The sequence below is a fragment of the Madurella fahalii genome, assembly GCF_045866475.1.
Source record: "Madurella fahalii IFM 68171 DNA, scaffold_2, whole genome shotgun sequence".
In the NCBI taxonomy this organism is placed as follows: Eukaryota; Fungi; Ascomycota; class Sordariomycetes; order Sordariales; genus Madurella; species Madurella fahalii.
Genome location: NW_027263972.1, coordinates 3,049,520 through 3,181,406, shown reverse-complemented (window position 1 = coordinate 3,181,406; position 131,887 = coordinate 3,049,520). Strand labels below are relative to the sequence as shown.

At 55.7% G+C, this 131,887-nt stretch overlaps 42 protein-coding genes across 42 annotated transcripts in view; 22 read left to right on the top strand and 20 right to left on the bottom strand.

Annotated features, from left to right (window-relative positions):
• Positions 1-12,041, bottom strand: part of MFIFM68171_03689 (uncharacterized protein) — a gene marked incomplete at both ends in the record, with an annotated part of 12,494 nt that extends 453 nt beyond the window's left edge. Inside the window, 3 exons of the mRNA XM_071059110.1 lie at positions 1-11,244; positions 11,310-11,786; positions 11,859-12,041. The exon at positions 1-11,244 is cut by the window's left edge and continues 453 nt beyond it. Coding sequence (XP_070915211.1) covers positions 1-11,244; positions 11,310-11,786; positions 11,859-12,041 — 11,904 coding nt within the window. The remainder of the gene's footprint in view (positions 11,245-11,309; positions 11,787-11,858) is intronic.
• A 513-nt stretch (positions 12,042-12,554) lies between these two features.
• Positions 12,555-13,868, top strand: MFIFM68171_03688 (uncharacterized protein; the record flags this gene model as incomplete). The annotated part of the gene is made up of 1 exon (XM_071059109.1): positions 12,555-13,868. One exon carries the CDS (start codon positions 12,555-12,557, stop codon positions 13,866-13,868), a length of 1,314 nt encoding a protein of 437 aa, XP_070915210.1.
• A 608-nt stretch (positions 13,869-14,476) lies between these two features.
• Positions 14,477-16,327, top strand: MFIFM68171_03687 (uncharacterized protein; the record flags this gene model as incomplete). The annotated part of the gene is made up of 3 exons (XM_071059108.1): positions 14,477-14,569; positions 14,625-14,792; positions 14,846-16,327. 3 exons carry the CDS (start codon positions 14,477-14,479, stop codon positions 16,325-16,327), a joined length of 1,743 nt encoding a protein of 580 aa, XP_070915209.1.
• Positions 16,328-17,554: 1,227 nt separating this feature from the next.
• Positions 17,555-18,087, top strand: MFIFM68171_03686 (uncharacterized protein; the record flags this gene model as incomplete). Its single annotated transcript, XM_071059107.1, has 2 exons — positions 17,555-17,710; positions 17,815-18,087. 2 exons carry the CDS (start codon positions 17,555-17,557, stop codon positions 18,085-18,087), a joined length of 429 nt encoding a protein of 142 aa, XP_070915208.1.
• A 1,184-nt stretch (positions 18,088-19,271) lies between these two features.
• On the top strand, positions 19,272-22,398 carry MFIFM68171_03685 (uncharacterized protein; the record flags this gene model as incomplete). The annotated part of the gene is made up of 6 exons (XM_071059106.1): positions 19,272-19,385; positions 19,449-19,590; positions 19,655-20,330; positions 20,409-20,667; positions 21,165-21,426; positions 21,503-22,398. The coding sequence occupies 6 exons, from the start codon at positions 19,272-19,274 to the stop codon at positions 22,396-22,398; spliced, it is 2,349 nt and encodes a 782-aa protein (XP_070915207.1).
• A 276-nt stretch (positions 22,399-22,674) lies between these two features.
• Positions 22,675-23,596, bottom strand: MFIFM68171_03684 (uncharacterized protein; the record flags this gene model as incomplete). Its single annotated transcript, XM_071059105.1, has 5 exons — positions 22,675-22,851; positions 22,913-22,966; positions 23,023-23,121; positions 23,175-23,329; positions 23,401-23,596. The coding sequence occupies 5 exons, from the start codon at positions 23,594-23,596 to the stop codon at positions 22,675-22,677; spliced, it is 681 nt and encodes a 226-aa protein (XP_070915206.1).
• A 2,734-nt stretch (positions 23,597-26,330) lies between these two features.
• Positions 26,331-27,596, bottom strand: MFIFM68171_03683 (uncharacterized protein; the record flags this gene model as incomplete). The annotated part of the gene is made up of 5 exons (XM_071059104.1): positions 26,331-26,485; positions 26,575-26,884; positions 26,943-27,221; positions 27,297-27,376; positions 27,440-27,596. The coding sequence occupies 5 exons, from the start codon at positions 27,594-27,596 to the stop codon at positions 26,331-26,333; spliced, it is 981 nt and encodes a 326-aa protein (XP_070915205.1).
• Positions 27,597-27,870: 274 nt separating this feature from the next.
• MFIFM68171_03682 (uncharacterized protein) lies at positions 27,871-28,760 on the bottom strand (the record flags this gene model as incomplete). Its single annotated transcript, XM_071059103.1, has 4 exons — positions 27,871-28,122; positions 28,182-28,201; positions 28,271-28,310; positions 28,395-28,760. The coding sequence occupies 4 exons, from the start codon at positions 28,758-28,760 to the stop codon at positions 27,871-27,873; spliced, it is 678 nt and encodes a 225-aa protein (XP_070915204.1).
• A 680-nt stretch (positions 28,761-29,440) lies between these two features.
• Positions 29,441-30,241, top strand: MFIFM68171_03681 (uncharacterized protein; the record flags this gene model as incomplete). The annotated part of the gene is made up of 2 exons (XM_071059102.1): positions 29,441-29,888; positions 29,958-30,241. 2 exons carry the CDS (start codon positions 29,441-29,443, stop codon positions 30,239-30,241), a joined length of 732 nt encoding a protein of 243 aa, XP_070915203.1.
• Positions 30,242-31,888: 1,647 nt separating this feature from the next.
• On the top strand, positions 31,889-35,543 carry MFIFM68171_03680 (uncharacterized protein; the record flags this gene model as incomplete). The annotated part of the gene is made up of 4 exons (XM_071059101.1): positions 31,889-31,917; positions 32,006-32,477; positions 32,553-32,778; positions 32,833-35,543. The coding sequence occupies 4 exons, from the start codon at positions 31,889-31,891 to the stop codon at positions 35,541-35,543; spliced, it is 3,438 nt and encodes a 1,145-aa protein (XP_070915202.1).
• Positions 35,544-35,765: 222 nt separating this feature from the next.
• MFIFM68171_03679 (uncharacterized protein) lies at positions 35,766-36,497 on the bottom strand (the record flags this gene model as incomplete). The annotated part of the gene is made up of 2 exons (XM_071059100.1): positions 35,766-36,218; positions 36,294-36,497. 2 exons carry the CDS (start codon positions 36,495-36,497, stop codon positions 35,766-35,768), a joined length of 657 nt encoding a protein of 218 aa, XP_070915201.1.
• A 791-nt stretch (positions 36,498-37,288) lies between these two features.
• Positions 37,289-39,000, bottom strand: MFIFM68171_03678 (uncharacterized protein; the record flags this gene model as incomplete). The annotated part of the gene is made up of 2 exons (XM_071059099.1): positions 37,289-38,436; positions 38,493-39,000. 2 exons carry the CDS (start codon positions 38,998-39,000, stop codon positions 37,289-37,291), a joined length of 1,656 nt encoding a protein of 551 aa, XP_070915200.1.
• Positions 39,001-42,992: 3,992 nt separating this feature from the next.
• On the top strand, positions 42,993-44,426 carry MFIFM68171_03677 (uncharacterized protein; the record flags this gene model as incomplete). The annotated part of the gene is made up of 1 exon (XM_071059098.1): positions 42,993-44,426. One exon carries the CDS (start codon positions 42,993-42,995, stop codon positions 44,424-44,426), a length of 1,434 nt encoding a protein of 477 aa, XP_070915199.1.
• Positions 44,427-45,119: 693 nt separating this feature from the next.
• On the top strand, positions 45,120-48,543 carry UFD2 (Ubiquitin conjugation factor E4; the record flags this gene model as incomplete). Its single annotated transcript, XM_071059097.1, has 4 exons — positions 45,120-45,880; positions 45,937-46,150; positions 46,201-47,600; positions 47,658-48,543. The coding sequence occupies 4 exons, from the start codon at positions 45,120-45,122 to the stop codon at positions 48,541-48,543; spliced, it is 3,261 nt and encodes a 1,086-aa protein (XP_070915198.1).
• Positions 48,544-49,281: 738 nt separating this feature from the next.
• On the bottom strand, positions 49,282-50,298 carry MFIFM68171_03675 (uncharacterized protein; the record flags this gene model as incomplete). The annotated part of the gene is made up of 1 exon (XM_071059096.1): positions 49,282-50,298. The coding sequence occupies one exon, from the start codon at positions 50,296-50,298 to the stop codon at positions 49,282-49,284; it is 1,017 nt and encodes a 338-aa protein (XP_070915197.1).
• An 867-nt stretch (positions 50,299-51,165) lies between these two features.
• On the top strand, positions 51,166-52,525 carry GRE2_1 (methylglyoxal reductase (NADPH-dependent) gre2; the record flags this gene model as incomplete). The annotated part of the gene is made up of 4 exons (XM_071059095.1): positions 51,166-51,187; positions 51,290-51,310; positions 51,464-51,694; positions 51,759-52,525. 4 exons carry the CDS (start codon positions 51,166-51,168, stop codon positions 52,523-52,525), a joined length of 1,041 nt encoding a protein of 346 aa, XP_070915196.1.
• A 50-nt stretch (positions 52,526-52,575) lies between these two features.
• Positions 52,576-53,754, bottom strand: MFIFM68171_03673 (uncharacterized protein; the record flags this gene model as incomplete). The annotated part of the gene is made up of 1 exon (XM_071059094.1): positions 52,576-53,754. The coding sequence occupies one exon, from the start codon at positions 53,752-53,754 to the stop codon at positions 52,576-52,578; it is 1,179 nt and encodes a 392-aa protein (XP_070915195.1).
• Positions 53,755-54,152: 398 nt separating this feature from the next.
• YME1 (i-AAA protease yme1) lies at positions 54,153-56,931 on the top strand (the record flags this gene model as incomplete). The annotated part of the gene is made up of 4 exons (XM_071059093.1): positions 54,153-54,179; positions 54,251-54,911; positions 54,972-56,404; positions 56,467-56,931. The coding sequence occupies 4 exons, from the start codon at positions 54,153-54,155 to the stop codon at positions 56,929-56,931; spliced, it is 2,586 nt and encodes an 861-aa protein (XP_070915194.1).
• Positions 56,932-57,373: 442 nt separating this feature from the next.
• Positions 57,374-58,351, bottom strand: MFIFM68171_03671 (uncharacterized protein; the record flags this gene model as incomplete). The annotated part of the gene is made up of 2 exons (XM_071059092.1): positions 57,374-58,168; positions 58,256-58,351. 2 exons carry the CDS (start codon positions 58,349-58,351, stop codon positions 57,374-57,376), a joined length of 891 nt encoding a protein of 296 aa, XP_070915193.1.
• A 2,103-nt stretch (positions 58,352-60,454) lies between these two features.
• Positions 60,455-62,477, top strand: MFIFM68171_03670 (uncharacterized protein; the record flags this gene model as incomplete). Its single annotated transcript, XM_071059091.1, has 4 exons — positions 60,455-60,610; positions 60,702-60,984; positions 61,067-61,345; positions 61,432-62,477. 4 exons carry the CDS (start codon positions 60,455-60,457, stop codon positions 62,475-62,477), a joined length of 1,764 nt encoding a protein of 587 aa, XP_070915192.1.
• Positions 62,478-63,138: 661 nt separating this feature from the next.
• Positions 63,139-66,102, bottom strand: MFIFM68171_03669 (uncharacterized protein; the record flags this gene model as incomplete). Its single annotated transcript, XM_071059090.1, has 1 exon — positions 63,139-66,102. One exon carries the CDS (start codon positions 66,100-66,102, stop codon positions 63,139-63,141), a length of 2,964 nt encoding a protein of 987 aa, XP_070915191.1.
• A 1,232-nt stretch (positions 66,103-67,334) lies between these two features.
• HLJ1 (Chaperone protein dnaJ) lies at positions 67,335-68,462 on the bottom strand (the record flags this gene model as incomplete). Its single annotated transcript, XM_071059089.1, has 2 exons — positions 67,335-67,876; positions 67,934-68,462. The coding sequence occupies 2 exons, from the start codon at positions 68,460-68,462 to the stop codon at positions 67,335-67,337; spliced, it is 1,071 nt and encodes a 356-aa protein (XP_070915190.1).
• Positions 68,463-69,198: 736 nt separating this feature from the next.
• MFIFM68171_03667 (uncharacterized protein) lies at positions 69,199-69,731 on the top strand (the record flags this gene model as incomplete). The annotated part of the gene is made up of 2 exons (XM_071059088.1): positions 69,199-69,262; positions 69,364-69,731. The coding sequence occupies 2 exons, from the start codon at positions 69,199-69,201 to the stop codon at positions 69,729-69,731; spliced, it is 432 nt and encodes a 143-aa protein (XP_070915189.1).
• An 802-nt stretch (positions 69,732-70,533) lies between these two features.
• Positions 70,534-71,596, bottom strand: SIW14 (tyrosine-protein phosphatase siw14; the record flags this gene model as incomplete). The annotated part of the gene is made up of 3 exons (XM_071059087.1): positions 70,534-70,824; positions 70,880-71,069; positions 71,124-71,596. The coding sequence occupies 3 exons, from the start codon at positions 71,594-71,596 to the stop codon at positions 70,534-70,536; spliced, it is 954 nt and encodes a 317-aa protein (XP_070915188.1).
• A 2,496-nt stretch (positions 71,597-74,092) lies between these two features.
• Positions 74,093-75,077, bottom strand: MFIFM68171_03665 (uncharacterized protein; the record flags this gene model as incomplete). Its single annotated transcript, XM_071059086.1, has 2 exons — positions 74,093-74,880; positions 74,948-75,077. 2 exons carry the CDS (start codon positions 75,075-75,077, stop codon positions 74,093-74,095), a joined length of 918 nt encoding a protein of 305 aa, XP_070915187.1.
• A 3,244-nt stretch (positions 75,078-78,321) lies between these two features.
• On the top strand, positions 78,322-79,027 carry MFIFM68171_03664 (uncharacterized protein; the record flags this gene model as incomplete). Its single annotated transcript, XM_071059085.1, has 4 exons — positions 78,322-78,604; positions 78,670-78,703; positions 78,758-78,845; positions 78,920-79,027. 4 exons carry the CDS (start codon positions 78,322-78,324, stop codon positions 79,025-79,027), a joined length of 513 nt encoding a protein of 170 aa, XP_070915186.1.
• Positions 79,028-81,821: 2,794 nt separating this feature from the next.
• On the top strand, positions 81,822-85,217 carry MFIFM68171_03663 (uncharacterized protein; the record flags this gene model as incomplete). The annotated part of the gene is made up of 1 exon (XM_071059084.1): positions 81,822-85,217. The coding sequence occupies one exon, from the start codon at positions 81,822-81,824 to the stop codon at positions 85,215-85,217; it is 3,396 nt and encodes a 1,131-aa protein (XP_070915185.1).
• Positions 85,218-86,179: 962 nt separating this feature from the next.
• MFIFM68171_03662 (uncharacterized protein) lies at positions 86,180-88,980 on the bottom strand (the record flags this gene model as incomplete). Its single annotated transcript, XM_071059083.1, has 2 exons — positions 86,180-87,952; positions 88,264-88,980. 2 exons carry the CDS (start codon positions 88,978-88,980, stop codon positions 86,180-86,182), a joined length of 2,490 nt encoding a protein of 829 aa, XP_070915184.1.
• Positions 88,981-90,082: 1,102 nt separating this feature from the next.
• Positions 90,083-91,239, bottom strand: CDC10 (cell division control protein; the record flags this gene model as incomplete). Its single annotated transcript, XM_071059082.1, has 3 exons — positions 90,083-90,412; positions 90,465-91,027; positions 91,119-91,239. The coding sequence occupies 3 exons, from the start codon at positions 91,237-91,239 to the stop codon at positions 90,083-90,085; spliced, it is 1,014 nt and encodes a 337-aa protein (XP_070915183.1).
• Positions 91,240-91,899: 660 nt separating this feature from the next.
• Positions 91,900-92,373, top strand: MFIFM68171_03660 (mitochondrial 54S ribosomal protein bL32m; the record flags this gene model as incomplete). The annotated part of the gene is made up of 2 exons (XM_071059081.1): positions 91,900-92,269; positions 92,327-92,373. The coding sequence occupies 2 exons, from the start codon at positions 91,900-91,902 to the stop codon at positions 92,371-92,373; spliced, it is 417 nt and encodes a 138-aa protein (XP_070915182.1).
• A 484-nt stretch (positions 92,374-92,857) lies between these two features.
• rec14 (Ski complex subunit Rec14) lies at positions 92,858-94,082 on the top strand (the record flags this gene model as incomplete). Its single annotated transcript, XM_071059080.1, has 4 exons — positions 92,858-92,899; positions 92,944-92,980; positions 93,045-93,590; positions 93,679-94,082. 4 exons carry the CDS (start codon positions 92,858-92,860, stop codon positions 94,080-94,082), a joined length of 1,029 nt encoding a protein of 342 aa, XP_070915181.1.
• Positions 94,083-94,894: 812 nt separating this feature from the next.
• Positions 94,895-95,663, top strand: MFIFM68171_03658 (uncharacterized protein; the record flags this gene model as incomplete). Its single annotated transcript, XM_071059079.1, has 2 exons — positions 94,895-95,401; positions 95,490-95,663. 2 exons carry the CDS (start codon positions 94,895-94,897, stop codon positions 95,661-95,663), a joined length of 681 nt encoding a protein of 226 aa, XP_070915180.1.
• A 214-nt stretch (positions 95,664-95,877) lies between these two features.
• MFIFM68171_03657 (uncharacterized protein) lies at positions 95,878-97,218 on the bottom strand (the record flags this gene model as incomplete). Its single annotated transcript, XM_071059078.1, has 4 exons — positions 95,878-96,050; positions 96,106-96,466; positions 96,549-96,703; positions 96,807-97,218. 4 exons carry the CDS (start codon positions 97,216-97,218, stop codon positions 95,878-95,880), a joined length of 1,101 nt encoding a protein of 366 aa, XP_070915179.1.
• Positions 97,219-98,175: 957 nt separating this feature from the next.
• Positions 98,176-100,552, top strand: UBA2 (E1 ubiquitin-activating protein uba2; the record flags this gene model as incomplete). Its single annotated transcript, XM_071059077.1, has 5 exons — positions 98,176-98,301; positions 98,549-98,719; positions 98,780-100,046; positions 100,110-100,194; positions 100,249-100,552. 5 exons carry the CDS (start codon positions 98,176-98,178, stop codon positions 100,550-100,552), a joined length of 1,953 nt encoding a protein of 650 aa, XP_070915178.1.
• A 40-nt stretch (positions 100,553-100,592) lies between these two features.
• On the bottom strand, positions 100,593-101,715 carry MFIFM68171_03655 (uncharacterized protein; the record flags this gene model as incomplete). Its single annotated transcript, XM_071059076.1, has 4 exons — positions 100,593-100,744; positions 100,987-101,079; positions 101,141-101,387; positions 101,455-101,715. 4 exons carry the CDS (start codon positions 101,713-101,715, stop codon positions 100,593-100,595), a joined length of 753 nt encoding a protein of 250 aa, XP_070915177.1.
• A 644-nt stretch (positions 101,716-102,359) lies between these two features.
• Positions 102,360-104,355, top strand: LCB3 (Long-chain base-1-phosphate phosphatase; the record flags this gene model as incomplete). Its single annotated transcript, XM_071059075.1, has 4 exons — positions 102,360-102,420; positions 102,606-102,822; positions 102,895-104,210; positions 104,273-104,355. The coding sequence occupies 4 exons, from the start codon at positions 102,360-102,362 to the stop codon at positions 104,353-104,355; spliced, it is 1,677 nt and encodes a 558-aa protein (XP_070915176.1).
• A 1,516-nt stretch (positions 104,356-105,871) lies between these two features.
• Positions 105,872-110,561, top strand: MFIFM68171_03653 (uncharacterized protein; the record flags this gene model as incomplete). Its single annotated transcript, XM_071059074.1, has 5 exons — positions 105,872-106,213; positions 106,277-108,360; positions 108,409-109,229; positions 109,290-109,482; positions 109,535-110,561. 5 exons carry the CDS (start codon positions 105,872-105,874, stop codon positions 110,559-110,561), a joined length of 4,467 nt encoding a protein of 1,488 aa, XP_070915175.1.
• A 1,083-nt stretch (positions 110,562-111,644) lies between these two features.
• Positions 111,645-112,196, top strand: MFIFM68171_03652 (uncharacterized protein; the record flags this gene model as incomplete). Its single annotated transcript, XM_071059073.1, has 1 exon — positions 111,645-112,196. The coding sequence occupies one exon, from the start codon at positions 111,645-111,647 to the stop codon at positions 112,194-112,196; it is 552 nt and encodes a 183-aa protein (XP_070915174.1).
• A 532-nt stretch (positions 112,197-112,728) lies between these two features.
• MFIFM68171_03651 (uncharacterized protein) lies at positions 112,729-114,695 on the bottom strand (the record flags this gene model as incomplete). Its single annotated transcript, XM_071059072.1, has 6 exons — positions 112,729-113,061; positions 113,117-113,733; positions 113,810-113,915; positions 113,969-114,292; positions 114,368-114,433; positions 114,498-114,695. The coding sequence occupies 6 exons, from the start codon at positions 114,693-114,695 to the stop codon at positions 112,729-112,731; spliced, it is 1,644 nt and encodes a 547-aa protein (XP_070915173.1).
• A 1,083-nt stretch (positions 114,696-115,778) lies between these two features.
• Positions 115,779-116,348, bottom strand: MFIFM68171_03650 (uncharacterized protein; the record flags this gene model as incomplete). The annotated part of the gene is made up of 1 exon (XM_071059071.1): positions 115,779-116,348. One exon carries the CDS (start codon positions 116,346-116,348, stop codon positions 115,779-115,781), a length of 570 nt encoding a protein of 189 aa, XP_070915172.1.
• Positions 116,349-118,223: 1,875 nt separating this feature from the next.
• MFIFM68171_03649 (uncharacterized protein) lies at positions 118,224-120,796 on the bottom strand (the record flags this gene model as incomplete). Its single annotated transcript, XM_071059070.1, has 2 exons — positions 118,224-120,049; positions 120,121-120,796. 2 exons carry the CDS (start codon positions 120,794-120,796, stop codon positions 118,224-118,226), a joined length of 2,502 nt encoding a protein of 833 aa, XP_070915171.1.
• Positions 120,797-128,105: 7,309 nt separating this feature from the next.
• INDA1 (Amino-acid permease inda1) lies at positions 128,106-129,962 on the top strand (the record flags this gene model as incomplete). The annotated part of the gene is made up of 3 exons (XM_071059069.1): positions 128,106-128,643; positions 128,721-129,646; positions 129,705-129,962. The coding sequence occupies 3 exons, from the start codon at positions 128,106-128,108 to the stop codon at positions 129,960-129,962; spliced, it is 1,722 nt and encodes a 573-aa protein (XP_070915170.1).
• Between the last annotated feature and the right edge of the window lie 1,925 nt (positions 129,963-131,887).

Here is a 131,887-nt window from a genome sequence, read left to right as displayed (position 1 = left end):
GACGCGCAGGGGGCGCGACGCGGCCAGGTGCTCGAGCAGGGCTTCCGACACCCACTTGGACGCGACGTAGCCCTCCGTGTCCGCGGCGTGGGGGTTGCGGGGCGGAGAGCCGAGGAGCGAGATGGGTGGGAGGGGCGGCGCCGAGGCGCCGGCGCCGAGCAGGGAGAAGCGCGCGACCGAGGCGGTCGAGACGAAGTGCAGGGGCACGGCGGCCCCGGGTGCGCCGCCCGCGAGCGCCATCTCGGCGAGGGTCTTGGTAGAGAGCACGTTGGGCGCCCTGAGCGAGGCGTACGTCTTGAGGAAGCTCACGTCGGCGCCGTTGTGGATGATGAGGTTGCATTCTCTCGCGAGGCGGGTGAAGGTTTCCTCTGAGAGGCCAAGGTAGCGGTCGCTGAGGTCGCCGGGATGTTCGACAATTTTGGGTGATGAGAGCTTGACGTGGCGAGGGCGGCCGGACGGGTCCGGGCGGATGGCGACGCAGTGGACGGTGCGGACGCGAGGGTTGGCGATGAGATGGGAGAGGAGATGTGTGCCGAGGAAGCCAGTGGCACCCGTGAGGAGGACCGTTAAGCCATCTGGTTGTAGGGGAACTGGATTATCGTGGAATGGTAACGAAGGGACGACTACTCCATTGGTGAGAGATTTCACCTCGCTGGCCCAATCCATATCTGAGGTTTCAGAGTGTGACAACGGCCCGGGTTTTAACAATGCCGCCATGCCGGCAAGAGTGCTGGACTGGAATAATTCTGGTAGTGAGATATGCGCTCCAAAACCGGCCTTCAACACTGCCTGAAGATGGAGTAGAAGCAGCGAGTTGCCCCCAACGCGGAAAAAGTCCGAATTCCGGCCGAAGGTAGGCGGACGAATTGTAGCAGGGAGGACTTGTTCCCAACTGAGCTTGACTTGTTGCTCAAGGTCTGTCAACCGATCTTGCCCTTCTTCGGCCCCGCTGCTTGCTCCGATCCAGCCATCCGGGATGGGGAGAGTATCGATCCGCTGCCGATCCCGTTTACCGTTCGCTGTCCTTGGTAGCTCCTCGACAGGCACCATTAACGAGGGGCGCATGTATATTGGCAACGGCAAACGCGTGGCCACTTCCTCTAGCCATGTTGACATCGAAGCTCGCCCGTCTGCTGGCGATCCAGGGGTGACGACCACAAAAGCAACCAGCAGACCGCCCTCCCGCAATGACACTGCTGCGTCGCTGATTGCATCGGAACCGGCAGTTCGCACGATAACAGCCGCCACCTCGTCGAGTTCAACTCTCACGCCGCGGATCTGGACCTGGCTGTCTCCCTGAACGCGGCCAAGGGAGTGTAGCACGCCGCTAGGCATGATGCGCCCGAGGTCTCCAGACCGGTAAAACCGCCTGTCTCTGAGGTGGTACCTTCCGGAAAACTCAGGATCCGTCAGGAATCGCTCTTTTTCCTCATCCGGACGGTTGATGTATCCACGTGCAACGCCCACGCCACCAATGCAGATTTCTCCCGGATGTCCTATGGGGACCGTTTCTAGGTCCTCATCGACAATGACAACAGAGTAATTAGCCATGACCCGGCCCACGTGCGGGTCCTCCATCGAATCGGCAACGGCATGATAATCGATAAACCCACGGCTGCATGAGATGGTGCCCTCGGCTGGACCGTACGCGTTGACGAGCTTCAACTGAGGCAGACCCAACAGAGCAAACCCAGACGCGTGGCTTGCCGTCAACTTCTCACCACCACTAACAGCTAAGCGCCATGTAGAACATTTTTTGAGTGTCTCTCGACCGAAAGTAAGCAGCGCCATATACTCAGACGGCACGCCGACGGTGTAGGTGACGCTCTCGGCCACCATGATTGCTGCTATAGCGGCCGAGTCCCCGCGAGCTTCCTCGGGAACTACGACAACGGTCCCCGCGTGAGCGAGGCCGCCGAATATCTGCTCCATCGAACAGTCAAAGCCCGGAGATGACTGTTGAAGTACGACTTCTCGGCCGATTTTCAACATGCTTCGGACGGCATAGACTTGGTTGACAAGGTTACGGTGCGTCATGAGGACGCCTTTGGGCCGTCCCGTGGAGCCGCTGGTGTAGATAGCGCAGGCAGGGTCGTCTGGTGTGGCCAAAATGTCAACTTCAGGCTCCTCCAGTGGCTGCTGTAGTCCTTCGGCAGGCTTTGTTAGGTGGTAGAGATCGAGGACGGCGAAGTCTGCATGTTTTCTCAGGCTGAGAACCACGCCAAAGTCCTGATCGCCCTTGTAAATCAGCACCTGCGGCTGGCTATCCGCAACGATGAGTCCCAAGCGCTCGGCCGGATTGCGTCGGTCCAGCGGGACATAGATGGCTCCTAGCCGCATGACGGCCAGCATGGCACATAGGGCGTGTGCTGAGGCAGCAACGTAGACGGCGACACGGCTCCCGACACACACCCCGCTTTGTTGCAAGGAATGGCTGATGACCTTGACGAGACGTGTCATTGCCGCGTAGGTAAACGTTACGCCCGACCCATCCTTGATGGCAACGTCGTTAGCGTACCGGCGTGCTACTCGGTCGAGGCGGTAAACAAGGGTCTGTGGCAGTACAGGATGCAGACGCATGTCAGGCCCGCGCCCGAGGTCGATCGCTGCTTGCCGCTGGGCGTTCTCCGCCAAGCAGAGGCTGTGAATTGTCGTTGAAATCCGGGTCTCAGTGGCATCGACAGCACTCTTGACCAAGCAAACAAACGACTTAGCCAACATGTCCGCATCGAAAGCCGAATACAAGTAGCTCTGCACTCCCAGGGATATCCAGACGCCACCTCCATGTCCAATCTCAGTAATGTCCAGATGGAGATCGAATGGGTTACGAGCTACGACCATATCGGTCCACTCAACCTCGCATTCGTCCCATACTGAACGCGTCGACTCATGGCCGATGCGGTAGTTCATGGCCGCCTGGAACAACGGATGATGGGCCTCCCTAGGAACGCGGAGATGGTCGAGTACGGCATCGAACGGCGTGGTGGAGTGTGCTAGCGCGGAAAATACAATCTCGCGAGTTTGCGAGACCAGCTCGTCAAAGCTAGAGTCCCTGTCCAGCCGGAATCGCAACGCAAGCATGTTCAAAAAGTAGCCGATCGTGTCTGTATTGTCTCGGGGACGGTTCGCATCAACAATTCCGATGCAGAGGTCGGAAATGTCCAGCCACCTCGACAAAAAGGCCGCCAACGCCGCGAGATAGAAGTGGAACGGCGTCGCACGCAGCTTGGTGCACTTATTCTTAACGCGCTGGGCAAAGGCTGCATCCAGTTTGATCCCGAAGCTGTGAGATCCATAGGCGTCAAGCGGCTGCTTGCGATACTTGGTCTTGGCGAAGGGAAACAGGGGTAAGGGGGCGGGTCCGTCATGATGGATCTCCCGCCAAAACTCGACGTCTCCTTGGAGCGTCGCGGGGTCAGAACAAACTTCAAGATGCTCCCCAACTAGGTCGATGGCTTGAAGCGGTGGTGCTGCCAGCTCCTGTGCGCCCGAGTATGCAGCTTGCAGCTGGCGAAGAAAGACCACAAGGCTAAATCCGTCCATGACGAGGTGGTGGTAGGCGATTATGATGAAATGCTTGGTGGGAGTTTGGGAAAACGCAGTAACCTTGACCACCTCACCGTCTTCGAGGTTGAATTCGTACTTTTGCAGCCGGTCAAGTTCGGCTTTCAACTCGGCATCTCCATTGAGCCCACTCGGGCGGTGTTCAAACACGGAGCCCGTGTCTGATTTGACTCTCTGACGGCCTTTACCTGAAGAGTGGTCAAAGAAGTAACAGCTTCGGAGTGATTCGTGCATCCACACGACCTTCTTGATAGCAGCCGCCAGCCTGGTGGTATCGAGGGTGCCATGGATCTTGCCAGCAAGTGCACAGTTATACGTCGATTTGTCCACCAAGTATCTGTGCAAAAAGAACAACCGGTTCTGGCCGTGAGAGAGTTCACCCTCGCGGATATAGCTCTGCATCTCCCCATTGGCCGTAGTATGGTCGCTGAATTCCTTATTTTCATGCACTGACCCCCTTTCTCTAGACAGAGGCTCGAGATCCGCGACGGCCAAGCCGTCAGCGACCTCTTCTTGAACACCCGTGCCGGCGAGTGGTCCAGAAGATCCGGCAACGAGCTGCGGAACTGATGGTCCAGAAGAGCCGGAATCAGTCACAGCCGAAGAGACAGGTGTCGAAATTGGTGAGAGTTCGCTGTTAACATCCCCTGCTTCGGAATTATTGCTCGCACCGCCCTTCAGCTGTGTATCTGGCAACTGTGCAAGAAGCTCGGCGCTTAGATCTCTCACGGATGGGCTCGCCAAGATCCCCAGCGCAGCCATGTTGACGTTTAATTCCTCAGCAATCCATGACCGCACCTGAATCGCCACCAACGAGTCCATGCCGAGCGACAGAAGCGAGGAGTGTGCGTCCAGCGAGCCAGCGGGCATTTGCAGAGCCTTTTCTATTTTCTCCACCAGGCCTAACTCCAAGATGCGCAGGGCAGCATTGGTATCATTCCCAGCGCTGGCAAGCTGACTTAGAATACTAGGCTTTTCGTTGTCAGACGATTTCAGGTTCGAGCTATCAGAGGCAATAGCGTCACTTCTTCGGATCATATAATGTGACATCCTCGGTTGGTTGAACCAACTTGGCCTGCGTGCCTGTTCCGGACTTGAGACGTCCCAGAGGCCAATGCCGGTCATGATTTCGGCCTCTTTCTCAAGATTCCTCGAGCCGGCATATATCGCTTCGGCAAACATGGTGTGGAGGTCTGATTCGAACAGCGGTTTCGAGTTGTGCTTGCGAGTGAGCTCGGCAACCTCGTGGGAATTGGACCCGCGGGTAAGATAGCCGACGTCTGCGAGCGCGCCAATATCAATGACGGAGGCCGGAGCGCCGCGGCGCCGTCGCTGTTGTGCCAAACCACACATGAAGAGGTTGGCTGCGCCATAGTTGGCCAGACCGGGAACGCCTAGCACGCTGGATGCGGAAGAGAGGAAGATGAAAAAGTCAAGGTCGTCCTGATGGCCAAAGACGGTTTCCAAGTTGAGAGATCCTTGAATTTTGGGGCGAAGCACAGCCTCGAAGTCCTCAACCGACATGTTTTCAAAAGCTCTGTCGCGTAGAATCATGGCGCCGTTGGCGACGCCTCCGACGGGAGGCATGGCGGGCCCATGCTCCGAAGTTGTCAGGCTGCGGCGGGCAGCGGCGACACTCTCTAAGTCGGCTAGGTCTGTAGATAGAATGCGGAGTGTCGCTCCTTTGCGAGCTAGTCGTCTTGCAGCTTCGGGTTCGATAGACGGATTGCGGCTTGCCAACGCAAAATACCGTGCCCCGTGATCGGCCATCCAGTTGCAGAGTGAGAGCCCTACGGACCCCGTTAAGCCTGCTAAGAAGTACGTCTTATTGGCAGAGAGCAGAAAATGAGCATCGAGGGGCCGAGCCATAGCCGGGATGGCCTGCTTAAGACAGGTCCAATCTACAACGTCTGCGACGTCGGGGGTGCTACTGCTGGTGGCAGAAGCGATTGACATCACCGGTATCACCCGGGAGCCCGATTTCTCATTGGCCTTGACTGCTGTACTTTGTCTCCTCGTCTCATCGAGGTAAGAGCAGATTGCACGGCACAAGTGTGTTTGGTTGTAGGCTAACTCCACTGTCCATTGCGCAGGATCCTTGTCGGAGCGAGTGATAAGGCGCGGCATTTCGAATACGTTGGTCATATTGCCAACTGACGCACGAATCAGACAATCCAACGCTGGGTTCTTACACTTGCCGCTGCTCACGTTTGCGAAGACGCTGACCTCTTGGGGAGCTATCAATTCGAGCCTTCGAGCTGTGGTCTGAGGGTGTATGAATGTGTAGTTCTCTGATAATGCGGTAGGATCCTCGGAGCTGCTGAAGAAGACTCTCGCCCCATTGCGCTCTGCTACCTGGGTCAACGTCTCGGCGAGAATCGCGTCGGCTTGGTGAACCCAGATGCATCCATGCGCGTCGTAGACGAGACTATCGGCAACAATCAGTGTCAGGAGGCGCTTAAAGGTCTCTGGGTTTATCTCATCGCCTGTATCCGTCCTCCAGATGACTTCATGAGGAACCTCAATACAGGAGACGTTGACGGGAGAGAGAGCGACGACTTGCTGACCCGATTCTTGCTCTGCGCCGATACACAGATACAAAGCTTCAGCTGCCTCTTTTGTATTGAATCCGCAGACGGAAGAAAACCGGACGGATATCCTACGGCGTTCCTGCCGTGCCGATAGTAACTCGGGAGACCGGTGAAGTTCGAATGAGCCTTCCCGGGTTGGGACAAGACGCAGTGGACTTGTTTCAGACATCCAAACGTCGTCAACCATAGTCCTCGCTCTCGAATTCAATCGGTCGTTGCGTTCCTTGTCGGGTATGAGCCTCGGTAACAACTCATTCCAGTGGCAATCCATTGCGATCTCGGTCTCCCTGCTCCATAGGACTTCGTCAAATTCGGGTCGACCGAGACACACCATTCGCAAAAAGGCATTTGCGGTCCATTGTGCGCATAATGAATTCATATCCTGGTCTTCGCAGTCGACGAACTGCATCGGTCGGCCGGGCAGCTCTAACATGACGCAGCGCGCAATACCAAGGACCATACTGGCGTGAGGTTCGGCACCACTGAGCCGCCCCTTTGTGAGCCAGAGGACGTGTGTGGATTTGCAGAGGATGTTTTGTAATGCAGACAGTTTTTGTTGCGTGACGTCTCGCAAAACTGGCTCCATCAGCTCTGCCAGACATATGACGGCCGTGTCGCGCGGAAACTGGCCATGGAGGTGTTCAAGTTGGTCCAACACGGTTACGCTCTCCGCGAAGGGGGAGATGAGAGTGGCAACATCCTTGGCGGTATTACTAGCGGCCAGTTGCGTACTGCCGATGATAATGGCGCTATGGAGCTTGGGGGTGGTGATACCAGGGGTAGTTGTGTGGAGCGGCTCGCGAAGAAGAGCAATGCGGTCATCGACGGCCTGACTCACCATGACAGAATAGGTGTAATAGCGAAGATCGTCGTCCACATCGCGGGCAACCACATCGACTCCAGAAAATCCGCTTTGCAGTAGGAGCTCATGCCAGTGTGCCTCGTCGACGAGGGGAGAAATCTCGCGCCCTTCGTCTGCGCCGAGCCACCAGCCAGACAACGTGCCGAAGATGAACTCGGTGGATATCGCGCCCGCCGTGTTCTCCAATAGCAGCAGATATCCTCCTGGGCGGAGCAGCCGTCTACAGTTGCGCAGTGTTTCAACCATCTTTGGCGTTGCGTGCAGCACATTGGATGCCACCACCAATCCATATGCGCCAACCTCAAATCCCTGCTCGTCGATAGGATCGCGTGAAATATCAAGAGTCCGAAACACCATTCGTGCAGCATGGTACCCGAGCCTTTCGCGCGTATTCTCGAAAAATCCTGAGGAGATATCGGTAAAGGTGTAGGATGCGAACTTGTCCGCAAGACGGGGCAGGATGGCAAGGGTTGCACTCCCCGTGCCGCCGCCGACCTCGAGAACATGCAAGTCAGGGTAACGGTGAATGATCTGTGCGGCGGCAGCAGCAGCACGCCTGTTTGCTCGCTCGAGGCCAAGTCCTTTCTGATAATAAGTTGTAAGCATGTCGTCCTGCATCAGGATCTGCAGAGCCGGGACCCGGCCCCGGAGGACGTTTGGCAACGCTTCACCCAGAGCCATGACCACCGTCAAGTCGATAAGATCCGGGACATGTTGGCTCCATTTTCGCAAATCCTCTCGGCAATCGCTCGCCCACTCCTTCTGCACTCTGGGGTGTTGCCCGCCTTCGATCCTAGCTAGGGTATGGTTGATGGCCCAGTTCCAGTAACTGGTCAAGTGTGCCTGAGAATCGCTGCCGGTTGGGATATCCTCGGGGGTGAAGTTGTCTCGTAGTTTACGGAGATAAAAGTACACCGCCCGCGCCACCAAATCTGTCTCGTCCACATGCTTAGCAAGGTCAAAATTGTCCGAGTTGCCATCCGTGGCCAGGTCAATTCCAGATAAGATATCCTTCTTCCACACAGTGTGAGAGAAGATAATCCTGTCATCCCTCTCGGTGAAGCCGCCAAAGGGGGAGCAGGTTAAACCCTCAATCTGAACCTCCGGGTGTCCATCTGCTCCGCTAAAGATCTCAACGTCGCAGCAGACTTCAGTCGGCGATTTCTTGCGGACATGGCAGTCCGCGATCAAGTCCAGACTGTCATAGCCTTCTGTCTTCTGCGCCCGTATGTCCCCTCTCGCAGAAGCCTGGAAAAGCCGGCCGACATCAACACGCACGCGTTCAATCGCGGATGGAAGGTATGTGGCTGCAAGCATCCCCTCTTGGTGGGCAGATAGGGCTGCGAGCAGGGAGTGTGAAGCCGCATCCAACATTGCCGGATGTAGGTGAAGGCCGTTTACCCTCGGCCGGTTGAAGCGGACAGTTGAGAAACCGTTGGCCCTCTCAATACGGGCTACGAGGAAATCACCGGAATATTCCAAGCCAGTTGAAGCGAGAGCGGAATAAAAGTCGGAGATATCGACTGGACTCATGGGGGTACGGTCGTATGAGACTCGTGGCGGCAAAGGGGTGGTTGGCGGGGTCGATGCTGAGGATGGGGACCTCAATACCAGCCTTGCCCGGCAGCTAAAGTTGAGATGGGCAGGGTCAACTTGCGCCGCATCTGCCTTGCTGTCTACTGGGGCACTGCAAATATTGAATTCAATCATGATCTGCTGCTCGCTGCGCTTCAAAATGGTCAATGCAGAAAACACGTCGGTCCCAGGTGACTCGTCTCCTTGGAGAGCGAGACCGCGATGGATCACAAGCTGCTCGAGCTCGACCATGAGTGGGGAGCTGTTTCTCCCGAGCGTAAGGCATGCCTCGACTGCCATGCTGACGTATCCTTGAGCTGGGAAGAGGACCTGGCCCTGGAACCTGTGCCCCTTCAGCCATTCCATCTCGCTCAACTTCATGATATTGCGCCAACGGAGCTCGGCTGGGTTGGTGCTGAGGATATTAGTCCCGAGGAGGTGGTGAGGACGGATGTTGCGGGTGCGGAATTGATTGGATGCACGGGATTCTCTCCACAGTGGTCGTTCATGGTCCCAGGGATAGGTTGGCAAGTCCTTAGACAGACGAGGTCTGCGGCACTCGTCCATTTCTGCAAAGAAGGCGGATCTGAAGCCTTCAAAGTCGACAACCGGTCTTGATCCTCCGTAAAACTGCGTCCAGACGAAGCCCAAGGCCGCACACACGGCTTCCATATCGTCTGTGCCTCTCCGCAAGACGCCAGAGTAGGCGACGTCAAGTCCCATGGCTCGTATTACGTCCGTAGCAGGTCGCTGCAACGCAGGATGCGGGCCAACTTCCAGCGCAACCACAGTCTCAGACGATAATCCCGACGTGTTATCTGCCAAGGCAGCTCCCAATGCTTGAGAGAACAATACCGGATTCGTCATGTTATCGACCCAATAGCTGCAACTAAGCGAGCCGGGATCGATCGCTAGCCCGGGCTTTACGCTGGAATACCAGACACACGAGCCATAATCCTTCGTGCTGGGATCCGAGGCTGTGATGGCGCATCTCTCTAAACACGCGATGTATCCGGGCGTGCACTCCAGCATATGATGCGAGTGGTATGCCGTGTCGACCTTGAGCACCCTCGCAAAGACACCATCTTGATCGACTAGGATACGAAGCGCCTCTTCAATCGTATCGATGTCGCCAGACAGGGTCACGCTGGACGGTGAATTGCTCGCAGCAACAGCGAGTCTGCCTACGAATCGTGGCCGGGCGCAGAAGAGCTCGGCGTCCCGCAATGCCATGTCGGCCGCTAGCATCCGCCCCTTTCCAGAAGCACGGAGGGCGCTCAGGCCGCGATAGTAAGCGATACGGATGGCGTCGGAGGCAGTCAAGTAGCCCGCCGCATACGCCGCGGCAATTTCACCCGAGGAGTGGCCGACGACTTTGGTCAGTCTGATGCCGGCGGCCGAGAGTAAATCAACAAGGGCAATCTGGACCGCGGTACAGAGCGGCTGGGAAATAGCTGCCTCGTGAATGCGTGACAGTTCGGACGGCCTTCGGAGCTCTGCTTGCAGAGACCACAACGGCGCATCGGGGAGCGTAGCAAGCGCCTGTTCGAGCGACTCAATGGTTTGACGAAAGCGCCACGACTTGTCAAGCAGCTTGGCCGACATGCGAGGCCACTGCGCGCCTTGGCCAGTAAAGATGCCAAGGATGGGGGGATACCGCGCCTGGGGCGGGAGAGGCTGACTCCGGGAGGGCTGAAGACCAGAGCTACTGTCGGGTCGGTTCGCAGCAAGCCAGTCGTCCAGTTGCTGCTTTAGCTTTTCTTTCGTGGCGCAAGCCGCGAAACTGGCCTTGAATGGGAACTCCGACCGCCGCATCTGGAGTGTCCAGACAATGTCAGCGAGTTTCACCTCGGTCTGCAGCACTCGAGAAAGCGACGCGGCGGCCGAGACTAGCGAAGTAGCCGAGTTGGCCGAGACAGTAACAGGGCCGCACGGGTCCAGGTGGGTACTTCCTCTGTTGTTCTGTATCTGATAACCTTCGATGATGAGGTGACAATTGGTGCCGCCAAAGCCGAAGCTGTTGACGCTGACGCGCCGGGGGACATTCTCGGGCAGGACCGGCCATTTCTGTGGCGAGAGTGGGATGTGAAGAGATTCACAATATGGTTGGACGGCAGGGTTGATAGACTGAAAATGCATATTCGGTGGGATGATGCCGTGTTGGACAGCCAGCACGGCTTTGAGCAGGCCAGCTAGTCCCGCCGTCCCTTCCGTGTGTCCTATGATAGTTTTGATCGAGCCTACGGGGAGGGAGTCACAGTTTGTATTGTCCCCGTCTTTTGCCCCCCTCTCAGATGGGAAAAAGACGGATTGCACGGCTTGTGCTTCGACCGGGTCGCCGGCTGGGGTACCCGTTCCATGGGCCTCGAAATACTGGCAACGACCCTCTGGGGAAAGAGGGTCAAGGCCACACCGGAGGTATGTTGACCGAATGAGGTCGGCCTGCGCAACCGCGCTGGGCATGGTGATACCGGTGCTACGACCATCTTGATTGACGCCAGTCTCTCGGATAAGACAGTCGATAGAGTCGCCATCTTTTAATGCTTGGGAGAGTGGCTTGAGAACCACAGCGGCAATGCCCTCTCCCCTTGCGTAGCCGTCAGCGCTGGCATCCCACATGGCGCACCGGCCTCGTGAGGACAACATGCCCAGCTGGGGAACTCAAGCGTTAACATCCAACTTCGCTACCTTGGCACGGAGCGACTGATCACACGCACCTTTGATTCGAATATGAACTGTTCGGGGCCAAGCAGGAGATTGACGCCTGCGGCGACAGCAATAGTCGACTGGCCACTTCTGAGGGCCTGTACGGAGAGGTGTACAGCGACCAGACTGGACGAGCAGGCCGTGTCGACGGTCATAGACGGGCCTTTCCAATCAAAGAAGTATGAGATGCGATTGGACATGATGCTTCGCGCTGTGCCCGTAGCTGTGTACTGGGGTGCGCTGTCGACATCCCGCAGCACCACATCGTAAAAATCACCGTTGAGTTGGCCGACGTAGACGGCAGTTGACGAGCCGCGAAGTTGCTGAATGGTGTAGCCTGCCGATTCGAGCCCTTCATACACAACCTCGAGCAGAATGCGCTGCTGGGGATCCATGGACTCGGCTTCTTCTGCTCGGATGCCGAAGAAAGCATTGTCAAAAAGACGAATATCCTCTTCCAGCAGGTACGCCTTGTCGGCGTTGGTGCTCTTCAGGTTTCAAAGGTTAGCAACGTATTCTTGCGATCATCTAACAGATATAACTTCTTTGGGCATACTAACCCCATGGTGACGTCCATCTTCGTTATAGAAGCCGTTTGGATCGAACCGAGATGCTGGTATCCGAGTGAGAACGTCGCGAGGGTTGCTCAAAAGTTCCCAGAGTTTCGATGGTGAGCTTGCTCCCCCAGGAAAGCGACACCCGGCACCGATGATGGCGATAGGCTCAGAAAGCAGTTCTGCCATCTTCTGATGTTTACAAATTGGCTGTCCCAGCTTGACAGACGCTCGATGCAATTTGCTGTAGAGGTGTGGGTAGGTACGTTACTTACTAACGCAGGAGGCGTCAGCCTAATCCCCTGCTGGCTGTAACTCTACAATTAGGGGGTAGATATAAACGGAATCACCTATAATTATCCGTATTCAATCCCACGAGTCGGCATGTGCGTTTTTACGAAAAGAGAAGGTGTGATAAGCATTATTGAAGCCTAGGACGTACGGTAGGCCGGCACGGGAACCGATAAACCGGCCACTCAAGCACTTGGACTGGGGTACTAGGAGAGCAATGGACCTAGATAGCGTCGTAGCCAAGGCGCTTGATGGAGGGGAGCTGACGAGAAAATCGGACATATGAGCCCGCCGCGCCCAACGTCCAGCCTGGCTGTGACGGCGATTATCGTTGACGCTTCCTCGACTGCCATCTTCATCAACGCCTGGTCGGGAATACTATATAGCGACGCTGGAAGCGAATAAGACAGAATGAAGAGCCTGGTGCCCCGATTCTCCGAGTTCTTCCGGTTCGAGCTACTGCGGGTGCTTGGTACGGCGCCGGTCCAAGGCTGTGATGTGGGCGAGTGGGTGGAGGCGACGGACGAGATCAAACAGGATGACCCCGAGAGCTGGTACGAAGCTTGGACGGAGGCTGCTGAGAAAGTTGAGGTGGCGGCAGATGAGGCTCTCCGGGTGGGCGACCGACAGGGGGCACTATGGGCGTTCTTGCGCGCATCCAACTACCGGCGGGCTAGTGAATTCATGCTCCACGTCCAGCCCGACGACCCGCGCCTCCTCTCAGCGTTGCTTAAGGCGTCAGACAATTTCCAACACGCTTGCCCCCTGCTAGACAGCGCCGTCAAGATACTGCAAATCCCGTACGAGAACACGATGCTACCGGGGTACTTGTTCCTTCCGGCGAATGGCAGCGCCGGTCCTTCGGTCAACCGCATGAAGACGCCGCTGTTGGTAGTCACGGGGGGTTATGATTCGACCCAAGAGGAGCTCTTCTTCGGCATGGCGAGCGGGGCACGGGTCCGCGGATACGCATGCCTCGTCTTTGAAGGCCCGGGACAGGGGGTTGTGGTACGCCGCAAGCACGGTCGGGCTTATCTGAGGCCGGACTGGGAAGTTGTGATTGGGGCTGTTCTCGACCACGTTATTGGGCTGAGCGGCGAGACGCCGGAGCTGGGGTTGGATGTGTCCCGCATCGCCCTGGTTGGCGCGTCGATGGGTGGCTACTTTGCCCTGAGGGGCGCAACGGATGCGCGTGTCTCAGCAGTCATCTCGATCGATGGCTTCTACAACCTGGGCGACTTGATGACGTCGCGCATGCCTCGCGTGCTGTGGCCCGACCGCCTGGGGGATGGCCTGTTCAACTGGCTCCTGGCAGCGATACAGCGCTGGGACTTTCAGACGCGGTTCGAGTTCCAGCACGCCATGCTCGCCACGGGTGCCGACACCCCGGCCGAGGTGTATCGGCAGCTAGCTCGCTACCGCTTGTGCGACGACGGCGGCACGAGCATCCTGGACCGTGTGAAGTGCCCTGCGCTCATCACGGGGGCACAGGACACGCTGTACTGGTCGCTGGAAGAAAGCACGTACCGCATCTTCGGTGCACTCTCCCAGTTGGACGAGGCCAAGGGTAAGCAACTTTGGATTCCCGTGGGTTGGGGACAAGGATCACTGCAGGCGAAGGTTGGCGCGCTCTCCCACCTCCACTGCAAAATGTTTTCATGGCTCAACCACGTCTTCAACATCGATGGAGCGGGAGTGGCCCCGAGTGGCGTGCAGGAGAAGTAGGAACGCGGCGCGGGGTGGCGTTGAAGTGGTTGGTGTCCGGGTCGAGCGAGCCCAGGGGAAGGGATGAAATTGCCCAGGTAAACGGTCGGGCAAGCGATCGGGCGGGGAAGTCAAGCAGGGCCGGCCATGGCGGGTGAGTCGGGTACATCGAGGTACTGCACTGTACTGTACTGCACTGTACTCTAGGTACCTACTCTACTCGACACAAGCTGCATGCGCTGTAACCAGCCTAAACTTAATAACCCTCTCGCTGCCGATGCACCGTAATCAGGCAACCCAGGCGTCTGGTCAGTTTCTGCCCTGTCTGCATTCAACACCAGTCGAGAGGTATCAGCTTTACAGTTGTACACGGCAGCGCCTGAGCCAATAATGCGACAACGGCGGTATTATCCTTACCTGTCCCAACCTGTTGGCCTGTTGGAAGCCTACGAGGAGATGTTTTGCCCTCCGCGCTCTGTTGCTTCACGGCCTCTCCCAGCCCATGCCAGACATCAATTCGTTGGATAGTGTCCCGACTACTATCGCGCCCTAATTTTTCCTTGCCTTGAGCAGCTCCGGAGGGACACGCTTCTAGCACAGCATAGCAGCAGCCTTCGTCTTCAGCCACGATGAAACCGATGGCAGACTCGACAGTCCTGGAACAGCCGAACGTGGAAGATGATTCTGGCCAACAGGCAACCAGATATGGCTGGCGTTTCTGGGTAAGTCGCCCGATCGTTTGAGCGCTTCGTGCCTGGGTTGACCAAGCTCGCGCAGGCCATTCTTGTGGCGCTTTCCTTCACATCGGTTCTGGCAGGCCTCGAGATTGGGTGCATCGCGACAGCCATGCCGACCATGGTGAAGGAGTTGGGCTCTGGTGGCGGCAGCGAGACCATCTATGTTTGGGTCGCCAATGCTTACTTCCTCACCATGACTGCATTCCAGGTACGAAGGCAACCCCGGAATCCGTATGCATGGCACATCTGACTCTTTCCCAGCCCTTGTACGGACAGGCATCAAACATCTTCGGCCGGCGCACAATGACGCTGCTGTCGGTGATCCTTTTTGCCATCGGCTCCGCCGTTTCGGGCGCTGCTACGAGCATGGCGATGCTGGTCGCCGGAAGGGCTATCATGGGCACTGGCGGCGGCGGCATCTTGGTCATGATCGAGATCATCATTTGCGATCTATGCCCCCTGCGTGATCGACCCAAATATCTTGGCATGGTCATGAGTGTCTTTGGCGTGGCCATGTGTGTCGGCCCGCTCATTGGGGGTGGTCTCGCCGAACACGCGAGCTGGCGGTGGATTTTCTACCTGAATCTCCCCGTGTCTGCCGTATCGCTGGTGCCGCTGCTCCTGTTCCTCCGCGTCCGGTACAAGAGAGACTCGGTCAGCAGGATGTTGATGCGTGTTGACTGGGGCGGAAACGCTCTCTTTGCAGCGTCAGTTACGGCAGTCCTCCTCGCCCTTACCTGGGCAGGCACTGAGCAGCCATGGTCCTCTTGGAGGACTCTTGTGCCGTTGCTTCTCGGCGTGCTTGGCTTAGCCGCCTTCCTGGGCATCGAATCGACCGACCTGATTGCTCGACCGACCATGCCCCTTCGCCTCTTTGCTCACCGCACTTCGCTCGGCGCATTTGGCCTCACTTTCATTGCGTCCATCGTCACGTACTGGATGGCGTACTGGCTGCCTGTTTACTTCCAAGCCGTTAAGGAATCAACGCCCACACAGTCCGGAATTGACACTCTCCCGGTCTCGATGATCATGATTCCGTTTTCCATCCTGGCCGGCGGGGGCGTCACAGCAATTGGCCGTTTCCGACCATTTCAGTTCGCGGGCATCTCACTCCTTACCATTTCTATGGGACTATTCTCGATGCTCGACATTGAATCGCCTAAAGGCTATTGGGTTGGTTTTCAAGTGGTGGCTGCGGCAGGAGCCGGCATGCTCCTCACTTGCACATTGCCCGCCGTTCAAGCACCGCTACCGGAGACTGACACGGCCATTGCCACGGCCACCTGGGGTTTCCTCCGCAGTTTTGGCGGTGTATGGGGCGTCGCCATCCCTACTTCCATCTTCAACTCACATGTCAACAGCCTCCTAGAGGCAGGCCGTGTTGGTGACGGAGCAGTGGCCGACGCCTTGCGGGATGGCGGCGCCTATGCCCTGGCGTCTATGGGCTTCATTCAACTCCTCCCCGAAGACCTCAAGCACCAAGTCAAGACGGTCTACGTCGATAGCCTACGTTTGGTCTGGCAGGTTGCCATTGGATTTGGCCTCCTAGGGTTCTTGGTCGCGCTGATAATTAAGGAGGTCAAGATGCGGGAGGACCTCCAGACTGATTTTGGGTTGATCGAAGCCGGTGATAACAGCGCAACCAATAATTCGGCGGTTACCAGTTCCGGTGAACAAGGCTCTGAAGCCCGCCGGGAGGGTGGGGATGTGGAAAAGAAAGGAAGAGGATCGCTACAGGGCTAGGCCAGGTATATCATCTCCGAACTGCCCTAAACTCTAGATGTACCAAACTTGCACGCTAGCTTGCACGAGATGCAGTATGCAGAATGGCAGACAACTGGGTTCCGTGGAGTTGCAGCTTTCTCCCTCCCACAATCTCCGCCAGCTGTAGTGTGTTTGGTAATACTATTTACTAGGTACCTGTACCAGTATAGGCCGTGAGTCCACTCAACGGGGCCGTGGCTGCGTACACTGTACCTCGAATTGTCGTGGTGCTGGTAGTACAAGTAGCGTCACGGTGCTTCTGAATTCTCGGTGAGGTATCCAATCCCCGGTCGACGTGGATCATCAGGCCACTAGTGCCCCGGCTGAGCCGGACCAACGTCCAAAGGACAATACTACTATATTACGCCGAACAGAGTGGATGTAGCGGGACGGAATGCGGGGAAGATATATAGACTATGCCTGCGCCCTAGATAGGTACCGAGAAGAGAGTTCATCGTCTAGGACACATGAAATATCCGGCCGTTGCCAAGTCCATGCGAAGTCGTAGCGAGGCTGGGACAGTTTGCGGATTTTTTAAGGGAGATCGCAAGGCGAGCGCAGCCAAGCATAAAACTGACCAATACTAGTCCAATACCAAGCAAGCACCTCCTAAAATGCAGAATCCTACCCATCTTTATTACCTAGGTAGGTAGGTGAGAAGCAAATGCAGGCTGCGTCAAGTGTCGACACCACCATCCCTTGCTTCCCGGCCCCTCCGGACTGTGATCCTTTAGCGCCAGGTATCCGTCTAATGCTCCTATCCATTTGGAGCCTTGATTGGAACATGTGAGAAAAAGCGCCAAGGTTCCCAATTCCTGAAGGCGAGCCGCGAGCCGTCAGCATTGTCCCGCTGGGGCACAGCTCGACCGCTAAGCGCAGATGCCAAAGTACCTATTACTAGTACTAGATACCCCTGGTAAACTGTGGGTACACACTTTATCGTTGGATGTCGTCCTCGATTCTGGCTGTTGGTCGTTATCAAGTCGGAGGGTTTCTTCCCCGATTGGTTAAGCCCGCATGATCCCAATGCAAGCACAGACTGGACCACCGTGGATAAATCAGGACAGCTGCGGCAATCTGAAGTTTTCGCGTGTGGGGGGGAGGGGGGCTGTAAGTGTGAGAACAAGAGCACTTATTAAACTAGGTAGTCAAACACGAAATCGCGGCGAGATCATAGCCACCAAACTTCGAATTCCCAAGCTCATCATGGACGGTCAAACGCCCCAGCTTCTTAAGTTCGACGTTTGCATCTACAGGAAGGATGGCATCCCGTACGAGGATTTTGTTAAGTGGGCCACCGTGGAATATCCTCCCAAGGCTGTCCCGGTCATGAAAAGGCACGGCATTGTGCGGTGGACGCAGGTAAGGATCATCCGCGTCGATTCTTTCAACGACCTTCAGTACTGTAGTACTCGGGTGGTAAACGACAGCCATATTATTCCTCACTAACCTAATGTAATCGCCAGACAATAACCCCACCGCATCTCCGTGAGCCTTACCGGCACGTACTCAAGAACGATCTGGGACGTCCGGAGTGGACCGTTCCCGACTACGACCTAGTTCTGTCCTACTGGCTGCGCAGCCCAGATGACATGCGCTCACTGACCCAAGATCCTGAATGGATCGAGCTTGAGAAGGATGCCCAGTCACGGGCCAACTTTTCTATTGGCCATTTTGTCGTCGGCCATGAGATCGTCCACCTTACGGGAAGCGATAATCCTGGAGGAGCATCGGCTTAAGGAGCGCGCTCTGGTTCCAAGCTATGTTCTCGCCGGCTATGCTCAGATTTGGTGGTATGACCGAAAAGGAGAGTTTCTATTACTACTCTAAGGTGCCAACGTCTATGTAATCCTACTCGGACTATTCAGCTTCGTTTCTCCTACTAGTCAACATCGTGAGCGGTAACCACCAAATAGAGTGTAGAACACCAACCTGAAACGTCCTCGTCATAGTGATAATGGCTCATGGGCCCTGGCCTGAAATTGCGAGCGCCACACCCGCTCTCAGCTCGAACCCAAATAGCAGCACCTCCTTTGGTGTGAACGTATACCCGGAAACTACCTATTTAGGCGCAATTTGCGACCAGTATTCTGGATCCGAGTATCAAGGAGGTGTAAGCCATTTAATTGTTCTAGGCCCCGAGAGATGACTCGGCGGATCTTACCTTTGGTTCTGCGGGCTTAGATGCGCTGGTACCCCAGGATGCAGGCGCATCGACTCGCAGCCTTCAGCCTTTCCCATGCCGGCACCACTTTGATAGCGGGCGCACCAATCATTGGACAATCCCCTCACATCCCACACTCTTCAGCGGATACCAGGCCTGCAGAAACCGGTCGAGAATTGGAAATGTAGTCGCACCGCTGAACCACGTACGTCAAGGTCACTGGCTCCCCACCACTAATCAGCAGTAATCTGTCCACGGTAGTAGTACTTCGTAGTACTTCGCGAGCAAAGCCATACTAGTAACAGCCTGTCTTCCTCCCTCTCCTCCTCCCCCCCTCCTTCCCGGCCCCTTTCTCCTCCCCGACACATGTCTGTTTCGGCAGGGCTGTGGCGAATCTGCCGTGCATCAAGCATAACTAGTAGTTCTAGATGGATTAACCTCCCCTAATTCCCCACACACACCCGGTTTCTCTGAAGGTGGCGCAGCCAAAATGCCATGGGGAACGAGGTAAAGAGCCCGCCCAGCGCAGTGCCACCGATCCAGAGCAGTCGGGTTTGTATAATGTATAGTACGGGAAACGTGGTTGAGCCGTTGCTATCGAAATTAACTCTTTGTATCCGCGGACATTGATCCCGAGGAAGAGACCCGGGGGCCTTGTCCTTGACAGTGTTGAGGCGTCGGAGCCAATTCGTCAGTCCATCTTCAAGCAGCGCTCATTCAAACGCTTAATCCGCTACATCCACATCCGCAAGCATCGCCATGCAGCTTCGTCTGGCACTTGCTACTTCTCTCCTCTTGGTTGTTGAGGGAGTCACTGCCCAAGATGGAGGAGGCCAAAACCAGAACCCTCTGGCCATCTATCCTCCCTGCGCTGTGGGTTTCCCTCTCACTGGTGAGCTGGAGGGGGATGAACTAACAACTCCCAATGTCACGCAGCAAAACTGTATCATGGGCGCCTTTACCAACACGACCTTCTGCCCAAACCCGTTGAACCAGACATGCACATGCGAGAATGCAGGGTTCAACGAGTTCATCTCGGGATGCGTCCTGCAAAGCTGTTCCATAAGAGAAGCTCTCAGTAAGTTGCTCAGCACTTTGGCCAAACACAGCCGATCAAGGTGCTGACCCAAGCACCCCCAAAGCCACGCACAACATCTCGAGCTCCTCATGCGGACACCCGGTGCACGACCGATCCGAAACGATGATGCGCGAGACGATCGCAATGATGACCACGACTATCGTTGTGGTAGGGACGCGGATCGTCTTCAAGCTGTTTGCAAAAGGCCAGAATATGTGGTGGGATGACTATGCAATCGCCTTCCTCCTGTTCTTTGGCGGCATCCCGTCCATGAGCATCACGATCGCCGTGCTCGCGCCGTCCGGCCTCGGTCGCGACATATGGGCTATCCCGTTCGAGAACATTGACAGGATATTCCGGTTCGCCTTTATCTCGGGCGTCTTATACCTACCCCAGGTGGCCGCTCTGAAGCTTACCTTTCTCTTCTTCTACTTACGCATCTTTCCCAGCCGGCGGACGCGCCAGCTCATATGGGGCACCATTGTCTTTACCTGCCTCTTCGGGCTTGTATATCTCTTCGTCGGCATCTTCCAGTGTTGGCCAATCGAGTACTGGTGGGTTTGGGATGGTTCGCCGGGCGGGAAGTGCATGAGCAAGGATGGCGTGCAGTGGAGCAGTGCCATCATCAGCATCGTGCTCGACGTGTGGATGATGGCCATACCGCTCTGGAATGTGCGGAAGCTCAAGCTTCACTGGAAGAAGAAGATTGGGGTGACAGCCATGTTTCTGGTGGGAGCATTGTCAGTCTCCGTTCTTACATCGCCCCCTCTGCCCTACTACTTAGTACCTCTGAGTTAACTGCTAACCCGATGCTTCAGTGTCACTATCGTTTGCTGCATCCGGCTTGCCTATCTCCACGACATCACGAAGTCAATGAACCCTACGCAAGTACTATTTGACATCATTCGGTGGTCAACCATCGAGGGCTTCACGAGCTCCGTCTGTGCCTGCATGCCAGCGCTGCGGCAGATGCTGGTCCGCGTCTTCCCCAAGACTCTGGGCAGCGGGACCAACAATTCCGCGTCTTCGGCCTACATACACTACAACAAGGGTGATAGCGCTCTCCGCTCTGCCCCGGTAATGAGGTCAGAAGTCCATGTGGATCAATCCGTGGCCGGTGGCCAACCCGGTTACTATTGGTCTGTGAACTCCAATACTGCGGTCCGCGGCAGTGACGACGAAAATCTCATTATACAATACCCCCCGGAGATTGCCATGAGAGATATACGGCAATAGGAATCCATTAGCGATTTGATCTGTAATGATGTGTAGTCGTATCTTCTTCAACTGTATGGAATAGCTGTACTAATAAATCATGCTTTATGGTTCGGTTACGACAACGCTTGCACCGACCGTTCAATGAAATTTTTAGTGGTTTTGACGCATATGGATTTCTCGTGAGAGCAGAGGGGCTTTCTCACTCCATGAGTAGTGCGCTTTTGACACCTCTCTCCTCTCCCAGGGCGCGCTGCCAGTCGCATGCACCCGCAATGGCTTCTCCACCTTCACAGGTGGTCGACGACACATTCCGCTTCTTTCCATCCTTTCCGGTCGAAATTCGGCGGGCGATTTAGGAGTTTTGCCTACCGCATCGCGTGGTGGAATTGGACCCCGCGGAGGTAAACGACGCCAATCCACCCCAGGTCTGTGAGCTCCGCACCACTTCCTACACCAACACGCGCCCACCCGTCATCTCGCGCATCTGCCAAGAGGCTCGCGAGGTCGCCCTGCGACATGGCGGGGAGTGGGGAGTTGCAGTCAAGGGCCTCAAGGGCAGCGACGCGGACTCTGAAGAAGATGAGGAAGAGGAGCCCTTCTACTCCTACTACGCGTCGGGTGCGTACCCGTGGATCCAGCCGGGACGCGACATCCTTCACCTACATTGGACGCCCGCCACCCACTTCAATGACAGATCTGTACTGGGACCCCAACAAGCCCGACAGGGCCATCGAGCTGCTGCATCACCTCCGGGTTCGGATGCCGGCCCCCGCCGTTTCCATCTCGGCCGATCTGGTCTTGCCTTTTCGTCGAAACTGGGTTGACGGAAAGACCTGGGACCACAAGGACACCGAGGCCATTGAGGTGCTTTCCCACGGCGACGAGTACATGATTGTCCTCGACATGGTCGTGGTCCATGTCCGCCTGGATGTGGCTACGAGTTCGGGACTGTTCGGTGTTGGCGGTGACGAGCGCATCAAGCTCGTGGATCCCGAAGATTGGGCCAATATGAACAAGTACAGAACACTCTGGCGTCTTCACGGCTCCGACCAGGACGCCGAAGCTGCCCGGTTCTTCGACAGCATGGCCCCCGAAATCATGGCCCCCGACACGTTTGAGCTCAGCACCCGCGTTGCGAAGTGGCGAGAAGACCTCGTCAAGGTGTGGATTTGGCACCGCTGGAAGAGCGAAAGGCTCCAGGACCACGAGGGACTGCTGGAGGCCAATCGCGTGTGGCTTGGGGAGGATAGATGGGGCGACACACCAGAACAAAACGGCCCTCCGACTCTCAGCTCTCCAAGACGCCGACCGTGGGAAATCGACATTGAGGTCAGAGAGCCCAACGACGACAACCCCTGGGTGCAAGCCACAAAACAGAAAATGCCCAGTTTCACCCGAGGATCATGTTTCGGCTGTGCGGGAGAGAGTGTTACCGCCCCGAAGACGAGCGTCCGCGGCTGCGGTGGAGGTCTGCGTGGCCTGCGGGAAGGGGAAGGGGAAGGGGCTCAAGGAGAAGGTTTGGTAGTGGCTCTAGGACACCCCCCTGGTTACCAGGCTGGCCGCCTCGAACCCCTGGTGCGTAAGAACTGACGCTTTTTTTTTTTTTGTTGTTGTTGTTGTTGTTGTTGTTGTTGTTGTTGTTGTTGGCAAAAGAGCAATCACAGAAGCGAGGGTATTGCCGCTACGTCCATTGGCATTAGTAAATTGAATCAACATCGTTGAAGCTACCTTGGTCCTCAAAACATGAGTATTGGAATAAAGCATAGAATAAATGCTGCTCTGAGTCACACGATTCGCTTCGGATTCTTTCCGCCGCACAACAGTTCGTTCCACCCCTGAGCGGTGCAGATATCTATTGGCCACCTCTCAGCAGGCGCCGTCCTTGTCGCCAGGGCCGCTGTAGTTCTGGCATGGAGTCTTGGCGTCAGTGCAGACATTGACTAGGGTGGCCCTGTCGCCGTTGGCCTTGGTGATGCCGACAACCTCGCCTCCATCGCGGGCGGTGACTCCCTCGACGTAGACCTCGCGGGCGCATTTCTGGCACTGGAATCCTATCAGTACGCTTGCAGACAAAGGTATGAGTAGCCTTCGAGCCCCAGCTTACAGTTCCGCATGAGCGGTAGACTTTGCCGTAGTCTTCGGCATAGAAGTTGATGATCTAGTGATGGTTGTCAGACTCAGCGAGTAGGATGGACGGCGCTAAGTATCACAAACGTTGACACGGCCGCAGCCGTTGTGCTGGATGATCTTGTCTGAGGCGTGGTAAGCACCGCCACCAATGATGTTGGTCACGTCTCCCGGCCTGTCATCTTTCTAGAATCCAGTCAGATCGTGCAAACCCTTTGCCGCTGCACCATTCCACTTACGATGGAGATGGCGTCCTCGCAGACATCCTCGAACCAGAGGAACTCGAGGTTGCAACCTCCTCCTTTACAATAAACCCCTTCTCCGGCGGTTCTCCCGATGATAACGTTGCGGAGAGTGCCGCCCCGCTCGACAACAAAAGCGGTGTCGCTTTCCCCTGAGTAAAGCTTTAGTACCAGGGGCCACACTTGTAGGAAGCAGCAGGTAAAAAAAGATGTAAAGTCATACCTCCCTCGTTCTGTCCGCTGCAGGTGCTGGGGTTCCTGTCAAACTTGCGCCAGCCGCCGTCGTAGACCTGACCAGCCTTCACGTAGATGGGTGCAGAGAGGGCAACATTCTCAGTCGGCTTGGGAACGCCGCCGGTGTACCCCAGGCAGGCAAACGCCGTAGGCGCAGCAGCAAGAAGGGCAAGAGTGACGAGCATCATAAGAGACTAAGGTAATGTGTGTCATCTACCAGGATGAGTGACTAGCCAAGGTCATGACGTCGCTCATGAGCTACAGATGCAGGCATAGAGGATTGTGCTTTTATAGACAGGACTCCATCGTAGGTGCTTCAGTGCCAGGCATGTTGGATGCTTCGCCTAAGTGGTGGATTCTGTACTGCGTAAGGTGAGATGCGAATATTGGCACTCGGCCATGCTGCCTGTTTTGAGTCACGAGAAGATTAAGACGGAGCATCGCTTCGATTCGCTCCAATACATCCCGAGGCATCGCGATCGGATATTCCTGAGTTGTGTTTCGATGTTCTTGGCTTCTGTGGGCCCGGAGCCCTAGTCTGCAACTGGGTGGTACCTTGCGTGTGTGGTTTGTAACCCCGTAGCAGGTGTTGACCACGCCGATCCTTACCTAGGCTTGTCCTGTTGTTTGCAACCCACCGGAGTTTCTCCGCATTTCACACTCTGGTATGAGTTTTCCCGTCCACTGCCGGGGTTCGAAAGGGGGACTGTGGGGTCCCACCACAAGTGGGTAATGACTCCGACCCTCCGAGACCTCAACCTACCAAGTACAGGAACCAAGCCTCCGCTCCTGAAGCAAAGGGCACAAGCGGCCAACCCATGACGAGCCTCTAGAAGGGCGTATCTAGCATCCCAGATGGGGAGGTTGCGAACTCTGAGGTGTATGTTTGATTCATGGGCAAACCGCTTCAGCGCTGAGTGTCTATGCATGCTTTTCGAGAGAAAATTCGGGGTGCTATAACGGCCTAGCCCCTGATATATGGCTTGTAATCCCTCCCTTGCGTACTAGTGTTTCAACATCCCATCGCTTCATCCGGGAGCACAGTTCCAAACACCCTTATGTGCAACATGATTAAACATCCCTTTAATATTCCCTGCTTCGGACAAAGAAGAAAAAACTTACGCATACAAGGGAGAATCTGAGCGTAGCCATGATAGCCATCGATGAAGTGGAAGAAGATGAGACCAGGGTATATGAATTCCAAAGGACGAGGAGAGAACATCTAAGTACCGAGGTTGGAGTACGGAGGTCTATTGATACGCGGATGTGATGGGGTATTACGTAATTACATCTGATCGGGGGTAGAGCGGCATAAGAGGACGTGTCCGGACTGTGATTGATGGAGCGTAGTACTAGATAAAGGCCGCTGCTCCGTTGTCCCCGTTTGTGTAATGTCCATCGTGGTTAAGTGTTGCCTTCCTCTCAGCATCCTTTCACGTGCATCTTTACATTCTAGTCATTGAGGCCTCCGTAAGCTTGGCGACTCATTATGGCTAACGGTGATACTAGGTTCTCTTGGCCGCTTTCCCACTGCCGATAGAGCGATGGCGAAGAAGCTAATTAGCAACTAGCATTGGATTTGCTTCTAACCTAACCTACCATAACTTCAAACTCTACCCTAGCAGTGCAGCGTTTCTAACTTAGTACAGAAAACCGACCCGTATATCCTAACTTACCTTAGGTAGATTGGAAGGTGTGAGGGGATTGCAGCTTACGACACCTCTCTCTAAAGCTAAGTTGAGACAACTGCTTGCTATTGCACCTATACTTGCTTGTTACTCGATCATGATTTCTCTAGGATACCCGGCTCTGTAGCTAGCACTATACCTAGGTTGGGAACTACTTAACCTATAAGTGCAGGAGGTAATAGCAAGAATAAGACTCAGCTTGCGAGTGCAGTAGTAATAGACAGAGCAATAGAAGTAGAGGCTCAGGGTTCAATTCTTAGCAACAAGGTGATTTTTGCAAAGTGAGCTCAATTGATCGCGTGTGTACGTATGTTGCGTGGAAAAATGGAAGATCTGAAGTGGATTGAATTGTTCTATGGAATAGCTATATTAGAGTGTACGAGAGCCCCGTGATATAATAGGGAGTGGGTTAGTGCCCGAGGAAGGTTCTAGAATCTCGAGGTTATGACGACTCCTGGGATCTTGGCCGTCTGGCTCACTAGAGCTCGTACTATATAACAGTGTATACTATGTATCTATATCTAACTGTCTAAGACCTAGGATCGAAGACGAGGAAGAACCTCTCTCCTACTTATTTCCCTGCGTTAGATATCTGGGATCCAAGTACATAGATCATAGTGATCCGGATCATCTTATACGAGGTAAGTTCTCACAATCCCAAAGCCTCACTTTCTAGAATGAAAACTGTCGAGCGGATTAACCTAGTAACACCGTTGTCGAGGGAAAAAAAAAAAAAAAAAAAAAAGACACAGCGACGACCTTTGGAGGAACGATTCAGGGGGTTGTCAGAGTTCGGCACAACGCCGAGCGGTGGTGTGTAAGCCAAACCATTGAGGATCTTCTCTTGTACGGGAGGCGGCTGGTGTGGGAAATTCTACATGATACTAACCGTAGTAACTAGGGTGGGCACCTTAGCCGAGTAACAATGGCGTCGCTTGTGAAGAGACAACTCTACGTAGTTAAGGAACTTGAGTTTACATCTGCGTAACTCTAATTTAACACCCGAGGTATACAGGCTCGCTAGTCTGACTAGCAGCAAGCAGCATCATCCCTATAAGGGCTTCGCTAACTTGGCTAATGTTGGCGTAGTAATCCTCACATCCAGAGCAAAAAGGGCAGTCAGACCCTCGTTGCTACTAGCACCGAACTCCGGGGTAGGGCCAAACATACAGCTGTCATCGCAGGCAAGACTGCTATAGTAACGGCTTATAGCATGATCGTTGCTAGCTCTCTAAGTGGGGTATAGACTAGCGGCGGGGTACGCGTCGTACTCAACAGTGGCGACCTTGAGTATGGCAGTGATCACAGTGATAGTGCTGTCCCACTCCGTCCTGAGATCCTCGAAGTTGACGTACTCCTTCTCTTGTAGACGCTGTCGGGCGGGGTCTTGCGGACGGCGTGCGCTTGCCGTCATACTCGAGGTTAACGGCCTTTGTCTCGGGTTCGGAGGCCGGGCCGGTGCTAGAAGACCTCACCGCCGGGTTTGCCCGAGGCCTTGGGGTCGTCGCCCATAACGGCTGCGAGTCTCCGCTTCAGGCGATGTCGGAATGCGTAAAGCGAGACAATCAATATCAGCACAATCGAGACAGTGCCGCAGACCTCCCAGAAGTAGGCCTCCGTCAGCTTTGTCTCTGCCACACTGTCGAGATTCATCCCGAAATAGGACGTGAAGAACGATAGGGGAAGGAAGACGATGGTGATGGCCGTGAAGACAAATATGGCCTTGTTCTGCGTGTCCGCCACAATGGCAAGTTCGTTCTGCTCGATAGATCGCAGCTGGAAAAGCTAAAATAAAAAGATGTTAGCGGTATGGCAAATAAATTATCACCGGGACCGGCCATACCGTGTTCAAGGACTCTCTCAGGTCGGCAATGAGCTGACCGCACTGGGTGCTAGACTGGCTCATGATGTATTCGGCGAAGGCGATCCTGGACGCTAAGGTCTCTACTTGTCTCCCCTCCGACTCCCTTGGATCCTGCGACTCCTCTACAAGGTCCTCACAGTCTTGGCGAAGGCGGTTGAGAAAGTCGAGCTTCTTGGAGAAAATCTCTTGGAGGACCGTCAACTCGTCCAGACAAACAAGATAGGCGCGGACCAGATTAATCGTTTCGTTGCGCTGCCACTGATCGTATCATCATTCTTTCTATCACGTCGTTAACTTCTGCATAACTTAATTGACGGATCCACCATGACGCACCAACTCATGAACGATAGAATCGTAGGCATCCATCAGGGACGGGACACTATAACCTTGTCGGATGTTATACGGCGTAGTCCCTACCTCGGTAATCAGGTATACGAGAAACCACTCCACAGTCTTACTCGGCCACCCCTACGTACCCGACTCGGAGAATTCGCGGTATATCTGGGCGGTCGCCGAGGCAAAGTTGTCGTTTGATAGATTGTCTCTCAGCAACTGAAGATAGTAAGGCATGTTTGTGTTCAGGTAGTCCACGCCGGCGGCCGGAGACATGGTCAGGAGGAAGCCTGCTTTCATATTAGCTTTTGCATCTCCGGCACACGAGCTCTAAGTATACCGCATTGGGAAGATGGGACATACCGTCATTTCGATAGAAACAGCGAAATTGATTCCGGGCTATATACGCGTCTTTGAAGAAGCTGTGTCTGGCGAGGGACTGGGCCGACTTCTGAAGCTATGTAGTTCGGACGCCCTCGGAAGGGCCATTCATGTTGAGATAGCTACCCTCGGCTATCTGCCAGGGCAGGTCTGCCTTGGCGAGTCGCCAAAAGTCGAGGCTCTGACCCACGTACTATGCCCTCCACACGAGGTCCTTCTTCAGGTTCTCGTTGTTGTCCCTGGCAAATATGTTTCGTTCCAGGGTGTCGGTAATACTCTTCTCGTCCTGCAGCATGCGGAGGAGGTCCCGTAAGCACTGTAAAGATTTGGCGTTTCGGAGGTCGAATGTCTCAATCTCCAGGTAGGGCCACCAGGCGCGCCCAGCGCAGGTAAAAGGTTTGCCCATGACCTTCGAGCCAGGATGAAAGAAGAGGGCCTCTACCGACTGTCTCAACCCCCTCTTCGTTAGCATTGCCCGGATTCTAAGTTGAGCTTCCCACTGACCGAATGCAAGAGGCCGACGCCTAGCGGAGCGTGACTATGAATATCTTAGCGTGCCTTCACGTGTCGAAAGGATGCATTTTCGTGCTTACATCCATCGAACTTGGCACCATGATGGTTTAGACCGAAATTCTGTCCTCAAGATTAGTCCGTTGGGGTCAATTCGTTAAATTACGAAAGACAACAGCCACCTCGTTCAAGATCTCCTAGCCGCACCTCTCGGCGCTCCGCCCGGCCGTCTCCAAAGTCGCACACGATAACTCGCAGTTCCGCTCGTGGAGGGAAGAAGTGACTGATTGATCGGTAAATCTGGTGTTCTGGCGGCATTCCGACCCCCGTGCGACGCAGGAACACACGCCTCAGAATCCTCCCGACCTTGCTGCTGCCGCGGTACTTGACCCACTGGCGAAGCTGGTTGACCATCTCTTCGTGCTCCTTGAGCCGCTCGCGCTGCTCCTGGAGTTGAGCATCGGGTATGTCTGGCGGCGGGTCTCTTGCGTAGTCGCTGAGAATCCTCGTCGTGCTGACCGGGATGTAAGGGTGTGACTTGACCGAGAGCTCAAACGTCTTGATCTTCATCATGTTGATCAGGGCGTCGAACGAGTCGACACTTCTCCAGGAAGCTGATGATGCAATACCAGGTGCGGGAGAGGGTTGCCTCAGAACGAGAGGGATTGAGTTCGGGCCAAATAAATACTTGGACGCTTGAGAAATAGCACAATCCTAGAGCCCTACAGAGCCAAATATAGCCGACGATACTTTGTGGCGGCTAACATCTCTCAGCGATGGCCTCCAAAATCAAGCCCACTGGGGCCTAGTTGCTGGCCGGCGAATAAGGTGGGGATCAACTACGCAGTTGGGAAGCCCATCACCAATCTCGCGGGAGTCAAGGACGCTCATTGGTGGCCTGGTCGCACGCACTTGCACATGATAAAAAAAGCAAAAAGAAAAAGACAAAAAGAATGACGTGTATTATGAAATTCGTAAATACAATACCAAAAAGGATCCGCCTTGCATCTTGATGTTGAGTAGAGACAGTTTCAGTTGAATATTCCTCTATATTAACATTCGGTCAAGTCAAAGTTATAATTCTACAAGCTACTCCTATCGAGCCAATCCCGCCGAACACCAGGCTACGTTTGAGAATGGCTAGTACTGTATGTATTAGCTAATATCCGCTTTCCCCGTACTTTATGGTTGGGCATAAACCGCTCGTGACAACCTATGTCAGTGTTGCTAACTCGCAGACGTTAGCTTCAGTCATGAGGCTATTTACATGCGCAGCCAACCTAACATTATTCGCATACCCCCTCTGCAGGATACCGCCAATCGTTCGGCATGTTGAGCCCGCAGATGTTTCTCGATGCGTGGCGCTCCGAGCCGACATCCTCGGAAGCCTCGTCATCGGGAGACCTCCTCCGTATCCCGGCTACACCGAGGATCAAGAGGCTTCCGTGCGGCGCGACCTGGAAACCAAGCCGTACGTGCATCACCTCAAGTTCGTGCAGCCTGATGACAGCGACGACGGCGAGGTCATTATCGCCTACGCAAAGTGGGAGATCTACCCGCACGGGCGCCCAGACCTCGACAAATTAAAGCAGCCGATGGACGAAGCGGACAGGCGCGTAGATGAGTATGGTGCTCTGCGCGAAGCCGTACACGAGTATTTTTGCCAGCGTAATGGGGAGATGGGCAAGAGGCCTCACATATGTGAGTTCTGCGACTACTACTCTGCGGGTTTAGGAAAGAGAAAGAGCTAACCGTGGGGGTGGGGTCAAGTACTGGCGTTGTTGGTGACCTCGCGCCAGCATCGACGACAGGGCGCCGGCAGCCTTCTAACCCAGTGGGGCGTCGATATGTCGGAGAAATTGGGACTGCCCTGCTACGTGCAGGCATCCGAGCAGGGCAGGCGGCTATATCGCCATCATGGGTTTCAAGACGTGGATACAGTCGAGTTTGACCTCACGAGGTTTGGACTGCAAGGGGTCGAGGTGATGACTGAGATGATACGGTATCCAAGCACAGCACCCGAAAAGACTCGAAGAGACCTTCTGGGGGCATGAAAATAATAGACAAGTAGTCGAGCGTAGGAGAATAGCACGGGTTGTAGTCCCTACTTGTTAAGCTGCAACTAGTTCCTTGCGACCTAGGTCTATGTATCTCGTAGCTTCTACTCAACCGTCAGTTCGACACAAATTTCTAAGAGCTGGCAGAATACAGCTATTTGCTGATCTGAAATTCAACTGCACAAGTTCAGGCTGAGAAGAGGCACAAATAGCAACGTTCTATAAGCCGAATTCTACTCCATGCAGAAAAACCCGAGAGCCAATAGCTACAACCAGTGACCGAAAAATGAACGATTAGTGGCATGTAGAGCTCTGACGGATGTAGCAGAGGCTGGCCATCATGCGATTGGATTGGCGAACGGCTGCTCAGCGGAAGTGGTGGCTCCGATGTCCTCGATTACACACCGCAAGAAGCGTCTCTCAAAGCACAATACTAAGTTGGGAAAACTGTCTCTATTAATCTAGGCCCTCTGATCAGGGGCAGCATTTGCTAGGAAACGCCTCGGAGGCTGGATCTGAGAGAAGACGCATTTTTCTTTTAGACATTAAGTAAGGCTGTCCAGGCTATTATTCGAGTGAACCAGCCCCAAGGGTGATGATCAAATCGGCCTTGAGATCCCGGAAGTCTGTTGCTACCTCGAGGGCATCCGGCCATGGACATGCTGGCGGATGCCATATCGAACGTCAACAACTTTGTCGCCCAAGGCCTGGCGGAGAGCCTCGAAATTGGCTAGGTTGGAAGCGGAGGGCCGTCGACGCGGTCAGACGGAATTCCGAGAGGCGTACGCATTAGTAATAGTAAGACAGAAGGCGCGATAGTCGATTGGCGGGTGGCAGGCTGGTCACGGGGTGGGGTCGGAGTCAGCGATTCTCTCACGACACAACGGCAGATTATCGGACATATTAGGCCGTCGGTGGTGCCGATGAGGGTAGGGTTGTGGATTCGAGGAAACGTGATTAGTTCCGGAATTATCGTTGTGCTGCCGGCTCTGGGTTTGTCTATAGCTACGCGAGTGCAACCTATAATGCCCTTTTATTTGCTGTCTCGGTGTTGCGAGTTGAAGTTCAGTGAGAGAGGGAGTACACTACACTGCCGGCGCAATATAGCAGCAGCCGGCGATACGGCATCCTCCTGCTGAAGAAGGCAAGACAAAGCGTTTGCGTACCCCGCGACATGCCTCACAAACGAACCAATCACCTCAACCGCTCCAACCGGCATGCGTCGACGCCCTGCAGCTGAGCACCAAGGTCTCTTGGTTACAGGGTTCATAGGTGGCGGGTTTGGGCGTTTCAGGCGCGGCACGTCCAGACCGCCACAACAATATGCGAATAACCCCCTAGAGGAGTCGCATTCTCTGTCATCATCATCTCTTTGAGTCAGTGAACCACAGGCTTTATAATGCCGTTTTTTCGCCGTAGCAATGCCCGAGATGAGGCGTCATTGAAGGTACCACCTCGGTCAGGCAGCTTTCATCTTTCCAAGCACAAGCTGACCTTGTCTCTAGCCCACACGGCGAAGCAAACACTTTCTAGGGCTCTTCTCGCGGTCAAGGTCTCCTTCGCCCTCCCCAAGCCGAGCGCAAGCCGAAAATGCGGGGGCGTTCGCGGCGAATCAGTCAGTGTCTCCGACGGTGTCGGAGACCAATGCCCCACCCAACATTCCGGCGGAGCCAGTACGTAGTCCTTTAGGTGGTGGTTCGCGCAGTTGTTATCCTAGGTAGACTGACCACAGCGAGAGAAGACGACCGCGGGACAGGTCAGGTCTGAGAACACGCCGCAAGTTACAGTGGCGGACACCGAAACTCTTGATTTTGGGGACGAGGCCGTCGAGTTCCCAGAGTCTGCGTACCAGAGAGCCCTATCCTCATTTAGCCAGGATGAGCGAGAAAAGATCACGAAGCAGGACACTATCAAGAGCCTCTTCCAGCAACTGAACGAGGCAGATCACGGCCACCAGGATCAGTCGCTGCTTCGGAAGGGGCTCAAGGCCGTGAAGCCCTATCTCGAGCGACTGAACGCCACGATCGATTTCATCAGCCCCTTCGCCAGCATGGAGCCTGCCGCGGGGACTGCACTCGGGCTCGTTAAAGGTTCCGCGTCGATTGCCATTGCCATATGCGGACGCTTCGATGATATGACCAAAGATATCGCAGCATTCCTCGAGCGTATCCCAGCCATCGACCGCTGCTCTGACGTTGTCAAGGGCGGTGGACCGCTGCGAGAAATATACCATGCACGTGCCCTTAACTACTACTACTACTATTGCTACGTTTCTCCACCTGGGCTCCACTAACCGCTTTATACCTAGGCATTGGTTAATGTGTACAAGGACCTACTGCAGTTTTATCTTAAAACCGTGGTCTTGTTCGAAGGATCGCACTTTGCCCTAGCAGTTGCACTAGATATTCTGAAGCCTGAAGTCGCCGATATTGTGTCTTCTTTCAAAGCTGATGCGGACCTGCTCTCCAAGTTGCTCGAAGCCGAAAGCTTCGCCTCGATTCAGGAGATTAAAGACGAGCAGATAGAGACTCTAAGTATGCACCCCCATGATACATTAACAAACCGGCTTGACGTTAACGGAAGGTTAGTCCGCGATACTCTCGAACGTGATGGAAAATATGAATGGTCCTACCACAATGAACTTCAACGGCGAACCGACGATGCTTGCAGCTGGGTCACATCCAACGACTCGTTTTCCTATTGGCTGTTGAACTCGCGCGATTCCAACCTCCTGGCTCTGTTCGGCGACATGGGCAGTGGGAAGACAATGACCACGGCCTTCGTCGCCGACGCCCTGGCTCAGCGGGACCGCCCTTTGGCTGCGTATTATTGCAAAGATGAGCACGAGTCAGCCAAGCTCGGAAACATCTACCGCAGCATCTTACGACAGTTTATCCGCCGAAAGCCCGACCTTAAGCTCCGCTTTTGGGATTGGTACAAGAAAACGAGCCAACTGGTTACCGGCAACCCAACGCAGTCAGACGACAAGCTCCGCGAATTGCTATACGATATAATCTCTTCCTCCAAGGAGCCGGTGTTCATCGTCCTGGACGCGCTTGATGAATGCAAGCCCCACCCTCGAAAGCAGCTCTTCTCTCTGTTCCAAGACCTTTTCAACAGCAACGCTCGGCTCAAAGTCTTCATCTCTTCAAGATATGATGATGACATCGAAGCCGATCTGCCGTCGGGCGTCACCAGGATAGAACTCCGATCGTCCAAAGACAGAGACCACGCCATTGCCACCTATCTCGTAGCTGAGGTCAACCTGCCTTCCGCGTTTCACGCCAAGGCGGTGGAAGAGCTTGCTGCAAGGTCTCATGGTTCGGCCATCTGGCTGCGAATTGCTGTAGAGTACATTGCAAGCTCTCATGTCAAAAACGAAAAGGGCCTGCAGATGGCCCTGGACAAACTTCCTTCATCAAAAGGCCTTGCCGAGCTGTACGGAAAGCTCTTCGGCAAAATCTGCGAGGGGATTCCCGACAACGAGGCCTTGTTGCAGCATGCGCTCGAAATCCTTGCCGTCGCCCGACGCCCTCTGACGCTTGAGGAGCTCGCGTATGCTGTCTTCACTGTGAACCCTATTGGTGAGGACGCTCTGACGCTGGGCGAGCTGGGCGAGCTTGCCGATAGTGTGGACCTGCTAGACCTCCTTCGTCCCTTTATCAGCGCTTCCGGCGGGGGGACCGGGAAGAACCCGCAACTGCGCCTCGTCCATCAATCTCTCAAGGAGCTTGTACTTACAACTCCACCGTCGGAGTGGTGCTCGGGTGGTATAGCTAAACGAAAGAATAAGGGACGTGGGGCCGAGTTGGACGCGAATCTCCTTGACCGGTGCATCAGATACCTCCTCTTTGATGAATGCGGCGAGGGAAGCCTGTTCCCTAATCCCGAAGAAAGCGATGTGACAGAGTTTTTTGCGATCATGGGCGCATTCGCTGAGGAGGAGCCCCCAAGCCCAAGTACTCCAATAAACGCCGTTTCAACAAAACCCTCAGACTTTAACCCCTCGGATCTCGGTTTGGGGGGGTTCTACGCGTACGCTGCGGCTTACTGGACAAGTCACTTTTCGGATGTGCTGCCGGAGCGGCGGCCTGATCCTCAGCAACTGATCACCTTGTGTCAGAAGGACTCTCGCCGATTAGAGAACTGGGTAGATCAGTGGCGGCGTCCCAGTTGCTCCTATATCCCCGAGCACAGCTTCGGCGATGCCATGTCGAGGCTCGACCCGCTTACCATCACCGCCATGTTCGGCCCCGCCGAATCTGTCAGCGACCTGTTTCGCCTTAACCTCGACTCTTCAGTCCTCACTAAAGATTCAGCATGGACGGCTGTCAACCATTTGGTTAAGCGACGCGCCATTCCCATCATCAAACGTCTTGTCCTAGATGAGACCCTCCAACCGATCCTTTGCACTTGCAAATTCCTGTACGCAGTGATACCTAAATGGTGGTGGTCAGCTGAGCCTTACCAAGGAGCGTTGTCAGAGTGGGAGGAGATATTCGGGGTCGTAATCAGCCGAGCACGCGAGGACCTCCTAGACGCCGGCAACGACGTTCTCTGCCGTGCAGCAAACAGCGGGTGCCTTGCGCTGGTCAAGAAACTATTCTCTATAGCAGAAGGAGATGCGGAACTACGGCAGGCGATCCTGAGAACGGGTGCAGAAGGCGGCCGGGGAGGACGGTTCTGGGGGCCGCTGCATCTATCCATCGGCGAGGCGGCTTACGGGGGCCACGCCGACGTCGTCCGCTTCCTATGCGAGCAGCCCGGGCTGGAGTCCCACTTGCGATACGTAAACCAGGAAGGCCACACCGTATTCCACCAGGCTGCCAGGTCCTGCAACGAGGAGGTCTTCCGGGCGCTCATCCAACACTGGCCCGAAGGGGTCGATATTAGGAACAAGGGCAACGATACGCCGCTGGTTGTCTTGATCTTCAACAAGGCAAAACATGAGGAAAGCATGATTAAACTGGTCAGGCTTCTCCTACACGAAGGTAAGACTGACGCAACTGGCCGGAGTGACGACCCAGGATACTCACCGCTGTGTACTGCCGTTCGCGGGGGTTATACGATGTTATTGAGGGTTCTCATTGTTGAGGGCGGGGCAGACGTTTGGCAGGCCGTTGGCGTTGACGAGGCGACAGGAAGGCCATCTCTGCTCAAAGGCATGGATACCTTGGAAGACGGAAAGACCCGGGACAGGATGTTGAAAGTGTTGTGCTCTTTGCTTCCGCTAACTGTGTCGGTGGACTGCCTTTGGTGGGGAGATCTTTTTGATGATAATGAGTTGTCTGTCTTATAGGATATATGTCTTCTCCGCAGTCTAGCGTATCTTTTGAGTAGTGGGCGTCTTCCCATGCTGACATATGAAGAGAAATCTATCGCCCCTCTTTTTCGAAGCCGTGGTCCTCCGGTCATAATGCGATGCGCTCCGACCATGCCGAACGTGCGCAAAGCCCATATTCTTGAAGGAGCCTCAAGTTTACAAGCCGTTGTTTGACGGGACATGTGCAATTGGGCCATCTTACTGTGGTCTCCCGGCAAGGACCTTCCGGATTGAGTAGCCGTAGTAGTCAAAAGAACCCCCATCACCGAGAATCTGCATATCGACCTCCCACAATCCATCGGGGTTCAACAAAGGCTTCATGAAGTGCGGCTGTCGAAATGTCACGTATAGGAACCGACCGTCGTCCTTAAGCACCCGGTGGACCTCCCGAAGGTAAGCCCCGGTATTATCCTTCACCTCCTGCGGGGGACTCCACGGGCTCCCATGGATCATGGCGTCTAGTGTTCCCTTGTCGAACGCCAAGTCGACCGAGGCGTCGTCCACCCCCTGCATATCGCGCACGTCCATCAAACGCCATTCAATGCCTTCGATTTCGGCGTGGCGGTCACTCATAAGCGATACAACGGCTGACGAAAAGTCGACGCAGAGCTGGCGCTTGTATCCCCGGGCTGCAAGCTCGACCGGGATGGTCTTGGGGAGAATAAGGCTGGTTAGCGAGGACTGGAACAAGGAGAGGACGGGACGGAGGCCAGAACAAATACATACACTATCGCCGGACCCCAGATGCAAGACAACAGGGTTGTCCTTGGCCGTGAGACCTGGCGAGGCGAAGAAGTTACGCTCGAAGAACGGCTCCAGGTCAGGAAAGGACCGGAACCATTCGTGGGTCGGGGTGGAACCGTCGGATTGCGAATAACGCTCGTTCCAATATGAGGCGTGACTAAGGGCTTGGTCGTTTAACGCTGCCATGACGGCGGCTTCATACTGGGGTGGGTGGAGTACCGTCTAGGCGGGATAACGCGACGCGATCACAATTCGAGACACCAGCAACCCCGCCGCCCGACAGATACCAGACGATCTCTTCGGGCCCTGACAGATTCAATTGGCCTAATCATTCCATAGTGGAGGCATGACGTAAAGGATACTTTTCGGCTCGCCCAAATGTGCAGCAGCCAGAGGTACATGCGTGTTTGCCAAGACGTTAGGTGGGGGATCTCCATGCTCAGTTACGGACCCGCACTGAATATCAATGGCCCTTTGTGCTGCATCAACAGCACCTCAACTTAGCAAAGCAGCAGTTCGTCCTCTATGTCCAATACCGGGTTGGTTTTCGTTGATGCTACTAGCCTACTATTTGACATTGAGATAGAACCACTACACTACCAATTCACCATCACCAGGGCAGAGGCTGGTAACCCGTGCGGCAGAGCAGCAGAACTGCCATTAGTCTGCGGCTTCTTCGTTAGCTGTAGCAGGGCGCTTCCCGTTCCCAGCGCGATACCTACGACCGCATTCCCTTCGCAGAACACAACCCCCACTCAAAGTCACCGACAGCAAGCTATGTATAGAGCCGAAGGTGGGCAGTCCCACTCACATTGATCCTCAGGGTCTTCGAACTCACTCTAGGATGCTAGCTGTCATTCCAACTACTTCACTTAGCGATCGGGTCAATGCTGATTATCGTAAGATATCTTTGTTTACTTTAATATGTCGGGTACATATAAGTAAAAGTCACATATATACACCTGCAAATCATGTCCTCAAGCTCCCGTTGGCGCCGCAGTGACCATAGGCGTCGCCAACGCCCCCATCGTGACGGTGCTGCACGGCGCATCGTACGCTCCAGGGTTGACGTACCCGGGCTCGGATTCGTTGTACATGCCCAGGAGGATCAAGGTGTCGCGCCCTGGCTCCCACCGCGGCCAGCCCATGTCTTGCTGTAGGCCAGACCAGGGATCGTTGGCGAAGGAATACCAGGCCTTCTGCATCAGCTTGGTCAGCGCGCGCTGCTCGGGCGCCGACGGCAGCCCGCTGACCTCTTCCGAGCCCCCGAACAGCATATGCAGGTCCACGCCGTGGTACGCGCCCGAGGTCGGGTACAGGCGCGTGTTGTCCCAATCGCCAAAGTAGCGGTACACCCATGCCGGCACGCCGCGGGACCGCCGCGCCGAGGCCTGGTAGACGGCAGGGCAGGTGAAGGATGACAGGTGGAAAGACTCGACCTGCTCAGCGCTGGGCACAACGCCGTTGGCGAAAGCGGGGATGCGGTAGTAGCCCGCCTCGTTGTCGTTGTTGCCGCCGAGGATGGGGAGCCGTGCGAAGCGGCCTGCCTGAGTGCGGTTGATGTAGTCGCCAAAGACGACGTCATTGTCAACCTGCGGGTAGAAGGCTGGCACCGAGCGCAGCACGCTTGTGCTGGCACTCGGCCTGATGGCGGCGGCGGCGGCTTTGATCTCGGTCCAGCTGGCGGCGCGCATGCAGGCCATGATAGCGGCGTGGTCCGTCGTCTTGTTGCAGCCCACAGCGCCAACGACCGTGTTCCAGTTCTTGTCAGGGACGCCGGGGGCGTTGAGCGGGAAGCTGAAGGCATTGCCCGAGACGAGGATCAGACCGGCGGCAATGGGGTCGTGCTCGTAGGCGTAGGCCCAGTAGTCAACCGAAACACCGCCCGACGACTGACCAGCGAGCACAATGCGCCTAGCGTCGCCGCCGAACTCTGCGATGTTTTCTCGGATCCATTCCACGGCGGCGCGCTGGTCGCGGAGGCCGAGGTTTTGCGTCTCACCGGGCGCACTAGGAAAGCCGAAGATGTTGACGCGGTAGTTGACTGTTACGACGATCAGGTCCTGGGCGTCGGCAAGATGCTTGCCATTGTAAAATGGGCTGTTAGTGTTGCCGATGGTGAAGCCTGGACAGGACTTAGCATTTATTTGCAAGCTCGAGACGAGGCAGGATGGGACTTGCGGCCACCGTAAAAGAAGACGACGACGGGCTTCTTCGCCGCCGCGGCCTTGGCCGTAGCCTTTGACCAGATGTTGAGTGTCAGGCAGTCCTCATCTTGCGGGGTCCCTGCGCCAGAGGCGAAGTACTTGATTATGCGCTGTGACTGTGGAGTGAAGCCGGGATAGTCAACAGGCTTGGAGGGCGTCAGCGGGCAGTCGGAGCCAAAGTTGGCCGCGACATAGGTGCTCTGGCGGTCGATGGGCTGGGGCGGGGCAAACCGCAATTCACTGACAGGTGGCTTCGCATACGGGATACCCAGGTACTCACGCACGCACTTTGTTCCGGGCGCGATGTGTCCTGTCACGAGGCCGTTGGATGTTGCCACGGTGAGGTACTTCTGGCTTGTGTTGCCTTTGCTGCACGCCGGCGCCGTAGCTACATCCGAACCCGATTGGTAAGGGCCCGCTGCAGCGAGACCCGTAGCTGCGAATGCGGCGCAGAACCAACGTACCACATCCGTCGACCGCATGGCATCTGTCTATCCACAGCAGAAAACAGCGACTAGCAGACGGTCCTGTTGTGCAGTGGACAGATAGAATAAGAGAGCGGGTGATGGGGGTTTGCTGGGACGGATCAGAGCCCCGCTCATTATTTCCTGTTCCCCCTGTGCTCTCCCATGTCACGTAAAAATTTCCATAGGGCGGTTGCATCGGCAGCACCCCCGAACCACCTGCGCAGGCTCGCGGGTCTTGTCGTCCTGGGGTCGGCGTTTCAACGCGGCAAAAGACTATTGAAACTGGTACAGTACGGACGCCTTGCCCTCCTTGGCGCATGATAGTCCTCTCTCTACAAGGTTAGCTCAATTCTATTCAAGAATCTCAAGGTAACTAACGGACATCCGCGGTTCAGGTGGGTGTATTGGCTCACCTTAGAAGGCTGAGCAAGGAAGATCGGCGCTATCCTGGCACAGAGTAATTGTAACGTATTTGATAAGCGAGCGGCGAATATAAGCGAGCGGCGAATTTACTACCACTCCACCACAACTATCCTCAATTACACAACCACAACACTAGGAAATAACAATAATTGAACCAGAAATAGATGAATCAGACGATTCTTCAGCCTCCTAACACGTACGTGAATTATAGCCAGGCTTGCCACACAGACCACAGCATCGAACCTTCGTACCAGACCCCCCTGTACTACGACCATTTGGCCGTGTTTCCTGGACTAACTGCTTATCTACAGCCTTCTAGTCCAGTAAATCCTATACCTCTTGTACGGTAAGTGACCCTCCAAGCCGTATACGTGTTTTTTTGGCCCTCTGTCTCTTACTAAGCCCCTTATTAGCTTTGTGTAGTAAAGAGATCTCCATACGCAAAAGAGCTACCTCGTGCATTACAGCATTGTACCTTTGGCTAATTGGTCTACAGTAGCTAGCATAGATATTGGAGAACTGCCTTGATGGTTAGATATCCGGCCTTTAATAAGGTCTGTCTGTGAGGTAGTCTCTCGGAGGTTCTATGGCGTCTGGGATAGCCAAGGTAGTATCGTATCTGGGCTTGAGACTGGTGGAGTTAGAGTTCGGAGCCGTATATCCATCTTGGAAATCACTCTTTCTGGGTCGTACGGTATAAGGCCAGCTCCAGCAAAGCGCCTTGGATATTTTTGTCGGTAAAGGAGGTAAAAAATACCTCTTTAAACGCGCAAAGGACTTCCAACTTGGTGATGTGCGTTGTTACGAGTTGACAGGTTTGAACCTCGGCCCGTTGTGGGCCACCTTGTCATGTGATCTTGGCTCGTTGGGGGTCAACTTTGTCACATAAATAGTGTAGTTCTTCCGCCCTCACTTGCTTTGAGGGACGAGCAAAAACCAGAACCTTACATCGTCTTTTTGCTTCGCAACATGCGTGATATATATACGCATAAGTTCCTCGATTTGTTGGCCGTAAGCCCTCTTCAATGGCCTAAAACAACTAACATCTAATGGTTGGACGAGGTGCAAGGAGTATAGAGGTATACAAAGTATAATAATGCTATGTTTCTGGTAGTAGGTTTCGAATTGGTCGGAGTGGTGGCTTTTGTAGCCGTCGAGGACTAGGAGCCGGTATTTGCCTTTCGTACGAGATGCTATTGTCGGATGCACAGCACCTCTGAACGTTCGGAGTTAAATTTTGGATGCAAATTTAGGATCGGAAATTGAGGATGTCTTGTTTTCTTCTTTGTCTAACGGAGGTGAACTTCCTTCTTATTCCCAACTTCCTGGACCACGGAGACCCGAGTTGACGGGTCTCCGAGAGATCGGATCACACTTATCCGAGTCACACTAATCCGGATCACACTGATCCGGGTTCGTGTTTTGCAGGTCCAGGATCCAGCTTCCTAACCCTTTTGACAGCTATATGAAGATCGAAATGCCGAATCCAATCTAGGCCTTTCTTATTGGTAGTCCAGCTGTTATCGGTTGTACCGATATACCAGGTAGCTGGAAGACCATATTCTCGATACCAGCTCTCCTAATGATATTTCCCTTTTAAAAGGATCAATGGTGGGATAACCTAGCCTTAGACATTTACTCCTTAGATAACTATAGCCTACCCACGATTACCAGGCTAGACCTTTTTGGCTTTGCTAAAGCCATCAGAGGTAGTAACTACTATACTAGTAGTAATTATATCTATTATAAACCTAGTCTCGTTAAAGTTATATATATCCTCGTCAAGGATACCGTATTTAGCTTTAGTGTTATATACAAGTGCAAACTACTTGCGAATAACCTTTGGATCTTCATATTTAGCCCTTTGGTAGTCGTATTTATACGTAAAACGCGTCCAGAGTTCTGGTTGGCATTAGACAAAGTTGTGAGCCCAGCGTTTGCCGACAAGGGGGACGTCGCGTTTGCATAGTAGTCGGTTGGCCATATCTTCCACAAAATAAAGCCGAGGAGGAAATGCACGTATACAGAGCTCACTTATATACTGAACAATCGTACTCTCCTCTAGATCCGTAAGTTTACGTGAGTTAGCTGGTATATCGCGTCGTGAAGGTCAACCAGCGCGTCGATAGCGAAGTGTTGTTTCTGGAACGTTGTAGATATTGGCTGTGGAAAGAACATTGGGTTTTTTGCTGTTTTGGATCGATTTGAGAGCCAAGAGTATCCTGGCTTCTTTTGAGGGGGTAGCCATGGCTTGTTGTGGTAGAATTGAGGATTGAAGGTGGAGAGTTCACGTCGCGGGGAAAATTCGCCGCTCGCTTATATTCGCCGCTCGCTTATCAAATACGTTATGACTGAATGGTCGTTCACGGCTAAAATTTTTCGTATCCCGCCAATACCTAGTCAAAATCACGTATGGGTGGTGGGTAGAGGTATGTGCTTTGATGGAGAACGAGGAAGAGGAGGATGTTAAGAATGAGATAAATTCCATCCCGAGATCAACTCGGGGGGCTAAGAGCGGGAGGAGAGAAGATAAAACGAGGCAGAATGAGTGCCACTTGGAATTGTATCTGGGCAATAGGCTTGGGGTGTTCTCCCGAACTTCAAATGACATTCATATGGATCCAGCCTGTCGGGGCCGGGCCAACGACGCAATCGGGAACCGATGTAGTCCGGGGTGGGATGTGGAAAACCCCGAAAATCCTGCAGCAATGTTCTCTTGGCACTGTTGATGTGCATTGATCTCGATGTGAAGGTAGCTGTCTACATGTGTCTTATGCTTCTGCGCCTTAACCGGTAACAGCTCGGAGCAATGGAGCTCGGTCTATAAGCATCATGCAAGTGGTAACTCACTAACTTGACGCTCAACAATCGGACATTTTAGGCTAAGAAATTGTGCAAGGATACTAATATAGACTACTATCCTAAATGCGAAGACTTTTGCAGGTCCCAGAAGGGTTCTGGAACTGTGTATGTCTACCTAAACCGACATGTTCAGATCAAGAACTGAGCTGTCTGTTGTGGCGTTATCGTGTGGTCCATCAGGGTTCCGCTGCATCGCGGAAAGATAAGGTCCCTTGACTCCACTCTTTAGATTGTCCAGTGCTCGATGACGCCATATCAGCCTGCGGCTCTCTCGAGAGGAGCTTGGTTAGCATATGCATTCATTGAACTTGCTTAAACCTAGATGATTGCGAGACCCTGGAGAAGTCATCCATCCGTTCTTTTTGAGAACCGTGGCGACATCAACGGACTTTCAGGGAGTCATTGTGAAATTGTGGTTGGCTGTGGGGCTACCATTGGTGGGGGTTGAACTCAGTTAACTGCCATGGCGACCTCGGCAAGTCCATGCTCCCGCAACTCCAGCTTGTCACCTATCCTCGAGACAGCCCACGTAACGCTACGACCGCATCACGGAAGACTGGCTCTTGCCTCGGACGCCGCATACAACGGGGCGATGAACAAGCCGTATCCAGTCCCGATTTCCGTACATTCAATTTGGCGACTCGCCTAGCGCTCCTACGCTCACGTCCGATCCCACTATTGACTCGAGCCCTCGATCACTTCGCGAGTGTCACGCCTCTAAGATGCCACCTCCAAATACGCCAGAGGAGGGCCTGACAGCGCCGACATCGCGGCCGACGACACCCATGCCCTATCGTCCAGCTTCACCACAGCCTAGCAGTGCCATCGCATGCGCGACGCGTGACGACTCAGCCCTCCTCGAGATCGACTACCAGAGCTTGGAGTACATCGGGCCCGTCGATGACACTCTGCTCTGTCCTGTTTGCCGAACACCATTCCACTCTCCGATAACAACCCCATGCGGCCATACATTTTGTGCAGGATGCATCAACAGGGCGCTCGAAATACAGCCGACTTGCCCGATTGACCGACAGCCGATCAACAAGACGCGAGACTACCGCCGATTGCCGCTGATCATCAAAGACCAGCTGGACCGCCTCAAGGTTAAGTGCCCGAACACGGGATGCGATCACGAATGCTCGCGCGAGCACATCGAGGGGCACTACGAGCGCCGCTGCGAATTCACGTTGATCCGTTGCCCTGACGCTAAGTGCTCCAAGCGCATCGCACGCCGCGACGCTCTGCCCGAAAAGGGCTGTATGCACCGGGACGTCTCCTGCCAGTACTGCGACGAGATCGTGACAGTTGTCGAGCTGGATACACACTACGACCGCAGCTGCAGCGGAGCGACAGCTAGCTGCACGGATTGCGGCGCCACCCTGGTGCGCCATCGCTTGGAAAAACACAAATCCCAAGACTGCCCTGAAGGGCAAGCACGGTGCAAATGGCATACGGCCGGCTGCAAGGTGGCTGAGAAGCGCCGGGTCGTCTGGGACCATGAGCGAAGCGGATGCATGTTTGAAGCCATCGGCCGACTGATGCAGGAACGTGCCGAAGACAGGAAGATTATCGATGACCTTGTCAGACGGCTCACGGGGATCGAGATTCGCACCAGACGTCGTGAACAGCGGCGGGAGCGGCGGCTCGAAACATCGTCCCAACAACTAGGCCCAGCTCTGCCGGTGAGCGTGGCCATCTCAGATAGTGGCCGAACTGCAACCACAGAATTTCGACCTATCGAAGGTTCGACCGCCTTCCTTGGCGAGAACGGAGCCTGGGGCTCACCCGAAGACTACATGCTAGCACAGTTCGAGCGCATGGAAACACAAATGGAGGATCTACGCAAGAAGGTGATGGAGATGGACGCGAACCAGTCGCTCATGTTACTCCAAACGAACGCGCGCCTCAACGAACAACTTGCCGAGCTTGCTAGCAAGGTCGGTGTGCTCAATATGCACACGACGTGGCTCATGAACATGCAACGGCAAAATCACGCCCAGCAGCGTGCTACATCGACGACGGGCCCAGGGAATCCCGGCATGTCGCGTTCTACTGATGGCGGCGCCACCAGGGGCTCTTCCGAGAATCCGATCCGTTATAACGGAAGCGGCCGACGGAATAGTGATAGCAGAGGGGAGAATCCTCCGCGTCTGTAGGCGTCATCATGCCGCTGTTATTGTGCTATCTTTTCCGGTGCTGTTTTTAAATAGGACGGGCAGGGCATATTGAGCGGTATGATGGCCAATGGTTGAGGGGGCAACTTTGCTGTCAGTTATGATGTTACGGATCGTGGGAAACGGGCGTTTGGTGAAGGGTGCATGAAGGACCTGGAGTGTCCCGCAAACCAAAGATCCCGGGATCGGTAGAGTCATGGCAAGCGCCGGTGATAAACTAGAAGAACAGCGATGATGCATAGGTATCATCCAGTAATCCAACAAAAGCTTGAACCGTTCCTTTTGAAGTACAGTAGGTGAGGTTCGCAAGTTTGCGTGTGGCAGACGCCACCCACCACCATCCCCTCCCCCACGAGGCCGATGCCAAGAATACTTGGGGCTTATCGATAATTGGGATTTGTCATGTTTCCACCGTGTTAGCAGCAAATTACGTTACTGCACAGCTGCAGGCACCCACCAGGCGTCAATCGATAACGCACTGCGGCCGGCTCCAACCCCGCCATAATCCCGAACATTCGGCGCCTCTAGAAGCTTCAGGCAACCCGAAGCACTAAGGTACCGTTGATTAGTGTGTAATCACCCTTGCCTCGCCCCCGGTTTTGGGCTGATTCCGTTCTGCTTCTCGAGTCGCTCTCTTAGTCTCAGTATTCGCCCAACACCAAACCTGAATTCGAAATGGATCCGAACGAGCAGCCGACGGCGCCCGAAGCGCCCGACCAGGAAACGATGGAGCAAATTCGCCAGCGGAGGCTAGCTAAGCTAGGGGGTCCTCCAGCTCCGGCTCCATCCGCAACGGGTTCTCGGGATACTGAGACGGCGTCGGCCGCCGCTTCGAGCTCCCCCAAGCCCGCTGAGACCAAGACCGAAAGCAAAGACGCCGAGACGCCCTCGCCGATAGAGGCTCGCACAAACGTCAGGGCTTCGCCCGCGCCACCACCAACTCCACAGAGCGCAGGCAGCATCACAGCAGGTAGTACCAATACCACAGTTAAGAGACGAGCATCAGAGGTTGATGGGCTTTCAGCGACGGCACCGCCACGGAAGCAGACGCCGCTGCAGCGGGAGGAGACGATCGAGGACTACGCTGACCGGGTGCTGGGTGCCATCTTCCGCGTGACGGTCGACGCGAACCGGACGACAGATAGCTATGGACACAGCCTGATTTTCCTCCCCAACGTCAGCCAGGAGCTGGCAGACGAGGGCGTCCCACTCAGGTTGGACGTTGGCAGGCTGGAGCAGATCATCATGGAGGCGGCGACCGAGTTTCAGCAGGACCGGCCGTTGTTTGACTACCTCCTGTCTTGCTGGAAGAGGGCGGTGAAGATGCTCAAGGTGTTCCGTGGTCCGGCGCCGCAGAAGGAGGCGCTGCTCAAAGAGGCCAAGAGGTTGTGCTTTAGCAACTGCATCTTTGCGTTGACGATGCCGGAGCTGTTTGGGTATGCTGTTGGTCCTCGATGAAGAGCATCATGGTTGTGTTGCTGACCCCATAAAGTCGAGAACCTAATCCGGTGCATGATACGCTTGTGCCGTATCTATTGCGCGACGTCGAGAACGAAAACGGGCTGTGCATGGAGTTCTTTGGCGAGGCCGTGGCTCGCCTAGAAGAGGACGACGCCATTGCCCCGCTGTTCACTAAGGCCATGGCGGACATCAGCAGCAAGCTCGCGACAATGAGCATGAACGATGACTACAAGCCTTATGTCAACGTGAGTAGCGAGTCAGATATGCTCGCAGTATTCTTGGCTGACATTCGCAGGCTCTCCTGACCTATTCTAGGTTTCCGCCTCTTCTAAACGCCCTGGCGCAGCACCCGTGTTTCCAGATGGCGCAGTCCGCACCAGGAATTGAGAAAAACACCATCCTGGGGCCGTTCTTCAGGATATCACCACTGCAACCAGAGGTGACAACTGTGTACTTTGCAGGCCCGAGGACAATGGACAAGGGCCGCATCCAGACATCTCAGAGTGCACTGCAGATGACGCTCGGCGCCCATCAAACTGATCTCCGAACCATCATCAATGCCTTCATCCGCGCGAGCCCCCAGACTCGGAACAAGGTGCTGGACTGGTTTGCGTACATCATGAATGTCAACCACAAAAGACGGGCTATTCAGGTCGATCCCCGGGAGGTCTCGTCGGACGGCTTCATGATAAACGTGACTGTCATCTTGGATTGTCTATGCGAACCCTTCATGGACAGCACATTCTCCAAAGTCGGGCGTATTGATGTCAATTACTTCAGGAGGAATCCGAGAGTCGATATCAGAGAAGAGACGAAGCTGAACGCCGATCAGGCGCAATCAGACGCCTTCTACGCGACAAAAGTCGACGGCGAGTCCAACTTCATCACCGAGATTTTCTTCTTGACCCTTGCCGCACACCATTATGGCAGCGAAGCTACGAACTCCAAGATGAAGAACCTCGATAGGGATATCAAGTACTACGAGAAGAACATTGCGATGATGGAGGCGGAACGGCCCAAGCTAGCCAGCCGCCCAGACCAGCTGCGAATGCTGGACGAGGCGCTCAAGCGACACACGACTGTCCTGGAACGATCCATGGCCTTGAAATTTTCCATCGAGGGCATTCTCTTGGAGCAAAAGATGCAGAGCCGGTCTCTGCAGTTTATGCGCTATGTCACTGTCTGGCTGCTCCGCGTCGCCAGCCAGACAGACTATACCCCGGACAAGCCACTCCGGCTTCCGTTGCCTGCTGATCAGCCCGAGGCATTCAGGTGCCTCCCGGAGTACGCGCTACAGGACATTGTGGACAATTTCAAGTTCGTCTTCCGGTACATCCCGCAAATTATCCTCTCGGCGGTCGGGGACGAGATGATTGCGCTCTGCATCACCTTCCTGGAGTCGTCCGAGTACGTCAAGAATCCGTATCTTAAGTCGTCGCTCGTTACGCTGCTTTCCCACGGGACATGGCCTACGTACCACCTCAAGAAAGGGGTGTTGGGCGATCTCATGACCAACACCAAATTCGCCAACAACTACCTACTCCACGCCGTCATGAAGTTCTATATCGAGTGCGAGTCGACCGGTGCCCATACGCAGTTCTACGACAAATTCAATATTCGGTACGAGATCTTCCAGGTCATCAAATGCATCTGGTCCAATGACGTGTACCGGCAGCAGCTGGTCCAGTCAAGCAAGTGAGTTCCCTCTGGCTCTGCTTATCTAACTCCGCTTCCCTGCTAACGCACGCCCAGGACAAACAGGTCTTTCTTCGTCCGCTTCGTCAATTTGCTCCTGAACGACGCCACGTACGTTCTTGACGAAGGCCTGAGCAAGTTCCCCAAGATCCACGACCTCCAAGACCGGCTCAGAGATGCCACCCTCTCGCAACAAGACCGAGAGAAAACCGAAGAGGATCTTCGCACCGCCGAGGGGCAAGCCAGCTCCTACATGCAGCTCGCCAACGAAACGGTCAGCATGATGAAACTCTTCACCACCACCCTCAGCGAGTCCTTCACCATGCCTGAGATAGTCCAGCGCCTGGCGGGCATGCTCGACTATAACCTCGACATTCTTACCGGTCCCAAGTCCAGAACTCTCAAAGTGGAGAACCCCGAAAAGTACTTCTTCAATCCCAAAACCCTCTTGCCCGAGCTTGTGGATATCTACCTCAACCTCGGTTCCAGCGCCGCCTTTATCGAAGCGGTAGCCGCCGACGGGAGGTCGTACAAACCGTCCATCATGTCCATGACGGCGTACATCTTACGGAGCAAGTACCTCAAGGATGAGGTGGACATTCAGGCGTGGGAAGCGCTCGCTGCAAAATTCGAGTCGGCCAAGGAGAGCCTGGACCAGGCCGAGCTGGACTACGACGACGCGCCTCCCGAATTTGAGGATCCCATCATGGGCATCTTGATGTCGGATCCCGTGCTGCTGCCGTCAAAGCACATCGTGGACCGGTCGACCATCACGCAGCACTTGCTGAGCGATCCCAAGGATCCATATACGCGGCAGCCCATGACGATTGAGGATGTCGTGCCGGATGAGGAGCTGAGGGGCCGGATTGAGGCGTGGAAGGCTGAGAGGAGGGAGGCGGCGAGGGTGAGGGCTGCTGAGGCTATGGATACCACGGAGGGGTGATGGGTAGATTAACAGCTTGTGGAGGGTAAGAGAGTGGGCTGCTTGGATCGGCGGCGGGGGGTTGAGGGGAGGGTGGCATGGGAATGTACTTTGATGACCTTTGAAGTGGACTTACGACATAGATTTTCTGAAGCTTCAGGAAGACGCCGGAAGGGGTGGAGGAGGCCATTGATTTGCTTATCCGAGGTGACCGGGCACTGCTACTAGTGCTCTTGTTCTGGATTAGCACGCCGGCATGATAGGAACGAATATAGTGAGCTCGTGGTTGACTCCTCGTTGCCCCCCGAAGCTGATTTATGCACTGGCGTGTCAGGTATGAAAACATGAAAGGGGTTGCGAAGATATAAGATGGAATATAGGTATCTTATTCACAGGTGAGACAATTTTTCATGCTTACGTCCATTTCTCATTATAGCATAGAGTAATTCCTTCCCGCCTTTTTCCGCTTCAAGAAGCGAACTGTTTCTCCCGTTCTTTCCGCTCCCTTTTATCTCTCAATGAATAAGTACTACTAACAACAGTGACCGATGCTAGGTTGGTGATGTATGGGAGGAAGTTATATGGTATCGATAGCGGTGTCAAAAGCTCGTCTGTTGATAGTGATGACATAAGAACTTGCAGTATCAGAAGTCGTTGAGACATGGAGCTGCCAACGCCATGCCGTCTATGATGCTGGTCACAATCCGCCATTGCCTGTCAAAGCACTTCCCAAAGCATGACCGGGGCCGCATGTCCCCTTTATCCCGCAGTGCCTGTGGCAGCGGATTCGTGGAATGGACGGGAAAAGTGCCAGAGCGTCATGTCATTGTACAAGACAGGGTTGCAATCCTTCTTGACGCCGTGCCGGAATGTCAGGTCTATCTCGCCGTCCGGGTCGTCGTTAAGGGCCAGCATCCTCAGCCACTCGGGTAGATTGAGCGGCGTCTTGGAAATGACGATGTTAGGCCCTCCCCGGCATGGGTCGGTCTGATCGGGGTCTGCGCCATACGGGCAGGTACAGTAATAGCGTTGGGGAAGTCTGCCGACCTGAGCCTGTGCAAGCTGAGATTCGTATTCATGGTCTTCTGTAATACTACTTACCTCGTGGGGGGCCGGGGTGACCTGTTCGAGGATGTCTAAGATCCCTGGGATTTCCGGGGCCTTGAGGAAATGGGGCCAGTATTTTGACAGGTCATCATCGAGGACAATCAGTCGCTTGATTTTCCCGAGGTCTCCTCGGAGGCTGGGTATTGATAGAGGTTCAATCTGGAGGTCTTGCGGAGCGCCGGCTCCAGGCGTCGCCCTATTAGTATTTTGGGAGGCCACCATACCTTCTCCGGCGCGGAGCAGCAGCGAGTCCCGCTGAGATTGATCGCCGATCTTGAGGGTTTTTCTTGAAGCCCCTTGCCTGGGATCCGCAAACCGGTACTCGAGGACGAGGTTATACAGAGCGCCCAGGCTCATTATCACGATGTCATCGTCGGATATGTTGTAAGTCTCCGGCGGATCATTCTGACCATGAACTTCGAGACGGATGCTGTGAACCTCTGACCAGGTTCTCCGGGAGAGGTAGTCTACCTGTTGCAACACAGCATGCGTGTCTTGGGCATCGTCTCCAGGCAGAACGAATCTAATGATTCTTGGCCCAGTCGTACTAGCCTGTATATAAATGACACCAGGGATCGAAGCCGCACATCTCCAGATCATTATTTTCAATTCAGCGGGGAGATCTTGAAAATGGCCGAAGTTGGACGGTGGCACTGAACTCGACGTCATGATTGCCGTAGGCGAAACTGAGAATCCGTGGAATGGTATCAGTACGCTAGATTGAGAACGGTAATGAAGAAATTGCTTAAAGGATGTCGAGGGTTCGGTTGAATGTCTTGGGGTCGTGGATCCTGGAATCGGGGATACCTCTACATTTTGTAACGGGGAGATCGCAATTGTCTGCAGCGTAAGCTAACAAAAGCGGGATTGCTTGAACGAACAAATAGAAGCCTCCTTTGAGTACAATTACCGTGGCTTTGATGCATGGGTGGCGGTTTCAGACACACCTTTCATGCATTCCTGATATACAAAGGCAATAACTACAGCTCCGACTACAATGGCTATTATAGGACCCAGGGTGGCTACTACACGCGATGACGTACAGGTATGAATCTTTATATATTTAGCATGGGGAAGTCAAAGGAGACAGCCTTCAATGACAATGCCATTGGCCATCGAGCATTTCCCGCCTGTGACCCGCCCACTTATGTGGGCTGGAATCATAAATGTGTACAACTGAACACCACCAAGGTACCGGAGCGTGAGGGGAAGGAACGGAGAGGAGCGAAATGCGGGAAAGTTAGAGTGCGTTTCTACCCAAAGTACGGAACTCTCTACCTCAACTGGGCTGTCCTCGGATATAAGACACCTTTGGACGGGAGATCGCGTAAAGGCCGATGTGCATTGCGAATGCCGAACAACCCCGGGCAGCACCCCACCAGGGGCCAGGAGCGGGGTTTCCGGCGATGCGAATGGTATAAAGCCGACTTCAACCCAATTGAGAAGCCTTTGCGATACTCGCTGAGAAACCTAGACGACTCGGAAACTGAAAGGAATAGCATCAAGAAACGAGTAGGCTGAAGACGCTGACCGAATATGACCAAGGTTCTCTTGACAGGTGAGGCTACTCACTCTTCGGGCATCACAATTGATGACGTCGGCGAAGCCCTGCCGTTTCCCTGCATTTTGGCAAAACAGAACCAACTAACGCGTCTTCTAGGTGGCTCCGGCTTCATTGCAGGTACGTCGGAACTATACGTAGTCGCACGGTAGCGTCCCACGCTCCAGGACTCCGCTGGGAGGCCGACTACGGATCGAACCGAGCCCGGCATCCTGAGGGTGATACCGCTGCTCCTGAGAGCGTCCCAATGCGGATATACTGACGCACCCTAAGCCCACATTCTCGAGCAGCTCCTCGCCAAAGGGCATAATGTCGTGACGACTGTCCGCTCCGAGGAAAAGGCCGCTAAGATCCGGGAGGCGTACCCATCCCAAGCCGCCTCGGGCGACCTCACCGTTGTCATTGTACCGGATATCGCGCAGCCAGACGCCTTTGATGAGGCAGTCAAGGTTCCCGGGCTCGAGGTCGTCCTCCACACAGCGTCACCCTTCCACTTCAAGTTCAGTTCGTCGCCCTTTCCCCCATCCCCTCCCTTACATTGCCAGACGCATTCCTTACCGAATAACAGAGGACCCCAAAAAAGAACTTATCGACCCGGCCGTGATCGGGACGACCTCCATCCTCCGCGCCATCACCCGCTCGGCCCCCACCGTCAAGCGGGTCGTTGTCACCTCCTCTTTCGCAGCCATCCTCGAGGAGGCCAAAATATTCGACCCATCCACCACCTTCTCGGAATCCTCGTGGAACCCCGTCACCATCGCCGACATCCACAACAGCCCGGCCACGGCCTACCGCGCGAGCAAGACGCTCGCCGAGCGCGCCGCATGGGACTTTGTGCGCGACCCGGCCAACGGGGCAAAGTTTGACCTCGTCACCATCAACCCGCCCATGGTCTTTGGGCCGGTGGTCCACTACCTGGCCAGCCTGGACGCCATCAACACCAGCAACGAGCGCATCGTGGATTGCGTGCGAGGCAAGTGGCGCGAGGCGGTCCCCCCGACGGGACCGGCCGTGATCTGGGTGGATGTGCGGGACGTTGCGTTGGCGCACGTCAAGGCCGGCTTGGAGATCCCCGAGGCGGGCGGGAAGAGGTTGTTTGTGGTGAGTGGGTTTTTCAGCAACGCCGAGTTGGGAGCGCTAGTGCGGAAGAACTTCCCCGAGGATTCGGAGAGGCTGCCGACGGCGGAGACCGAAGGCGGGGAGCTCCCGCCTGAGGAGAAGAGGTTTAGGTACGACAACTCGGCGACGACAAAGTTGTTGGGGATTGACTGGATTGGGTTTGAGAAGTGCGTGGTGGATACCGTGCGGAGTTTGAAGAGAGTTGACGGCGCCTGAGCTGTCGGTAGAAATAGACAAAATAACATCCCTGGCATGGCCGCAGCAGTTCACCTCACCTCAACCCCCTTCTCAAGCTCCCTGATCCTCTTCATCAACCCGCCCTTCCACTCCGCATACGCCTTCCTCTTTCTCTCACTCAGATAATCATACCGCTCCTGGAACATCGAATCCCCCCCCCTAACCTGGACCACCACCTCCTCTTCCTCCCCATCTCCCTCCTCTCCCTCCCCATCTCCCTCCTCTCCCTCCCCTCCCCCTTCCTCCCTCTCCACCAAATCCTCCACCCCGCGCACCCACTCCATGTCGAACCACCCATGCCGATGCACCCTCAGCGCCGCCGTATCGAACTCCCGCCAGCCCGCCTCCGCCCACCCCTCCCAATCCGCCTCGCCGAGTCCCTCGACCTCCTCCCTCGCCCTCCGCAGCGCGCCGGCCAGCGCCTTGCGAAACTTCGCGTACCGCCCCTGCTCCATCTCCCGCCCCGGCCACGTCACCCCGCGCCACACGAAGAGGTACACGGCCCCGAGCACGGCCGCGAGGTTGGCCAGCACCCACGCGTCGTCCGTCAGCTTGCCGCGCGGCGTGATGATGGACTCGAGCCCTGCCGCGACCACGGGCCCGACGCGCGACGGGCCGAGGTGCGTGGTTAGGAAGCGGAGGGTGGGGCGGATCCAGCGCGGGAGGGGGTCGCTGTTGGTTTGCTGTTGGTTTTTGGGATTGGGCGTGTGTTTCTTGGACGGGGTGGTGGTGGTGGTGGTGGTGGTGGTGGTGGTGGTGGTAAATTGTGAGATGGATTTGTCCTTGCTGGGAGTCAGGCGGGTTTTGTTGGCGAGTGGAGAGGTGCCGAGGAGTTGCTGGTCGCGAAGCTTGGAGCTCGGCGTTCTGACGCGGCCGCTACCGAGGGTTCCGCCTGGCGTGCCGCGGTTTGGTGTGGAAGCTGAAGAGGGCAGGATCTTGTCGAGGTGGCTATAGAGGCGCTTGTAGATGCGTGGTGGGATGGGAGGGCGTGGGTCAATGGGCGGGAGGTTGAGAGCGATCTTGAGCCGGTCGCATGCCAGATGGGCGCAGGCATACGGGCGAGCTATTTCCTCTTCCGCCTTGAGTGTGCTTGCGCGGTGGCGGGACTGGGCGAGGAGAGAGCTGGCCAGCTCGGTGAGAGGCTGGGGCAGGGTTGAGTTGTGCGTGGGGAGAAGTGAGAGGAGGGCCTGCTCGATTGAGCGGTTCATGTTGACGGATTAGTAAATCGATTCGGGTAAATTGATGGATTGGGAGTCAGGAGTGATGTATCCAGCTGTAAGAATTTGCCATGCGGAATTGTCTACTACCAGCTGTCGGGCACTTAGCTTCCCTCCACTTGTTCATCGGTTGCCGAGCTGCTCAATGAGACGGGACGCGTCTTTTGCCACTGAAGCACGGGTCCAGCTCCGTCGAACGCCAAGTCACGTGCGCGGCCGGAAAATTCCCGGGGTGGCCACATCGCCAAGACTCGAGGGAATCGGTCAGTCCACTCGCATTCCCCAACGAACATCGGCTCTTGCATCATTTTGGCTCTTGCAACTGCATCCCGCATTCCGTGATCGAGAGAAAGTCTCGCGGGTGCTGTTGCAGAGAGCGCCACAACACGATGGCTTTCCACGCAAGTGGGCTGCCGGTAAGTTGCTCTCAATGGCTTTTCGTCCTCTCTTCGTCGTGTTAGATCCTGTCTGACTGTGTCCTTGGCAGAGCATCGCAGCGGCGACGTCGGACCTATGGCCGTCGATCGCGAACACTCTGATGATTCCTTGGAGAGGCTCAACCTACGCATCTCCTGCGCCGAAAGCCGCAAAGCCTCAGCCGGGCCATACCGCAACCGCGCGCCGTGCTCAGTCGGCGACTTCTTCAACAACGAACAATAGTCGTGATGTCGTCCGTCTTACGCAGCGGGAAGGGGGGACGAAAGCCAAGGCCGAACTCCCTGACTTCATGCGGGACGCTGTCCTGTCGCAGCGCTTCCTCGGCCGCGGCTTAGGAAACGCATCGCCCATCAATATCTTCTCGGAAATCTCAACGATGTCTCCTCGCTCGCTCGCCATGGCGAACCCTCTCTTCCGGCGCTCCTACGCGACTCTTATGGCTCGGCCCCTGAGCTCCCCGCCCGCCTACCGGTCCATGAGCACATACCAGCCTAGCCACATGCAGCAGTTTACTTGGATTAAGACTCAACAGCTCTCGAAGAACACTCAGTATCGGGGTTTCGGCACCGGCGGCGTCTCGCGCGATCTTCTGGCCAACCGCGAGGCTGCCGCCAACCGGAATCCCAACAGCGCCACGGCCCAGAACTCTTTCTATCAGCTCCTTCTCAAGTCGAAAATGCCTGCTATTGTTGTCGAACGCTATCAGTCCGGTACGTTTATGTCCATACTCTGCGCCCCCTGAGTTTTACGCTGACATGCTCCCCTTTCAGGACGGTTTGCCACCAACGAAGCTGCCGATGACGCTTACCGCAAGGCGCTGGCTATGATCAACGGTACCACTGGCACTGCCAGTGCCGCGCCGGCCGATTTGGCTGCCCACCCGTCTGGGATCAACCCGACGGGCCTCCAGGCGGTCGGGCAGGCTGTTGCTGCTCATCACTCGGGTGGTAATATGGCATTCTCCACCGGCGCCTCCGGCGCCAAGAGCGGCCCTCTGCACGTTATCGTTGACGAGACATTCGGGACTGCGGCTCTCCGGTGGATCAAGTTTCTTCTCTGGTTCGGTCTCTGCACCTATCTCAGCCTGGTCGTTATGACCATGGTTGTTGAAGGAATGTCCTCGTTCAAGCGGCCCGGCGGCAAGGTGGATCCCACCGAAGCCAAACCCGAGAACCAAAAGGCCCGGTTTAGCGACGTGCACGGCTGCGACGAAGCCAAGGAGGAGCTTCAGGAGCTGGTCGAGTTCCTGCGGAATCCCAACAAGTTCAGCACCCTGGGTGGCAAGCTGCCCAAGGGTGTCCTGCTAGTTGGCCCTCCCGGTACTGGTAAGACTCTGCTGGCCCGCGCCGTCGCGGGTGAGGCTGGTGTGCCCTTCTTCTTCATGTCTGGCAGCGAGTTCGACGAGATCTACGTTGGTGTGGGTGCCAAGCGCGTCCGTGAACTATTCAATGCGGCAAAGTCCAAGTCCCCCTCTATCATCTTCATCGACGAGCTCGACGCGATCGGCGGCCGACGCAACTCGCGTGACGCCACCTATGTCCGCCAGACGCTAAATCAGTTGCTTACCGAGATGGACGGTTTTGCCCAGAATAGCGGCGTCATTATTCTGGCTGCTACCAACTTCCCAGAATCCCTGGACAAGGCACTCACCCGGCCCGGCCGTTTCGACCGTCACGTTGTCGTCTCGCTTCCCGACGTACGCGGCCGCATCGCCATCCTGAAGCACCATGCCAAGAAGATCAAGCTCGGCAGCGACGTCAACATCGAGGCCATTGCTGGCCGCACCTCGGGCCTATCTGGCGCCGAACTCGAGAACATTGTCAACCAGGCCGCCGTCCGCGCCAGCAAGGTCAAGGCCAAGGCGGTCATGCAGACGCACTTTGAATGGGCCAAGGACAAGGTTATCATGGGTGCCGAGAAAAGGAGTATGGTTATTACGCCCCAAGAGAAGGAGATGACGGCCTACCACGAAGCTGGACACGCCCTGGTTGCCTACTTTTCCGGTGACAAGTCGGGTGAGCTGTACAAGGTCACCGTCCTCCCGCGCGGCCAGAGTCTCGGCCACACGGCGTTCCTCCCGGAGATGGACAAGTATTCGTACACGGTCAGGGACTACTTGGGCACGATTGACCGCGCAATGGGCGGCAAGGTCGCCGAGGAGATTGTCTATGGTAACGACCTCGTGACGAGTGGCGTTAGTGCTGTATGTGTTCCTCTCTCTCATGACCCCAGTTTGGCACAAGCCACCCGCTAACCCACGATTAGGACCTCGACATGGCGACCCGCACTGCGTGGCAGATGGTGGCCAGGCTTGGCATGTCGGAGCGTCTTGGCCCCGTCGAGTATCTGCGCAACTACAACGAGCTGAGTTCCGAGACGCGTGCCATGGTCGAAGCTGAAGTCAAGAGAGTCCTCGATGAATCATACGACCGCGCGCGCAAGCTGCTGCTATCCAAGAGGAAAGAGCTCGATCTGCTGGCCAAGGCGCTTGTAGAGTATGAGACGCTTGACCGTGCAGAGGTGGAGAAGGTCCTTCGTGGTGAGAAGTTAACGGGTCGTATCGTTGTGCCACCGGGGCCAATGGCGGTACCCAAGCCGGCCCAGTCGATCGAACCCGGCGTGCAGATCCCGCCGGTGCCCGGTGATGGCACAGGGGCTCCTCCGCCACCTGCCCCGCCACCACCTCCGGCTCCGGCAAGGGAAATCTCTGGCCCGGATAAGACTTTGTAGGAGGAGGGTGAACTCGGGGAAAGGTTACTTTTGATACGGCATACGGCAGGATAGCCAACCCTGCCGAGATTGAGTACGATAAGGAACCGAGTGGATGGCATGGGTGGCGTTGTTTGTGTTTTTAGCATCACTCGAGGTGGCTGTATACCTCTGTAGCGGTGTGACGTTTTCTTTGTCTGCGCTCAAAATGGGTTTGCGTTGTTGCGTGGTAGCAATTCACGAGAATCTCTGCTTGCCCGAAGGGGGATAAACATGTGAGGTTGAGCCAGACGAGAAGTAGATATTGGATGTAGATTATATACCTTGACTAGCGCAGAATGCCGTTGACTCACGACGCTCAAGTACAAGTCAAACTCGATGCTCAGTACACGAAGACCCCTATTACAACCCACCCATCCCTCTCTTGCCCTCCACACCAACTCCACCATCATCGCAAACCTACTCACCACATCCCCGGAATAATAGCCCACCGGCCCTTGATCTTGTCCTCTCCAAACTTCTCCACGTACCACTGACGGCCCTTGACCGCCCTCGGCAGCATGGCGGCGATCTCATTCAGCAAGAAGCAGCGCGCCGGCACGCAGCCCCACCCGGCCGCCATCCAGAAGCCGAACCACTCGACCCACTCGACAAAGTAGTGCGGGTACAACATGACCTTGAACAGGCCGGCCTCGGGGATCTCGTAGTGCTTCTCGACGCCCTTGGCCTTCTCACCGTCCTTGCGCAGCTTGGCCTGGCGGGCGCGCTCGCGGCGGCGGATCTCGCGGAGCTCGTCGTCGTGGTAGTAGTTGGCGGCGAGGCCGAGGTAGAAGAGGGCGATGCCGGCGGCGAACTGCAGCGTCGACGACGCCCCGGCCCAGTCCGACTGCGTGGTGGGGCCGTAGGCGGCCAGCCACGACCCGATGCACAGCCCGTTGATCAGCTGGAACGAGAGGCCCGACGCCCAGATCACGGCGTGCAGCGGCGACATGCTCGGCTGCAGGAAGGGGAACGCCAGCGCGCGGTACGCGTAGTGCAGCACGAACAGCGCCCCGAGCACCTTGTTCTGCCACGGCAGGCTGAAGTCCGGGTGGTCCGCGTGGACCTGCCCCGCCAGCGTGCGCATCGTGTACACCAGCGTCATGAAACCCGGCGCTTCCATCGTCAGCCACCCGATGCGGCCCGGCAGATTGAAGCGCGAGTTCACCGACGTCTTGCCCATGCCGTACCAGGTTATGAGCCATTGGAGGGAGGCGGCCTAGGGGGGAAAGGGGGTTAGTTTGTTTACCTAGGTTGGGGTTTTGGAGTTTTTTTTGAAGAAGAGCGGGGAGGGGGGGTTACACACGGCTGGGAACCATTTCCAGATGGAGAGGATGGTTTCGTAGTTTTCGCGCGTGGGCGGGAACCAGTTGTTGATGAGGCCGACTGTGGAGGTGGCCATCTCGATTGCTTGCCTAGGTAGGCTTTGTGTTCTCTCGAAGGAGTGAAAATGGGAATTGTGAGGGTTGGAGGCAGCAATGAAGCTGGTGATGCTGCAATGAGAGCAAGCTCTCACTGGGGGTTTGTGATGCACGCCACCGACGCCGGAATATGCAAAGGTACAGTACAGCACCGCCAGTGCAGAAAGGAAATGGTGAGAAGATCTTAGGGGGGAAAAGCACGGGAAATTCTCTGAATAAATCGGCGCGTCCCAGCCCCTCACTGTAACCGTAACCGTTCACTGCAGCTCAAGGTTTGGCGCACTCATTTTGACCGGGAGCGAATGATGTCAACAGAGACGTCTGTCACAGGCCCTTGTCATTTTGGTCCCCTGTAACTCGGGGAACAATGACTGGTTGGTCTGTGCTTCACAGGGGAAGCGGCTGATCCTTCCGTTGCTACCCGGAGCTTTCTGTACGCTAGTGTTATGTAAAATTGACAGGGGCAGTTGCGGCTGATGATATGTCGGTCGCGGTCGCAAGCCGAGCTGATAGCGGCTTCGCAGACGACGGCGACGACGGCGACGACGGCGACGATCTGACTAGGGGAAGACCGAGAAAGAGGCGGCGATGTGTTTCCACCATGTCGGTGCCCAAGATGACAAGTAAAAATAATCTAATCCAGACTCACAAAGAGGCCTAAGATCTACTGGGAGTTTGACTCTTTCGGGCAGTGGCCTCCTAACCTCCGGGAACTGTGACTAATCTTATTGTGATTATCCATTACAGCATCCCTCTTCCCTCTATATCAACCTCGCGTGGGCTGAGATTCAGGGTCCCATTGTGAAGCGTGGACAGTCACAGTAAGCAGCACGTTTCCACAATCCGTATAGATGCGCGAGGAAAGGAAGATAGGTATACGTTTTGAGTTTAAGAAAGAGATTAAATGAAGGTCATAGTTATCTATATTTCCATGAAACAAATCTCCGATCTAGAGTTCAGCTAACGCTTGGCAACGCCTAGGCGCCAACTCGCACAATGATTCACCCAGATTACCAACGGCCAGTCGCTAACATGCAGAGCAACATTAAATTTTAATAGCGCCTTTGCCAATACACTCTTCCGCCGCTTGAACATCAAGAGCGACGCCTGTTCCAAGATCCAATATCGGGTTTAGATTCTGAGAGAGTCTTCGTTTGCCGGCCAAACTGGACCCGATACTGGTAGCCGTAACTCCTAAGCGCGGCATTGGGGGTTATCGCCGCTCATCAAACGCCTGTGAGGAGGGAGCCTTGGAAGTTGAAGATGGAGATGGATTAGTAATTAGTCGAAACGGACCCCGGAGAGTTACTAGTTCCGCTCTCCGGTGAAGCTGTAAAGAGTATGCCGTCCATCTTTCCCGTAACCCATGATTAACCTAAATGTCTAGTCTAGATTACTTATTTCTCGCTCTGAGTTCCGGTGAAGCATCTAAATGTGCCTGCTGTGTGATCGGCCCCCACGGCGTGGTTAAGCGCGCTGCCGCCCACTTACGTCACGTTTTCGACTTTACCGATGCACACTAGGGCACGAACTCTGCAAGTCTAATTCGACAATTCAACTACCGATGGCAGCTATCGTTGAGCTGGCGCCAGTTCCGGCACTGCGCCGCCGCCCCCGCAGTGTTCTTGATGGTGTCTACTGCTGAAGCTCATGTGAATGCAGTGTAGTGTAGTGTAATTGAACTATGTAGCAACTACTGTTGGGGGCTATGGACAAGGCAGATAATCAGTCTGAAGGTTATAGATTCTGAAGGCATCCCGTTTCAGGGACTGCCGTGTTCTCCATTGTGACACGGCCAACGCTTCATATCCTCCCGCAAGTACTACTATAAAGCCAGGTAGCCAGCCATCGCCTTCACGGAACAGCCATCACTCTGGTCTCTCGCAGTGTCCACAATGAATCTGTCTCCCCCACCTTGCAGTCCGGTGAGCCAAGCCGAGGCGTTGGCCAAGCCGGCTTCCTTGGTTAGGACTTCTCGTACTGGACCCGGCCGTCGTCTCTTTCGAGCAGGAATAGCTTGGCGATTCGCGAGCGCCGTCTTCTTCGGTTACCTTCTCGTCCTCGTCCTGTTCATATTCGAGCAAATGAGCAGCCTCACTATCTGGGAGAAACGCGGGTTCAACACACTCACAATCCTGCTTTCAGCCATCGTGAGCTTGTTCCTGGGCTCTCTCCTTGGCTTGTTGGGTAGCATGCTTCGTTGGTCGCTGTTGGCGTGGGAGGAGCACACACCGCTGGATGTAGGTATTGATACGTCTCTTGTCTCTAACCCGCATTGATATAAGAAAAAAATCGAAAGAGGTAGGCTGGCGCTGACTGGAATGGTTTGAGGTTGATATGATACTGGGTATGCCTAGTCCTAGCGGGTCGCTCAGGCTGATTTGGCACCATATCATAAACCGAGGTCGACAATGGACACGAACAACTTCGGCTGTGGCGCTCTACTTATTTTTGAACCTGCTCGGCCGGCTAAGCATTGCAGCACTCGGGTTGGCTTACAGTTTGAATGAAATCTCTGACGTCGAGTACCCTATCATGGCCCCGAACTGGAGCTCCCAAGCCTGGTATAACATGACAAACAACGTGGAGCGATTGCTGGATTCAAGGGGCATCAGTAAGTGTGCAACCCACCCCTCCCTGGGGCCCCAATGTAGACAACTACCTATGTTATTACTGAACTGACAGCGGGTGAACAGGGAACTGGAACGCTTATGCAATGATTGCATTGGCATCTGTACCTTTTCGGTTCGGCTGCAGAGATTTGCCATCCTGCAACGTGAGAAACATAGGCGGAAGGGGCCTAGACCTGACGGTCGAAGGCGGCACCGTCACATACTCGTACTTCCTCAAAGAGTATCGCAACTCTAACGAGCTGACATCTACCGACACCGTGCTGCACAGTTCAGCAAATTGTACCGTGAGGAAAATTGCAGCCAACGTGGTATACGAGAACGGAGAGGAAGTTGGGACTCTTTGTAAGCAGCACCAATCTCATTGGCCCCTCATATATACCTAAACTACCGCTAACTTCTCGCGCTCTTTGCATTCGTCTTCACCCTAGATGCTTCAATGGATGTTGAGCCCAGCAACCTAGAATTTCTGCGTGTCGCTCGCGCTATTTGCATGACAATTTCGAACTTAGTGGGGAGCCAGGTGTGGGCGGCTCTTGACCAGGCAGAACCGGATCATTCTGAGGCGTGCTCAACATCATGTAAAAGACTCCCATCCGCCGCTGACCTCGACCGCTATCTGAACCTCTTAACTGATGTCTCTTACTTCATAGATTTTTACATAAATGAACGTACTGTTTATTCATGCGAAGGTACCTTCTATGAGTGCACAACCTGCCTTAGGGACCAAGACGGCCGGCCTGGCCATCAGACGCTGCTCTTCAATCACTATCAGCCTCCTGGTTCTTCCTTTGGCGCCACCCAGCTTCTTCGCTTTGGAGCGGTCGAGGAAGTAACGGTACCATATCCGGACCGTAATGGGCATACCGCGAGTACTAGTCAAAGGGGGTTGGTTGATATTAGGGCTTACCCTAGTGCTCCCTTCGGTTCCTTCGTGATCCAGTTCCTCGACTCGCTCTACACTGTATCCATCAACGAAACCCGAGAAACCACAGAAATGCGACTAGTGGGCGAACGTTACGCCGCGCATCTCGCAGCACGCCTGCCGATCCTCACCGTGATGGGCGCCGAGATGCGGCTGCCGCGCGTCGCGAAAGAAGCCGGGGCGACCGCCCGGCCTCGCATCACGGTCGTCCTTGAAGTGAGGTGGGACCGGGTCGCCGGCGTGCTCTCGGCCATCATGGTCGGGCAGGTCACCGCCATCGTCGTGACGGTCCTCCACTGCCGCAAATTCATCCTGCACGACCACGACAGCTTCCTCCCCATCGCGCGTCTTCTCCACACGGCCATGGAACACGCCCAAGGGAGGAGCGTCGACACGGCGGCCAAGATCGCGTCGCAGATCCAGAACGGCAAAGGAGTCGCCGCGACCGAGAGCAGGCGGATGAGGTATGGGACCAGGAACCGGGACGGCGTCTACGAGGTGGATTTGTGGGACGATGTCGAAAACAACTTCCCAGAGGCTAGGTATAGGTGATATAGAGCGAGGAGGATCATATCTATTAGTGGGTACACGAAAGAGGAGGGTCTGATTAAGCGATCGGAGATTTCAATCGAGTCATAGAAACTAATAGAGAACTATCGTCAACCGTTACTAATTATGAGCAATAAGTAGGAACTTAAGAGCAGAGAATTCTCCGTGCCTGCAGTATCATTGAACGACCGTTATGATATCTAAGTATTTTACCGCAACGGCTACACTTCAGTTTTAGAAGCGTGACCATCGCATACAGCACGAGTCTACAGCTCAGCTTCACACCGCTAGACGTCGATAATCCCGTCTAAGTTTGATCTACGAGAATAGCATGCATCGTAGACTCAACCAGACGGCCCACGAGCGCTCTCTCCAACGGTACTAGGTAAAAGGCCGCGGCCCCTATAGGGATTTCTTAATCATCGCCATAATTCCTTCCCAACACACAAGTCAAATCTCAGCAAGCACTGTCCCACCCAACAAAACGCGGGCCCATGTATATCAATACACTAGCCGAACCCAGGCAACTGAACCTAAACCCGCTGTGAATAGCCCAAGATAATAACCACCCATTGCTCATGACATGACCTCATCAAATTTCCATCCCACCCATCTCATAAGTAAACGCCCACTTATGAATCGCCCCAAAGTACCGGGCCCCACCTCACATGACCACACAATCCCTCTCCTTCCCGCCACCAACCCCGGAGGCCGGCACAGGTTGCGGCGCCGGCGGCTGCGGCGATGGCGGCGGACCCCTCCTCATCCCCGTCGGTCTCGCCCCCGCTGCCGCCGCACCAGGATATCCGCCTCCAACGGGGCCACTCGTCCCGCGGGGTGTTGGACTCCGCCGGCCCTGCCTTGCTCCGCCCCTTGGGGGACCATCCGAGCGGGGACTACTTGCCGGATGGCTGGGATGTCCCGCGGGCGGGACATACGGCGCCTGGCCGGCGGCCTGTTCGTAGCTTGGGGGGGCGTCGTCGAGGCCGTCTTCGGGGGCCCTGTTTGTTGCTGGCGTTATCCGCGGGGGTAATAAAGATCGCACGGTTTGAGTTGTAGGGCGGGACCGGTTGGCATTTACCGAAGTCGATGATGAATTGGAAGGGCGGGCCGCGTGGCTGCCGCTTGCCGACGTCCGGCGGCCTGTGGCGGTGCTGTTGGAGGAGGCTAGCGAGGTGGTGCTGTGCGAGCCGCCGCGGCCGCGGCCCAGGTTGCTCGTGCTGCCGCGTCCCCCGCGGGAGGCGTTCAGGTTGCTGGCGGGGGTGGTGCCGGAGCGGGCTTGCTGCTCGATGAATTGCTCTGATAAGAGGCTTTCGCGCCGACGACGCTCTTGTTCGGTGCGGTGACGCTCATCTTCTTCCTCTTGGAGCTGCAGCGCGAGCGCCAGATCGCGGTCCTCTTGTTCGTGCTGCTGGTTTGAACCACGTTGGCCTTCTGCCTGATTGCGGCCCCGGCGGTTTTGGACCGTGGTCCAACCTTCGTTGTTGCTGGTGTCGCGCCCTGCTACGTCCGCCCAGCGGCCGGTCACCCCACCCCCAGACGGACCGGGCTGGCCGTGCGAAGCGCCGCCTACGAGGCGAAAGTCGCCCGAGAAGAACTCGGCGCTCTCGCCGTTGACATCGACGAGCGACTCCCACACGACCTCAGCGTGGCCGGCATAGCCGGCATCGGTGACGAGGGTAAGGAGCTCGTGCGTCTGGGGGTGTCTATAAAGGGTAGAGAAGTGGTCGTTCCGGAAGAGGATGGCCACCGAGCCCGGCCTCATCGACTTCTTGATGACATCCAGGCCGAATTTGGTGAGCTGCGTCGCCGATATGCTGAGAAAGGATTTGATCGTCAAAATATCTTGGTAGATCTGCTGCTCCTCCTCGGTAAGCCCGTCGCCATGGCTGCTGCTCAGCTTCTCCTCGAGTTCCTCTTCCCGAAAGAGCAGGTTTTGGGCATCCTCGTACGACGCCGCCTGCCGCGCGAACGAGTCGTATACAGCGTCGTCCTTGGACGGAAGCCAGCCGTGAATGAGCGGAATCGAAAAGGTCGAGTACAGAGCCATCTCCTTGGTGTGTTCAAATGTCCCGGGGATCGTATCATTGCGCTCGTTAGGAGGGAGATGGGTGAGTGATGTGTTCTTGAAGGCTTTGACAACTTCCTCAGTAGGGATAAAGCGGGGATTCACATTCATGCCGGTGTGGAGTCCTTTGAGGAACTCGTACAGCTCTGATACATCCGGCAGAGGGACATCAGGCTGCATTCGTCTTTCCGACATAAGCTCGTCGAAGACGGCATCCAGAAGCAAGCCAAGGCTGACTTGCTCGCGCGACCGGAGTGTCTCCACCAACGCCGTGTTCGACTTGTCCGCCGGCGTGGTCAGGGTCAAAGCGTTGACGAGAGCGACTAGGGGACAGGGCCCGTTGGCGTTTTGCACAAGGATGGGCGACGTCCTGGGGTTCTTTGCGGCCGTCGCATCATGCCAGTTGATGTTCTTAATCTGATACGTCTCCGACTCGTCGACCGGGCGCGGGGGCATTCGTGGTGGCACCTCTGCCGATTGTCGTGGCGGCAGTTCGGGGGGTACCACTCCATCCTTGGGCTGTTGTGTGGCGGCCGTCTTGGTCGTATTCTCATCCTCGCCTTCCGCGTCCTCCCACGCGCCGCGCTTCGAAGGAGGGCCAGGATGTGTCTCCAAGTCGATAAGGTTCCAATCGTCAGCTACACGGGATCCTTTATTTGGCACTAGCGGAGCCTGAACAGGAACCTTTTCCTTGTCTAGAATGCCAAGGTCGTCCCATGCATGAGATTCGTCAAGAACTTTGTCATCAGCTGCCGCCATGAGTGGTGGGGGAACATTCGATTTCTGGGAGATTTCCTCCCACCCGGCAGATACCTCCTCTGACGGCAGAGATAACATAGCCGGCGAGCTCTGTCGGGGACCGGGCGTGGCCTGGCGCGACGGCTTCGCAGAATCCCACACGTTGTCTCTTTCAGAATCTTGCTCAGATAGTTTTGGAACGGGCGGCGGCACCGTCCCGTCTTTTCTTTCGTCAAGGGCGGGTTGCCAGGGGTTTCTGCTTGATTCGTGCACGCTGAGCTGCGAGAACGCATCCGCGGGGACTGATGGCACGGGAGGGGCGTTTGGCAGTGTAACTGATTTGTTCAGTTCTTCCCGGCTGCTAGCCTGGGAGGCACTGAGCGACATCTTCCTTTTGAACGGATTCGTTTCTGGTTTGGCAGCCCCGTTACCAGGTCGGAGAACGGTCGGTATCCGCGCAACGTTATGCTCCGCTTCACTGCTCTGCGTTATGTCAACATCCTTCTTGTGGCTGCTTCCCGGTCTCAGAACCGAGGGGACCCGGCTCATGTCGTCGGTTCTTGCCAGCGGGGGCGTCCCTTCAGCCCATACGTTATCCTCTTCCCCAAAGCCGGAAAAGGCGGGTGCACCGGGTTTGAGCGAGTTCGGTACATTGTTTGGGTCGGGACTGGAATTCCTTTGGTGGCCCTCCGCCTGCTGAACTGCGTCTTCTCCCCAAAACGGCTCGGCACCAGTGTTGGTTGACGACCACGCGTCCCGCGTCTGGGCGGGCACAGCGGGATCGAGGGTTGCATGTTCTGGGAGCGGTTTCCGAGTCACCATTGCGCAGGTGCGGCAATCGAAGTTCCTTCAAGCTGCGGTTGCGGAGGAAGGAGTGGTGTAGGTCGCCTCTGGTAGGCGGGTCGAGGCTCGGATTCGGTGGCAGTCTGCCCGTGGATCGCAACAGCGTTCTTGCACTTGCTGAACGGCCAAAGATGGTGCTTGGACGTAATTCGATCCGCCGTGATTGCTAGTGGAAGAGCAGTGGCTGGTGGTGAAGCAATGCTTGCGATTGTGTCTGTGTCTGCGAGGAACTCGTCGTACGGACTTGCATCATCAGTGGACGACAGTATGCCAGTGGCACAGCCGAGACCGATTTCCAGTGATACGTTTCCCAGTGATGGGAAGGGGAAGGTGCTCGTCAAAACGGGACAGTAGATACTAGGGGGGAATATCCTGGAAAAAAAGGTAGCTTTCGTGGGGTCCTATGCAGCGTCTACAAAGTCATGGTATCTGGGTATGCAGGAAGAGCTTCACAAGAGGCATCCGGTTGGATGTGAGTCGCAGTTGGTGGTGCTCCGAATGCCGCCGCCAGGTCCGTCATTCCACGGGCTTGGCCCGCTAAAGGCTGCGCAACTGCCCCCAAGAGGTAAGTGGCGCTGCGGGGGCGATTTCCCCTCAAATCCCGCCCCCATTGCAAGCCACAGGGCGGGTTGCTCCCAGCGCGTCGTCATCCCCCCCCACCAGGCAGCCGAGTGTTCCTGGGCCAAATCGCCACGGGGTCCTTGTCGAGCCTCTATTCCTCTGGTTATGGCTTGCGCGTCTCCATCTTCGTCTAAATGAAGGATGCGAGGTACTTCTGTATTTGCTTACCTTGCATGAGAGAGGAGATCTGAACCGCTTGAGAAGCAAGAGATGGCTGCTGCCACTTCACCATCTGGATATGATATGCATGTGACGGAAGCTTGTGCTTCGAGTGAATGAGGCTTCCGGGAGCCACTGCCAGCGCTGACCAACCATTCCCCTTACACTAGTACTTGAAGCTATCTATCACCAATACGAGTGGCGCTCGAAATATCTGCATTATCGAAAGTTACCTACCCGACTGCCGCTAAAATAAATCGTGACACAGCATCTGCCATAGGGAAGTCTAACCAAATGCTTCTTATGCAGCTCCTCCCTCAACGCCAGTAAACAAGAGGCCGCCTAAGCATTGAAACAATCGGCGCCAGCCCCTATAATCATCCCTCCCGTGCCTCCAGAAATTAAGAACATTACGTGGTCTATCCTCCCTGCTATAGATTCATAGACTTCAGTCTCCTACAGGCCGGCATCGGGTATGCATTCGCTATTTCCATCTTGGCCGGGTCTTGCCGCAACCAGCCCTGCGCGGCGTTCCTAAGCTCCTGTTTGTGGGCCATTTCTTCCTCGCACCTGATCCGGAGCTGCTGGACTAGTAGCACCTCGGCCTTCTTGTCCAGCGAGTACAGCTTGGACTGGCTGTATGACTCGATATCCCGCTGGTTGACATAGTATTTGACACCAAAGTTGGGCATTGTGCGCTCCACGGTGTAGTGGGGCGGATGCGGCTCGTCAAATACCATGCTAGGCGTCGATGGCGAGGCGACCGACGACAAGCCTGAGAAGAGAGCCGACAGGATGGGCCAGATGATGAAGATAAGAATAGGCAGTAGGCCAACAAGCGAGCTCCACGTGCTCGCCGGCTCCTCCTGCCCCGGGTTGCGCGGCCGGCCTCTCGGCCGAGGGCCGCCAAAGTTGTGAACCCTGACGCCCGGTCCGCCAAAGTTGAAGACGAACTGCGGCCCGCCGTCGAAACCTGGTTACGTTGTCAGTTACCTATCCTTTCCTCCAAAGCCCAGGGAACATCACCCACCTCCAAACGGTCCACCGAACCCCCCGCCACCAAAGAATCTCGCAAACATCTCCTCCGGACTGATCTCCTCTCCCTCCCACATCCCCCCACCTCTCCCAGGTCCACCCCCCCGGTTCGCGAACCCGGTAAACGGATTCTGCGCCGCCGCTTGCTGGGCACTCGCGAACCGGCTGTCGGGGTCTGTCCCGAACCGGTCAAACTTATCCCTCTTGTCCTTGTCGCCTAGCACGCTAAACGCGCGTGCCACCATCTTGAAGGCCTCGTCGGCGTGCTCGTGGCCGTTCTTGTCTGGATGCGTCAGCAGCGAGAGGCGGCGGTACGCCTTCTTGATCTCGGCGTCGCTGCACGTCTTTTGCACCTCCAAGATCTCGTAAAAGGCCGTGGGGCTGCATCGCCGGATGCGCAGGACCGCCGCCTTCTGCTCGACCGTGTACTTGCGCTCCTGGTTGCCCTGGTTGTGCTCGCGCCGGTTGCGCGCGGCGCCGTCGTTTTGGGCGGCCGAGGCCCCTGAGGCGGAGGCGTCGGGCATGGTGCCCTGGGTGGTTTGTGGAGGGTTTAGAGTAGAGTATTTGCCGGTTTTCGTTGATCGGGGGCTGTTCGGATGCCGAAAGAGAGACGGTTGCGCTAGGGGAGCAGCTGATTAACGCTTCAGCTGCAAGTCAATAATCCGACAGAAGCAGTTGTAACTCGGACAGGTGTAAAGCAATAAGGATAACTTGAAGCGGGAGCGCCGTGTCGAATCGCGCGTTGATGGTGTTGGCCGTGATCGGGATATTGCGCTAGCTAAAGTACTGAGCAGCGTGGCTTTTTGGCCAGGCCGTTCCACTCAGTGAAGAGCTCAGCGGTCCGCCCTGCGTCGGGGGAGATTGCAAAGCGAATTCGCAGGGCCTCAATCGCAGGCAGAGAGAGGTCCCAGATTTCCGGCGCGATGGCTGCTGAAAGTGCTGAATCCCGATGCGAAAGATTTGGACATTTGCCGTCCCTCCCTTTCCCTTGTCTGGAACACCTTCCAGAAAACCAGCAGAGAGCCCGTGCGCAGCCTTCAGATTCAGTGGGACCTACATGACAGGGGTCCATGATTAGTCATCAGCCAGCAGTGAGCCCAAGACGTCACTGCTTCTAAGAAAAGTTCACCGCGCGATGAGTGCAAGCAGAATCACAGCCCGCGCTGCAATGACATGAGAGATTCAGCAATTGACAGGCCACAGAACCTCCAAAACAACCCTTAGTACCTAATACCTCAAACCCCGTCCAAACCACCCAAAATGTCACCCCCAGACGACCTCGAGCCCCCCAAGGGCCTCACAACTAAGCTCACAACATGGGGGAGTAAGTATCTCACCACCACCAACACAACCTTATCGAAAAAGAAGATAAAAAAATAAAATAAAACATCCCCCAACTAACCAAAATAACCCAACCCCCTTTAGCCTCCGCCATCCCGCCAATGCTGCTCACCTCACTGATAACCGCCCTCCACCTCCGGCCGCTGCAGCCCCTGCCCATGCTCTTCCCGCCGCTGCTCGTCTTCAGCAGCTACCTGACGCTGGCGGGGTTCAAGATCGACGGGGCGGGCATGACGGCGGCGTGGAGCGGCATGTACGTGCTGCTGGCGGCGCGGCGGCGGCCGGCGTCGCTGCGGTCGCGCTTCTCGCTGGGCGGGGTCGTGCGCGCGACGGCCATGGGGCTCGGGGCCGCCAACACGGTGTCCGGGGCCTACGTGTATGCGACGGGGGATAGGAAGCGGGAGGAGGAGGAGAGAAGAGAGGTCAATCGCTGGGGGGTGTACAAGGATTGATTGGGGGTTGGCGATGGGGAAGGGGAGTAGGAAAAGAGGTCTAGAAGGTTGGGAAAGGGAAGGCGAGGGGCAATTGTAAGCGAGGTAAATACCCCTTCACGGAGGGGGTTGGCTGGTGGTGAAAATATGCATCCTCCTCACAAGAGAGCACTGCGGATAGTCAACCATGGGTGGAGAAAGGACACACACCGGCAGCTGTCGCAAAGCACATCCAAGTCTAAGCCAATACGGGACAGTCATTGTAGTATATCAGCAAGCCATGATAGGCTGCGACGACGCTGTACAAGGGACAACGGCTCGGGTGAAAAGCAAAGGAAAAAAAAAAAAAAAAAAAATATCAAACGGTCAGCCAAATTGAACGCCTAGGAGACGCCTCAGCACTTGATTGTCTCCGCCTCATCCCGATTTGTTTGTCTATGTATCTCCACGCCAACCAAATCCATTCAAAGTGTATGTGCTGGAAACGCGAGACAGCCGACCCGAAGGGAATAGGAATGTTCTCGTACACAACCTCGGCCCTCCCCGCTTTCCAATCTCGCACTAGCCCCATTCAGTTCCGCTCCTGACCTCGCTAAATAATAGAGAAGGCAGCCATTGTCATGCCCGATGATATGGGTTGTGGTTTGCCAAGCGATCGGTGGCTTGTGAACGCGGGGAACGAAGAAGCGGTATCGTTTTACCGCTTGAGAGTGATTACATGTTGGTATCCCGAGAAATAGCAGCGGGCGAGAGAACAGAAAACGTGAGAAAACAGTAATGGGGTTTGGGTTCCCCTGAATAACCCCCTTCCCCGTCCCATTCTTCATTTCAGCAACCTTCGATTCGGCGTCGGCACTATCCTAGTGCCAGAGCAGAGCCAGATAATGATCATGAAGAAGGCGAAGACGGTTGCTCGCAGGAACCTTCCGGTCCGAAAGGGCCAACTCGCTTCCCGGAACAGGTTTGATATGTCTGCAAGTTGAAAGCCCATGATATACTTAATATCACATTCTCGGGCTTTGGGCTCGGCATAGCTCTTGTACTCGCTGATGATATTGCCCAGGTCCCAACCCGAGAGCTTGCGGACGACGGCAACAACGCATCCAGTGCGGTGCTAGTCGACGCTGTCAGCACCAACCTAAGGCTGCGGTAGGTGAGTTCGTGCTTACCTTGCCGTGATTGCAATGTATTAGGAGAGGGTGGTTCCGCCGGTCCAGAACAAGTCGGAGAATCGACTTCATCGTCTTGATCGGGATGTCCTCTTTCTTAGTACCTTTCATGTCGATCACGCAATGCTTGATGCTGTTCTTTTGGATGAAGGCATCGTATCCGTGAGGAAATTCTTTCCGCACCAAGGTACTGAAACCAGGTTAGCGCCAATGTTCCTGTAACCTTCCGAACTGGGAGGCTCACATGATGGTTTTGAGTTTCAAGCTCTCAATAAAGGCATAGTCTTCCGATTGCGGGAAGCTACTCCGATAGACGCCGGGGACGACCACGCCAAAGTTGACCGGTCGGCCCTCGATTGGGAGGCTCTCGTTGAGCGAGCGGATCGAATTGGCGACATGCTGGTTCGTAGCAGGAGGATGGAAGGCATCTCGGAGCTCGACGTCACTACTGTTTCGCCCTTGGGCTCCCAACACCAGAGCATCCACCTCGTGCTCCGAATCTGCGGCACGAATCAGGGGCGACGCCTCAAGGCTGCTCTGGCTGCTACTGAGTGTTCCCGTCGATGTGGAGTACTTCCTGCCACCCGCCCCAAATTCTGTCTCGTCTTGCTTGACCATTCGTTTCGCTTGGTCCTCGTGCGATTCTTTCTCTATGTCGTACTCGACGTAAGGTCTTGCGCTTCGTTTCGACACCACCACCTTTTCTCCTACCGACATTGTAGCGAGATCCTTGGGAGGAGTTCGGGTTGCACCTGAGGATGGCTACAGTTCTGGCGTGGCGAGTCGGGGTATTTCGGGTCCCGGCGAGGGCCTTCAGGCCAGCCGATCACGGGTGGAGCGGATTTAGAGGCGGCGTGCCGGGGTGAGCTTCCGGATGGGCCGGGCTGAGCGCCGTGCAGCAAGCGAGCGCGGGATCGACGACCGAGAGGCTGGCCCAATTGCAGGGCTCGAGAGAAGGTGTGTAGGTTAAGTTGAGGAGGAGACGGACGTGGAGATTGCCGGGGACGATTGGAAAGTCCCGACACACCTCTGTGTGAGGGCAAGCGTGTTTATTTTACCCTCTTCATTTTGGGTGAACTTTTCAACAGATGTGGAGAAGGTGGTTCGTCCTTGGTACGCTTGGTTCGGCGAGCGTGGGATGGGCCAGTGGCTCGTGACCGACGGCCAGGGCGAAGCAGAGAGGACAATCTGGGCTGCCGAGCAACGGGCGAACTGATGAACTAGAGTGAAGTGCTGAAGGAACAAGTGGACCAGCAACGTTGAAAGGAAAAAAAGGAAATCGCCCAGCGGGACGACTTTTGTTGGCAGGTGAGCACGAGGTTGGCTTGGGGTTCACTGTTAGTAAAGTTAGTGTGGGGGTTTTCTAGGCCGGTCCAGGGCTCCGGTTCGTGAGCAGCGCTCGAACCACCAGGGAACTGGCTGGAACTGGCTGCAGCTGACGGAAGAACTGACGGAGGAACTGACGTGGACCCTAGAATGTGTGCCCTTTTAATTCCCTCCCGAGACGCGATCAGCGCCAAATCACAGCCTGGAAGCCTCAGCGCTTTCGCCACGGCTTGCCTACTCACGCCGATTTGCCTGCTGCTTAGCAAGGCGAGGCGATCGAAGGGTCATGCAGGGCTTCAAGGTTGCATCCAACCGATCAAAGACCAGTGAAAGCCCAGACCCCTGCTAGGTAAGCCCGAATCGGGGAGAGCAAGATCCCGGAGTTATGGTCAGGGATCTCCTCTTGCTCTGCAGGCTTGCAAAACAAAGGACGTACTGCAGGACTGAGGTCTCATCCTGAAGCTTCTCGGGTTCTTTGCCGCGGGCAGGCGCCTACTATTACTTTCACCTACTTTCTACACGTACGTGAGACGAAGCTTCGTATTCGCCATGACAGGGCGGTTAGGGCCTACGTGAAGCCCTCGCGCCGCTGTCGTCCCCCGCACCATTTGGGGAATCTGTGCCGTCCCCATCTCTTGGCGAAAAGTGCCGACTGCACATTTGCTCGCGTGCCCTGTGCATAAAAGACACGGTCGCGGAAGCTTCCCCACTGAGAGACGTTGAGCCAGGGCCCCGCACGTCCGCCGGCATCTGCAGGTTTCAAACGCGGCCACTACCTACAGATCATTCCAGGAGCCGCTATCTCGCAACGGAAAAGCCTCGATTCCTCGGACTTCGTGCTAAGTTAGTAAGCGGTAAGTACTGCACCTACCGATCCTCCGCTGCACAAAGCACAGAGGGACAAAGCTGCAACCTTGAATCCCACCTGCCTTTCCCAACCAGCCCCCTCACCGCAAGCCGTGAAGGCGGTCAAAGGGTGCCAGTGACCCACAGAGGCTGGCTGAGGCCCGCTTCAAGGGGCAACAATGAACACGTCAAACCATTGAAGCTGCAGCCAAGCGCTTCTAGCACCAAATAGCTCTGTACGTATTTCTTAAGAAGTATGCAATGCAGTGTGAGGATGTACGCTGCGAATTGTGCTTGCAGTGCGGCGCTACGCTGCGTCTATGACCCATATCCGTGACAAAAATATGGAACAGATTGTCCGAGGAGATGAAGGCGTTTGACAACCCTGGTCGCATAACTACGTCATCGTTCCGAACCCTGGTTGATTTTTCTCTTTTCTAGGATTTTGTCAAACGCGTACAACATGGGATTCAACAAACCCCTAAATGCTTACCAAGCATCGGAATGGAAACGGCCGAAGTCCGACTTCTCAGGAAGGTTTTCGACGACCGACCGAATCTGGTCAATTGAGCCTGGGCGAACGCACCCCAGACAGAGAAACAAGGACGCCAAGCATCTGCTAGACTCCACATCTGTGAGACTCATCCAACAACGGGCCCGCTTGGCGAATTGGGGGGATATCCACCGGCTGCAGCCGCCATGCCGTTCTACTGCATCACAAACCAGAAATGACACCGAGCCCTGCGGTTCCTCAGGTTTGACTGAGCTTGCGACGCTCTTCGTGTCAAGTTCATCTTCCTACTGCAACCCCAACCCTGGTTTACAAGAAAGGGTTTTGGATCTGCGTGCTGTAAGGATCTTCAGGAGAAGCATTTCTCGAAATGGCTCCAACTTCTCGATGCACATATGGAGTCGAGCAATCAAAATGGGTAAACGTACACTGAAATTCCGTAATAAAAACTGCAAGACAGCAATATCACGCACAGCTTCGTACATACACGTACAGCAAAAGGTACAGTACCTACGGGGGGACGCAACCCATCACGCCAGCTTGCCAGGGACGTACGGATGCCCGGCACTCAGTCCCCCATCGACCGCCCATGCCTGGCCATTCACATAGCTGCTCTCGTCGCTCCCGAGGAACAGCGCCACGCGCGCAATCTCGTCCGCGTGGCCCGCCCGCTTGAGCGGGTTCAGCTGGCCGATGCGGCCCTGCGTGCCCCGCGCGCGAGCCGCGTCGAAGACGGGCGCCGTCATGCCCGTCTCGATCAGGCCGGGGCAGAGCGCGTTGACGCGCACGCCCGTGCCCGCGAGCTGAAACGCCGCCGTCTGCGCCATCGAGATGACGGCGGCCTTGGACGCCGAGTAAGGGGTGCTCCCCGCGTTGGAGCGCAGGCCGGCGACCGACGCCGTCGCGATGATGCTGCCCGACGGGTGGGGCTTCGCGGGGGACGTGCGCTGCATGGCGGGGGCGGCGTGTTTGGCGGCGAGGAAGACGCTGAGCGAGTTGACACGGAGAGTCTCCATAAAGTCGTCGGCGTCGACCTCAGTGAAGACCGAGACAGGACCGACGGTGCCGGCGTTGGCGAAGAAGACGTCGAGCCGGCCGTACCGCTCGACGGCGTCCTTGATGACTTCTTGCACGGCCTTCTCGTCGGCCGCGTCAAATTGGCGGGTGTGGACGTCTACAGCCGGCCATAGCGCGTTGATCTCGCGCTTGTGCGCGTCGAGGTTGGAATCGTCGTAGTCGCAGATGTAGACAGCCTTGGCGCCGTGTTCGGCGAACTGATGCGCAGACGCCCGACCGATGCCGAGGACTGAGTTGGCGCCTTTGAACTTGTAAGCACCTTTTCACACCGGTTCTCCATTTTTTTGGTAATGGTGGGCAATACCTACCGGTGATGATAACAACCTTCCCGGCGACTCGTGGACCGGCAGGGGCGATCTTGGCGATCGACGGGATGCTGCTCCCAGGGGCAAGCTGGTTGCTGATTGCCTGAACACGCCGCTTCGCTGATTCGGACATTATGCCTCACACTATCCAAAATTCCTGTTCGAACCGGATATCCCATTCGATTGGAATTTATGGGAAGTTCGGCTTGCTGAGTGAGCTCATTGATCCTTCTGTGCCAGTTGGCGGCGGGCGCGCGGGGAAGTGGACCGAGGTTGACTGAGAGCCCGAGACACCTCGGCCGGAATTCCTTAGCCACGGCCACTCCAGCCCGGAAACTCCGGTCTCCCCGCCCATCAACTTGATACAAGGCTTCCACGAAAGATATGGTCGCTACAAGTCGTTGAGGCGTCACAGTCGACAATCAGATTAGGGCAGATACCCTTGTAAGTGTAGCCTCGGTCGCGGATGACCTCAGCTTTCTGTGGCCAATCATATTTGCAACAGGACGGCGGTTGTCCAAGGCAGGCTTCAAGTTGCTCTCATGCAAATGTCTGACACCTATCATGCTTAGAATGATAACGCACGTTTTCCAAGGACGTAATGGCCAAGTTTTCTGACATTTCCCTTTGTTCAACGCATATGATATCGGTTAGACATGGCACCTCGTTGAGTTTGGAGGGCGCTCTGAGAGTTGGACTGCGAAACAACATTAAACCCGCGTTCGGGTCTACCCCTACGTCCTACACCCTGCACTATTAGACGCTTCGTTTTCTCCGAATGCACGGCCGTATCAGACGCAGTGAGGAAGCATTTTAGTATCGTCTATCGAAGCTGGGGATCGGATGAAGAAGCCTACACGTTTGCTATACCGGTCCCATGGTCGTCTCGTCCGTTACACGATCCCACACTGACCGGCTGCCGTGAGGCCACACACCAACAACACGTAGCCCTGGGGTCGAAAATCGGGAGGGCATTTGGTTGATCAATCAGCTTAACAAATGCACCACGGTTTCCTAGCATGATTCCGACTAACTGGTGCTTGTCCTGCGACCGGCCGCTGTATGTTGGGCGATGAGGATCCGGCGGCGGAGAATCGTCATGACGCTGTCCATTCCGAGACGGGAGTTTTCCATCGACAGCCAATGAAGCTCGTCAACAAGGGTCATCGGGACAGGCCTATCATCGACCCGACGCCCTCACTCCTTGTCCTCCCCGGTTCCTTCACCTCTGGCCCGAATCGGAAGACACTGAGATGCTGTCAGACCTAAACCATTAGCTCGGCGGTTTGCATGGTGGTATCAGCTGTATTTCCTGCGTAACGCCAAGGGCGGGAAAAACTTGTCTCAGCGCCATGTGCGCGGGCGCAGAGTGGCTGTTTCCCAAGGCTGACGGCTGGCTATCCTTCCTGGCCTGTGGACCACGATATGTCACCACCCTCGTGGCATATTCGCTGATAATCTCCATATCCTAGCGAGATCAGTTATGCGCATGGACAGATGCAGCGTCTAGGGCCCGAATCAAGGCGTAAACAGAAGTTAAGAACAGTTCCATAGTTTGAGAGCCACCCTGACAACCTCTCCTCCATCCCGAGAAGACCTGTATCTCCGCGCCTACCCCTAGGCGTAACCCATCGAGACTCCGATATCTTGTCCCTGCCGGTGCTGCGGTTAAGGGGGTCAATCCCTTCCCGAATCGATACACAATCTAACAGAGCTAACGGTTGCGTTTGAGAAGATTGATCTCGGCACCGCAGCAGAAAATCCCGCTCGGAAGAATCATCGCCAAAAGACGGCGGGATGGAATTCATCCCAACACTCTAAAAAGCCAGTAGCCCTGAGAGGCCGTGCGAAACCAGCATGGAAATTCACGTCCGCTGGCATGCAAACAAACAAACGCATATAGATAACCCTATCTGAGGGGTATGCGAGAGGTGCCCCTGAGGCAAACAATCTGAGATTTGAGGCACACCCCGTCGCCATAAGCTTCCGCACCATTCGTCAGGGCCCCCGCCTCCGATGGTATCACTACCGATTGCACAAGTACTTTGCTTTCGCAATCAGGAAGGTTACCGGATACAGAAGCATGGTCCTACTTGGTCCTCCACACCGCAGCCCGCTGGCATCGCCGGCCGCTTGTTACTCGACTAAAGAAACTGCGCTAGGGACGCAGTGCCTAGTGGCACAACCGACACTGGGTTCTATTGGTTTTTGTTACACCCCTGAGATCAGGCACATGTATCGGTTTGTCGACGAGACGATCCCCATTCCGACCGTGATAGGGTGTTCTTGAAGGGAGCTGGCTTGTGATAGAGTGGTAGATATTTTGACGCCAGTTCCAGGCCAATAATGTCTCGCTCGCTCGCCCTCTAGAGCTTCCTATCAACCGTGGCTCAACAGAGCGGAAGGCCTACCAACCCAGCCACAGGACATGGCCCATTCCGCCATCACCGGCTCATCTCAGTCGCGAATCTCAGCCGCAAATTCCAGCTGCAAATCCCAGCTGCAAATCTCAGCCGCAATATGTCCTGTTAGCACTGGCCGCGTCCTTTCCTTCTTATGCCTATCGCCAGGAGATGTGATACACACGGCTTCCTCTGGCGAGTGTGACGACCGGCATTTCTGAGGAATCAATTAACCGGTCTCGAGCATTCATCAAGGCGACGGGCGGGTATGTGCAGATTCGCCATTCCTTGATTTGGTAAGGCAACTGTCCCGCTTCCCATCCGAGTGGCGGGAACCTGCAGTGGATGTGTAACGCGTATCTTCCCCATCAAGGGAGCATTTGTTAGACATCTCATTCACCCCATCCTGCCCCCACGTGCATAGCCTCGCCTATCCGCACCGCGCTGTCTAACCCGACTGCATCCAGTCGTATCCTGGTACGCTGTGCGGCGGTTCCTCAGCAGTACGAGCTGGCCATGAAGGGCCGGTACACATGAACCCTGATGGAATCCAGGAGCACCACGCGCCCACCTATATAGCGTTTACATAGTAGTTTCAACACCCTGGCCCGACAGGCGCCGTCCTGACTTTTAACACTGAGATGTTATCTTGCGTTGGCGGATACGACGTGTGTTTTGTGACAACTCTTTTTTTTTTTTATTTTTCTATTCTTTCCGTCTCAAACTTGTCAATAGCCATCGGCCGTTTCTGCTCGTCGATTCCTCCCTGGATAGGCTCTCGATCCTGTTTGCTTCCGACGTCCGTTTGCTACCCCTTATTCTCGTCCCGTGTTATCGTGCGGCGCTTCGGCCACCCCTATCACCCGGCGCAGGATTTCCAATACCACGCCGCTTGATATATCGCCGGTTGCCGTCTTGCTTAGATGCCTTGACGTGGGGACGCCGTGTCCGAGAATCCCATCACCTCCACCAGCGATGGAGGGAGCGAGTACGGTAACAAGCGATTGCCGGTGCTATTTCGATACAGCCGACATCAAGCAAGGGAGATGGAGGGAAGAACCGGCCCTATGTATACAAAGATGCAGGGCCCAGTTCCTACAAAGCCTGTCGAGCGACTGGGAGGAGCACTCGGGTTGGCCCAACGGGTGTAGGAGCCTGAACAGGGCGATGTCCATACGCGAGTTCTGGTCGCTTTACTGGTGCGACTCAACCTTTTGCGGGGTGGGGATCAATCGGACGGGGGGAGTTGGGCAAGACCGTGAGTGAAACATGACGAGAATGTCAAACACGTGGTTTATTCCGTCTCAAGCTAACAGTCATTAGCAAACGTTGACCTTATTATTAACACCTGTCAGAAGTGAGAGCTCTGTTGCCGAATGAGGGTTTGTCTCTTGCTGATTCGGGCCCCTAGTATTGGGTTCTACTCCATTTTTGATCCCGGGCCGCCGCCTCTGGACTTTAAGTGCAACACGGAAGCAGATGAGGCCCAAGAGTGCTCGGTCTCTTCCATACAAGAAGCAGAGGCGACACATTCGCCGCAGCCAAGCGAAGGGTCGCGACCGGTATCCATTAGCACGGTCTCTTTACTCGCGACACCGACACAGGCAAGGCCCATGCCGACTGTGATGCTGACGCCTTCAGCATCAACAACACCTGGGGGAAGCTTACCGGGGTATGTTAAAGCCGGGATCGCAACGGGTTCAGCAATTGTGCTGGTCGTGCTGTTGTGCCTCGGCTTATTGTGGTTTCGACGACGGAACGCCCATAGATCATCCTCTTTCTACCCCGGCCTACGCACACTCCTGAAACTTGTCCACAATGCCCAGCCAGACAGCTCACCCACGCCACTCATCTCGCCCCCCGACTCAACACTCGGCAGTGGTCGTGGCCCAATCTTATCACCACCTCTTCGGCTCCGCGACCGAAAATTCCTTCCATCCATCTTCCGAGCCGGAACCCGCTCCCCATCGCCTCCGTTAACCCCTCTCACTCCAGCCTACAGCCCCCAGCCCGGCGGTGGCGGCGGCGCTGTCTTCCCATCGTCGCCCATCTGCTCACCAACAACCAACAAGCTCATCCCGCGCCACGAACACACCCCGCGGACATTCTACACAGCACCTGCGCCCCGTCTCCCGTCAATCTTTTCCGAAACAGCTAGCGCTTTCTCACTGCCAATCCAAATGCCGAACATGCCACCGGGCACCTTCCGCCCCGACAGCCTCAGCCGTGCGAGCGCAAGCAGCTACGGCACCGGCAGCTCGTCAGCCGCCACGGCAATCTCGACGGGGTCGGGGGGCGGACAGTCCTCCTCGCTGCGCAACGAACTCCACCATCCTCCAGCCCTCCGCTGCGCCCCGTCCGGCACACCACCGTCGCCAGGCCTGCAACAACCAGGCTCCCCGCCGCGCCCTCCAAGACCACACGACATGCCGTTCGAGATGGCGGATCTGATCGTGCCCGTTCCCGTGCCCGCGCCCGCGCCCGCTTCTGCTTCTGCTCTTCTGGCGGCAGCGAGAGGGAGAGACAGAGGGACGCCACCACCACCACCACCACCACCACCACCACCGCTGAGCCCGCCGCCTAGAAGGGCTTTGCCGCGGCCCCCTCCTCCGCCCTCTCCTCCTCCTCCTCCTACTCCTTTTCCTCTACCTTCCCCCACCAGGCTACCGTCTTCGCCTATTCCAGGCCGGTCGTTCCCCGCAGGGGGTAGTGTTGCGGGTAGGGGGGGGGCGCAGCCCTATCCCGGTTCCCTTCCCTGTGCCGATCCCCGTCCCCATGCGCGAGAATGGCCAGGGCGGCGGGAGATTCTGCCACTATCGCCAGGGCGGGGGATGCTGGGAGCGGTTGGGCACCGGGGTGTGAGGCTAGATCCGGATCGGGCTCGGTGAAGGGCGATGACGGCCGGCGCGGGAGTTGGGGGAGTTACTGGAGTGGGACGGCGGCTAGGGCGGGGAAGGGTGAGGGTGGCAGTGGGGATGCAAAAGGCGGGAACGGGGAAGGGGGAGCTGCGCATGGAGACGGGGCCAGGGTGGGTAATCAGTGGCCGGCGGAGATACCTGCTAGCCCGGCGACGAGCGAGGACGGCGGGACCATGGTGTCGGGGCAGAGAGTTGAGTCTGCCGTGTCGAGGGAGCCAAGTGTCACAGTGCCTGGGGGGAGGATTTGATGGCAATTGCTACATCTCGGAGGGGCTGCCGGGCGGGTAGCACTCGGTTGAGGGTAAGAAGACCGGGGTGATAATGGAGAGGTTATATAGGGGATTCAAAGTGTTATCATCGGGAGTGTCTTGTTGGTATTGATGGAAATAAGTTTGTACAGCACATTGGCTAGATAGCTGGTTGGCAGAAACGAGTAAACAGTTTTTGGGGTCGCCATGATTATTGCTTCCAGAGCCGACTGTGGCATATGGGACAGAAGGGGAAGCGGTCCAAGTAGAATGTCCCACCGTTGGTCGGCCCTGGTACCCGAGCAAGGTGCCAAGACGGAGCCTTGCCATGGCGTCCATGCGGACGTGCCTTTTTTGTTTCTTGCTTCTCCCGACTTGGCGTCTGACGGTTGCGTCAGATTGAATGGTCGAGACAAGCGTAATTTCCTGCAGCTTTGGAATGGATCGATGCATTATTTTATTGTCATAAGGAAGGGAGTAGAAGAGAGGGAAAACCATAGAACCAGATAGCCAAGTGTCGCCTGCGGCCATGCACCAAGATCGACGGCAGGGCTGAGCTTGGCCCTGACTTCGGCACTTGGCCGTGATATCATTTTGCCGGGATCAGAGGATCAACGGGGAGCTCTGACCAGTCAGTGCAAAAAACTCGTAAAGCCTACACGAGCATTGTGAATCCATCTCGAGGTTTGACCGGAGGGGTCTGAAACATCAAAACATCAAACTTACTAGTGACGGTCAAGGGCGTCTGGCCTGCCCAAATATAGTTGTTGGCCAAGTCAAATTTTTGGGGAGAGTGAGGCACGGCAAGGAGAGAAAACAACAGGAGCGGCGTGGGACCTGCACGGGGCCCGCACAGGGCCTAAAGCACGGGGCTTACAGGGCTTAACGGGGCCTACAAGGCGAGGCATGGACGCTGGCTGTTGGTCCTTAATATCTCGGGCCAATCAGCTGGCGTCACGCAGAGCATCTCCCCCACGGCGCGGCCCAATGGTGATCCAGCTGCCGATTGGGTTAAAGCAGAAGCACCCCAGTTTCCAGGTTCCAGGCACGGAGCGGCATGACCTTGCAATCCTGCATGACACGCGATTACCGCATACCAATGACGGGAGCCTGATTTCTTGAGACAACAAATTTTCTGTCGTGCTTGTCCTGCTTGTCCTGCCCCCCCTCGATACATGGAAATCCAGAAACCCCGTGGCATGACCGGATAGGGCGACTGCGCATTGCGGCATCCTCCTGCTGCTGCCGTTGCCGCAACACTGCCCAGAACGACGCTCATCAGGACGATGCGACAGTCCCACCCGACGATATGGAAGAGACGACGGCTTCTTCCTCTTCGGCTCCACTAGAGCGCTCCATCTCGCAGCAGTCGGCCACCTCCATACGGAGCTACCGATCGACGACGCGCTCCCGCAAGAAGCTGACATCACAACCCTCGAGCTCGGCATCTTCCATCGCCCCCTCCGACAAGTCGCTGACCTCGTTCCCGTCCTTCTCGCCCGATTCGCCCCATGCAGAGAGATCAAACTACTTCCGCGATGACGACGACTCCACCGTGATCTCGTCGCGCAAGACGTCTGGCCAGAGCTTCCCCATTTCGGAGCAGAGAGAGGAGGGGGAGGGGCAGGGACAGGGGCAAGGACACGGACACGGACACGGAGAGGAGAGTAGCCAGGAACAGGAAAGATCGCAGCCGACTTCCATTGTTGACAACCTCATCAATACCCCGCCAAGCGCCACCGAGCGCAGTGCGTTATTTGAAGATGTGCCGCTGGCGTCGCGCAAGATTCCGGGCGCGCTGCACCATGCCGACGACGAGCACATAGAACGCCTAATTGCACGCCACGGCGCCGTTAACCTTGTGCGCCAGATAGCCGAGGACTTAGCACAGCGAGATGCTCAAATTGCGAGTTTGCGCCGGAAGGCGGACGAGAGGGAGCGGGCGCTGCGCAAAATCGTCTTGGAATGCGGCCTCTCCAGCCTTGATCTTGAGACACGGCTGCGGGCCATCGAGCAGGAGGCGAAAGCGAACGGAGCGGCGAAGCGGATATCAGGCGAGCGACTCTCGGATCTTATGACGGATGCCATGTCCGACGACGTCAGGCACCCCTTTGTTAGCGGCGTCTTCGACGACGCAACCATCAGGGCAAGCTCTGTGCCCCTGCCTTCTGGCCCCGGGACTGAGACTGCAAAAGGCACAGCACGGGGATGGAAAGATTATTTCTGGGGCGGCGCCACCACGAAGAAGACTAGTCAAGCGAGCAGCGTGGCGGGGGACGCCGGCAAGACCCAGCAACCGGCCGTCGTGAAACCGAGCCCGCCCGCGGAGCGCCGGCCGGCACTCCCAGAGGACCTGTTCAACCCGCCCGAGGAGGGCCCTCCGAGAAGCTCAAGCAGGGCTTCTAGTGTTCATTCCGTCAACGCTGCACGGAAAGCATCTCTAGCGAGTCTAGCGCTCCGCCTAGTTGCCGGAGGTGCCACGGCAGGCCGTGAGATCGAGATTCGCGGGCGTGCAAGCAGCGCCCAAGGCGGGGGCTCACTTAGGACGCCGTCGTCATCTAGTGTACAGACAAGCGCGTCCGCTCGTGCGGTGTCAACGCAGGGTGGCCCGAAGAGCTTGATGGCGATGCGCCGGACCCCGGCTGGTACAATTCGCCCCATCGACGTCCCCGCTCGGTCACAGCCTCAAGACCGCTGGGACACAATGGTAACCAGCCCAGGAGGTGACGTAGTCGCACGGCACCAGAGTTATGGCCCGGTCGAGATGGACACCATCTTGCCGCCCGAGGTCCAACCACCTACCTTGACGCATATCTATAATAATTACGTTGGGGCGGATTATCTCACCGACCGCTTCGGCTTCATCTACGATCAGCGGCGGAAGAAGCGCCAACGGGAGGCCGCCCAGATGGCCCGCCATGTTAAGAAGGGCAGTCGCACTGAGATGCTGACCAACGGCCGGAGCGGCCTCTCACCAGTCTTACTGGAGGACAGTGCCAGCGGGAAATGGGATATCAGCAGTGACGGCAGACCTGGAACGCCATGTTCGTCCGAAGAACTCCGCGAGGACGCCAAGCCTAAGAGGTGGCAGGACTATCTGAAGATCGCGACGTTTCCCACCGAGCTACTCTCCCATACGCCCTTAATCAGCGCGCAGGGGTTTGAGGTACTGGAAGCCAGCGAGCCACCCAAATCACCAGGACACTCGCCAACTATCATGTCTGAGGAGAGAGGCTTCCTGCCGTCTGCCACCACCACGGCGGCGATTGCGCCCATCGACGAAAGCCAGCCGCCGTCAGAAGTCGAACAGGCTTCAGCGACGCTTGCCAAAGAAGACGTCGAACCCGTCAGGCTACTCCTCGAGAACCTCAACCAGCTCCACGACACGCTTCAGAGGGAGAAGACAGTCCGGTGGAACGATTTCCTCAGGAAAGTCCGAGCCGAGCAGAAACGCAACGGAGAGGCCGCAGCAGCAGCGGCCGCCGCGGCTGCCGAGGCGCGTTTCCAGCGCGCCACCGCCGTTATGCCCGAGACGCGTCTGGGCGACGGCGAGCTGATCGGCGTGGCCAGCCTCGGCATCCAAGGCAAAATCGGCCGCGCCAAAGCCAACGAGTTCAAATCGCTCGTCCTCGGCGGCATCCCCGTCACCTTCCGCGCCAAAATCTGGTCCGAGTGCTGCGGCGCCAAAGCGCTCCGCATTCCGGGCTACTACGAGGACCTGGTCAACCGGCCCGAAGACACCGACGACGCTCAAGTCGTCGCGCAAATCAAAGCCGACATCACCCGCACCCTAACCGACAATATCTTCTTCCGCAAAGGCCCCGGAGTGCAAAAACTGCACGAGGTCCTGCTCGCCTACTCCCGCCGCAACCCCGACGTGGGCTACTGCCAGGGCATGAACCTCGTAGTCGCGAACCTGTTGCTGATCACGCCCTCGGCCGAAGAAGCCTTCTGGATCCTCGTCTCCATGGTCGAGCAGATCCTCCCGGCGCACTACTTCGACCACTCCCTGCTGGCGTCGCGCGCGGACCAGGTCGTGCTCCGGCAGTACGTCGCCGAGGTGCTCCCCAAGCTGTCGGCGCACTTCGACGCGCTCTCGATCGACCTCGAGACCATGACGTTCCAGTGGTTCCTCTCCCTCTTCACCGACTGCCTCTCGGCCGAGGCCCTCTTCCGCGTCTGGGACGTCGTCCTCTGCACCCCGCACGACGGCGGCGCCTTCCTCTTCCAGGTCGCCCTGGCCCTCCTCAAGCTCAACGAGAGCCTCCTCCTCAAATGCGAGAGCCCCGCCGCCGTCTACACGTACATCAACCACGAGATGACCAACCATGCCATCAGCATCGACGGGCTGATCCAGGCCTCGGAGGCCCTGAGGAGGCTGGTGAGGAAGGAGGATATCGAGGTGCGGCGGGCCAGGGCCATTGAGGAGGAGAGGGAGCAGGTGCGGTTGCGGGAGGAGAGGCTGAGGGAGGTGAAGAGGAAGAGGGGCATGGGCGTGGGCGTGGGCGTGGGCGTGGGCGTGGGCGTGGGGAGGGAAGTCCAAAGCAAGGCCGTGGGCGCGCCGCCTGTCGTGAGCCAGGAGGTGGTTGCTGGCGTTGGGAGCAGTAGTCGGGCTACGAGTAGGTGTCCGAGTGTGAGTGGGAGCGAGAGGTCGCCTCTATTGGACGCCGGGGTGTCTGAGGGGGAGGGAGGGGAGGCGGGTTGAGATCCGTTCTCTAGATCATCGTGGGGCGTTTTTTTTTTTTTTTTTTTTTTTTTGTCAAGGCCAGGCACACCGTTCGGGCTGTCTGTTTGTTAGCGTTTTGCTTGTTTTTCCTTTTGTGGTGGGTTCGTTGCATTGGGGGGATACCAGCGGGATAAACGTTGCATATGAGTCCTGTTCTTTTATAGATTGGGCAGATTCTTACGATACCCGACGGTCTTCTTCTTGGTTCAAAGGGGGGGTTTGGCAACACGGGCGGAGAGTGGAAAGAGGGCAATAAAAGCAAGGAGTCTAGCCATGGGCGGGTGGGTAAACTGTAGGTCTTGCAGCAGTGTACGCTCATTTGACAGACAATATACTATACTACATGGCAAATTAGATGTACATTCTACTGCCGAACTCGGTTGTGCGTGGTAAACTTGGGGGGAAGAAAAAAAAAACGGCGAGATATCCTGCGTTGATGTAACTGTGGATTGTCTCTCTCCAACTCCAGTTACGTGAAAGAGTGAACGAGCACCATTCTTAACGCTCGTTGTCTGGCTTATGCAGCGGACTACTATTAGTTTTGGCTGAAAGCACGCTCACCAGCAGATGAAGGACTGGGGATATCATCCTCACTCCATATCAGAACCAGTTCCCAGCACGTTCAATTTCCCATCACCAGATTGATGCCCAAGGTGCCATCCAGTCCTTGTTGTACGAGCCTCGTGGTAACACCGATCTCCAGGGTCAGAACCTTTGTAGACTGGAATTACAGTGTTTGGTGGTGCAGATCGGGGGAATGGTTCTTGCGAGGTCAATCCGAGATGGCGGAACTTGAGAGAACTAGTGGCTGTTGCCCAGCTATAAAACATGGGCGGGGGAGAGGGAACGATACGGTTGATCGTGAAGCCGCCTGAGAAAAACCTTGTAGGACATCGAATCCGAAAGGCAAGGCAACGGAGAGGAGGGTAACGCAATCCGCTTTACTTCACACGGCTGGGAGTGCGATAGTCGAAGGCGTACGGTAGCTTATTCTCGACCTCCCATGCCAGGAGTGGGCGCAGTTCTGGCGCTCTGTCGTCCGGCCCCGTCCTCCAGATATGCCAAGCCTGGTCGAGGATCCTCAAGTATGAGAGTTTCGCGCATGTAACGGCAAACTTGAGGGCAAGTGCCCGGAGCTGCTCCTTGCTAGCGCTGACAACATCTGTCTGCTCGTGGCTCGAATTCTCGAGGCCGTCTGAGAGCCACAGCTCGCGCAGCTCTTCCATCTTTGCAAAGCTCCCAAAGAGTTCGTTGGATTTGTCATCGCCGCAGTCAACGGTGACACGAGGTAGCCGGATCTTGAGTGACCTCATGGGCCTTGCCCATGGCAGCATCAGCATGAACATCTCGGTGTCTTGGGGGGTCATATGTTCCGAGGGAAGCACAAGCCCATGTAGCCTCAACGTGTCGCCCTGTTGAGCATAGTCGACCGGATACCTCGCGAACCATGCGCGTGCCTCGGGTTGGATCCAATCTGGATATGCTGGTGCTGTGATCCGAACCGTGACCTGGCTGAAGTAGGCTTGGCTGGCCATGTGCAGCATCATCACCACATGGCCCTCCATCCACGGCCAGGTGAGCTTGCGTAGTCTTGGTAAATGGCCCTGTTCTATGGCGCCAAAGCGTAATACAGGTTGAACCTGCGTAGTAGAGGAGGTGGGTCTGGCAGCCCTGCCTTCCATATGCAACTCCTCAAGGCAAGCCAAGTCGGTTAGCTTGTGGAGTCGCTCAGCAGGGCCGAACGAGCCATAGAACTGACACCGAGTACCGAGCTTCAAGCCTTTGAGGTGCAGGGGCATGCCACCCCTTGAGTGGTAACCCCGCCATATCCGATCGAGTAGTAGGTTGAGCGAGTGTGGGGGGGTTCCGTGAGATAGACTCGGGTTGCCAGGCCTGATCACGCCACACTGAAAAGTAAACGTCAACTCGAGGTATGTGAGGTTGGGCGAGGCCTTCAAGATTGCAAACAGCGGCGCAAATTTAATCGGGGAAACCGTCCAATATAAACGGAGATCAGTTAGACTCAGAGTGCGGAGGCTTGGAAAATCAAACTTGGGCGCGATGATGGGGTCGAGACAGAGGTTGACCATGTTGGCTAGAGGGACTTTGATACCTCTTCCAACCTGCTCCCTCCAGTGCTGCAGGCCGACCCCTGGATGCGCGCAGAGCCCAAAGCTGTCTTGGATGCACGCTGAGATGCTGATCGACTCGATGGCGGGGCAGTAGCGGTGGAGGAGGAGGATAAGATCGAGAACGCGAGGCACATCCCGAGATGCGAAGGAACGGAGGTGCGCCGAACGTTTCATTGTCTCCTTCAGCCCGTAGAACAGTTTGTCTACGTCTTCCTTAACCGCAAGCCACTCTGGGTCGCAAACATGGGAGTTCCACGGCCTGATGCCAATCCTGTCCAAGAGACCGGGAGCCGCAGCTTTCATATCAACGTAGAGAGACTGTGTGTAGGATCTCAGTTCAGACGAGAAGCGCTCCCAGAAACGGCGGCCGGGCTGCACGAGGTCTCGGAGGTCAACGGCCTGCCAAAGGTGGGATCGCGCGGCGGCGTAGAACGACTTGCTCGTGAGGCATGCGTTGTACACATCGCGGCGGTCTTCAAGAAAGCCTATGATCATCTCTCCTATCTCTGCTATGCAGAGCACAGCGTACACCTTGGCTGGCATTTTTGCCGGCTCGGGATGATGGCAGGCGACAGAACGGCACTGAGAGATGGATCGAGTGTGCCAACTCAGGATGCAGAATGAGCGGGGAACTCGCAGCACAGCTCAAGGGTGGTAGTTGGTGTCAGCCACGCTCAGGCGGGCAGGCTTTGGACGTATCACACAGCGCCACCCGCTCTGGCCCACCACCACTCTCTTAGCCTCGCCGCATCGTCTTTACACCAGCCCAGCATCTCTGGATGCTGTATCCACCAACTCGTCCCATTTTTCGGTCGATCGCTAACGTATTTCCTCAGCGACCCGCCGTCGTAAAGATGATTCTTGACGCCGAGAAGGAGGACAACGCTGCCTACGTCGGGCGTGAACATTTCCGGTTCCAGAAACGTGGCGAGATGCACTTGCTTGGTAGTGCTCGGGTCTGCTAACAGTGCGGTGCGTTGCCTGTACGGGGGAATGTGCGCGGGCTGCACGTCCGAGAGTGAGACCACTACAGCGAGGACGTTGACCATCCAGTTTTGCTTGTAAGGTAGGTTAGGGATGGAGCGCAAGAGCGTGAGCTGGAGTGGTTGTGTCGGGTCGTTGGGCAACCATGGGAGGCGCCTGTTCTGGTGCTGGTGATGTTGGACAATGGTAGCTTGGTGTTCCTGACGAGGACCAGGTGCGCTGATGGCTATGCGGCGTTGATCAGCCTTCTCTGCGGATACGTCAAGGGTTTCAAACGCGTCGTCCGAATCTGAGAGGTAGTCAGGTTCGCCGGCGTCCTTGTCCGATGGGGATTTTGCAGTGGTTGGTTCGGGATCTTCAGCCGCATGAGATGTCACCCTCTCTGGCGCCGCCGCTCTAGCTTCTCTTGACTTTCCATCTTCCATGAGCTGCTCCACGGCCTTAGCCTCCCCACCGTCCCCGTCCACAACTTCATCCCCTTTCTCGTCACGGAGAACCTCCTCCTTCCCCATCTCCTCCCTCCTCAGAATTTCCAGATACTCCTCATTCCAACCAACAGTCACCAAATCCCCAACTACCAAATATACCACTCCGCCCTTCCCGGTCCCCTCTCTCTCCCTCTCCATACTCCCCGGAGCCTCCACTCCATCATCCACCCCGTCCACTCCTCCCCCTCCCTCCATCCACCTCAACTCAAACTTGTCAACCTTTACATAGCAACCCTCATACACTGCACCCCTGTCAACGGAACAATGAACTTCTGGCCTGACCAGCGCCTGGATACACAGCTCTCCGTCTCCCAACAGTAAGCGCACAGCCCTCAGGCCCCGACCTGGTCGATGACGATGGTGTCCCGCCGGACCAGGGATGGGCACCCAGCGCTCGATAGCCTCGACTAGAAACACAGAGCCGGGCACACAGTACTGCGTGCGGAGTAGGTCGGCGATGAGGGGTTTCGGGTCGAGTGGGGTTTCGGGGTCGAGGGCGACGATCCCTTTCCGTGACATGGTGTTGATGTGTGGGGTCGGCGGCATGATTGGAATGAATTTCGAATGGGAGTGGGCTCTCACATGTTGATGACCATGAGAGGAGCCCTTGCAGCAAATTCAGAGGTGTTGGAAGTGGGACGCGAAGTAACGGCGCGTCGACACGGCATTGAAGGGAGCCGATTCTAACCCTAACCCGGGTAGGTAGATGACCCGCGTGTGCGAGTCGGGAAAACTCATGACACAAGAATTTGGATAGAGAACCATGTGTGGTAACGGATATCAGGTCTGGAGCTCAAAACAATTACCATCTCAACATCACCATTCTCCTATACAAAGCTCAACTAAACAACTCGTGGTATTCCGTCAGGTATCGAAACTAGTAGCTCTCTATTAAGTACGGAGGGCTGGGGAATTAATAAGTAAAAAAAAAAAAAATAGAGAAAATGAAAAAGAAAAGAGGTCGCAAAGACGGGGAGGAGCTTCGGGTACTAAAAGAAAATAGGAGTAAGAAGTCCAGTCCACGGAATACGATTTGCCAACAGACGTAAACACCATAGGCCAACGGGGTATGACCTGTAAACCACATCGAATTGCGCCACGCTATCCTCCCGCCAATCTCCCTTGGACGCCATTCATAGTGCATGGCCCTTTGGCAATCCTTCTGCCGGGATATCAAAGTCTTTCTTGGTCAGCGATAGGGTAGAGACCGGGGAGCTGCACCGTGTGGGATGCCAGGCCCCTAGTAGCCGTTCATCGTCATGCGTTGCGAGCTGCGGCTCATCTCGCGCTCCGCCGCCGGGCTGATGGGCCTGCTGCCATGGCCCTGGGCGCTGCTCTCCTTCAGGGCCAGCAGCTGCTTTGCGCGGAACGTCTCGTAGTGGATCTGAGAAGTCGTCTCGATAAGATCCTGAAGGTGTGTGCGGAGGAGGAAGTTCCGGAGGTAGACGAATTCGCAGTGCGTCTCGTCCTCGACATTGATCACACCCCACCGGTTCTGGCGCCCGCGGACCTGCTTGCCGTTGACAATGATCGACTTCTCGGAACCGACAACGGCGAAGGGGATCAAGCTCTGTTTGCCACGTTAGCCAATGCCTACTGCCACGGGCGCAAAAGTAACGCACCTTGATCTCGCTATTGACTGCCCGCTCCTCCTCGTCAAGCTCGTCGTTGTCGTAGGGATACATCTTGAGGTTGTGGAACGCAAACTCCTCCTTGATACGCTCCTTGAACGCCTGGCGCTCCTCCATTGTAAGAGAATCGGCCTTTGCGATGACGGGAACCACGTTGACAACATCCGACAGCTTCTTCAGCACGACAATGTCAATCGGCTTGAGCGAGTGGCCAGACGGCTGGATGAAGAACAGGCAGCAGTGGATGCGGGTGTCTTGGATGTAGCGCTCACGCTGAGCTGTGAGCTCCTTCCGCAGGTAAGCAGAGTGCTGATCCTTGATATACTTGACGATGGGGTCCCAGCAGCGGTCATTGTTGATCAGGTCGCCGTAGCCGGGGGTATCGACGATGTTCAGTCTCAGACGGACACCGTTCTCCTCAATGATGTGCGAAACAGACTGAATCTCGGTGGTCGACCGGATGACCTCATCGGGGTTGAGCCTGCCCTTGGATTCGATGAGGTGCGAGGCAAAGATGGTGTTGATCAGAGTCGACTTGCCCAGACCCGTCTGGCCTGTAACGCGGAGATCACGTCAGTCGCAGCTCGCGGAACCCCCAAGGTGGATAAGACAAGTCAGCCGGCGGGGGCACAATGGGGAACTGACCGACGCAGATGACGTTGAACTGGAATCCGCGTTTGAGCAGCTTCCGCTCGATTTGAGACGTGATGCTGTCGAAACCAACATGGCTCTGGGGGTAGATGGTGGCTGCAGGCATGGCCGCCATTTTTTCGGCTTGTGGATGGATTAGTTTTGCTGTGGACGCGTCTCTACTCCAAATAAGGGCAATCGAGAATCACTCGTCGGGGGACGACCGGGCGAGGCAGCAGAGGGTATTCGGGGACGACGAGATTGGGGTTGGCGACGGATTGAGGCCGGGTGGATGCGGTTTGGGCGAGGTTTCGAAGGGGGGATTTTCGAACCTTTCCTGTCCGGCAGCTTTCTGTCAAACAATAATTTCCGTCCAAGGGGTCGCTGGCTGGACTGGGGAAAGGGGGAGGGCAGCGGGCTGCTCTTGATTGGTGTGTGGAGACCTCTGCCCCAGGCACAAAACCTAATCAGGCTAGGACGGTCTGGACAGTGCATGCGGCAACCGGAGCTCTGTGCAGGACCGTGCAACCCCTGCCCTCCAATTGCTGCCCGGCAAGGGACCTGTGAATCCGTCGCAAAAAGTCACGCCGACATTTTTTCTGGGCGGACTCCAATTCGAGAAGCGCGATCCACGACCACCCGGCGAATCAACCACAGAAGGGCATGCCGCAGGTGCACCCTTGCGACGGGCAGTAGTGCAGGACAAGAGGACTCCCGTCGATCATTAATTCGCCCGCCCATTCTACAATCAGCGAGCCCGTCTCTACGCGAAAGGAGAGCCGTAGCAGTCCACACGATGGCGTTGGCAGCACCGGCGATGAGGATGGCTTCCTCCGGCTCCTTCCTACCGAGGCTACTACCGCCCACACTGTTCTCGACAACAAGGACGCAAATCTATGTCCGGCAATTCTCGCTCCCCCTTTTCCCGTCTCTCATCCTCTCCATCCCCGTCGGCTTCCAACTCGGACTTCCTTCGATACCTTCACTGCTGGAAGGAATCTGGGAGTCGATTCTCAAAGCAGTGCCCAAGAAGAAGACATCACACATGAAGAAGAGGCATAGGCAGATGGCGGGCAAGGCGCTGAAAGATGTGACCTCGCTGTGCAAGTGCCCAGCTTGCGGGGAGACGAAGAGGATGCACTATCTATGTCCACACTGCGCAACAAGTGAGGAACTGCGAAATAAATGGCGGGATGATTTGACGTGCTGACGTTTTTACCTAGAGCTCAGGGAGATGATGAACCAGGAGGCCAGGGAGAAGAGTGCTTGAGCGATGCTCAAGAGGTCAACCTCCGGTTTAGTCGAACAGAGAGGAGATAGACTGGCACGGGAAAAGATCTGGCATATGCATGGCCTCGGACTATCATAAGAGGCCTTAGGATAGGTTGTACCTATATTGTATCATTATAGATGGTGCCGTCAGGACTGGTGTTGTATGACAGTGGCAGATCTGCTTATCAGGCCGTTAAACAAGGAACGCGAGGAATGAGCAGTTCGAGGAACTCACGAAGCAGTTGTCCATTTTTAATTCACCGTCAGAAGATCGTCCTGCTATTTAGAGGGATAAGTGCCCTTGCATTTGCGGTATTCTCCAGTCAGTATGATACAGACGATTAGGCCGTAGCTCTGTGACGTCTGATAAGCCACCAGAAATTACCCCACCATCCTTCTGCGACTGCCAGGTACCATTGCAGCTGCTGGCGTCAAACCACGTCCCCCAGCTTTCCTTGCCGTAAAAATAACCGACTTGATTAATGCTCCGTCTATGGGCAAGTGACAATGGCAAGATCGAGCCCGTAGTCAAGCATAGCGATAACTACTTTGCTAACCACCCTCACAGTCAAAACAATATCTTACCGCGCACACGGTGGACCAAGGCAAGCGCGTCCAACCAACCGACCCCGCCATTCTCCTCTAACATCTGAATGCCGCACAAAACAGCACACCCGGCAGACATCTTCTCCCTCGCCCCAACGCCCACCTCCCTCCTCTCAGCAAGCGGATCATCCTCTCTCCTCGTCCACAGCACCGCCGACCCCACCTTTCCCCTCCAGCAAACCATCCCGGCCGCGCACAAGCTCGGCTGCCACCATGTCTGCACCGCCCGGAACGGGGTGGGGAACGTCGCCGCGAGCGTCGGGTTCGGCGGGGAGATCAAGATCTGGAACCTACAGCCCGACCGCAACGAGTGGCAGCTCGAGTGGGAGATTGCCCCCTCCAAGTCGGCCGGAGGCGACGTCTGGGCCGTGTCCCTGAGCGCCGACGAAGGGTACCTCGCGTGCACGACCAGCGACGGGCGGATCCACGTCTGGGACCTGGCGGCCAGGGAGAGGATCCAGACGTACGAGACGGGCGCGCGGGGGGGCGGCAGCTTCGCCATGGCGGTAGATCTGAGCGTGGACGGGAGGCTGACGGCGAGCGGGCACGAGAGTGGCGCCGTCTACGTGTTCAACAATGATGCCGGGAGGATGGTCTACTCCCTTTCTGGTAAGGGCGGCCGATCTATCTACTATGGAATGAGGGGTTGCGGGCTGGCTAACGGTGATGTGTGTGTGTGTGTGTCCTCTCTGATCAGGTCTGGCAAAGCCCGTTCGCGCGGTTGCCTTCTCTCCCGGCTGTAAGCGTCTTGCGGCTGCGGGCAATGCGGGCGTCATTGCGCTGTACGATATGGAGCATGGTGAGCATGTGGGCAACCTGACGACGCCGAGCAGCAGGCCCGCATGGATCACCTCGCTGGATTGGAATGACACGGGCGAGTACCTCCTGAGCGGGTCGCTCGACGGCAAGGTCAAGGTCTGGGATGTGGCGCGCGGTGTTTGTGTGGCGACACACAGCGAGACAGAGGGGGCTCTGTGGTGTGTGCGGTGGCTACCCAAGACTGAGAGGGCTCTGGCGCCGGGGATGGGCAAGAGCGAGATGTTTTGCGCCGCTGGGGCGAGCAGGAGTATCACCTTCTACCGGGAGGCCACCGGATCTTGAACATTGAGGGAAACGGTGAGGCTAGAGAGACACTAAGCATGGCTGTTTGCTCTTCCAAATTGCTTAGAAAAGATAGAGAAAAATGCAGTCATCACGCGAGGAAGGATTCCTTTCCTTTTGTCTCGTCCATACCACCCGCAGGCACAATGTTCGCAGATACGCTAGCTAGGCCCCTAAACTTGGCGCCGACACATAACGGGAGTCACACACGGGACTTCACGGCAAATACCCAGGAACTGAACCCACATCGACCTAGTCCTCGCAAGATATTATTACTGAAATGTCCGATAAAAGACCAGTTCACATACCATCTTTTACAACATAACCGACAACACAGAGAGAGAACGTCAAGGAATAGGGGTGGATGGGCAAAGATGATCGCAGGAAGTGGGAAGGAAATGCATGATTAGCTCCGGTATTTTCGAATGTTGAGCCAGCTGACCATGACCACGGTCCTTTGAAGAATGCCGAATTGGAGTAAAGGGTGAATTATTTGCAACGATGATGCACTAACTGTACTACACCACATCGTCTGCAGGATTTGTTAAGGAAGGCCCCTTTACAAGTCACCTGACTTGGCGCATTCCTCGTGACAGGCAGGTTGCCCCGCCAGCGGCGGCTTCCAGGTTCACACGCCTGCCAAGCCGACTCCAAGCTCTGTTCCCGTCAACGTCTGCCTGGACTTTCAACTTGGTCAATTCACGCCCTCCCTAAGAGAAGCCCGGCCTCCATCCAACAATCTCTAATTCCACTACCGGACTCCTCGAGCATTCTCCTTCCGAAGTAGCTCCACTGACGTCACCCCTTCCAAAATGGTCGTCACTCGCAGATCGACCCGGTCGTCGACCGGCGCAGGCGGCAAGCAACAAACCCTGAGCTTCAAGCACAAGGTCACCAAGAGCATCCAGTCGGGCGGCAAGAAGGACGGCTACAAGTCGCCTTCGCGCTCCAAGGAGTACATCCCCGAGCCGTCACCGGAGCCAGCGACAACAAAGAAGACCACCGGCAAGGAGAAGGAGGAGGAAGAAGAAGTGAGCGAGGATGTGCCGAAACAACAAGTCAAGTCCAAGGCCAAGGCCGCCGCCGATGACGACCACGACCGCAAACTACAGCAAATCAAAGACCAGGCGAAGCCCATCGTGGACAACAAGTCCGAGGCGGAGCTGCGGGCCGAGAAAATCAGCGATGCCGCCGTCGAGCGGTACTGGGCCGGGATTGAGTCGTCGCGCATGGCGAAGGAGGTGCACAAGAAGCATACCGAGGGGTTGAGTACCGGGGAGAAGGTGCTGCGATACTTTGACGTTAGTTCGCAGTACGGGGTACGTTTCTTTCTCTTGTTTTTACTTCCGTGGTGGTTTGCTCGGGCCTGTTTGATGCAAGTGCGAAGCTAATTTAATGTGGTTGTAGCCGTGCATTGGCATCGCGCGGATCAAGCGGTGGCAGCGGGCTCAGAGGTTGGGGCTGAACCCGCCCATTGAGGTGCTCGCTGTGCTGATGAAGGAGGAGGCGAAGGGCAACAAGGACATTGAAAGGGCGCATATGGACGAGATTCTGAATTCTACTGCCATTGGCTCCGTTTGAGTTCGCTTGCCGAATTGGTTTGGTTGGTGTTGTCTTGGGTCGGGTTGTGTACTATGATGATGGCTTTGCAAAATGGGAGGAGTTGGGGAGTTGCGGAGGGGCGACTGATCTGTCCAGCGGCGTTTCTTGTTCTATTCTCAAGTCTACTCTATGGCTAAATACCTGGCGAGCAAGAAGCTCTAGATGCTGCTGCGCCTAGCCGAATACGCCGGTCTCAATACCATATACTTCTCGTTCTATGATGCGGCACGCTCTCCCGACCCTCCTCTTCCATCTTTTTTATCGTGTCGTACAAGAAGAAATCGATGAGGATGGCGTTGATCGGAGCGCCTGGATGCTGTCTTAGAATCTCCTTGCGTATTAACTCAACGCACCATATACTGCAGGCTAGTTAAGTCGTTAGCACATCCCTAAGAAGAAGAGAGACACCTGGATTCTTTACCTCTTAGTTGCATCTCCCAACTCCCTCCAGACGGGATATCCTTCTTGTCTCGTATTGCCATACCCAGCTTTGGGCTGTAGGAGAGACACCCCATGCTGCTTAGGATCTGGGGCACACGGTAGTCCGCAAACATGGTGATCTTGTCAATGTCCTGGAACTCGCCGTAGTCTTCGCCCTCAAAGCAAGCCCAGAGATCTGCGACCAGTATCTGCGCTCGCTTGAGGAAACGGATCGGCTTGCGGCGTCCTTCAAACACATGTTCGTCCCGAAAGCAGCTAAAATCGCGCGCCAGCAGGTTGACCAATGCCGCGGCAGACCCGTTGGCTGCCTCGATCAGGTTTACGGGATGGCATTGGTATCTCTGATGCCATGTTAGCGTCCGGATTGTACGTGCAGTGAAAGACGCGGAAGGCCGAAATTGATGCCAACAGCGGAGAACGTACTTCGTACAGGACCTTGCCGGCCTCACGCAGGCAGGCTAGCCGTTCCGCCAACATCGGCATCTCCTCATCTGTGCACGATCTGAAGACCTGCTTCAGAGTATCCAGCGTGCACTCCTCTTCATCTTGCCAGAAATGAGGGTCGGTAATGGGGATTCCTTGACATCATTGGTCAACTTGTGTTTCTGGTCAAAGCACGAAGATTGGAATTATCATTTTGGAAACAGCGGTCACTTATACGCAGCGCGGGAGCCGACCTACCTTCGTCCAACGCGCGCTGCATTGCAGCAACCAGACTCCAGTACCCGGTCCACCGTTTGCCGCGGTATTCGATAGCAAACCGCTCTGCATCGGACTTCTCAGACCAGAACGAGAAGTTGAGGAGGTCCATGGTGAAGATGAAGGCAACGGTGGTTTCATCCCTGCTCTTGGGGTGCAGCTCGTGCGACGCCCAAGTTGCGGGCGAGTACTGCTTCTCCTGCATCTGTGCGTAAATTGCCGAGGCAGCCCGCTTGCAGGAGCGCATGTCTAGTGCGACGTCGATGGCGTTGTCATAGACATACTCCGCACCCTCCAGCACCCCGGTTTCTGGCTCATCGTCGAGCCTGAGTTTACCCTGCAGGTGCTGCCGGAGAAGGGCGAGCAGCTCCGGGTCGGCTTCGTCATCTGACATTTTGGAAGGAAGAGAAGAGAACGACCGAGTTGGGCGCAGAGCGAGGTGAAATTCTGTGTGTGGTTTGGAACAGGAAGCAAGATAGGCGTGCGAACGGGAAATGGCCTTTGATGAAAAAGGGGAACGTGCACAGTGTCCAAGATCTCTCGTTACGGCAGCTCTACCCTGGGCATGGAGTAGGAGCCTCATGGTGTTTCATGGGGAGTTGATTGCCTAGCTAGCGACAGTCTTACCGTCCTTACAAGATGACATTCTTATGCGTGATGTCGGAAATACCATGGATAAAATTTGAAAGAGTCCTGTTTGTCTTTACTATGCGCTGAGTTTGCAACGGCTTTAGCGGTTCCTGACCCAGAGGCCATGTCAGCCACAACTCACTTCTCCCTGGCAGGGCGACCAATCGGGGAATTGCCTGCTCCTTTCGATACGGGCGCCTCTGAACAGACTGCACACAGGCGCCGACACAAAGCTGCCGTGAGAAGGAGACGATGTTAAAAGGAACTGGGGGGCTTGGGATATCTGAATGTGTATCAAATGTAGGGCTATAATGTCAGGGTTTGGCGACGATGCCTTGGTTTCGGCTAAGCTTACGTAGAATACCGCAGTAAGGGGATCTGCGGAAAAGTACAGTACACGTAAAGAGCACTGTGATGCTGGCCATGCCGCGTTCCGCATGGGGCGTGTGCCTAGACCACCTTTAATTGCCCTGGACCGCTTGGCGCGTTTGCCCACTGACGACGATTTGCGATCGCACCGTCCCTAGCTCCACTGGGTCCCGATTGCAGTGCAAACCCTCTGGGACAAGGCTGGGAGCGACGGGATTCCTCTGTCGCATCCTCTGTCGCATCCTCTGTGACGACGCGGTTCGGGAATAGCCATACACGGCTCTCTGGTCTCTCAGAAAGCTTATACGCTCTCTCGTCAGGCCGTTCGGTCACCTCGCGGCGGTATTTCGTGATGGAGCCACTGGTTGTAGGAGGCAGCACAGCGACGTTTGTTGCGCCGCTTGCGATGCCCACCCTGACTCGCGATAGCTTCAATGCGCAGTCGCTGGGTCGCGGTCTAAATGCGCATGTTAAGCAAGTGGGTACCCGAGAGTCATTCTCTCCGTTCATCATTTTCCTTCCACCTTCTGCCACGCCTACCGACGGCATCGGCAACTTCGCACCGCGCATTTTCCTCAGCTCTCTTTCGTTGCGTCTTCTTCCTCGTGGAGCACTCTCAGCACTCCCAGCATTCCGGAATCGCCATTCTCGGCGCATTACTTCCCATTACAATCATTTCCGAGATGGAGGACGACACCGTGTACCCGCTAACTAAAGCTAAACAGTCGCGTGTGTTGATGGTCGGCGCCGGCGGAATCGGATGCGAACTCCTCAAGAACCTCGTCCTCACCGGCTTTGGAGAGGTCCACATCGTCGACCTCGACACGATCGACCTGAGCAATCTTAATCGCCAGTTCCTATTCCGTCAGGAACATATTAAAAAGTCGAAAGCGCTGGTATGGGCTCTCTCTTAAGTCGTACTCCCAAACACAGGCTGACAGGCGTGATGCATCCAGGTTGCAAAGGAAGTGGCACAGAAATTCAACCCCGCCGTCAAGCTTGTTGCGTACCATGCAAATATCAAGGACTCCCAGTTCAGTATCGAGTGGTTTAGTGGCTTCACGATGGTCTTCAACGCGCTAGACAACCTAGAAGCGAGGCGGCACGTCAACAAGATGTGCCTTGCGGCCGACGTGCCGCTAATCGAGAGTGGGACCACCGGCTTCAACGGCCAGGTGCAGGTCATCAAGAAGGGTGTCACAGCCTGCTACGACTGTGCTCCCAAGGAGACACCTAAAACATTCCCCGTCTGCACTATCCGCAGCACGCCGAGCCAGCCAATCCACTGCATCGTCTGGGGCAAGAGCTATCTGCTGAACGAAATTTTCGGAACTAGCGAGGATGAATCTGCCTTTGACCATTCGGCAGATGCAGACAATGCCAAGGAGATTGAGGAGCTGAAAAGGGAGTCGGAGGCTCTGAGAAAGATCCGGCAGTCGGTCGGCACTCCCGAGTTCCAAGAGATGCTATTCACCAAAGTCTTCAACACAGACATCGTCCGCCTGCGGTCTATGGAGGATATGTGGAAGACTCGGAAGCCACCGGAGCCTCTCGATTATAAATCCCTGCTGGAACGAGCCTCTGAGGCTCTCGCGGCAAAGGACGCGGTACTTCAAGATTCGCAGAGAGTCTGGTCGCTAGAGGAAAACCTGGTCATCTTCAATGACAGCCTCGAACGGTTGAGCAAGCGCATCCTCGAGATGAAAAACACCCAAACCGGCTCGGAAGAGGAGGCCATCATCACCTTCGATAAGGACGATGAGGATACCCTCGACTTTGTCACCGCGAGCGCAAACATTAGGTCAGCCATCTTTGGCATCGACCGCAAGTCCAAGTTTGACATTAAGCAGATGGCTGGCAACATCATCCCCGCCATCGCGACGACGAATGCAATTGTCGCTGGTCTCTGTGTTCTCGAGTCCTTCAAGATCCTCAGAGGCGAATATGATAAGACGAAAGAGGTGTTCTTGACGCCTTTCTCACCTGCCCGGGTCATGGCGTCGGACAAATCAAGAGAACCCAACCCGGACTGCCCAGTCTGCGGCGCATTCCAGACGCGCGCCTATGTGGATTTGTCGCGGGCGACGCTAAACGACCTCGTGGAAGATTTCTTGAAGCTCCAATTAGGCTACGGCGACAAGGAGATCTCCGTCAGCAGCGAGGTCGGCATTCTATACGACCCCGATGAGACTGACAACCTCGGCAAGAAGCTGAGTGACCTCGGTATGGCTACTCTCGTGAACACACTCGCACTTCAATAGTATCTAACCTCACTGCGCTGTCCAGGCATCAAACCGGATTCCTTCCTCACAATCACCGACGAAGACGACGACGATCCATACGTCAATGTGGTGATTGCCATTCAAGAAGCGCATGTTGCCCCCGTTCAAGTTGCCCCTCCCATCTTTGCTAACTGCTTCTAAAGCAAGGACCCTCTCGATGACAAGCCCATCAAGGGCACCTCTTCGGAAGATATCAAGATTCCGACTAAGCCCAAGAAGACGCCGGTTCCCGGTGCTAACGGTCAAAGTGGCCACGGTCTCGGAAATGACGCCGAGTCTCAAATCGGAACGGCGATCGATGCAATACCTGCTAAGCGCCCACATCCAGAGAACACCGAGGACGCCGCGGCTGTCAAGAAAGTCAAGACTTCTGCAAGTGCAGAAGACGAAGTCGTTGTTATTGAAGACAGCGCTCCGGGAGGTGCCATCGTCATTGTCGATGACTGAGTGAGGCGAGGGTTGCAAGCGGCCTACCTAGGCAAGCAACTCAAACTGCACTGAGACCGCCATCGATATTGAGTATGCAGTTATTTGCATACGTGTTTTTAGCGAGGAAGGCAGCAGCGTCAGCGATTTCGTCCGGCGCTCCAAAGCGTTTTAGGGGTATTTTGGCGACAATATCCTCCTTGTCAGGGAGTCCTTTGCAATTTGTAAGGTTAGCCTTTTTGGGCAATGTACATCAACGAACAAACAAGAAAACAAGAGGTTAGGAGTGGTTGGCAGATTCCGATGGTTTTCGAACTTGGCTGGGGAGCAAACCGTTGCGTTTCGTTATGGGTCTAGATGGGAGGGAAACGTGGTAGACGGAAAACAGCCAGCGACCAGGAGTGATTCATGGAACCGGTTGAGTTTCTAATGCAAAAAGAATTCAAGAAACTCACTTGTGGTCATGCCGGATTCGATATAACCGGGCACAATGGCGTTGACTCGGATGCCGTAGTGACCAAATTCTTGGGAGAGAGCGGTGCTTAGGCCTGGGTGTCGTGTGAGTGCTGGATATCTCAGAGCACAAGAGGGAAGAGATGTCTAATGTACCTAGTAGACCTGCCTTGGTGGCAGAATAGACCGACGCCCCAACGACTGCCCGATCTGCCAGCAAGCTCGAGACGTTGATGATGCAGCCACCGCTGCCCCGCGAGATCATCTGCCTGCCGACGGTTTTGCACCCCCAGATGGCGGTGTGCAGGTTGGTCTCAATCAGTTTGTCCACATCGTCCTCACCCGCCCGGACGAGGAGGGACCTCTGGGATATGCCGGCACAGTTGACCAGGACGTCAATTTTCTAAGCCCAGTCAGGCATTCAGCTTTTATTTGCAAGTCTTTTACGAGGACAGCGGTGAGAGACGTACATGGTTATCTACGAGCGGCTTCCAGGCTGATAGAGTACGGGCGTCGAGCTCGACTATGGAGTGAGTCTGCACTGTCTCGAGCGTCGGCCAGGGCTTGATCTCCTCCATCCGCCCGTACGCCTCCTGGAGCTTGGGAAGGGACCGGCCAGTAAGTACGACATTGGCACCTTCGCGGGCGAACCGCGACGCTATCGCGAAGCCGATCCCGCCCGTCGCGCCAGTGATGGCTGCGGTTTTGCCCGCTAATGAGCGAGGGAGCATTGTGGAATTTGGCTTGTTTTTGTGTTTTTTGAGGCTTGGGCATCTACGGTACGGCTGCCGTATCCGTACAGTACAAGGGTTTTGGTACCTATCACAGCTTGTAACTGAAAGGTGATTGTAGATGCACGTGCAAATAGCGAGCAAAGGAGTCGAAAGCTTCGCTGGAGACTGAGGTTACGTCAGGGGCCGAACAAGGGTCTGGTCCCGCAACCGGGCAGTCAACCAACCGAAACTAGCATTTTTTGGGCGGTGAAAGATTGCCTGTTGCAACGCTGGTGGCCGCCCCTGACCACCAATAAGCCTTCTACGCGCTGCGGAAAATGCTGCTGCCAAAGCCTGCCAAGACTGCCATTCTGCAACTCTAGCCGTCCGTATGCGAGTGAACACAAGCATCGATGGTTTGACGAGCGGGCTAACCGGCTCCTCTTCCCCCCCCCCCCCCCCAACGATCGAGTTTCTACATACGTCAATGTCTCGCAGCTGCCAATCCATTGAAAACCGCTGTCATCTGCGTGCCTGCCGATACTGCTGACTCTAGGGCCGAATTGGCGAGGAACGCCTCAGCGCGGTCCTCCCCCATGAATCCCTCCGGCCATGGCTCTAGCTCCGGCTCAGGGCTTCCCAATTCCGCCTCTCCGTCGGTCATGGCCGAACAAAAGGGCTCAAAGGAGGTTGTCGACGCGGGATTGAAGAGTCTGCACCATTGTATGTGTTTCAGTTTTGGCTCGTGGGAGTATCGAGGGGTCCTTCTGACAACGCGTCTTATCGCCTCGCAAATCTCCCTCGAGCCTCGGCTGCCCCGCCTCGGACCAGCCGTCAGTCATACAACGACAAACCCCAAGCAAGAAAAGCCTCTTTGAAAAACATTGGAGCTGATAGCGGAGAAACAGACAGGCGGGCCCTCCCGAAATGGCGATATGACCTGCGACAGAGTCTCCTGCCCCTCGTGCGGTGGGAGACGCCATACCTGGCCGCCCTTCAGAGCGCGATGCGGACGCCGGCACTCGATAGCTACTTTGCGATCACGGCCAATCTTGGCACGCACACCTTCTTCATGATCGGCCTACCAATCCTCTTTTGGTGCGGCTTTTCGGGATTCGGCAGGGGGTATGGGCGACAGAATAAGACACCCTGTGCAAGCCAGGATGGGACAGGACTGACATAGTGGGATTTTGGCAGACTTGTCCACATCCTCGCCTCGGGCGTCTTCTTCACCGGCTTCATCAAGGACATGTGCTCCCTCCCGCGGCCGCTGTCCCCGCCGTTGCAGCGCATCACCATGTCCGGCTCGGCAGCGCTCGAGTACGGCTTCCCGTCAACCCACTCGGCCAACGCTGTCTCGGTCGCCGTCTACGGCATCCTGATGCTCCGCAGCGAGAGCAATATCTACTCCCCCACCACGACCGTTGCCCTCGAAGCCCTCGCCTGGTTTTACGCCGTCTCCATTGTCTTTGGCCGCCTCTACTGCGGCATGCACGGCTTCGTGGACGTCATCATCGGCTCCCTCATGGGCGCTGCCATCTCCTTGGTCGAGTTCTATTACGCTCCTGCCCTCGAAGCCTGGCTCCACTCCAGCAACTACCTCGCGCCGCTGATGGTCGCACTCGTCATCATCGTCCTCGTGCGCGTCCACCCGGAACCGGCTGACGACTGCCCCTGCTTCGACGACAGCGTCGCCTTCGCGGGCGTCATGATCGGCCTGGAATGCGGTATGTGGCGCTTCGCGCGGTATGCTGATATCTCGCCTATCTACAACGGCCCGGACGCATCCTTCAACCTGTCGGCCCTGGGCTGGCCCGTGGCCGTCGCGCGCGTCGTGTTTGGCGTCCTGATTGTGTTTGCTTGGCGCGAGGTCATGAAACCTACCCTCTTACGCTTCCTACCGCACCTATTCCGCGTCATCGAGACCAGGGGCCTGTCGCTCCCCCGCCGGTTCTTCGTCCCGGCCTCGGAGTACAAGGACGTCCCCCTGCACGTGAGGGACGACAATGTCCTGCCCAACGTGAGTGACTTACCGAAGCTGGTACGCAGCTTCCGCGGCCCTGGCCGCGGGAGGTCGGTGAGCATCGGCCCGCAGAGCGCGGCGGACGCGTACGAGACGCTGGCGTATCGCGAGCGGAGGAGAAGAGAGAGCCTGGGGAGCGAGGGCGGAGCGGGCGGTGTTAAGACTAAACCGAGTTTGAATGGGTTGAGGGAGACGGTGAAAGCTGTTGCGGACGGAGAGTATTCGCAGGCCTCGGGAGTGGGTGGTGTATTGCAGAGCGGGCGGCTGGCTGAGTTTGAGAAGATGATGGGAACGGGAGACGTAGTGGTTGCTGCGAGTCAGTCCGGCACGCCTTCGAGTCCGAGCCTGGCGGCAGTGGATAGTGTCGCCGAGCCGGAATTGTATTTGGGCCAGGAGGACGAGTTGGGGGAGAAGGAGGTATTTTCGAAGCTGGTTAAGCCGCGGGTCAGATACGATGTTGAGGTGGTAACCAAGCTGGTTGTTTATACAGGTGAGTTTCCGCCTTTTACCGAACGGGTCGGTGGGGCATTTGGCTGACACTGGGTTACACAGGCATTGCGTGGTTGGCGGTAGACGCCATTCTTGTTGCTTTTGAGGCTGTTGGCTTAGGCGCGGCGCATCTACGTACACGATAAACGGCGTTCACTGTCATGTTGATTTCGCTTCTTCTGGTTGCTTGGCTGCAGTATCGCAACCTTGCTACCTGACTAAATTTATAAATGAGCTATTATTGTGTGATGACTGTATTGGATGCCGATCCAGCCCGGGGTGAAGCAGTCGCTGAGATCGTCCAACAGGGGAGCGGACGAGTCGGGATCATATCAGATCCCCCACTTCGACCGGCAGCTGTACCCTGGTGGCTCAGGAACCGCTGGGGTTACTGTTCCTTGCGTGCGATCTTATCTAATCTGCCTCAGACCCGATTTGTTGAAGCCATCGTTAGCTCGCCCAGCGCCGAGGTGCGACCCTGGCTTTTGAGCTGCTGCAGTCTCAATTCAGAGTTACATGGGCACAATGTAGCGATATGCCGGCCTTTGCCACGCGATCGCAGAGTTGGAGCTTTCCCCACTTTGGGCTATGGGTCCTGCTTCTGATACTAAGAAACGAAGCTGAGAGGTTCGGGCAGGAACAGGAAGTATTTACTCAAGTTAGGCAAAGGTCGATATTCGCCCTGAAATATGTAGCTTCCATTCCTATCTCTTCCATAGGGAGAGGTTGAGGAGAGGGAGAAGGCCAAATCAGGGCTTGACTTGAAAGTATGGGTTGATCAGCTACGCCGTGCAGGGGCATGTCCTCCGATGGCTGCATTGCTGCTGCGTCCAAGGAAAGAAAGGCTGTGCTCGTTCTGCATGAACGCAACCACGCTCGGGACAACCAAGGAGGCAACTTCAATATGCAACGTCGGTATGACGTCCAGGGAAAGAAAATGGATAGCCGTGGTTCAGCCGACCGTCTCATCCAATCACGTGAAGTTCTCGGGCAATGTGGTCTGTGCTTGCATTACTAGATTAGGTTAGGCGCAGATGGTTGGATTTAGGTAAGAAGCGAGCGCCATGTGCAGCCGGTCCCCCTTCAACCCAGAACGCCCCCAACCTGGAAAATCTGATCGTCACTTTGGACCCGATAACTCGAGTCACACAGCCTGCGGCTCTCATTCTTGAAACCCAAAGGCGCTGTCAGGCTCGAACAACTAGTGTTTCTTGATAGCATCGAGGGTCGGGAACCGCCAGAGCGAAAGGAGAGTGCATTGCAAGAACCGCGGGCCTGCACTCCGTTTTGCAGCAGCGATCCCCTGTAGCTGCGCGCGCAAGGAACCTTTTCAGCGGAACCCTAGCGCCTTTCCCGTTTGGTGCTCGCCCGCATTTTGCCTTGCGCAGGACCTGCTAGGGGAGCCGATCAGCCCAGATTCCTCCCGAATCGACCCATCGGCAAGCAAGCCCATCATTCCCGTCTTCCCCAGCCCCCCCCGCTGCTGTCCGAAACGACGAATCTCCGACTTATCGGTCCTGGTTTTCACGGCATTTGCTGGCGCCTAGGCGAACGTCTCGATCGGTCTGTGATACCAGCGTTTTGCGCCTTGGCTCGCTTCATCATCGCATTTGCACCTTGTCGTCATCGCAAAAAAATCGGACGCATGTAGCGCCGGGGACCATGTCCATCGAAGCGATTGGCGCTCCGGCGCCTGTTGTGGCCATGGACGTCGACCTGCCCGCCAACGACAGCTCCAAGTCGATCGGCCTGCACTCACCACCAGACAGCAATAATGCCATGGACGTTGATGGGAGCGACTCCGAGCTGAGCGACCTGGACGAAGTCGCCGATAAACTCAATGGCGTCGTCCGCGACGAACTGAAAGATGACGCCAAAGAGGAACCCAAAGACCAACCACAGCCCACCGTCGATGACATTGGCGAAATTGAGCCCGACCACTGGTCGGGCACAGTGCCCGTGTTCAGGCCGACCATGAAGCAATTCCGGGATTTCAAGATTTTTGTATGTTTTGTCCCTTCCCTCAATGCAATCCCGACCCGCTCAGCTGACAAGGGGCCCGTCTAGATGGAGAAAGTCGACAAGTACGGCATGCAGTCCGGCATCATCAAGATCATACCTCCCAAGGAGTGGAAGGACTCGTTGCCGCCGCTGGATGACCTAGTCAAACAGATTCGGGTTCGCGAACCTATCAAACAGGACATCATGGGCTCCAACGGAACGTACCGACAAGTCAACATCCTCCATCAACGGTCCTATAACCTGCCGCAATGGAGACAACTATGTGACCAGAGCGAACACCAACCCCCTGCAAGACGAGGCGAGCGCCGTGCAAACGCCGACAGGAAACCCGCAACCAGGTCGCGCGCTGCTGCGCAGTCGGGTGCTAGCAACGAGACACCCGCCTCTGCGGTAAAAAAGCGGAAGGGCGGCAGAGTGACGCGGAGGTCGGCAAAGGCCGCAAAGGAAGAGGCGGAGGACGCCGAGGACCGCCCAATGACTCCGGTGTCCCCGGCGCCGGAAAGGGAGGAAATCATGGAGTCCGTGGAACAGGACCCCGGTGTCAAAGAAGAAGAGCAGTGCGATGACGATGATGAGGGCCCGGTGGTGCGGAGAATGGGCTTCTCGAGACAGTCCAAGCCAAAAACTCAGTCCATCTCGGCCCGTCGGAAATATAGCCGTCGCGAAGGCTCAGCGATGATCGACGAGGCCGCCTTCAAGGACTGGGACTACCGAATGGATGTGTCCGAGTTCACGCCCGAGCGTTGCGAGGAGCTCGAACGGATATACTGGAAGACACTGACGTACGCTCCGCCCCTGTACGGAGCCGACCTCTTGGGAACGTTGTTCGATGACTCTACCGAGATTTGGAACCTGAACAAGCTCCCCAACCTTCTCGATGTTCTTGGCACCAAAGTTCCCGGCGTCAACACGGCATATCTGTACCTCGGTATGTGGAAGGCAACGTTCGCGTGGCATCTCGAGGATGTCGATCTCTACAGCATCAACTATCTCCATTTCGGAGCGCCGAAGCAGTGGTACAGCATCTCCCAAAAGGATGCCAGACGTTTCGAGAACGCCATGAAAAACATCTGGCCAACGGACGCGAAAGCTTGCGATCAGTTCCTCAGACACAAGTCGTTTCTGATATCCCCAGCACACCTCAAGCAGCACTACAATATCACGGTCAACAAGTGTGTCTCGTACCCCGGCGAGTTTGTTGTCACCTATCCGTACGGCTACCATTCGGGGTATAACCTGGGATACAACTGCGCTGAGGCGGTCAATTTCGCCTTGGACAGCTGGCTCCCGATGGGCAAGGTTGCCAAGAAGTGCCAATGTGCGCAAGCCCAAGACAGCGTCTGGGTGGATGTCTACGAAATCGAGCGTAAGCTCCGTGGCGAGGAAACCGAGTATGAAGAGACGGAAGACGAGGAGGATGACGAAGATGAAGACCAAGACACGGGTCTTCTAAGCCCCCCTTCGAGTCACACAGTCAGGGTCAAAGCTCCCGGGAAGAAACGCAAGAGGGCGGCCGGCGAGAAGGAGCCCAAGGCCAAGAGGATCCGCCTGCGCTCCAAGCCGCATGCGGAGCTTCCCTGCTGCCTTTGCCCTAACGATATCCCCGGCGCTGAGATTATGCCCACAGATGATGATCGCAAGGCCCACCGCATGTGTGCTCTTTATCTGCCTGAGACCTACATTGAAACGGTCGACGACAAAGAGATCATTGCCAACGTGGCGGCCATCGACAAGGCCCGCTTGGAACTGAAGTGCCTACTCTGCCGCTCCAAGAAGGGCGCCTGCTTCCAGTGCTCGCAGAAGAAATGTCCGAGAGCCTACCACGCAACATGTGCCGCAGCGGCTGGAGTATTTGTCGAGGAAGCCGAGGTGCCCGTCTTCGGGGAGGACGGGACAGAGTACAAGGAGCAGGCATTCGAGTTCAGTTGTCGGTTCCATCGGACAAAACGAGACAGGAAGAGCGAGGGAGATGCCCTCGAGGACGATCCCCAAGTCCGTGCTGCTGCTGCTGCTCTCAAGAAGAACGACATATGTCAGCTGCAGTACTATCGGGGGGATATCTTCGCTGGTGTTGTGGTGGAGAACCGCATCGAAGAGGAGACGCTGCTCCTCGACATCATTCCGAATGGGTATGTCGGTAAAAGCGGCCCACGCGGAGCCGGACTAACAATCAGCAGTGATCGGGTCGAAGTTGAGTGGAAGTGGCTCCTTGTTCCCGATCCAGCAGACTTCCGCCTCCCTAAGGCATCCGCGAATGCGATCCCGATGCCGACGTGCAGGAAGGCGAAACAGGAGATCAATGCCAAGCGAGCCGTGGACGAGGCACCTAGGAAAGACGACGAATTCGGTCCCGGATTTGTTTGGGCCGAGTTTCACGCGGGTGACGTTGTCAAGAATGGTGAGCAAGTCAAGATCGACTTCTCCAAGGAGAACCAGATCTGGCACTACCTTGGCAAGACATCCACGGAGGCCAAGGCACAATACACCGAGGACCCATCGACACCGCGACATAACCCCAAGGGTAATTTCCTGGACACCATACCGAAGCCGGTCTCGGCGGCTCGGGCTGGCGTGCTCCCTCAGTCGAGACAAGCATATCCTGCCGCGCATCCGGCCCATACATCATTCCCGGAGATGGTGCCAGGGGCGTATTCTGGACAGCTGCCGGGAGCAGCGGCCCCCAAGCAGGAGAAGCCCTACGTTTACAAGCCACGGAAACCGGTTGCGCCAACGACTGGTCCCCAGTTCACGTCGCACACATTTGCTGTCAGGGCGCCCTCATCACCTGCGGTCTATCAACAGTTACAACATCACCAGCTGCCGCAACAGTCGCCGCCACAACAGCCGACATTCCAGCATCACACGTTTCCGCAGCAAGCCGTGCATCAACCCCAGCAGCCTCCGATCCAGTTCAAGCAGTACCAACCAGCTGGCAAGGATGTTCAACCTAAAGGCTCATCGGCACAATACTCGCCGGATCGTTTCGCGCCCGTCGGAGGTAGTAATGGATTCCCGAAGCTTCCTGGCTTGACCTGGCCCCCTGCTCACATGAAATCAGGGCAATCTGTTCAACCTCAATCAAGAGCCTGGTCTGTATCCACGGGCGCGGTTGCACTCGGGGCTTATCCAACACCGATGACCTCGTCAGCACTGAAACCGCCGAGTGTTCGCCCGGAATCTGGAGCAGCAGCCAGCCAGCCGCATATTAGCGCTTACCAAAAGTACAGCTTCTTCCACGTAAACCACAACAGGTAACGTTCCCGGCACGTTGTCATGCGTCACGAGATACTGACACCAGAGCAGAGACTCTTCGAGATACCGAACCCCATACGGTGCGTGGGGCGGCTTCACGAACGGATACGAAGGCAACCTCCGAGAGTTCTTGATGAAGGCGCAGAAAGCGCTCTCGGGGGGTAGCAGCAAAGGTTCAGCCAAACAGATACCGCTGTTGCAGCCTTTGCAACCGCGGGTGGGCCCGTCTCATGGGCCAGGCAACCCGCCTCAGCCCGGACACAACTCTTCATATACTCAGCTTCTCCCTCGTCCCACAGCGCAAAGTTCCCAGCCCCCGTACCTCCCTAACTCATATCAAGCCGCGCCATATCAAAACCAGGAATATCCCGTCCGAAATAGCCCCGGTTCGCCGTACGAGATCAGATCACCCGCATCAGCGCCCCTACACCCGGCCATCCGACCGCAGTATGGGGCCCCTTGGTCTCAGCATGCGAGCCCGTCCAACCAGCACGGCTGGCCAGCAACCCCACAAACATCAGCATCGACTCCACCACAGCCAGCAGCGCAGGCCCCCGCCCCGGCGAAACCTGCGTTCACCAAGCAGAGCCATAGCCCAATCCCACTGCCGCCATACGTGAGGCAGATGGCAACGGCGTCGCCAAGCAACTCGAAGCCGTCTCCGCTGAGTCGGCCGCCCGAACAGGCAACCTCGCACTTAGCACCCCAGAATCCATTCAAAGCAACCTCAACACAGGCTCAGTCACCAGGACAAGCCCCAAGCACAGCGGGATATCCGGGAACCCCACAACAGGGTCAATGGACGGAGCCAGGTGGTGGGGCTGTTGGGTCGCCAGCGCCAGCATATGCCCCTCCTGGACCGCCGGCAGCGGCGCAGGCGAGCCCCATGCAGCAGCAGTCATCACATTATCAGATTTCACCCAGCCAGACGCAGCCGGCATACAGTGGAACCGGAAGCGTGCCTGTGACACGCGAGACGCAGAGTAATGATAATCCGGAACGGGCGATGGTGGAGAAAATGATGTTGAACCTTAGACGAGCGAGCGCGCACTTTGAAGCGGCGGACACTCATCAGTAGTAATGACGCGATGGATTGTATATACGGGATACCCCGGGATGAATCTGGTTTTGTTTTCTGTTCTTTTTTTTTTTTTTTTTTTTTTCCTTTTATCTCGAAATCCTCGGATGGGTGGAGGGATATGGAGTTCTTTTCGGAAGGCGTTAGTTTATTCTTTCTCTCTTTCTTCCTTTCTTTCTTTCTTTCTTCTCTTTTTTTTTTTTTTTTTTTTTTTTTTTTCTTGGGGAAGAGGCAGGCGATGAACGGATGCCTCTTTTTTTCCCTTTCGGCGTTTGTGCTATTGTGTATCAGTACACTGCTGCTTTTATATGAACAGCGTCGCGGTGCGTCAGTTTTTGGAGTTGGTGCAGTGGTATCGGTTCCCGAGGTAAGGAATGGGTGTAGGCCAGGGCACGACGAGTTCTAATGGAGGTGTATTGGCACGTTTGGCAATACCAGTGGGCCAAGAAGCTTGTGGCCTCGGACAAGGTCGGATGACCGATAGCACAACAGCTCTCCAATAGTTTTTAAAATCGCATGAGCAGGCCACCCTAGGCTTCAAAGCTGTGTCTACCAAGGATCTCCTCGAAATGAAATCACGTGGAAGGCGGTAAGATCCAAGGCTGTGTCTCATGCATATAGGGGCGATCGATTGAAGTGGAGGGTGGGAAGCGGATGCGGCTGGCTTTCGGGGGCCAACAAACCGCCTAGGGGAGCCAGCTGGTGACGTCAGGCTACGCCATGTTTGGGCCACTGGTTTTTGTTCTGGTGGTTGCGCAATTCCTGATTTTGGCGGGCGGACGGGGAACAGGGACCCAGTGATATAATGATCTGGCGTCATTCTGGGGGCTTTTATATTGTGCAAGAAGACTCCATCTTGCAGTCGCAGCGGACGGTTGTACGGTCAAAGTTGCATCCATCAACAAAACACTTCTCGCGTCTTCCAGAGCAAAGAGCCCTGCACCTGTTAGCGATTTGCCTGACGCCCCACATAAACCCTTAACACTTATTCCCAATCCAACCTCCTTCAGACAAACAAACCGACCCGAGGAAGTAAAAGAAAAGAACATCGGGAAAAAGAAGAAAAAAAAAAACTCCATCAAAATGCCTACCGTTCTCGGCCTGACCAACGAAAAGTCCAAAAATGCCCCCTTCGTGTCGTCGTCCAACACGATGGGCTCCAACGCGCGGCTCGACACCATCTCGAAGCGGAACCACGCGGCGGCGCGCGAGATGGAGATGATCCTGTGGCGCGCGCTGATCGACGAGCCCGACACGGCGCGCGACTACATCGCGCACGACTGCATCATGGTCAACCCGCTGCTGGCGCCGCAGGGCTCGACGGCGCCCCTGTCCAAGGACACGCGCCCCTCGGTCCAGGACGTGCTCGCCGCCGGCGCCGGCCGCCGCTACTCGGGCTTCCGCTTCCACGGCGACCCCCTCGTCGTCGAGGTCGACCTCATGGCCGTCGCCCTGGTCTACAAGATGAGCGTCTACCGCCACGGCCGCAAGGGCGTCCGGGAGATCGTGGCGACATGTGCGAGTACCTGGCGGCAGACCGCCGGCGCGGATTGGTTGCTGGTCGCGCAGAACGTCGGGGAGGTGGTTGGTGAAGGGGGCCTGTTGGAGGATCAGGGGGATGATGATGGGTATTGATTCTTTGATGGGACGGAGGGACGGGGAATGAGAGAAAGAGAGGGAGGGACGGATGGACAGATGGATAGATGGATGGGTGGATGGACGGATGGATGGATACTAGGAGAGGGCTCGGTAAACTGGGTTTGTGATGTTACTACTTATTAGGTCGGTTGGGTTGGAGTATGAGGTGCTGACCACTACTGCTACTATTATTACGGCCTTCTATACTGGTCTGCTACGGAGGATTGAATACCAAATGAGACGTTTTCCTATTCAAGGTGCTGCCACAACAAACTCGAATGATCGCTGCGGCTCGGTGTAGTCCACGACAGTTGCATACACCTGCTAATCGGGTGCAGTGATGCTCGTGGAATGTGTGGCATGGATCACGGGAGATGTCTTACCAACGAAGCGCATAATAGAACATGAGTACATGTATTGTAATTACGTCCATACATCGTAGGTGCATGATTTGCTTATTACGCATTGTTCATGCAATAGTTTTTTAATGGTTCTTTAATTCATCATATCCCAAAACTCCCAAGACAGATCACACTTTTTCCGATGACGATGCTTTTGAAACACGGCCGGCCGACGCGAATCTGCTCGCACCCCTCAGCCTGCTGCCGAAGAACCAGATAACCCAAGGTGCCGGGATGCCGATGACGATGGCGGCAAGGCCCAGCACGCTGCCGCCCCAGCCGTAGCCCAGAGTGCCGAAAAGAGCCGGGACAAACAGCGGAAAGACGAATCCAAGCACGGATCGGAGGAAGGCGCACGCTGCCGATGCCGACGCCGAGTGAAGGTTATACGCGTCGGCGATGTACGCTGACGTACATTGGTACGTAACCATGGAGCTTCCGGCAAATATGGCGGCGCCAAGCTGTCGTGCTCATATTAGTTTGGGGGTTGGAGATTGGAATCGCAGCTCGACTCACGTTGGGTACCAGGAAGTGGACCTTGGCCTCGGCTGCCCACGCATAGAGAAAGATGCCACATGGGGTGGCAATCGACGCCGGCACCATCAACGGCACGCGGAACTCTGGAAAGCCAGGCTCGTCGTCGGCCAGACCATTGCGTCGCTTCAGCCGGGCATACACACTGTCCGTCGCAGGGGCGCAGACGTAGACGCCGATGAGCGAGCCGACGGCGAGCGAGATATAGTTGAGCGTGGCATCGCCCTTGGGCATCCCGTACCGCACTTCCCACAGGGCCGGGAAGCTGGAGATGAGCAGGTACAGAGTGCCAAAATTGAAGGCCTGATAGAGAGCAAAGAGCTGGATGATGGGCTGTGTGCTGAGCATGACCCATGGCCGCGGGAGGGTGACGCGGAGGAGGCCCAGTAGCGTCCTGTCGGCATCTGACTGTTCCCACTTGGTGCGGAGCTTGGGGTTGCCGGTGTGAGCACGGAGAGCGCGGGCTTTGAGCTGAAGGAGTCGCGGGGCATAGGTCTCATGGAGGAAGAAGAAGGCGACCACCTGAACGGCGCCGTTGACAATGACGATGGTCCAGAAACACCAGCGCCATGTCGTGCTCTGGGATATGTAGCCACCGACTGATTGGCGTGTGCGGTCAGTAAATAATATCACTAGTGGAACGATTTCCGCAGCGGAACGACATAAATAACACACCAATAGGCCCGATGGCCGGTCCCAACACGGGGGCTAGCTGGTAGACAGCGATGCCTCGGCCGCGCTCCTCTGGTCTCCAGCAGTCGTTGAGAACCCCACTGCCCATCTGCGCCACAGTCAACATCTGACAATCCTCTGGCCTTGAACTGCCCGACTTACCCCAACACTTGCGCTCCCGCCTAGGCCTGCGAGAAAACGAAAGGCCGTGATCTGTGACTGTGACGTGGCAAAGCCGCACAAGGTTGTAAAGAGCATAAAGAGAGTGTTGCCGAGCCGAATAACTGGCATCCGACCCCAGACTTCGGAGCAAGGGGATAGCACGAAGGGACCAATGGCGTAGGCAATGAGGAAGATGGAGAGGACGAGCTGAAGCTCGATGTCGTTTGTAATATGTAGTTCGTCCCCGATCGTGCTCAGGGCTGGGGCCGTTATAGATGAGCATAGCGGAGACAGAAAGGCAAAAGTCGAGATAATAAGTGATGTCTGCGGTGGCCGTCACTCCATGTTTAGCGATATGGGACGACGCCGTACTGGGAGGGCGGTGTGCTTGAGACTTACCGCCCACTTCCGTCCAGTGCTCCAGTTCTTGGGGTTCTCTGGGTCGTCCGGCCCATCCCATGTCACCTTTTGTTTCTTCAGTTCCCATGTGGATACTACGTTTCGGAATATCATCATTGTAGTAGCTTACGGTGAATGTATCGTCCGTTGTTGTCTCGCCCTCTGCCAGGGTTACCTCCGATGGGTTGAAGTCCGGCTCGGTAGGCGTCTGGATGGGGGACGGCATAAAAAGACTCTGAGTGCTCTTATTGTCGCGTTTGTCATGTTCCGTCAGGTTCTGCGTTGAATCATTGGTTACCGGTAAGCCGAGAACATGGAGTGTCGCCATAGCGAGACAATTGAAAACCAAGAGAGGTTGTGAAACGACGGCCGAGAAAAACAAGCCAACCAAACGCAAAGATCAAATCATCCGTCTATGGCATCCCGCAGTCTATTACCAAGGCAACCCAAAGGGAAACATGAATGATGAGACGAAAACGTCACGGCAAACGAGCCTGGGAGTTGGCGGACCAACGGGAAACTGGAAAGGCAATGGAACAGATGGGCATAGACACGGTAGTCTGCTCATAGTTTTTGTACGCTTTCGATGTTGACAAGGCAGGGAAGAATCATACTGCGCAACGACCTGCCGCCCGGGAGGCCCGTCCCGGCTGAACCAGTCAGAGGACATCGACGTGGGACAGGAATCCACTCGACATTGCATCTATTGGGACACAGTTATTTCTATGATTCTGTCAGGACCGTCTACGGCAAGGTTCGTCCCCACATGGTCCTGCCCAACGGGGAGCTGAAAAAGATCCAAACAGATCCAGGCCCTACGTGGTGGATCGATAGTGGACGGGGTCGGGCATGGGCTTCTATGTGGTCCGGAACTGGCTGAAGCATGGCTTTTCGCTTTCGCGTAGCCAATTGCGGAACCTGGCACGCGATCTCCTGACCGTTTTGGCTTGGCCAGCTCTCCACTGCACCGCCGGGTCGGGTCGCTGACGCGGACCCCTGACTTCATATCAGCCGCACCACCCATGCCTTTTTTTTTCGGTACCGCCATCACGAATCTACACTAGTTGAGAAGCTTGTGTGCTACTAGATACCGAACGGGGCTAGCCTATATTATCAAAAGTGCCTGGACTTTCCCAGGCCTCCACGGCGGCTCCGGTACTTAACTGTTTGTGACGAGGTGCATCGGGTCTGCTGGACTGGAGTGATGCCGGCGAGTAAGAAGAGTCCGACGAGAATGTCATAATCAAGGTTAGAGTAAAAAGAGGCACCATGGTGTTGCTTATGCTTCAGTGGCAAATTTAACGTATTGGATTGTACAGCGAATAATTACTAGTAAGAGAGACCTTGGAAGCGCATAATCGCAAACGCCTCAAGGTCCCCACGTATATTTCTCTCGTTTGCTGACATCCCATTATGCATCCTTAGCCCCTTTCTCACCGCCTCTGGCAGCCAGCTCGTCCCTCAACCTCGCCAACGCCTCGAGCACAGTCGCCTCCCGTACGCGCTCCCTCGACCCGGGGAAGCCAAACGGACCGAACGCGCGGCTCCCCCCGGGCGAAGCGATCCCGATATACACTGTGCCGGGGGGCTTGTCGTCCTGCGGGTCCGGACCAGCTTCGCCCGTCGTGCCGATGCCCCAGGTCGTCGGGTCGCCGCCGTCAAACGACGTGACCCGGCGCGCGCCCTCGGCCATCTGCACCGCCACTTCGCCATGGATGACGCCCTCACGAGAAATCAGGGCCTCGTCGACGCCCAACAGCGTCTGCTTGAGCGGGGTCGCGTACGACACGACGCCGCCGCGGAAGACGGAGCCGGAGCCGGGCACCGAAGTAATTGCCGCCATGAGGCTGCCGGACGTTAGCGATTCGGCCACGCCGAGGGTCTCGCCCGCCTCGTTGAGGAGCCGAACCACGTCGCTGACGAGGTCGGTGACGGTCTCGGTGGTGCGTAGGGTGTGATCAAGGTCGGCGACTGACGTCATGTTTCTGATGAGTTTGTTGGGTATTCCGAGGTTGGGCGGGAATGGATTTGTAAGTTTAGAGATCAGTTGTGGACGGGGAGAGAACGCGAGGATTGCCGTCTTTTTGAGCATTGACGATAATGACGACGTCCTGCGACCTGCTCGGCGTTGTGCCAAGTCACGCCCTCTTGTTGGTTCCGGGGCGAACCGCGAAAGGGGTGTGGCGAAACGGAAATAAATATATCAATACGTCAATGAATTGGGAGGACATTGGCATCGAGTCTGCATCCCAGGAACATAAAACGCTGTAACTTTTAGTTGGTGGACTGTTCGTATCGGCAGTATCGTCGGGTGATGCTTTTTTTAACATGCGGCGCAGGTCGATGACGTGGGGCTCGGGTCGATTCCAGTGACCGAAGAAGCTGGAATTGCGCTGAATGTGTGGGGCCGGCGTTTGGTTTGCTTTCCGAGTGCCTTCACGGGCTCCGGACCACATGCCGTTACAATCCAAGACGATGGAAAACCAGCGCAGAAGACATCTTGTGTCCCATGGTATATGGCCCACGCAAGAGATGTAGCATCCGTAAGCGGAGTCGGCTGTCGCAGTCGATCATCGAGATGCAGCGCCCGGAGAGTTCCTTATTCCCAACCACATGCGCGACGGTGGCAGATGGTAGGAATGCCTGACTATAATGTTCATCCTGGCCTCGGTGTTAGTCGTGATGATGCGAGTTTTCCCTTTGGGGCCTGAGGCATAATCACCAGCGTAATGATTAAGCAACGGGCTCAAGGCCGTCACAGCAGGACAGCGCTTGCGCAAGATCCGACCCGCTAAGTGTGCTGTTCATGATGCACCTGTTTGGCAGACTCATAAGCTGGCTGTCCAGAATGTGCAGCTCGCTGCCATGCCATTCACTGACATTCAGGGTTCTTGTTGTGATGTAAACCAGTTCGAGGATGCTCCGTACGTCATAGCACGCTTGGGAACCGTAACAAAAAATAAAAATAAAAAATAAATAGTTAAAAAGTAAAATATAATTAAGAAAAATGAAGGAGGAGAGGAACAGTACCTAGGTTGTAAGTTTTGAATAGTTAAGTACCGAATACGATTCAGGAACCTACCTTGGTCAATGGGTCTAACAAATTTGGGCACGGGTTTTCCCTATCCTAGCTGTGAACGCCGTCCTTATCCAATTGTCTTGTTGTGTTCGCCTCTATCCACCCGTTATCACCCAGCCCTCGAAAATGCCCTGGAGTCGTCGCAATTCGCTGGAGATTGCCCCCGTCACATTGCAACTACATGTACACCCCTTCCAGCCTCAACCTCTACATCCTTCCGATGCACCGTTATCACCGTCAGCAGCAGGACTCACAGTATGATTATCTCCGATTTCCAATCCCAAGTACCGACACTCCACACGTATCATCGGTACTGGTCCCTTCCTCTGTATCAGCTCTCAGTACTACCAACTCAATTCTGCCGGCAGCAACATCAGCAACATCAGCAGCACCAGCAGCACCAGCAGCACCAGCAGCGTCGAAGTCGTCATCTTTGTCTTTCGTCCCGTATTGAACTCGTCACCAACACTAACACCGTCATATGCTATGTACGAGGAAGGTCTGGAGTCTGAGGTTGAGGCCTGGATCAGAGACGGTGGGTGTTGTTGGCGGGTAGTGAATTTCTGTATCGAGTCTAGGTTCGTTTTCCCTCTCGCGTCAGCGTCAGTGAGCCCTCAAACAATCCCATCAACCCATTCCGTGTAAGAGGATATGATGTTGGATCAAAGAAGTGCCTTATGGCAAGGCAAGCAAGCACACTACAGGTACCAGCCGCTTGAAGATCCTTCATCCAAATCCCTCGGACATCTCGCCCACCTCTAACATAGCCACCATGGTTCAACAGAGCACAACAGTTTCCCACCGGGGCTTGCAGCCCGCCCACTCGTGCATGTTGATGTACCCAACCCCCTTACGACGGGCGACGTATGGTTTCAGCGACAGCCTCTCCACTACCAATACGAGCAGACGCCACATGCTACGAACCCAGCGCTTATCCGAGTACTGCGTATCGTTCTGAGATATTATGTGAGCCCTCTTGTCTGCGAGAGTTCCACATATCACAATGAAATCCCATTCCGTTTCTGAGATAGACAGCATGGATCTCCACTCCGCACTTGTGCTAGGCATCCAACCCACCACGCGTCCATCTTGGTTGTAAAGTTCGGCCGCTGGGATGCGGTATTCCACCATCGCCTGGGGGCAGCTCGCCTTCAGGGTCGCAGCGGTCGTGTTGAAGATCAGCGAGCCAGGGTGTTGACTCGCGACGCGGCGGCACTCGGTGTCGAGACTCGAATGAACCAGGACTTGCCACGGGTTATGCGGGCATTCCTTCCAGACCTCGGAGGTTGTCAATGTGACGTCGCAATTGGGCTCAAATCTCTTCGCTGGCATATCGATATCGAGGTCACGGTACCGCTCTCCCACCTCGACCGCTGGCAGGGTCGCTTGGCCGCCCAGCTCATCCATGGTGACTTCATGATCGATCCACTGTTCCAAGACATCCAACCTGCGGAAGCCATGGTCCGGGTCCTGGAAATGGAAGACTACCAGGCTCGCGTACTTGGATCCGCCGAAGTCAGGCATCGCGTACATGGGAACAGGATCGTGCTCCGACCGATAGTGCCGCACTACTGCCGGCTGCACCGCGGAGGCCCAACTCCAGCTGGGAATATCATACGCCTCCCGTTCCAGGCCCGGTGTACCCGCGTAATCCCACATAAGAGCTGCTGGCAAATATCTTTCAGGGACGCCGAAGAGCATCCGCGAACCAAGCGCTTCACTCAATGCGTTGCCAACCCCACAAAACGCGCTTAAAATGTCGCTCTTGAACGATAATTCCCGGCTGGTATAGTCCAGCACCAATTCAAAGTAGGAGGTCAATGACGGTCCGATAGCCCAAACAGAGGAATGCTTGGATTCGCCGGGCTCATCCTTCCGGAACCCGGGCATTCTGCTGTGCTCCAGCCGCGTTGGGCGGATGTCCTCTTCTAGGTCCTGAAACGCCCGTTCGGTGCTCGGGTCCCTGTGTTGTGAACTCTCTTCCGATGCATACCCACAACGACACTGAAACACCACTTCTGCTTCGGTGATGAACAGACATCGACGGGACATGAGTCGTTCTTGAAATGTCCAGCCTCTCTGGTTCCATAGGGAACGTTCTACGAGTCCCTCAATAATTCTAGGTGTATGGTGTCTTCCCAAACCCATAAAGGGCCTTTGGTGGCCAAACCAACGGACTTGGTCCCATACGGATATGTTTCTCGGCCGGCCACGGAAGCCGGGAAGACCCGACCCCATTCGGTTGTTAAGGGCGGCCACGATGGTCAAAGCCGCCGACTGGTAGATCTTGTCCATCTGGCTGATCTGGCCGTGCTTCGAGCGTGCATCATCCTGGACGATGCAGAGGCGATCGATCCAGAGATACCACTTGCCTAGCGCTGCACAGAGTTGGATCGCATCGGACAGGACACCAGGGAGCTGGAGTCTCCCGAGGCTCCCAACAGTCTCCAACTCCTTTAGATTGCGCTGTTGAAGCTGTACGCGGCCATTCTCGTCATCTTGTGGACCCCAAAGATAACTCAGTGCTACAAATGATACCGGATTCGCCGGCTGAACTACCCGCATGGAACGTACGTCGACGACGCGGAACCCGGGTGGCGGTTCTGCCGGGGCAAAGAATCGTCAACATGTTGTGTGCAACCGACTTTCTATTCGATCGACACGTTAAACTGACCTATGCCACGCACGTCATCGCAGCGACCGCGGTGAAGGTCCTCGCAGCCCTCCACCCAAGCCCTTAGGAGCGGCGTGTGGAAGAAAGGGAATTCCCAGCGCTCGATACTTTCGAGGGCATGGGGAGTGTCCAATGTGTACCGTAGACAGAACCGAGGGGTTGCGGTGAGACGGGATTTGTTGTGTTCTCGCACCGGCGAGCCATCCCCGCGGGCCGGACGGCGCTTTAGGCTGTCGTGAGCGATATGCAACTTTACCATCACGCGAACCCTTCCGTCGTTATGGTCTAGAAGCTGCTCGAGCGTTCGGTAGCGGCTAGGAACATCCCAGAACAAGTGCCCATACACGTCGACGGAGACTTCGGACGGCTCAACTTCCAAAAGCCGTGCCAGCCCTTCGGGTATTGAGCCTGGTTGAATGACTCGGCCAAAGCGAGCGTCCACAACGTCGACGATGGCACGGCATACCAAGCAGCCAGTGTCACGCGACGATTCCTCCAAGCAAGCAAAGGAACGAGCCGGCAGCAAGTGTAATTTGAGCGCTGAGATGTCGTCCCAGGCCTGGCATTGTCCGCAAAGACGGGGATTGAGTGGCTTCGGCCGGCCCTCGCTGTCGTGAGACGGTGTCGGCGTCATAGATGCTGCCGTTGGTTGCACGAGCGACCTTTCCTGGGACATGTTTCGGCATGAAGGGGTACTAAATGCTCTCTTAGCTCGCAGAAGTGGTTGCGGCTCGTGAGCTTAGCTTCATGGCCCTGATTATGTAGTCTTAGGAGTGGGGTTAGAAGCTGCCAAGCCTGTTGTGCCTCTAAGCTACAGGGGAACACTGGTGCTCGAACAGCGCTCCATGGTACTGCACCACAAGGAACAAAGGTAAGGTACCTTAGGTTACCGCCCTTTGCGCATAGAGGTTTAGGTGTATTCTCACTGACTTTCCGAAAGCTAGATAGCTAATTAACGCTATAATCTTGATATTGGTGAACTGATTTTCTGTAGCATCAGTGGCCTTGGCCAACTCTATTGACCGTCAAACTGTAAGTTACCGATTAGAGCTAAGTAATTATCCCAAGATGCACACTGTGGCTAAACCTTAACCACCTTCCCTCTTTCTCTCCGACCAAGTCATTCTCTGCTGTGACAGCCGCAGACGTGGGCAGCAACCTAGTTGTTGTACTAGTGATACGCACCAGCTGCCGTAGCTCGCCGGCGACTTGTGCGCCTACACTGAAGACAAGACCCGGTCGTCGGGGCCGGGTGAGACCGCTGATGATGCGCTCGTAGTTCAACATTAACGACGACCCGCATGAGCCTTGGTTGACAAAGGTCGAGCGGCCGCACTTGTCCGGAACCGCACTTCTCGAGGCACATGATCTCGACCGTGGCGGGGTTGACCGTGCTGGGAGCACACTCGGCCACCGTGGCGAGGATGGTCGCGACGACGGCGAGCATGGCCGTTTTGAACTGCATCGTTGCGGTAGTAGTTGCTATTTTGAAGGCGGGAGGCTATAGGTGTGGTATTAAGTGCAGAATGTGTGTGTGTGTGTGTGTTTGACGCTAGAGTCTGGTTTTTGGTAGAAGATGACGACTTGGACAGCCTTACATGGTTATTCACTTGCACATAAATCGGGTATTCTCCTGAAGGACCAGGATAATGTTAGATAGAAGTCAACGCGCTCAAGGACGTCCCCATAGTCGGGCTAGGGGACCAAGAAGCTAGTAGTACAAAACCCACATCTTCGCCCCTGAGCCCACTACGACCCCTCAGCGAAGAGCCTGTGGGGCGGAGTACTTCCGGCGCCGTGGTCAGATAGCGTGCCTTGCATCATGCCGAGCAAGAGGCACTCTTGCGGCATTTACGGTTGCAGGGTATGTGTTTAATGAAATTGTATCCAAGCATTGGACGTGTATGACGTGGGAGACGGTGGTGGCGAAGCTGAAAGGTAGGTTGTATATATCATGCAGTGGAGTGTATGGAGGTTGGTGTTTGTACAAGGAGTTATAGCTACTACTGGTAGCAGGACATTTATGGTCACACTAGGGATTGCGTATGGTGGCTAGATCTGCGCACTGCTGTAGGTCTTGAAACTGAGAGGCTTTTGATTTGGATTTCACTATCTTAACCCCGGCGAATCTAAATTGTTCATCCTCTCGCCAAGGAGAACCCAGTTCGCTCGCTAACATCGTGGGGGGCATATGGTTTACGATCTAGCTGAGTTACACATACAGTTCCCGTCCATATCCCGTCTCTAATTATAATTGAGTGTTAATTATGCATGCATGACTGTTGGCTCTCCACTATCCTTGTTAATACCAAGGGTAGCCACAGTAATTACCTAGTAATTATGCAAAGATCTCTCCCGTATCCGAGTAAGAGACTGTGCTTAAGACCCAGCTTACAATGGTAATTGAAAATTTCCCTACCACTCCAATACGACGACGCGGGTACTAATAATTACCATCATCAACTGACAAATGTATTCCTAAAGTATTTTGGCTCTGAGCTGCCAAGTTAGAGGACCAAGGTTCTCTTATCAGATCCTTCCCTTGTCTCAAGGCCCTGCTGGAATGTAAAGTTTACAAGAGTCTGGTAAAAAGTATTGAAAACTCGGGCACTGGAAGAGGAAGGGATCCTTGGGCCGCCCAAATCTTCGGGATACGGGGGATGATGTAATGACTTCCTTTCACCCATGCCAATCTACTAGTACAATGGTACTGCCGTTATCATACAAGGGCTTATCTACCCCGTAGCCAGCGAGTAAGTCAGGATATCCACTCCTTGACCAGGCGGTCGGAGGCATCTGGCGAAGTCCTGGGAGTTATCTCACGTTGACTCATTGCTAGTTCGACCTTGTTCAGTCAATTAGTTAGGGGGCCATTGCTTAGCCCGAAGCCTGTTCCAAAGCCTTCTAAGGATTCCTGCCCATGTTCTACTCTGCGCTCGGGCGGTTCTGTCTTACCTAAGAACCACGCAGATAATAGGATCAGAATCCGCAAAGGGTCCCGGTTCAAGCGTTGGGGCCCTCAGAGACAAACCCTACCCGAAACGGTGCTTAGATCTTATGGCGGAGAGACTCAGCTTCCAGTCTTCCTTCCATTTACCAGAACGGTCTCTGAGCTAGGAGTAATGGTGAGAATGATATCACAGCTTTCTACGGCGGCCGTGGCACCCTCGATAACTACGGGGCTTGATAAGCCACGAGAAGGAGCTGAAGCACATGAGGTTTAACTTGTTAAATTGGTGCCAATGTTTCTATCACGTTAGTTATCTGGGGACATGGGCAGCGCTAGTATCCCGTCCGATCAATCAAGTCTGCGCCCGGGAGAGCAGGAAGTTTCAATCTCTAGCGATGACTTTGCCTGCCTGGCCCGTGGATGGCCACGACCTTTTCTCATTAGTAGTGATTATGGCACCTAGATGTGATTGATTCACATATTTGGAAAGTCAACCCGATCGTATCGTAAATAGATGGAACAGCAACCCCACTGGTGGCGCTATCGGCGCTGTTCGGTGACGGCCGCTTGCGCAGGCTTCAATTGGAGCCTAGGTTGTAATTATATGGTAATACGCGAGTAGTAAATCCCCCAGGGTTTTCTCGCGGGTGTACGGGGAGTGTTGACTGTGCATCCGTCGTTGGGCTGTGTCAAAAGCCCCCAACTCGGCGTTGGTCGTCTATCCAGTCTGCGACAGAGCGTGCCAACATGATGTCGCTACTGTTGGTTGGGCCAGTGCCTAAGTGAGTCACGGTATAATTTCATCATCTCCGTGTCGCGATGCTTGGCGGGAGACTTGTCTCGTATCGCTCTTTGAGGAAATCGCTGTGATTCAGTTGCGGCCGACGGTTCTGTGCTCGTCGATGCAGAGACAAATGAACATTTGACTTTCCCAATACGGGAAAGCTTCTAGAAGTTCACGACGGTGGTGTTACCTTAATGGCAGCGATCACGCAGGCTGGCCCAGCATAGCTCGGCCCAGCTGCCTGCCGTGGGCAAAACCGGGGGGGAAATATACCTTAAGCAACTGCTTTGTTGGGTGAATCTTGGAAGTGCCTACTACTATATATCCGCGCGCAACAATCAAAGTTGGATACCGAGAGGCTGTTTAGCCTGATGCGTGCATTGCATATGGGACCTCCCCGTTCCGCTGGCCGATCCCACAGGGTGAGCGGCATCGGGACTTTCGGTACCCTCCTTCTTCAGTCGCTGTGTTCCAGGGCGCGTCGTCTCATCGTAGTAGCACCAACAGTTTCTGACGCCTGCAGAAACGTTGCACGGAAAGCGGCTCGGGCGGGACCGTTACGTTGGTACGCGTGGTCTACGCTCCTTAGTACATGTACCGTACCTTCTGATCGACAATGTGCCTTCCCCTACGGGCAACCGAGGGTGACGGTAAAATACTATAGGGCATGTCTCATGGGATATCGTCGGCTTTGGGCGGCCCCGTTTCTGATCTTTTGTGGTTCTGGCCCAGGGCGATCTGTGTCGCCCCGAGATCTGAGCCTCACCTGAAGTGAGGTGCAACCAACTGTGCAGACTGAGCTTTCCAGGCTGCCGGGACGATGAGATATGCGTGTAGTTGCATGTGCACTGCAATCCAGATTTGAGTATGTACAGTCGCAGGCAGTGGTTCTCTCCTGTTACCCTGGCGCTGGTCGGAATCGCGAGCATTGGAATCAGACCAGGGAAACATCCGAGCAGTAATCATTGTCAAGACCCACGAGTACATGAAGCCCCGAGCAAAATCCTGCAGTACTTCCACTATCTAGGAATACGGGATCGAGGACCCCTTGGTACAATACAAGGTGTGATTTCCCAGCCATGTCAAGACTCGATCGTGCGGCCTCCCAGACATTGCCTACTAGTGTAGTAGGTTGACAGAGGATGCGCAAGGCATCCGCAGGCCGAGGCTTCTCGATACGACCATCTTGGCATCACCTAGTGTGGGGGTAGCCCCGATATCAGACATTTGTGTGCATAGGAAGGAAGCGGGCCAAGCCTTCGGCCCCGGCCGGTACGCTAAATGAACGCTAGTCCATGTCCAGAGCAACGAAGGAGGCGACGGTTGTCGCCGACCTGCCCTCTACCGCAGGTTTGGGGTGAAACGGAAGTAGGTGGCAATTTTACACTACAGTACGTTTTACTTGCCTTCCACTGACGGTCGGCGCGGTCCAAAGCATCTTCAATCAGGCCAAGCAGCTCGATGCAGAAAAGTCTGTCCAAACCCAGTTCGATGCGCCGTCACATGCAGCGCTTGCATCGGGGAAAGAAATTGCTGCTGGTCTGGGCGTTTCTAGGTTGCTGCCCCTCCTTCCTGTTTTACCATCGCGAGCGTCTTAGCAAGGCGAACCGGTTGTATCAGGATGCGCAGAGGCCCGTACGCAGCGCCTAACAGCGTATGGGTTGATTGCTTATTTAACGGAGATGACTGCCGCAGCTGCAATGGATCACCTGTCGCGCGACGCGTGCTGCCGAGCAGTGCGGATACGGAAGGCAGGCCGGGATGATTGGAACTATTAAAACGATACAAACAACCAATGTGCGGAGAAGAAATCGAATAGGGAATCGTGGGAACTGTCCTGTCTTGGGTTTGCTCAATCACCACGTGCTGATTGCGTACGTCGCATGGGTTTAGCCCGAGAGAGTGGTTGTTGTGTCGCGTGGGCATCTCCTGATGTTCGGTCTTACCGTATGGCAGGGAACGAGGAGGTGCGGCTGCAAGTCAAGGAAGGGGCGTTACCCCCAAACGGCCAGGGATCGTTGTCGGTCTTCACCCTTGCCCTTTTCAGATACCGACCCCTGGGAGCCTCACAACTACATCCCTGCCACCTCTTGACTGACAATCAGCATCTAACCATTGAAATAATCCTGTGGTAACTATTCGGACGGAACGCATGTGAATACGCCGCAACCACGAGCCCGCGCGCAAAAATAGGCTGCAGGTCATTCACAGTACGCCTAGGCAGATCGGGAAGCCCGAGCGCGAACGGCCTGAGCCAGCGTTGGTCTCTCGAACCGAAGCGTCGGCTGAAGCGTTGGCTGTTTGCAGCAGATTGGGTCGCCGTTTTTGCTGTGAGCATCGGGACCGTCCACGAATCCCGTGTGCCTATTAGTCCTTAACTACCGCCTACTACTGCTACCTGTTACTACTACTGTTGAATAGAAGGAAAGAGGAATGCCTAGTTTTGTGCCTCAGGATTTCCCCGCGAGAGCTGCGGAAACCCCACATTTGGGTTTTCCTACCCCTTCCCTATTCTCGGCTGGTACACTAGGATACCCCCTCGGAGTTGGTGATTAACCGCCAGTCATAACTTCCACGCAGTCTCAAGTTTCACTTCAAGTGCAGAGCACAGAATGGCCATGGCGAGCGCCGGGGTAAGTTGTTGTCGCCGAGGTCTTCTTCATCCTCGCAGAGTAATTCTTATCATGGGAGAATGAATTGCCTAGCTTGCCCCCACTTGTGACGGCCTGCCGAACCCTGTATGATCAAACTAAAAACCCTTCGCGGCTGGCATCTTTCGCTTGACTGTTTTGCCAACCTGGAAGTACAGCCAATAAGAGTACCGCACCTTTCCCCGGACCGCCGCCCACATACGTCAGGAAGTACATGGGTCCGAGCTAAGCTTGGCCAGGTCTGGAAGCTGGCAAGAAATGCCAAGTCGGAAAAGTCTTGGCTCCCGGCCGACCGACGAATGACGGGGTTCCCAGACACTGTCTTCCTCCGTTTTCTCGGCCCATTCTCCTCAGAGGGCAAGATATGCCCACGATCAGAGCCGGAACGCCACAGTCGCAGGCTGCGCCGGGATACCGCCGACTTGGCCTGCACCCGCTGAGCAACACCGTTTGCCCCAACGACCCTCGGCTCCCCGAACTTGCCTGCTACTGACATCTTTGGCCCAAAGCTCGGACCAGTAAAGTTGCACGCTACCGCATCCTCTTGAAGGAACGCACAACTCGTTTTCTATCAGTGTTATGGGCTGTGTTTTGCCGGCGATGCTATCGTCTCGTGGCGCAACGCCATCGACAACGCCTCACATATGCGGGACGCCCGTAGTTGGGCAAGTCCGGCTAGCCCAGCATAAGGTACAGTATTCTTGCAAGAGATAAGCATTTGGTGGGTGGCGTGCCCCATCTCTTCCATCCGGTGGCGGGTTGGATCTGTCGAGTAGTTGGCTTGGCAATTCTTCGCAATGGAATTTTCGAGCCTTGGCTGCGGTTGGCTACTGCCTGTATTGTCCCATTGGCCCTCGGCTGCCGGCGAACCAAACTTTTAGCCACAGAGTTACTCTGAGGGAAGAGTACGACAAAACGATCGTCGACACCGTTACGGAGCAAAGGCACTTACTTCGTCTCACCCCCGAAGACCCATCGTTGCAGCCTCTCGCCTGCCGCTTCCGTCATTCTTCCCCCGCCTTTCCCCACCCCTTCCAGTCCATCCATGTCACGTCCTGACCCCTCCGGGTCTTCCTTGCCTGGCATATCAAGTTATTGGACTGCTTGCTTGTCTCCTTCTTTTTTGAGACGGCAATAAAAGACCGCGCGCAGGTATCAGAGGGCCCGCCTGTTCACAAGGCCACCCATTGGTTGTTCCGAGTATCTGGCTATCGCTCCTTCCGTGCAGCTTCTAGCCACTTTCTGTGTTTTCCGAGCCCAACCACGCACGATCTCGCCGTCCAATTGCACGGACCAGCGTTCGCCCGCTCCATCTTGCTGGGCATCTCCAGTTTTCTCCCCCCTTTCCCCCCCGGCCCGCTCTCGTCCCCAGAGCGCTCCACTAGGCCAGACCCCGGGAGTGAACTTCAGGTTGTATACGTGCACATCCTGGCACGTACATGAGGCAAACCACAGCGGGATACACGACGCGCTCCTTGATTACGACCCTGGCCTGGGGTCTTTATTAAACCCCAATTCTTCCCTCATCGCCGTTCCGTCTTTCGTCCCTCCCCCTTTCCCCATCGACCTGATCGCGGCCTGATCAAAAACACACAACACCATGTCGTCTTCGGAAGAGAAGGGCCATGCGGCCCTCTACTCACCAGAGAAGGAGGCGCCGCCTGCCTTCGGCATCAACGAGGCGCCCACCAGCGCCCGCGACCAGGAGGACTTCTGGACCCGCAATGGTCTCAGCCTTCGCTCGTTCCAGAAGCGCGCGGTAGGCGAAGGTTCGATCGATTCGCTCGACCGGACCATGAAGACGCGCCATATGCACATGATTGCCATCGGTGGCTCGATTGGAGCCGGCTTTTTCGTCGGCTCCGGCAGGGCGCTCAGCAATGGCGGCCCTGCCTCCCTGCTCATCGACTTCAGCATCATTGGTGTCATGATGTTCAATACGGTCTACGCTCTCGGCGAGCTTGCTGTCATGTTTCCCGTATCTGGCGGTTTCTACACGTACTCGACCCGCTTCATCGACCCCTCTTGGGGTTTTGCCATGGGCTGGAACTACGTCATGCAATGGGCCGTCGTGCTGCCGCTAGAACTCACAGTCTGCGCTATTACTGTGGGATATTGGGATAAAGAAATCAGCGTCGGTAAGTAATCAAATCCCGTGGCCCGCGACACGAAAATTGAGAATGGCCGGATTGGAACTGACTTGGTACCTTCTCAGCCGTCTGGATCAGCGTCTTCTTGGGGGCCATTATCATTATCAATATCTTCGGCGCTCTCGGCTATGCTGAGGAGGAATTTTGGTCGTCCGTGCTCAAGCTTGGCGCTATCATCGTCTTCATGGTCATCGCCCTAGTCCTGGTTCTCGGTGGCGGCCCGGAGGGCGGCCGTTATAATGAGTACTGGGGTGCTCGCCTCTGGTATGAACCGGGCGCCTTTGCGAACGGTTTCCGTGGCTTCTGCAGCGTTTTCGTCACCGCTGCATTCTCCTTCTCGGGCACTGAGCTCGTCGGTCTCGCCGCCGCCGAGGCCCGTAACCCGGCCAAGTCACTTCCCGGCGCCATCAAGCAGGTCTTCTGGCGTATCACGCTGTTCTACATCTTAGGTCTCTTCTTCGTCGGCCTCCTCATCTCGCACGACGATACAAACCTGCTTGGGGCGAATCCTTATGTCAATGTTGACGCGTCGCCATTCGTGCTGGTCGGCAGGTATGCCAACCTCCCCGGCTATGACTCGTTCATGAACGTTGTCATTTTGGTCTCGGTCTTGTCCATCGGCGTCTCTGCCGTCTACGGTGGCTCGCGGACTCTCACTGCCCTCTCCCAGCAAGGCTACGCCCCCAAGATCTTCTCTTACATTGACCGCTCTGGCCGCCCGCTCTTCTCCGTCATCGCTATCGGCATCTTCGGCCCCCTTGCCTACATCAACCTTTCGGCCGATGGCCCGACTGTTTTTGACTGGCTACTCGCCTTGTCCGGCCTTGCCGCCCTCTTCACATGGGGCTCTATTTGCCTCGCCCATATCCGATTCCGCAAGGCCTGGCTTCGCCAGGGTCACACTCTCGACGAGATCCCGTTCAAGGCGGTTGGCGGCGTCTATGGCTCCTACCTCGGCCTTGGCCTGAACATTCTCTGCCTGGTCGCGCAGGTAAAGTTGCCTTTCCACACAATTATTCTCAAATGTTGCGCTGACTCGTTGCCAATAGCTCTACGTTTCCATTTGCCCGGTCGGCGGTGGGTTCAATGACGCCGAAGGTTTCTTCAAGTCGTACCTCGCCCTGCCCGTCGTCATTGTCTTCTGGATCGGCGGTTTCCTCTGGAAGCGTTCCGGCTGGCTTCGCACCGACCAGATCGACGTGGACACCGGCCGCCGCGAGCACGACTGGGATGTCATCAATGAGTACCGCGCCAGGTTAGCCGCTATGCCCGCCTGGAAGAGGATCATCCACATAGTTTTCATATAAACAGTCCTGGGCATAGGAAGGTGTGGTGCTTGTGGTGATTTTATAGCGATTGCACGGTTGTTTTCGAGGCTTACGCATTGCGTTCTCCGCCCCTCAACCCTCATGGTTGGTGGCCGTTGGTCGACTTATGCTCGGGTCGCGGTTTGTTTAACGATCTGATGACGGCCCCGGGACTAATTTGACTCGGCTGCTGGGTGGGCGAGCCGGCCATAGAGATGGCATGTGGTCCGGTATCTGATACGGACCTCACGGCGGAACCATGTTTGGGATCTGTTTGACGGGGCTTTGGGCATGTTTTTGATACCACGTATATGAAAGAATTCATTGGCACAGTTTGGTTGTTCGCTCAATATGTTACTCCAGTGAAGTTGTCGCATGTTGGCGAAAGAATGGTATCGTCAAGGCGTGAGGTTCAGTTGAGCTTTGTGGAACTTTGCATCATTGTAAAAGGGCGGTGTAGTTGATCGGCCTTGTGCCCCCCGCAGTACTTGTGGATTAACCGATTATCCTTTGGACCTTGGGTCATTACATTACGATGGACTCGACAGATGCTAAGGAAGTATGGTTGCAGTGAGGACTGAGGTTCCGGTTGGCTTTGCGAGCTGGGGAGAGATGAGAGGAGCAATAGTAGCAGGGGCATATGAGTCTAACAGGATGGCTCCCTTAACTTCGTGGCTTCGCGGCTGTACCAGTACTATAAATATGTTATTAGTTCTGGAAATTAGCAGCGCTCACATGTAACCAAGCATGGCAAACCCAGACAGGTCTCGACCCATTTTTCCAACTTCCACTTATCTAGTGCAACACCTGGCCTACCTCTTTTATTTATCACCTCTAATAACGCTCAAGCCCTAAGAGAAACCTAAGGTTTCTTTATCATAACAAGGGCCGTCTCCTGTATTTGTTAACGCCTGGCAGGGTTCAACTCATCCCTTTTTCCATCTTGAATATGACTACCAGGACAAAAATGATAGGGACAACGTAGGCCGGGTTGAAGAGTAAAATCTGCTAAAGTTAGAGGAGGGTAAAGGAGGGAAAGATATAAATACAAGAACGGGACTTTGTGGGAAACAAAGCAGAAATCACCGAATAGGAGGGAAATAATTAGTGCAACGTAAGCATGAATATTCTAAGTTGGCCGCTGACCGCTACCGAGTACCGCTAACTGGCTATCAACTGTTCATTATCAACATGATGGCGCTTGCAAAGCCCAGATCGAAAGCCCAGTTAACACGAGACTGTCCACTGGCTTCCGTGAAAATCCCCGCCAAACCACAGAGCAGTCCAAACACTCACTCTTCCGCAACACGAGTACAGGTTTCACACAGGATATGTAGGCAGTTCAAGCATTGTCTGGTGTGGCCATTTGTCCTCGGGCAGCCCGCATTGCAGCACTTCCAATTGGGGCCCTTTCTCCAGTATAGACATCCGCTAACTAAATTGCAGGGGAGTATCCAGGAAAACTGGTAAATGTAGTAGTGCGGCGCCGCGAAACTTCCGGATGTGTTCTCGCACCCTTGAGGATAATTATCTGGTGGTTGGGCCTTGTCGCAGCGCACTAAGTTTCGCGGACCGAGCTCGTGTTGACAGATGGAGTGCTGGTATTGAATCCACTGGCACATGGTGCGGATGTAACGTGCTTCTAAGACGTGGCGTGTGGTGCCGGGGGGGCATACACAAGTCAGTTGCCGTGTGCTTGCTTAGGGTACGAATGAGGCGGAGGAGCTGGGGATGAGGAAGGACATCTGCTAGGGACTCACGAAAAAGCACTGTGTATGTGCAAATATAAAACCCCCAAGTGGCAGGCCGGGGCCGCCTAGTCGAGGATGTGGTAGTGATGGTTAAGCCGGCATCGACCAGGCGTTCGAGATGACGAAAGGCACTGGCCGTCCGAATGTTGGGGCAAAGAAGCTAGCGTTTGGAGC